At 40.8% G+C, this 144,179-nt stretch overlaps 1 protein-coding gene across 1 annotated transcript; it reads left to right on the plus strand.

The window, feature by feature from the left end:
- Nucleotides 1-20,351: 20,351 nt before the first annotated feature.
- CA8 (carbonic anhydrase 8) lies at nucleotides 20,352-106,658 on the plus strand. The gene is made up of 9 exons (XM_047727517.1): nucleotides 20,352-20,458; nucleotides 21,618-21,809; nucleotides 32,992-33,116; nucleotides 63,166-63,261; nucleotides 68,704-68,766; nucleotides 70,987-71,035; nucleotides 73,654-73,766; nucleotides 85,191-85,360; nucleotides 105,178-106,658. The coding sequence occupies exons 1-8, from the start codon at nucleotides 20,359-20,361 to the stop codon at nucleotides 85,323-85,325; spliced, it is 873 nt and encodes a 290-aa protein (XP_047583473.1). The 5' UTR covers nucleotides 20,352-20,358; the 3' UTR covers nucleotides 85,326-85,360; nucleotides 105,178-106,658.
- The last annotated feature ends 37,521 nt before the right edge of the window (nucleotides 106,659-144,179 follow it).

Here is a 144,179-nt window from a genome sequence, read left to right on the forward strand (position 1 = left end):
ACAGTTTAAACAAGTATGTTTAATGTTACATAAATTATATTTCAATGTAACTGTTAAAAAGCCACTATTTAAAAAAAAATGACAAGTGACAAATGTTAGGAGAACCTTTCACCTTTTCCTAAGCACCCAGGGAATACCGCACAGTGCACTAAACTCTTTAAACATATTATCTTCATAATCAAATATAAAGGAAATGTTGCCATTATCTCTATTTTACAGCATTTGACAGATGGGGAAACTGAGGCTTAGAAAGTTTAAGTAATCTCTCAAGGTTACACAACTAACAAGTGGTGAAGGTGGACTTTGGTCCTAAATACTACCAGGCTACAATGTACAGGGGGAGCAAAGGGGAAGGACCTTCCAAATTCTACTATTAGTGAACCCATTCTTTGATTATTAAATCTTCATGTCATTATAATTCTGTGGACTTATACCAGCCGCTTTCTTTGTATGAGGTCGGGGACCGGACTTGGAACTGGGGCTCATCTGAGTCATGAAATGTTCCAGAAGTGGGCTGAGCTGAAACACAGATTTAGGCATGGGGAGATCACATGCCCTTTCACTCACCCTACAGCAATGATAATCCTACCCAAATCATCACCGGCACACAGAGGCATAACAGTAAGACTATTCTCTTCTTTCAACACCTGGGAAAACAACAGGAAGAGAGAGATCTGCAGCATCACATTCTAGCTCTTACAAAGCAACCTACCCATCAAAAGGGAATATTGGTGAAGAAGAGATGGGACAGCGGCAGGTGAAAAGGGGCTATGGGAGGAGATTTTCCCTCTATTGCTAAAAAAATGGGACTCAGTGAGCACTGAAGCACACGGAACTTCTCTTCTGTGGGTATCTTTTACCCTCACTGATTCTCTCTGGTTTCCGCCTCTTTCCTTTTTGTTTGAAAGAGATAGAGAAAGTACACGAGTGGGTGAGCTGGGGGGGGGGGGGGCGGGGTGCAGAGGGAGAGAAAGAATCTCAAGATCTCAAGCAGGCTCCATGTCCAGCATGGGCCTGATGCTGGCTTCATCTCATGACCCAGAGATCATGATGCTGAGATCATGACCTGGGCTGAAATCAAGGGTCAAATACTTAACTGACTGAGCCACCCAGGGGCCCCTCTGGCCTCCTTTTTGTGACCTGTCTTTACTTTCAGGGTCCTTGGATGTTTATTTTAACGTGTTTATAAATGTTGAATTGGAAGGTGAAAATAGGACCGGGTGAGGAGTCTGGGTTTGCTGACTCACCACTACCAGCAAAGTTGCATGGGAACTGACCTCCAAGAGAACTAGGATGTTGCTACTGGCTTCCCTGGAGAGCCCTGAGGTTCCTTTTGAAAATTCCAATGAGTGTTTTTTTTTTAATTACAAAAGTAAGACATCTTGTTTTGATAGATTTCACCTCAATTTCACCTCCCTGTCAATTTGAGAGCTATTTCCCTGTGGTTTTACTCTGGAGGAAAAACCCAAGTAAACATCAGGCACTAGGGAACCACTATTTATGACACATTTAGAAGGGAAAACAAAATAAGTTCAGAATGTAAGGACCTATTTAAAAACTGTCCCTGCTCCCCTTCCCCCAGCGGATTTACTTGGAGAAAAGTCCCAAAAACCAGCTTCAGGTAACAAAGCCCAGATACAAAGGTGGGTCAGGCCAGGTGGAGGCCTCCGATCAGTGGATCAGTGGGGGGATGCATACTGTCTCCCTGGTTACCAAGGAGTATGGGCCCCGCCCTTTGGGCGCCAATCCCAATCAAGGTGTAATAGGCTGATTCAAATGTCTACTAGGGTAAATTGTAACTCAGCTGGTCACCTAGCATCACTGTAAAGTTTCCTGTGTGTCTTACAATCTCATTGGCCATCTGTGTGTGGCCAGGCCCGACCGCATGGCCTTTGCCCTTAAAAGCTAGACTGTGAAACAGAGAAGGGTTGCCCTCTCTTGTAAGAGGTGCGGCCCCGAGCGTTCGGTTAGATTCTCGATGCTTGGTGCGAAATAAAGCTTTGCTTGACCTTCGCTTTGTATCAATCTCGCTCCTTTAATCGTGGACCCATTATTGGGGCATAACAAGAATAATTTTTAAGTGATTCTTAAAAGAAGAAATTAGGTGCACGGAGTCTTATACATATCTTTTGGAAGAGGTAGGCAGTCACACACATGAATGACCCAAAGCTTGTGACAAATGCATAAAATCAGCACGAGGTACAGAGGATTTTCTCTATGCTTGCAAGCTAGCTGATCTTCAGAAAAGAAGCTTGGGCTCAGGGTCCCTCAGTTTTCTGGGGTTCCTTGCAAGGGCTTTGGAGAGGCTCCCACAGTTTTCTAGACTTAATTTTATATGTTTTTGAAGACAGTAATTTTAAAGAAGGGTAGACAATTTTGCATTATATATTTTCCTGAGGAAGATCCCCACACTCCCAGATCGTGTGAGCTTCAGGCACCCCCGAACCTGCCTCTCAGCCTCGGCTTAAACTTGCTTCTAAAGAGAAACCTTTTTCCTCCATCTCTCCCATCCTAACCGTGGAGTTCTGTCTTGACTACCCAAAGCCTCCCCGATTTCTGAGTGGTTTTGACATGTGTTTTGCACCTTGGTCAAGAGATCTATGAAGTGATGGTGGTATCCTCGGGCTGGGATAATGTGCTCAAATTCTCAACATTAAATTTAAAAGACATAATGTAAAAAAAAAAAAAATCAAGCATTTGAGTTATAAAACAAAATGTACAGGGTAGGGGAAACTTGGCTGGAGTATCATCTGTGAAGAAAAGCAGATAAGTGTTCTGTTTCACCATAGACTCAGTGTCAGTAGGCTATCCGAGAGCTCTGGAGCAGTAACCTGACAGGCATAGGGGTGTGCCCTGTACTCAGACCACATTTAGTCTATCCTACTGTGTTCTGGGAAGCCCATGTCAGAAGCGTGAAAGCATCCATTTTCTGAAAGGTAAAATCACAAAAATAAAATGAACAGGTGTCAAGTACTTTATTTAACTCATTAATTAAAATCTACTTAAAATGAGATTTTGACTTATGGAGATTTATGTCCTCCGCCAGACAAAAACCATTTGCATTGGCAGGAACAGAAATCATTTGCATTGCTATGGGCAGACGTTTTCATTGTTACCCATTTTCTACAATTTAAGGTCTATCCTGAAGGATTTGTAAAGTAGCTGCGGCAATTCTCAATTGAAGGCAATCAAAAAAGCACACCCCTATAGAATCAGATAACCCCAGAGGGTCTGCTAGCAATGCTCTGAGCTCTACTAAAAGGATACCAGATATCAGTTTGGCCCATTTCCAAAGATTTGGGACATATTTTTCCTACATAAGAGATATTACCAAGGAGGAGAATATTTAGTGTGGAGTAACGGGGAAGGTAGAAACTTGAAATCATGCATTATATGGACAAATGATGGTGGGGGTGGGGGGTGAGGGATACTGCTTGGGATATGTTCAGCCCAGGGGAAGACAGAGTATATTGCACTGGAGATATTTTCCACCTGGCAATGATAAGATACATTGTTGACAGTGATTCAAGTTATACAGTATTACAGAAATGTCATGAAGCAAAGGGTTATCCTTCTTCTCTGTGGTTTAAGAGGTCAGAGCCAGGATAAAGGGAAAACAAACAAAAAAACTCCAGGAAGCAGATGTTGATTCAATATAAGAAAGTGCTATTTGGATATGAAAGTGTTAATTTGTGGGTTCCTTGCCATGGGAAACATTCAAGCAGAGATTATAGAATTTTTTATAGGAATTTTGTGGAGCCATTGTTACACTTTTTAGAGATTTGGTCTACAGCAGTGTTGTCTCTTAGAAATACAGTGCAATTTGTGGAATTTTAAATTTTCTTATAGCCAGATTCTTTTTTAAAAATACTGATTACATTGATTTTAATAATATACATTGTTTAACATGGTATATCCAAATCATTATTATTTAAGCATATAATCAGTATAGAAACCATGAATGAAATCTTTTGTTCATTTTTTGTGGTGTTTCTGAAATCCAGTGAGTATTTTCCTCATGGCAGCCCATCCCAGTTTGGACTAGCCACATTTCAAATATCCAATAGCAACATGTAGCTAGTAATGATCTTATTGGGCACAGGTCTGGATCACTGGTTCTCCAACTTTAGCCTGGAGGACTTGTTAAACATTATCGCTAGGCCACATCCCTACCTGCCCAGTCTGGTGTGGAGCCCACAAAATTTGCTCTTCTCACAATTTCTCAGGTAAAGCTGATACTGCTGTTCTGGGACCATGCATTATAAACCTTTGTTTTGACAAACCTAAGATCTTTACACATAAGGTGAGAAATGCTTCTCTTGACAATGGGTATACATTTCGGATGTCTGTCACATATTTTTTTGTTAACTGATGATCTTTGTGCAGTAGAATTGAGATTTTCTGGGTTGGTTCTAAAATGATTGACTTTTCAGTCTTCGTTGAAAGTTTCCTCTCTTATATTATCTTGAGCTCCTAATGTTTCACTTACATTTGATTTTCAACAGAGGTACTTTTATAAAATTCACTGAGACTATATAAACATTAATATAAGAGTGAGTAAAAAAAGGGATTTTAAGATTTTTGTATTCTTATAAAGGGCAATTCAATGACGGGGCATGATTTCCCAATGCATCAGTCCCCAGAGATACAAATCTCTGTTTTTCTTTTGTAACATATCTGTAAGTTACTGAATTTAACTAAATCTTTCTTGAAACTATAAATTTGCTAACTTGCATCAAATTTTATAATCATAATTTTATATCATGATTTTTGAAGCTTAGTAAATATATAAAGTAGGCCCTCTTGTTATTTTTCTTACAATTGTATCTTTTGATTTCCAAGAGGAGCTTTCTTCATTTTCTTATTCCAGGATTTGGCTATTACATCGATATCTGTATCTAATTTACTGATACTACATAATTCCCAACTACAATGTGTTTAGATATCTCCTTGGGAGCTTTAGTTAGGGTCTTATCCAATGATGCCTTATCCATTGGCTATATCCATATGGAATTAAGGAATTCCATTTCAAAGTATGCTATCAAAATCCACGTTTCTTGCGCAGGTGTGCTGCTCTGGTCCCTTCAAACGATCAGTTAGCACCAAAGTGGTTTTGAAAAGGCAAAAATGAACAAACAAAAAACAAGAGAGGAGGAATTGCATTTCAGTGTTTTGGGAAAGGAGACATGCCTGGATATTTTTGGTAGCCAAGGAAACAAAAGTTTCTTCTCAGCAGATACAAGAAACACAGACCTCTATTTTCATGTAGCCAAGAAACAAAAGTTTCTTCTTCTTCTTAGGAAGTTCGGTAGTATGACAGGGGCCATTTCCTCATGATCTTCACAATGCACAAGGTTTCCATCAAATGCAAATATAGATGGGCCTGGGTGTGCTAGCTAGTCAAGACGCCAGGTTTCCATCAGGTTTTTGTTATAGAGGAGAAACTTATTCATGTTGGGGCGATTCCCAAGAAGGACCAAAATCAATGGTATAAAATATAAAATATAAACAGTTTTAACATGTAAATTAAAAACTTATGAAGCTTTTCATAAAAAAGAATTCATTTAGGTGTATTGTGGCTCAGAGATGCCATGTGAAAATAAGACTGACTTTCAGAGTATGTACCATATGAAACAAAGTATTTGCTAAGACCCAGAATTTTCATTTTAAATTATGGAGTTTCCAAAGCATGCTATAGGTGGTTGAAAAAAAAAATAAAGTCTTGTCATGTGTGTTGGTCAACAAACATTTAATGTGAGGATCTACCATGAACCTCTTAGTAGGTCTTCGAGATTCAAAGACTAATAAAATGTAACCACTGACTTTTGAGAACTTGTACTCAAGTGCAAGAGAAAGACATGTAAGTGATAATTATGGTGCAAATGCTTTGGGGATAACACCTGCTTTTGCAAAGTGTGGGAGTTTGGGAAGACTTTGCAGGGAGAAAGAATTTGAGTAGAGTTTTGCAGGGAGAGGGGATAAGGAGTGTTGAAGGGTGGGGAACAGAAGAAGGAACAAGAGGTGCTCTCCCTTTGGGTGGAGGGAGCACCCTATGCAGTACACATAACAGGAAATAGGTGGCATTATATCTGGGGACCAGAAATTATTTGGTGTTTCAGGAGTTCTAGAAGTGGCTGATTCAACCCAATGGAGATAGATCACGTATGGAGTGCATGGGAGTTTTGAGAGTAAGTGGCATTCAAGGTGGAGAGAGTCAAGAAGGGAGGGAGAGCAGCTCATAGTCAACCACAGTAGATGCGGGGAGAAATGACAAGGTCTAATTAGCTAGCACCCAGCTACTCAACTGTATCTATCAGTACCTAATGCATTTTGAATGTCAAATGCATTTTTGAAAAAACAGATTTGAGCTTTTCAACAATCAAGCGGCCACTATTTATTAATTATCCATGTATTTCTGGAGTTCCAATGTTCTATTACTGGAGTAAGAAAGCAACACCAATCTCTGAAGCTAGCAAATTGTGTGCGCATATTTTTTTAAAAGATATTATTTATTAAAAAATATATTGTTTATTTATTTATCAGAGAGAGAAAGAAAGAGAGAGAGAGAAAGCACGCACACACAAGCAAGGTGAGGGGCAGGCAGAGAGAGAAGCAGGCGCAGGGAGCACAGTGTGGGACTCGATCCTCAGGGCCCTGGGATCATGACCTGAGCGGAAGGCAGGTCCACCCAGGTGTCCCTGTACATGCATGTTCTAATTTCACTGCTAATTGCTTCTGTCATGTTGGCAAAGTTAAATGAACTCTCTGAGCCTCAGTTTCCTCATCTGTATACATCGCAAAGTTGTCATGGGGATTAAAGAAGCAAATAAATCTCATAGACTTTGATTCATACTTGGTGCTCAGAATGTGCTCATTGCTGCTCCTGCCCTTTCCCTTCCCCTACTCTGGTGTAAGATATGGTTTTCTTAGGTCTGTTAATAGGTTTAACATTGAATTTATTTAAATAACTTTTTAGAATTTCATGACATCTCTGGAGAAACTGGAGGCACTTGTGCGTTGGTTTTGTGAAGGTTTGCTCTAGCCCGGTGATTTTTAGCCCAGCTGTATATTGATATTAATTGGTGGAGCTTTTAAAAACTATGATTCTTGGCTCTGACCCTCTCCTGTAGTTTAAAACCATTGTTAATTCATTTAAAAGAATTCTTCCGAAGATACAACTGATCTGGGGCCATTATTTTAGTTTTTCATGCAGACTACAGTCACTGTTTTGGGTATTCTGAATGGGATTGAAAAGAATGTTTTTGCATCATTCATATTCAATCTGCAGAATCATGTTGATAATTTAGAATAGCATTTAAGTCGTCATATGACTGTTCCCTAGTACTGTTCTCCTAAGTTCATTTTACTACCAGAGATTCCTTTTCTGGGTCACAACATGAGCTAGGATTTTTTTTCTTTCCTGGCAGAAATAACATACAATTTTTTCACTTGGGATGACTGTAAGAAGTACTCAAAAGTACTTCTGTACTTCTAAGAAGAAGACTTCGTTGTAGTATGATAATACTCAGCTCTGCAGCTGTTAGAGACACATGAGTCTATTCGACAAATCAATGGTGAAAATACTAGAGAGGCTGCTGGAAGTATTTGGATTTTTCATTGTGTTTTGAGTATCTGGGATGACTCCATGGATTACAAAGGAACTCTTACCTCTAGAGCCTTTGCAAAGAGATTCCAAGAAAGTGTTGTCTGAGAAACTTGGAAACCTAGGGGGCACCAGTGGGAAAAAAGAAGAGAAGCTTGCTTGAGTTCTAGGTTGAGAGTTTCTTGATACAGAGAAATGCCAAAAGACATTACTACAGAAAGCAGAAAGAATGTCAAGCCTTTTGACCTGAGCCAAAATCAAGAGTTGGATTCTTGACCGACTGAGCCACTCAGGTGTCCCCAAATTGCCTTTTATTTTCTAAAAGTGGTGTAATGTTACTCTATCATTAAGGACCCAAGAGTGTGATAATTTGGTAGTTGTCTTGTGGGAAAAGCAGCTGTAATTTTTAGCCTCCAAAGCATATAAAATGTCCTTTGTAAGAAGTTATGTGAATAAAATACAACTTTGTGGTTAAAAAAAAAAATGTCAAGCATTATCAAGAGACCTGAGAGCTGAGACACTGAGGGTGTAAGCTTGGGGCAGGGGTTAAATCTTATGACCTCTCTAAATTTGTCTTTTGCAGCATTTTTTTTTTTTTTTTTTTTTTTTTTTTTTGAGAGAGAGAGAGAGAAGGAGGAGGGGCAGGGGAAGAGGGAGAGAGAATTTTAAACAGGCTCCCGGCCTAGCAGGGACCCTGAGATCATGACCTGAGCCAAAATCAAGAGTCAGACGCCTAAATGACTGATCTGCCCAGGTGCCCCTGAACTCTGCCTTTAAAATGGAGGGATCTGCAAAGGCTCTTCTGCCTGTCAAAAGTTATGAAAGACGTTTGAAATGGGCAAAAGAGATTTCTCGATGTCTTTTTAGTGGAAATCTCGCCATCGTATGAGGAGCCTTCCCAGGAGAGTTAGATTCTCTGGGGCCATAAGTCTTTGTCTTTGCTCTATTTTGTAACTCTGTAGCAGGAGAAGCTGTGCCTTAAAGTCATCAGTTTATAAATTTATTGAGCTGCCGGGAAACCATAAGCTGGGAAACTACTAGACACTAGCAAGGCAATGATACATAAATAAGATAGGTTTGCAGTCAGTTCCTAGCCTAGGAAAAGAGTCACATATCCCCACTGATGGAGTCTTCCTTTACCTGTGTGCCTGCCAGCTTCTCTGTCCTCAAATCCATCCAAGAATAGGGAGTCAAAGAAGAAACATTATGCAAAATAGTATCCTTAAGTGATGGCCTGTTCTTTTATTGAAAACAACTGCGAGTATTTATAGTTCATGATAAATTTTGTGTGGTTAGACTTTCTTTTTTTAAAACAATTTTTTTTAAAGATTATATTTATTTATTTGACAGACAGAGATCACAAGCAGGCAGAGAGGCAGGCAGAGAGAGAGAAGAGGAAGCAGGCTCCCTGCTGAGCAGAGAGCCCAATGCAGGGCGCAATCCCAGGACCCTGAGATCATGACCTGAGCTGAAGGCAGAGGCTTTAACCCACTGAGCCACCCAGGCGCCCTTGTGAGTTGATATTTTTATAGTATCATATTTTTGTCTTTCATAGAGGGGAATGCTACTCTTGTCAACTTCATCAAAGTATAATGTGGATTAGGCACTATGTGTGTATGTTGGTTCTTTTCACAATGAGGGCACACACAGTTGTCCTTTGATTTGCGGTGGGAGCTTCTGTAGACTGGTCTTTCCCTGCTGATGGCTCTGTGGGAAACCTATAAGCTCCTCATCTCTGGGATCTTCCCCAAGGGTCATACCATGATTTGTAAGGACTGTTTCTCAAGGTCATTACTAGAGGCATTCTGAATATGGGTACACCATTCATCATGGTATCCCAAGCCTTTAGACAGAATCTACCATCGAGTAGTTAATCAATAATTGCTGCCTCAGGGCACCTGAGTGGCTCAGTGGGTTAAGCCTCTGCCTTTGGCTCAGGTCATGATCTCAGGGTCCTGGGATTGAGTCCTGCATCGGGCTCTCTGCTCAGCGGGGAGCCTGCTTCCTCCTCTCTCTCTGACTGTCTCTCTGCCCACTTGTGAACTCTGTCAAATAAATAAATAAAATCTTAAAAAAAAATCTTTAAAATAAATGCTGCCTCAGTGAATGAATGGTTGAATGAAAGGACACATTGAAGTCATTAATGCTTATGGAGAGCGATATACTTGCAGTACTGATGGACCTCCTGAAAGAGAGTCAGCACTTGGTATTTGTGTCCTTGAGGGCTGCTCACATGTGACTTGGGTTTTGAAAGTGCCTAAGAAGTAGGACAGAAAGTGTGTAAAAATTAACATCTCAAGTGATCTTCTTGTTTTCTTCCCATTACCTCAGCTCCTCTGGTATACTTACTGATTACTTCCCTACTTCCCTTGTATCTGAAATATAAATTATCAACCTCCACCCCTGCCCCCTGCCCCATCTATGTGGTCATTGGTTAAAGAGACTTACTGAAAACCAGTCTAGAATACCTAGAGTTGTCTAGAACCAAACTACCCTGAAGTCAAATACCTAGAGTCACCTACTGATTATCAGCAGGTCTTATTTTTATCTTTGGTCCCAAAGGGATATGGTCAATTCCCTAAGACTTGCAATACATTTGAAATCCTTAAGTGATGGACTGTTCTTTTATTGTTTTACATGCTTTGGGCAATCTCACAAATGTGCAAGACATAAAGACCACTCCTGACTAGGAATATAATAATAACTACTATTAATAATAATATAGATAGTAATCAAACTACTAATGATAATAATCAAATTAACTCAAACATAAAATGATCTAAAAAATATCCAGGTCATACACACTAAATGTCAGCTTCTTATAATTACCACCATGATAATTACATTATTTGAGAGTTTATTACATGCAAGGTAGAGTAAGTTTTGCTATAAATGTGACACACATGTTCTTTTTTTTTTTTTTAAAGATTTTATTTATTTATTTGACAGAGAGAGATCACAAGCAGGCAGAGAGGCAGGCAGAGAGAGGAGGAAGCAGGCTCCCTGCTGAGCAGAGAGCCCGATGCGGGGCTCGATCCCAGGACCCTGAGATCATGACCTGAGCCGAAGGCAGCGGCTTAACCCACTGAGCCACCCAGGTGCCCCGACACACATGTTCTTAAAGACCAATGTGCTGTGCAAAATTGGCAGTGACCCTCACAGGGCTCATGGAGAAAATGAACTTCGGGGCACAACACTCAAAAACTTCATCAGTGACACATTAAAAAAAACGAAGGAATGTAATAAGGTGGTAGTTTTTTACACATTTCAGAGATTAAGAAGTGCTAAAATAAGTGTGGCTTTTGAACTTGGAAAAGACTGATGTTTGCTGTAGCTTGTGAGGAAGGTTCCTTGAAATCTGACGGACTGTGGTCACATCAGATGAGGATGGCTTGGCTGCTGATGCATGGCGAACTAACGTAGCTATGGATGCCCGATGGGTGCACGAGTGCATTTAGTGTATTCTCTGCACAGCTCAGTTTACCCGGGTGTAGTTTTCTGTGTTAGTCTTGTATTTCGCACAGACAAAACTGCATAAGCAGCAGGAAAGTCTTGTTGTGCTCAAATTGTTCCTCACAAACCACTTGCATTAGAACAAATTTGCATTTCCAAAACAAGCATTCTAGGTGAGCTGACTGTTCTAGTTTAAGTACATTATCTATGTGAACTTAATCATCCCATCACCCTCTTGGTTTGGTACTATTAGTGTTCCCATTTCTTTGATGAGGAGACTGAGGCAAAGAGAGGTTGAATAATCTGATCAAGATCAAAACTTAGTGACAAAACCATTATACTCTAATCTACTCTACTCTACTTTCAACATTAAATGTTAATAATAATAATAATATGTTTAATGAGAGAAAGGTTTCCATCAGACTTTTGGAGAGGACAACTTGCAGCAATTCTCACTGTTTGATAATCATTGTGTCTCACCGAACTCTCTTATGTTGAAGTTTTAGTCTATTTTTCTGTTATCTCCTTTGTCAAGGTGGGAATATCAAGTCACAATGTTGTATGTTACTGCCCCTTAAGTAATTAAGGCCCAGTGAAGTGCTTAGTCTTGTGTAGTGCTTGGCATGTACTCAGAACCAAACTATACTTTCTCTTCCATCACTGATAATTATGCTAAAAACAATATTTGGTGAAGTCTGATCAATGGGGTTCCAATCACAATGTAAACACGCTGTGCTCCATTAGCATTAGAAATGTTTATTGCTTTGTGTATTTCATTAGCGCCCCTGGTTCCTCCTCATTACACAAACTCTTTATGAAATAGAAATATTTAATATAAAACATCTTGAACGCTTTTTGTCTTTGATGGGTAGCATTTTAGGTTGCTAAGTAGGCACTTAATTCATATCCCATTGAGAGCTGGTTGCAAACGTGAAAGGATGAATAACTAATGAGATTTTGAATGGGCTTTTTGCTACAATAGTGGCTAAAGCTTGGCTCTGAGTGAGAGGTGGGAGAGGGTTATCGAAAAAACTTTGGCTGTACAGCTGGTTGGACTTGGTTCAGATTTTAATTCTTCCATTGGTTAGCTGTGGGGTCATGGCTAAACCACTTAATTCTCTGAGTTTCAGTTTCTTCATCTGTTAAAAAATACCTTTTGTCATATTATGAATTAATGGCTAAATCACGTCGTATACTTAATATATAATGGGTGATTAGTAAATCACCAGCTAAGGAGGGAGGACGCTGCAGTCCACTAAGAGACATCTATTCCTAGGTTGTTAGTCTGAATTGGGTAAGCCTGAGGCTGAAGCCAAGCTGTGGACCATGTGCCGGGAGACATAAGAGCTAGAGAAGGGGGTGAACAAACGGGCCACAAGGACAGAGAAGGGAGAGGTCAAAGGAACAAGCCGAGGTGGGCTAAGGCTGCAGACCAGGGCTGGGTTAGGAGCAAATCTCTACAACATGGAGTTCCAGCCACCGATTCCCTTTTTTATACCTATGCACACTTTTAAAACATAGAATGTAGGACAGGAAGAGTGCACCTTCATGCAACCTATAGGCTGTAGTTAATAACAATGTGTCCATATTATTAGCTCATTATCTTTGTATCAGATGTACCACAGGAACGCAGGGTGCTAATAATGGGGAAATTGGTGTACAGAAGAGGGTAGATGGCAATTGTTCGTACTTTCTCCTTAACCCTTTTTGGAATTAAAAAACAGTTCACAAAATAAAGTCTATCATACTTAAAAAAAGTTTCAGTTGTTGTAGGTCTCTTTTTCCAAGCTTCTTCTTTTTTTTTTTTAAGCTCCCTTTACCCTTCCCCTGTGAGCATTCCTGACCCCCCAGCTGCCAAGACTGGCCCAGGATATCTCCCAGTTTGCTCAGAGGTGGAAGGCAAGAGGGCTGGCGTATGCATTTCACTTGGTGTTTGATTCTTTTTTTTAAGATCTTATTTATTTGAAAGAGAGGGAGGGATGAGCAGTGGGGAGAGGCAGAGGGAGAAGCAGACTCCCTACTGAGCAGGAAGCCTGATGCGGGCTCCCTCCCAGGACCTGGAGATCCTGACGTAAGCCGAAGGCAGATGCCCAACCGACGGAGCCACCCAGGCGTCCCTGCTCGATTCTCACCTGTTCCTGCAAACAACATTCTCCTGTGGTGTGTTACCTGAGTTCACCAACTCTAAAGGCAGTCAGTGTGGCAGGTCAGAGCCTGGGTTCCAGAGACAGACCTCTGGTCACCCACCACCTCTGTCTGTGGCCACAGATGAGTCTGAGCCTTTTTTCTCACCTGAAAATGAGCAATATTGAGACTCTTAGGAGAATGAAAGGATACAGCGTGGGAAATGCTTTACGTAGAATCTGCTACATAGGTTAAGTGCGTGTTTCACTTATCCATGCTGTGCGATAAACCACTCCAGAGCTTCCTGGCTGAAAACAACGATTTATGACTTCTCATAGTTCTGGAGCCAGGAAATCAGGCAGGGTCTCTCCCCGCTACACCTACCGTCAGGTGGGGTCACTCACTTGTCAGCATTCGGCTGGTAGCTAAGCTGGGCTGGAAGGTCCTGTAGGGCTTTTCCCCTACGCTTATGCCTCTGTGTTCCTCCCAAATGTCATGACCCGCCTCCCTTGCTCTTCCTCGCAGCACGGCGCACGCTCGGGATAGGAGGGTTTCTTCCATGCAGACGAGTTTCTGAGAGCAAGAGAGGAACTGCCCAGCCCTCTTGAAGGCTAAGCCCCAAATTGCACAGGGTCACTCCACCACAGTCTGTCAGACAAAGCAAGTCACAAAGGAGGCTCTGACTTAAAGGGAGGGGAAATAGCCTCCTCCCTTGAATGGGAGGGTGGCATGTGTCGACAGGAGGGCCAGAATTGTGGCTGCCATCTTTGGAGACATCCACAGTGCTCAAATAATTACTCTCCTATGAATTGGTTTGTTACCTTGCATAAAAGGCATCCCTTTATCTCCTACAGCTAAACAGCATATGATAAGGCAGAGAAAGGTGTCCCAGTTGCTGTGGGAACTAAAGTATGGGTGTGGCCAAGACACTGATACAAGCTGGCCACTGTGTCGCCTTTCAATGTTGAAAATGGCTCAGTATATTTTTAGTACTGTTCCGTCAATACTATGTTCTCACATAAGCGTATCACCTACTGTGTATTTTACTCTACGTCACGAGATTATTGAGGCTTTAAAAAAAAATCACTAAGATGAACATAGACACATTATTTGAATGTGTCATTTTGCATTTTTATTAACCGTAGAAAATCTTCTAGAAAAAGAATAGTTGAGGTCTTGCTGGCTTCTGTATTTGAGTGTTTGGCGTTTATTTACCCTTTTGACTAGTATGTCCTTTGTACCTTCTTTCCTCTTCCCTTCGTTGGGCAAAGAGCACTTATTTATCTTTCAAGACTGTTTATATGTCACTTCCTTTTTTTTTTTTTAATATATATATGTCACTTCCTTTAAAGCCCCTATTGACCCACCTGCCGCCAAGTAGACCTGGATCACTTCCTCTTTTGTGGCCCCACTGTACCCTGAAAGCTTCTATCTTGCAATCATAATTTTTATTGCACTAATATATTTATAAAGGCTAATCAGGTCACCATATGGCTGCTGGCACAGGGAAGCGAATTCCTAAGTGCCTACCATGAGGGGAATACAAAGAGGAATAAGATGAATCCTTTGCTCTTGGGGGCTTATCGTCAATTGGAGGAGGAGGTAGCAATAAAATATGTATTTCAAACAAAATCATAATTTCAGGGCTGGAGATCTGGACACGGTATATGGAAGCGCTTTAACCGTGTGAGTGTGAGTTCCATTTGGCAGAACACTAGGAAGGTTCCCTAAGAAAAGTTTTGCTTCCTAATACAGGTAGATTTGAGAAGTATCGCTGTAATGATCTCACCTCCCAACTGTAGTCTTTGTTATTTTGGTGCTAGATGGAGGGCCCTATGCCTAAGCGATATGACCTCAGAAGTGAAGGGAGTTACAGCCCATGTTTACTCAGAGCAGATGGGCATTTCCAAGGGATAAGGGCTTTCTCACTGTGTGGTAAGGCTGTGGGGACCCTACTTAGGGCCAGGGGTTCTAAAACCTTTGTAAGGTGGGCTAAGGGCCCCACTTGAGACGTCAGTTTCTCTGCAGACCAGAGAGGTACTTCTTTTTTCTTTTTTTTTTTTTTAAGTACTTAAAGATTTTTTTTTAAGGTTTTATTTATTTATTTTACACAGAGAAAGAGACAGCGAGACAGGGAACACAAGCGGGGGGAGTGGCAGAGGCAGAGAGAGAAGCAGGCTTCCTGCTGAGCAGGGAGCCCCATGCAGGGTTCGATCCCAGGACCCTGAGATCATGACCTGAGCTGAAGGCAGACAACGAGGCGCCCTGAGAGATACTTTCATGTGAAAGAAAAAGGCAGATGAAAAAAGCATTTGAGGAAATGAAAATTACCCTTGAACTCCCCTTTACCTGATGGGCTACTATAACAGCTAGGTTGTATTAGGTTAAGCTGCTGTAACAGAGTATCCCCAAATTTCAGTGGCTTATAAAACAAAGGTTTACTTCTCACTGACATGACATGTCAAATTCTGGTGGCCTGTGGCTCTGATCTATGGTTCTTCGTTATGTCAGGGTCCAGAGTGACTGAAGAAGCAGAGCCTTTCTCAGACTGGGTAATTTGGGGAAAGAGGGACAAACAGGATGGTAGAACCACATGACAACTTCTAATGCTTCTATTGGAAGCAGCCGGTGCCCATCTACCCATATTCAATTGGTCAAAGCAGGTCCTATGGTTAGTCGGTGAAGTATAATCTCATAGAGAGGGGCAGTGAATGACAGGAATGATAAAAAAATCTGTCACAGCTACACCAAACCTGAAGACTCCAAGTTGATGTTCAGAAGGCAAAGACCAAGAAGAGGTAAAACTAAAACAGATTCATAAACAGAACTGTAAGCAGGCAAAATATGAGATTAATCTGATAAGAAAAAATATGAAAGAATTAAACTTCTTGCCTTATCAGCAAAACTTGAAAGCTTCAGAAATCAAAATGTACAGAATGAGGAAATGTTTGATGTTGTGAAACTTAATAAAGGGAAGCCTCACTAGAATGGAGTTGGGAGGCCAGATGGGGGAAGCACAGAATTGGGGAGCCTTATCTCTCAAATGTCTATTACACAAAGAATTGTCAATTACAGACTTGAACAAAAGAACAGTCAACAGGAAAGAATCAACAATTACAGGCCCCAATAGGGAATGATGTCCATTGTATCCCCTGTAAGAAATGAACCACCCCTGCAACTCAGCCAATGAGAAACGATTATCACCTTTATTTTTTTTTTTAAAGATTTTATTTATTTATTTGACAGAGAGATCACAAGTAGGCAGAGAGGCAGGCAGAGAGAGAGGAGGAAGCAGGCTCCCTGCCGAGCAGAGAGCCCGATGCGGGGCTCGATCCCAGGACTCTGAGATCATGACCTGAGCTGAAGGCAGCGGTTTAACCCACTGAGCCACCCAGGCGCCCCCGATTATCACCTTTAACTCTTATTTTTCTCCAATGGGCTTTCATTCAAAACAACCCCTTCCAACCGCCTCCTTCTTCTCCATAAAATAATAGCTCTTTCCTTTATTTGCTGAACTTGCCTCTGGTTTTGCCATAGCTCACATGTTCCAAATTGCAATTCTCTGATATTCCTGAATAAACCTATTTCTGCTGGTAAAATAGGTGACTACTTTGTTTTTAAGGTTAGCAATGTCTTTATAACAAAACAAAAATCAGACTAACAAACTAAACCAAAGAAATGTCTTACTTCAGACATAATCCCATTGAAGGACACTTTTTTTTTTTTTTTTTTTTGAGTAATCTAGATTGGTCTTGGCAGGTCACAGAGATGGAGAAATGGATCCACAATAAGCACTTCCATGATTTGGCATCATTACTTCATGATGCTTGAAATGCTGTTTGCTCACTCACTGTGCTCTAAAGCCAACTCATCCTTTTGCATTTGCCTTAAAAGCCATCTTTTCCAAGAAACTTTGCTTCATCATTCCCATCTATATGAATCTCATCTTCCTTAGCATCAATATTAAATATATTGCCTTTATTATAGTTAATTATTGACTCCCCCCTCCCGCCCCTGCCAAGAGAAGTGTGAATTCCCTGCAGGCAGAAGGAGTGTTATTCACTTTGGGGTCTTCCATAGTGCACAATACAGAGCAGTGCACGTGAAGATATACGATTCATTTTTGAAATTCAGAAATTTACACAATCTGGTTAGAAGCCATTTGACATACTATGTTAGTTCTGTCCTTGAGGTGCTCCCAGAGCATAAGATACACAAAAGAAGAGAGTAATAATTGTTTGCGACTACTGCGGGGCCGAAACTCACTAGCACAAGAAGAAAGCCTTGAAAAGGTAGGCAAAGGATAGGAAAAGATTGGGAGGAGAAGGGTGTGTGAAGCAATCTCAGTGTCTCTTTGTCCCTGTGACATCTAGATAAGTTTGTCCCTTTTAGGTATTTCTATTTTCTTAGTATTAAATAGTAATCAGTTATATAAGCTTAGTTTTAATGAACTGTCCTACTGATGAGGTTTGACCTCAGTTATGGAAACATGAGAAGCAAGCAATAGAAAGTTAAAGGAATCGAATATGATATCAGGTTGAAATATTTTAAAAATTGCATATGGGGATATGTGGAGAACTTATGTTCATAATAGAGAGCATGAATATTTTTAGATTCTCTGATATTAGATTTGGGTGTGCTTGTTCTAGTTTATAAATCAACGAATTGGCCTATATCTTCAGGTCTGTGTGTTTAGGTTTTATGGTGACAGATACCTTATAATAACTAGAAATAGAAATTCCATCTTTAGCGCTAATATAGTACAGGGACCTGAGAAGGTCTTAAAGAGCTGTTAATTAGCAGAAATCTGAAGCACACAGTCTCAAAGCAATTAAGGCTGTTAATTGAATACTTGGATGCACTGTGGAATGGTTCATATGTTGCTGGGTAGGGTATCCTAGGCTTGCAGTGGATACATTATACACAAGACGTTGAATAATTTAGAAAGAACAAGTACGGGTAAACATGTTTGCATAGTGGTTAACTACATTTATGAATAGTGATATATTGTTGGCTATATACAGAATGGTCTATTAGCTGCAAAATTCAATATTGGTAATTCAATCTTGCAGCCTGTCTGCAGTAAATATGGCACACCATTTACTACTCATGGAACATTGAGTTCTTTGCCATGGTGATTTTGCTGTCCTCTGGCTTGGTAAACATCTCTGTAATTCATGTAATACTTTAAATGAAATGGTGGTCACACAATGGTTACAGTGTGGCATCTATTCATGTTTGGGCCAGGAGAATGGACATTCCTGATGATGAGCCCAGGGTGGCAAGATGATTTTATTATTTTCTATAGGTTCCATTAGCTGCAGCATTTGATTCATGTGTGAATACACTTCTAGAAAGAAACTTTAATGAAAATTTCAAGATTGTGAAAAAGTTTTCAACAACAGAAAAATAAATGAAATGTTCCTTTTAGAAGAACTTTAGTGAAAATGGTTAATACTTTGGGTAGTGCTTACTATTTTCAAAAACTATAGGTTTAGGGTAGACTTATACTTCTGTCAATCTCAGGCTTATTAAGGAACAGAAGAGAGAGGATATCCACTAAAGAACACCCAAAAGGCAGTGAATGAAGAATGAATTTCATTTCTGTTAAACTGTGGCTCAAGTCCTCATAACTTTTTACCTACCTTAAGCGGGAGTTTTTTATTTTTATTATTATTAATTTTTTTAATGAGTGCTTGGAATCCTAAAGCTAAAGCTGACTGATAGTTCTCACCTCTTTTGCTAAATGTTCCAGAAAGTGTCAGAATTGATTGACTTTGGCCCCCACACCCTCAATCTCAATCCACTTTCTGGAGTAGTTTCTAATAACCTGTTAAATGCCTTTTTTACATAGTAGAGGGCTGAGCAGCCAGTGAATGCTAGGAGCACAGAACATGAAAATCCCCAGAAGGAGCATCTCCATCCTATGAGGAATGAAGCATTCATAAAGATGAGATGATTTATGAACCCGCAATGCAAACTGCTAACAGATGTTGCGGTACGTGCCCTGGCCTTATAAAAACAAATTCTGCTTGAGGTCCAAATCTGAGCTTCTAAAAATGTGGAATTAACCTGGTCAGGGGTTATAAACTGGGGCTTTTAAAACGCATTGCAACACGGGGGTTAGGGTATTAAGTCGTTGGGAAGCATGTTTTAGAGGTAACAATGCTACCTCTTTAGATCAGGAAAGTTCTGTTTGTTATGCAATGTGTGCATTTCATTATTTACATAATTTCATTAGGCGTTTGGGAGCTGTGTACAGGTCAAGCTGTTCCTGCAGCAGCACCCCAGACTCTGAAACTAAAACCAAACACCCTTTCTTTATTGCTTGTCATTGCCTTTGAGATATTTTTTTTGGGGGGGGATCCCCAAATTGTATCTGCTTATCTAGATTGAAACATTTTTGTCTTATGTGTTTTAGGAACTACAAGTTCTTGGAAATTTTTCCATTTCAACTTTCCACCGTCCTTTAAGGACGATGATAAAGTAAATAGCCAATAATAAAAATTCAGAGTGGGAAACGTCTTACAGGGTCTTCCCAGCCCTGTCCTTTACGCAGAGCTATTAATCTCTCTCCTTCCTGAAACCCCCACCTTCGCTTTTTTTTTTTCTTTCTGTATTTCCTGCAGTAAAGCCGAAAGTAAATAAGGTAGAAAGCCCCGGGTCTAGGGCCTACACACACACGGGTCCTTGGGCGACTCGCGGGCTTCTGGAAGGTAAGCATGGGAGAGCCGGCAGTGGGGAGCCCACCCCACAGGTACGGTGACCAGGCTTCCGCAGTTTCCCTGGTGGGGCCAGTAGCTCCAGGTCCTTTTCCTGCCGGCCGCCGAAGGGGGCGGATCCTCCCGTACCAGACACGCCCCGGTCGGGTTTATAACCCGCCAACTGCCGCTCCTGGAGCTACGGCTCCCTTCGCGCTCCGCCGGGACTCGGGGCGCCCGAGCTCCCCGCCCCGGCCGCCTGAAAACTCCGGCCCGGCGCGCGCCCGCCTCGCGCCCGCACGCGCGCTCACACCCCCACGCGCGCGCTCACACTCACACAGCCGTGCGCTCGCACCCCCACGGACTTCTGGTCGGCCTCCCACCTCCACGCGCGCCCACTCCCACTCCTGCCCGCTTCCCTGCTGCCCCGCGGGCTCCGCGGGCGAGAGCGCCGAGGGGACCCACGGCCTTTTCCCCATGGCTGACCTGAGCTTCATCGAAGATTCCGTCGCCTTCCCGGAGAAGGAGGAGGATGAAGAGGAGGAGGAGGAGGGGGTGGAGTGGGGCTACGAAGAAGGTAACCGGCCGCGAGTCGGGCGGGCTGTCCGAGGTCCCGCGCCCCGCCGCGTGCGCGTCCCGCCGAGTCGCTGCGGCTCTCGCGCGCGCCCAGCACCGCCGCGGCCCCTCTTTCCCACGTGCGTCTCTGTCGCTTTCCCGCTCCCCAGGCCCGACTGGGGGCCGAAGTGGCTCCAGACAGAGCAAGAGTGCCCGCCGCCTGCGCGCGCGTCAGGGCGCCGGTCGGTCCTGCCGGGCAGCAGCAGTTGGCACTTGCGGCCACGCGGAGGGCCAGCCTTACGCGGCGCCTCTAACCCTTGTGTGCCCTGAGTGCCGGCGAGGAGCAGCTTGCATTTTACTCAGCACCTTGGGTACCCAGTGTTGCCGAAACTGCTCGGTTCTTGCTTGCTGTGAGGACCCTGCGGGGAGAAAGCCTTCTCGCCGCTAGTCTTTCCGTTGAAGGATGCGAACGGTGTTCAACTCTTGCTAAAGAAGTCCTAAATTTCAAGCCTGATCAGCGGGCTTGGTCGGAAGGGGTTGACTTTTTAAAAAAGTTTTGTTGGCTGCATTTATCCCAGAAGATGGAAATAGATTTGACCGCTGATGCTGATGGTGAAACAAATGGGGAATTTATAACTTTATAAAACATGCCAAGAGAATATATATGTATATATTGTAGGACAATAGTGGTGTGGGTATATGTGGATATGCCCACTTCTCTACTGCTGTATTTGCATTTCTGAGAAGAGGGTTTATTCACTAGCATCAGATTTATGGTTTTTGGCTTTCGTCAAGCAAGTTCAGAAGTTCAGGTATTTCTCAGGGACTGCATGTAATTGAACTAGTGAGCAGAGGAAATTTTTGTGGAACTCTTGATTCTTTTTCAATCGCTTCGAGATGACCTAAATTTCGTAGAGTTACATATTATTACATATATGTGGACGAAGACAGAATATTTTGTTAGTACAGCCCTTTGTATATGATATTTGGTAGCATTAAATCATTGAAAATATGAGTGCAGAAATTCGTACACCTTTACCATATTTCATCTGTAGAGAAACAATAGTCGTAACCTTAATAATGTCAAGGGTCATAAACAGTGTCTAAATCAGCTTTTACACGTTGAATTTTATTGGAACTTTTTTATAACCTGTTCTAAATTTGCTTTATTTTGTGCTTAGGTGTTGAGTGGGGCTTGGTGTTTCCTGATGCTAATGGGGAATACCAGTCCCCCATTAATTTAAACTCAAGAGAAGCTAGATATGACCCCTCACTGCTGGATGTCCGCCTCTCCCCAAATTATGTGGTCTGCCGGGACTGCGAAGTCACCAACGATGGACATACCATTCAGGTTATCCTGAAGTCAAAATCAGGTATATTAGAAGATGCTTTTGCATGCCTTTGTAAATTAGAAGTTCTTACAGGCTACTGAGTTGATTTGGCTTCTATGACTTTAAAGGTAGAATTAACCATAGTACCATTATCAGGATAGCTTACTATCCTATAAAATGCATTTTTTTGGGAATTGATTTCTAAAAAGTTTTTGAGAAGCTGAAAGGATGAAATTATGGCGATGGTAGTTTGGTTGTTCTGTGTTACATGATATTGCTGAAACAACCTTAGTTGATCAACTTAAACTTTGTGGGATTTATGGAAAAGCATGTGCAGGTGTCCTAATCTGCATTTTGTCCTAAATCGTTCATTAGCTTAATTCATCCAGAAAATTGTAATTCTCTGTTTTATTGCTTTGTAAAACTAAAGATTAGGATTTATTGTCATAATCTGGCATTTGAGATAGACTTCTAAAATTAATTTTCTCTACTATATTAATGTGGCAAGAAGAATTTTAATAGCTATCAAAAACATCCTCTAAACTTAGTAAAAGATTTGAATGACCAGAACCCTTGTTTGTATTTACTTATTTATAACTCTTCCTCTCCCCCTTGAATCTGTTTGTGGTAGATTTGAAATGTTTTATGGAGAAGGTGTTGGAAATTATCAAGGAAATTGGCTTAAATGTAGGGGAGAAGAAAGAAGAATTTTTTTAAAAAATTAGTATTAACATTATGCTTTTCTTAGTGAATAGCTGTATTTCTCTTTTGGAAAGAATATAAAATTAGAGTATGTTGAAATACTAGGAAGTACTAATGAACAGAGATCCCCTGTACTTAAAATGAATTTTCTGAATCAATAATATAATATTTCAAACCATAAAGTCTTTAGGTTTATTATATGACAGGGCAGGCACTGATTTCCAACTATGGAATCTTTGTTTTAAAACTTACTGTGACTGTTCCTGAACTTTGATTTAGAACCCATGAGCTAGGCATAGGTTCATGTAGTCTTCCTTGATGATCTGACTTGGGTCAAAGTATGGGCATCATCCCAAACAGATTCTCGGTGTTACATGCGGTCAAAGAGAGACAGCTTCAGATGGAAATTTGAACTTAAATAAAATTTTTTTGGGTGGAGGGGCTATCCATGAAGGACATTAGGTATTATTTTTAAACTGCACAGTAAAATTATTAAATGCTGACTGTCGTGGTTTATAAAAAGCATATTAATGTAATATATGTATATTGGTATGTTGAGATATCTTTGTGTTTCTGAAGGTAAACATTTATATGTCTATAGAACAAAAATGCATTTCACATCAGGCACAGTGGTCAGTGCATATGAGTTGCATAACAAATGCTGACCGTTCTCGAGGATTCATAGTTTAGTGAAGAGTCAGTCATTTAAAGTATTAGTATGAAGATGTTATGGAAGAGTTATGAAATTTGGAAGCATAGAGGAATGACTGAGCACAAACACTTTCTGCTCTAAGATCCAACTTACTTGATCAAATTGAATTTAACATTTCCTTCTGGTACTTTCTCAAATATTGACGGTTTCCCTTGGCCTGCTCACTCATCCCCAAAACAGAGACTATCAAGCAGTGCCTTGACTCTCTAACCAAAAGGTTTTCCCTTGCACTCCAGTCCCCTCCCTCCTCCACCCCTGACCAGCAGGGGCGAGCTCTCTGTCTGTCCTAGCCTAATTTGAGTACACATGTTCCAGACCCCTTACTCCTGCCTCCTTAGAGAGCTTGCTCCTTTAGAAGCCCTGTCTCTTTTCTGCTGCTGGAATGTCTTCTTTGTTATTTCTGCTTTTTCCATATTTCTCATACTTAAAAAACAAGGGGCAAAAAAAATACCATGTGTGGACCATTTTTTTTTTTTTAGTTTTTTTTTTAAAGATTTTGTTTATTTATTTGACAGAGAGAGAGACCACAAGTAGGCAGAGAGGCAGGCAGAGAGAGACGAGAAGCAGGCTCCCTGCTGAGCAGAGAGCCTGATACGGGACTCCATCCCAGGACCCTGGGATCATGACCTGAGCCAAAGGCAGAGGCTTAACCCACAGAGCCACCCAAGTACCCCCTTTTTTAGGGTATTTAAGCTTCGCAAAGGAGTAGTCTGAAAGCCCCAAGCACATTGTCCTTCATTTATTTAATCAAGAGTTATCTTTATCAAAATAGGATATATACATGATTTAAGTATTTGACTAGTGCTATATGTTGTTTCTCTCTACCCTTGGGGAGACCCCATCCCCCACCTAAAACTTTTTGCCTTGGTGACAATCAGTTTGAACTCTTAGCTACTTCTCCTGTCTCCATCCCTCACGGGTATGTTCATAGGGTCCTGCTTTGACATGTAAGATATCTGTGAACTCTTTGCTACGGAAAATGAGGCTGGTCTCTAACTACCCTCCCCCATCATGGTTTGCCCCTCTTTTGTCGCTGTAGACTTAAATTACAATTTTTTTTAAAAGATTTTATTTATTTGTTTAACAGACAGAGATCACAAGTAGGCAGAGAGGCAGGCAGAGAGAGCGGGGAAGCAGGCTCCCCGCCAAGCAGACAGCCTGACGCGGGGCTTGATCCCAGGACCCTGGGACCATGAACAGACCTGAAGGCAGAGGCCTAACCCACTGAGCCACCCAGGTGCCCCAACAATTTTTTTTTTAAAGATTTTATTTATTTATTTGAAAGAGAGGAGAGATTGAGAGAGCGAGCATGAGAAGGGGAAGGTCAGAGGGAGAAGCAGACCCCCTGCTGAGCAGGGAGCCCAATGTGGGACTCAATCCTGGGACTCCAGGGTCATGACCTGAGCTGAAGGCAGTCGTTCGGCCAACTGAGCCACCCAGGCACCGCTACAATTTTTCTTTAAATTAGTACTCAGTATTTTTATCATTATGACCGTGTAGCTGTTTCCAGCTGAGACTACAATCTATTTCCTTTAACTGAACAATGAGGCGTGTTTCTCCCTGGAGTTAATGCTTTTTTGTTTATTTAATTTCTTATTTTATCTATCATGATTTTATTTCCAGGCTCTGACAGATGGCAGAGCTACATCGAGAAGTCCTTCCCTCCCTCCCCTTGGTCTTTCCCCTGTCCCTTTGGAGGCCTCTCCCTTCTCCTGCTTGATCTCTAGGCCTGCCCTCTAGCCATCACCTGCAGCTCCTGGACCTTATGCCCACGAGGTCCCTTTGCTTATCTCTCCTGTGCAAGCGCATGTTTCCTGGATGCCGTCTGCCACTTTTGAGGTTGATCCCTCATGTCAGGGGTTTCTTGGTTTATTCCCTCCTATAGTCCATCTTCCTGTAACTTCCTGAGAAGGAGGGCATGTGAGGGCTCATGTTTGGCTACCTTGTATGTCTTTGTGGTGTGTGCTTAGTGGGCTTTTTGATCAGGATGATTGTGTCTTCCGTTTCTTAGAAATTTTCCTTACATTAGGTAATTGATAAGTTTTCTGTTTTTCCTTTATTTTCTTCTTTCATAACTCCTCTGTTTTTGTCTTTTCGTTCTGCTTTCCTGATGGATTTCCTCAGCTTACATCTTCTAGTCTTCCCATTAAACTTATGTTTTCTGTGCTAACTTCTAAAAAAGTTGTGCTTATACTACTTTTCTTAGTTGTTCAAGTACAGCTTCTGCTGTTTATTTCCTAAGTGCAGAGTCTTTCTCCATTGTTTTCCGTCCGTCTTTCTTTCTTTCTTTTTTTCCTGTTCTATGTCTCTGTTTATTCTGGGTTCTTTTATTTATTTGGTCTCTTTTAGATGGGAGTTTTTCTCCAATGTCTACTTATCTTTGGCTCTTTGTTCATATTTAGAGATGGGTCTAAAAATTGGATTAGAAGCTCTGTGCACGTGGACAGGGATTGCTATCTGGTGGGCATCACAGTAATGTGATTATGTAAGGATCTGGCCATGTTGTAGAAGGAACTTTTGTAGGTTTATCCAGTTTTCTGGGGAAAGGGATGTGGTGGCTCACACCTGATTGTCAACATTCTGGTTGTTGACCCCCAGGCCAAAGAGTCAAACAAGAGTAGTACATTTGTTACAGTTGATGAACCCGTGTTGACACATCATTATCACCTAAAACTTACAGTTTAAATTAGGGTTCCCTCTTGGTGTTGAACATTCTGTGCGCTTCCACAAATGTGTCTCCACCATTATACTGTCCTACAGAATAGTTCCATCATCTTAAAAATCCTCTATGCTCTACCTACTCTTCCCTTCCTCTCTCCATCTGGCAATCATTGATCTTTTTACCATTACCATAGTTTTGCATTCTTCAGAATGTTGTACAGTTAGAAACATACATTGACTTCTTTCACTTAGCAATAGGCACTGGTTTCTTTTACCGGTTTTCTCTGGTTTGCCAGATGCAGGTGGCAATCTTTGTTTTACCTTCTGCAAAGTGGTGCCTGCTTTGGGTCAGGTAAATAGAAATCAGGCTCCCAAGCTGCCCTTGGAAGATTACAGTGGTGGATTGTGTGAGATAGGAAGAGGTGATTTTTGGCTGCCATTTTGAGGGGAGGATGGGCAGAGGAGGTAGCATTGGCAGTAATCACTGAAGCGTGAAGAGCATTTGGATGAGGAAGTTTGGAATATATGGGAAGAGAGGGCAATAAGCAAAAAAGACACAGCTGTGGGAAGGTCTAGACCTTGGATGAGGAAAAGAGAATCCTGAAGTGTATGTGGAAGAAAAGATTGATTCATGGAAAATGAGGTTAATATATACATTGAGAGGCTGTGTTGGAGCAAGCTCATGAGAGATTTTGAACCAAATCCTAAAGAGTATAATCTTTTTTTTTTTTTTTTTTTTTTTTTTTTTTTTTTTTCTGTAAAATATATTGTTTCAGGAAAACTCACCGGGCCATACTGAGTAAGATGGGATCTGGGGGAGAGTGGGAGCGGCTGTGTTGGCAGTGCCAGTGGAAAGGCAGGGATGACACAGGGAGGTCTCTGAGATGCCATCCACAGGAAGTCGGTGATGGGGTATGTGACCAGCGCTGAGGAGGGAACCATTGGAGGGATGCCCTGGGGTGGAGCCCCTGTGACTGGACCATGCTTTGGGTCCTTTCACTGTGCTTCCGCCTCTGCTCTGAGCGTATTTCGAGGTGACAGAGTGCCTCCTGTCATGGAGTTGAGCCAAGCGTCACATTCTGGGTCCTGTTATCTCCTGGAGTTTGGAAAGTGTTATGAAGGCTGCCACATCCATCATTTAATTTCTCTGTCGAACTGGTGAATCATTGTAGCACAGGAATCTCCATGGTTAGTGTGCACAAATGAAAATCAGACATATTGTAGTGGTATAAAGAGTAGCTTAAGCATAAAAATATAACTCTAGATTTCTAGCCTCAGTGGCTGGATAGTTAAGTCCTGAGAAAGTGTGAGACTGGCCAAGCTTCTGCAATAGAATGTCATTCCATCTGACTGCAAGCTGTGTGTTAAGGGTAATGACATTTTTAATGGACCATTGGTATGGGAGAAATTGCTAATCAGAATAGGTCATTTGTGTCCTTTGTTGTAACTTATTATAGAAACCTTAATTAGACAGTTTTACTTCTGGGTCTTTTATAATTCTCAATATTAAATTTAGGCTAGATTACTTTTATTATTAAATCATACTTTTTTTTTTTTTTCAAAAACATGACAACTTTTTTATAGTGCTTCTTAATAGCCTTGCTGATTTAAAGATGGAGTTGTCAAAAATATCTTAAAATTTTCTTCACTTAGGCAGTGGCTCTGTATTGTTTATGAGATGTCAGGGTTGAATTTCTTTATGGTTGACCTATTAGCTAACTTTGGGGGTCTTGCATTACTTGGACAGTTGTCTTAATCTGCTTCCCTTTGCTTATGCAGACCCAGGCTAACTGGCCTCCTCCCCGTACTGTCCATGTTACCCCCACTCTTAAGAACTGATGATATTCATTCATTTTTTTTTTTTTTAAGATTTTATTTATTTGACAGAGAGAGATCACAAGTAGGCAGAGAGGCAGGCAGAGAGAGAGAGGGGGAAGCAGGCTCCCTACTGAGCAGAGAGCCTGATGTGGGGCTGGATCCCAGGACCCTGAGATTATGACCTGAGCTGAAGGCAGAGGCTTAACCCACTGAGCCACCCAGGCGCCCCGATATTCATTCTTTAATATAAAATGAAACCTTAGGTTAGAAGGTAAAGGGAGTAAAATAATTATTGCTTTCAAGATTTCAAATGCTTTTTAGAAGAACTAATTTATACTCTTTTTGGAATGTTTTGTGAATATGTTTTGGATTCCTTAAAAGTCAAACTGAGGTTATAAAATCTTTAGACCCATTGAGAATGAACTGTTTGGGTCTAGATCCGTTGGGGGACACAACAGTTAATAGCTTTCCTCTGTGCTGGGGACACAGCAGGGCTGTGGAGGACTCTGTCTCCAGGCCTCACCATCTATGTCTGAGTTATGACAGTCAGCTAGTCAGGCTTGCTCTTTGCTGGTCCACTGTTCACAAAGGTATGGAAGTAATATTTTACTAGTCTTCTACTTAAAAGCTATTGGCGATTCCCTCCATAATAACCTCCCAGTTCATAGGCATAGCCTACAGTTCCCCTCCCAGTGCTCACATCTTGGGAGCCTAACCTTTATTCTCCTGGAATAGACTCAGTCCTTTCTCTGTCCCTTCTCTCGGCTTGGTATGTTCTTACTCAATTCTCTTTGCTTCCTCTTCCAGACTCTGCTTAGTGATCTCCTCTGTAAAGTCTTTTCTGACTTTCCGATGCCCCCTTGGTTCTGGCATGGCCCTTGCTGGGTGCCTTTCCTACATCTCACGTTTAAATGGGAGCATTGTTTCTTAAGCACTGAGAATATGTATTCCCTCCGGCATGGAGACTGTGTCCTCCTTTTTACATCCTTTGGGGGGCAACACAGGGCTGGGCAAGGAGTCCATCTTAAAATGTGAGTTGAACTCAAATAAAATGAGGGAGGCTAAGCCTTTGAACTCTCTGGCAAATTCGTTTTCTGCAAAGGCTTGTGGAAGCTTAGCTAGATTTAGGTAAATGCATATATATCATGCCTTTATGGGTTTCTCAGATTTTGCAGAGGTTTCTGAGAGGAACTCTTTTTATATGTACAAGCATAATAGCTGTGCCTGTTAAAAAGCATTAAAGAAAAAGCAGCTAGTGGCAATGGCATCAGCTTATTTTCTATTCTTTCTGCAAGTGTGTTATTCTAAGGAAATGCAGAGTGTCATCAGTGGGACTCTCACATTGTTTCATTGTAATTTGATTGAACATAATGACATCACAACTAACAAACCTGCCACATGGTGACAACATGTCACTTAGCAAAATTTGATGCTCATAAATATAGGAAAAGTGTACCCCTTTTGGTATGAGTAGTTTCCTTATTAAAAAAATAAGCTGGGAAAAAGGAGAATAATGCTTTAAGAGGATGTTGCCAAATGGGTGAAACAGAGCTACTGTTTATTTTTAGTCTATCAATGCTAGCGTTCTTAGGGGATGAACAGGTAATGCTTTTAGCCGGCCCCTCATAAAATTCTGAATTCAGTATTTTGTTATTTTTTATGGCTTTGTACAGCCATGTGATTTGAGTGTGGTTTAACTTTGGATTATTCATCTGCAGCAAGAGTGACTGGTTACCCAGAGCCTTGGCTGCTGGCTGGAAGCTGTGTCCTTGTCATTTCTTCCTGGGGACCAGGCCCCGGCTGAATGCTTCCCTTCTTGTTGTTTATTTTCAACCTGATAGAGTGTAAGACCTGTGAGGGTCTTATTTCATGATGATTTTATTGAACATAATGGCATCACAGCTAACAAATCTGCCAGGGGCTGACCACATACTGTTCAGCAAAACGTTGATCTCCATAAACGGCGAATTTTCATTTCCCTCTAACAAAACGTAAGATTCTCAAGGGTAGTGAATTCCGTCGGTTTTAGCAGAGTTGGTGTATCTTAAGGATTTAATGTGGTCCCTGGTATAAAAATATTAGTCGAAAGGATGAGTAAATGAAGCCCTGTGGGCTTGGAGCTGGTCCCCGTCCACACAGAAACTGGTGCCATTTGAATTTCTACGGCATTTAAAATAGCAGCTCTGTCCTCAAGTTCTAAGCTGAAGGCTTGGTTCCTAGGAAAGAAATCCTGGGCATCCATCAGATGGGCGTGTATTTTGGTGCCCTGAATTCACTGTCAAGGTCACTTATCTCCGTTTTTAGAGGAAAGCCTTGGTAGACGGTGCTCCCCAGGCTCAGAAATACCCGCGCCCTTGTGTGCGCACATACCCTAGGAAGAAGTTTGGGGGAAAGATTTTATAATAATCCTCTTTTCCGGGCTACATGTGCTTCCTGGCACAATGCTGCCCTTTCTCTTTCCTCAGCAGCATGGAGTTAAGCCTTCTCTAAGACAATTTCCACCTTCTGTTGAAAGTAGTGTTAGGGGCACCCCTGAATGGCTTGGTCAGTTAAGCGGCGACCTTTGGCTCCATTCATGATCCCCGGGTGCTGGGATCCGGTCCCACACCCAGCTCCCCACTTAGTGGGGGTCCTGCTTCTTCCTCTCCTCCCTGCTGTGCTCTCTCTTCACTATCTCTGTCTTTATCTCTCTCTCTCAAATAAATAAAATTTTTAAAAAAAGGTGTTAAAAAAAAGATAGTAAATAGTAAAGTTGTTAGGGAACCGGCTCCCACACCTCAGTTCAGGCTCTCACTGCCCCGGTGAGGGCAGCGTTTTGGAGTTCTGGTGATGAGGGCCGGAGTGTGGCCTGGGATGTCACAAGAAGCTTTCCCCCATGTATTCTTTTTGGTTTGGGATGGGGGATACATTCCACCTTCGGGAGTGGGTATGGTCCAGACTTCCTTCCTGGTTTTTCTTAAGACCAACATCGGGCAGCCAGGGGGAAAGGAGCAATTTTTGAGGTTATGCCCAAACTGGGGCATGGCTGGTTGGAATACAAGGGTTTAATCCACAGCGTGGGTGCTTGTTGGAGAAGATGCCGTGCACTTGCTCTGCCGTTTGGGATATCTGTAAACCTTTGTGATCCACGTGTTTACATTTTTTTTTAATTGTTTTGGGAAATAGGATGAGGTGTAGTACTCAAAGGACGGACTGCGGTTTAGAAATCCAGGCTTAAAGAACTCATTGGTTTTTTTAGTTTTTTAGTTCCAGCTCATAGACACAGAGATGTCCTGTCCTGTCTCAGTGTGAGACATGGGTCAGAAGATCCGAGTTCCAGGCTCCTGGAGCTGGCTAGCTGGGTACCCGGGGCACGTCACACTTCACCTGTCCCAGCTACACTTTCTCAACCCTGTTCATTGGGAAGGTGATACTGACTGACCCCTCCAGTTTTTTTTTTTTTTTTTTTTTTAAGATTTATTTATTTCACAGAAAAAAGAGAGAGAATAAGCAGAAGGAGCCAGGAGAGGGACAATCTCAAGCAGACTCCACACTGAGCACGGAGCCCGACGTGGGGCTCGACGCGGGGCTTGATCTCACGACCTCGAGCTCACAACCTGAGGTGAAATCAGGTGTTGGACGCTTAGCCGACTGGGCCACCCAGGTGCCCCTACAACTTACAACAAGACCAGACATGAAGAAAACATAAAAACCATGTGAGATAGTATCGTCCTAAAGGCCGTGTGTCTCACTTCTTTTCTGCCAGAAAGGAAAATTATAATTGTGTTTTGCTGCTGCTGCTCTTTTTCTTCTTTGAGCTGGCAAAAAGCATGGAACTGAACGTATAGGGTGCTTTTCGTAAGGACTTCATGACTTTCATTTGTGCAGTAGCCTCCCATCTCCATCTGTTTTCCGTCTCTGTCTTTGTTTTCCCTTGCTCTTCTTTCTGATTTATGCCTTCTGGCTGGATGACAGGTACTTGATGTAAGAAGCCTTAAATTCTTTTGGAACAAGTAATTAGATGACGAACCAGGCAAACAAATAAATATTTCTGCACCACTTCCCCTTCCTCACCACTAAGGTTTAGTGTATGGATGGACAGCGGGCCTGTCCCTCTGTGTGGCACTCCGCTCTGGGCACTACTGTTCCTCCACAATGCTGGCCCAAGTGTGAATGCTCCTTTCTTTCAGGGACCGCTTCTTGGGAGAGGAGATAAATTTTGTCAACTTCTTGACTAAAAAAACTTTTAATTCTTAGCTGATATCATTTAGAATAATGGGTTTTTTAAGAAGATTTTATTTGTTTATTTTAGAGAGAGAGAAAGCATGAGCGGGAGGGGCAGAGGGAGAGGGAGAGAGAGAGAGAGAGCATCTCAGGCAGACTCCATGCTAAGTGGGGAACCCAATACGGCTGGATCCCAGGACCCTGAGATCAGGACCTGCCCTGAAACCGAGAGTCGGACACTTAACCAACTGTGCCACCCAGGTGCCCCTAGAATTGACAGTTTTTATAGGAAAAATGTGGACAGTCTTTATTTGTGTCAAAATTGGTCATTTGTAATGAACAAAGTTTTCCTCTACAACGTCAGGGTGTGTTTAAACTAAGGAAAGTATTTTGTTGCTTCAAGACCGGTTCTTACACAGGTGTATTTTTCATCATCCTTTAGAGTGCTCCTGTTTGGGACAAAGTTCTGGGTCCTATCCAGAAATGAGAAATAGAGACAGGGCCCTGTGGAGCAAATGTTAGTATTTTTCCCCCAAATGTTAACTTTTTAAATCATGTTAATATTTTATTATAAGTTTATTTCACTTGCATTTCTGTGGTACTACATTGTAAACTTTTTAAGTGTAATTTTGTTGTAAAAAAATCACATTGGTGTAAACATTCTTTTAATAGGTAATTTTATTAGCTTGCACTTACTCTCTAAATTGACAGTATGGTACAAATGGGTGATCTGTAAACAAGATATAAATGATCGATTGGTCAATAGCAAAGTACTGGTCAGTGTGAGACGCAAACCCTGTCCTTGTCTCCTGAGCAGTACTAAGTGCGAGTCTCAGGAAGAATAGGTAATCTGTGTTTTCTTTGTCTACTCCTTTACCTGAAACACACAGGAAGTTGATGGGATGCAATATTACCAAGTATTTTATAGTCTTTGAACTGTATCAGTGTGATAGTGTAAATGCTTCCCACAGTTAGAATATATTTCTCATTTTGGCTCTCTGAATTTAGTATATAGAGCTCATGAGAACTTTCTGGCAAAAAATGTCCCCAGTGTTTATTCTACAGTGTTCTACTGTACTGATGAATATGTTTTTTGTTAATTAAACAGAACTTACTTTCTTTTTTCAGTTCTATCAGGAGGTCCATTGCCTCAAGGGCATGAATTTGAACTGTATGAAGTTAGATTTCATTGGGGGAGAGAAAACCAGCGTGGTTCTGAGCACACAGTTAATTTCAAAGCTTTTCCCATGGAGGTAAGAATAACAAATCATCTTGTAAAACTCTTATTGTTTATGTAAAATATTCAGCGACTTACTGAGAATGGTTGAGTTTATTTATTTTTATTATTATTATTTTTAAAGATTTTATTTATTTATTTGACAGACAGAGATCACAAGTAGGCAGAGAGGCAGGCAGAGAGAGAGGAAGGGAAGCAGGCTCCCCCCTGAGCAGAGAGCCTGATGCGGGACTCGATCCCAGGACCCCGAGATCATGACCTGAGCCGAAGGCAGCGGCTTAACCCACTGAGCCACCCAGGCGCCCAATATTACTTTACATATTACTTTAATTATAATTTTTAAAAAGTGCCTTAGGAATCTTAGGGTATGCCTTTCGTTAAAAAAGACTCAAATGCCTTTTTTTTTTTTTTTAAAGATTTTACTTATTTATTTGAGAGAGAAGAGAGCATGAACGGGGGCAAGGGAGAAGCAGGCTCCCCATTGAGGAGGGAGCCTGAGATGGGACTCGATCCCAGGACCCTGGGATCATGACCTGAACTGAAGGCAGCTGCTTAACTGACTAAGCCACCCAGGCACCTCAAGACTTGAGTCTTAAAAGTGAAATATTAAAGTGTTTGAAGGAGGGAGGTGAGGGGGAAATGGTTGCAGTAAGGTGGGGACCACCCGAGTATGTGACTGTGGCCTTGTGACTGTGACTAAGACCTTGATGGGGGGGGCACCTGGGTGGCTTCGTGGGTTGGGCCTCTGCCTTCAGCTCAGGTCATGATCTCAGGATCCTGAGATCGAGTCCCCTATGGGGCTCTCTGTTCAGCAGGGAGCCTGCTTTCCTCTCTCTCTCTCTGCCTGCTTGTGATCTCTGTCTGTCAAATGAATAAATAAAATCTTAAAAAAAAAAAAAAATACCTTGACGGGGAAGGTCAGGTCTTTATTTGTTACCATCCTAGGGACTTTTTTTGGTCCGTACCTACAGATATCGTCTCCCTTCTGCTGCCTGAATACGGTTCTGCCCTGTCTCTGTGTCACATCTGACTACTGCACTGTCCTCACCCACCCTGAGAAGGAAAAGCACACACCAGGAGGCATCAGAGAGGAAAGGGGACACAAAACAGTCCAAAACAGCTGGACCTGCAGGGTAGTGAGGGCAGAGTCAGAGGCTGGGAGACACAGACGGGCAGGGCTGCTTTGGGTTTGAAGGACTGTTTCATCATTTTCTCTCAAACAGTCTTCAAAGACCTACTTGTACTATAAAAAATTTGGGGAGAGATGGGAGTAATTAGACAGGCAACAACTTCCGGATGAGAATTTAGCGGCGCTGCTTGCAACCCGCAGAATTTACAGCTTTGGGAACGCTTAATTAGATTAAGCAAGTTAGTGGTCTGTGCTTTTTGCTCTGTGGTCAGATAGAATTTCCAGGCCACATGTTCAGACTGGTCCTGTTACTTGGTGGCATTTTAACTGCTCTGGTCCATTAAACACAGGTAATGGTTTGTTTTGAGTGAAGATGAAATTCTGATAGGCTTTGTTTCTGCAGAAATATTTATATTTGGGATAATGGAATTACTGGCTGTAATTTTTCCAAAATAGGTGATGAATAATATTTATACTCTTTGTTATCCCAGATTATCTCTGATTCAGTCCTAGAGAAAATACTTGTATCCTCAGCTGATGTTTGTTTAGTGCTCTGTCCCACTGAGTTGCATAAATGTAGGGGGCTGTGCAGAAGTAGAGGGAGCGATCTATAGGCCACGTTTTTTCCATTTTATTTTGTTTTGCTTTGTTTTAATGGAGGCTGTGAATACTGAGCTGGGTTTTATTTTTTTTTAAAGATTTTGTTATTAGAGTGAGCGAGAGAGAGCATGAGCAGTGGGGAGGGGCAGAGAGAGAGGAAGAAGCAGGCTCCCCACTGAGTGCAGAGCCCAATGCAGGGCTCACTTCCAGGACCCTGAGATCATGATGTGAGCTGAAAGCAGACATTTAACCAACTGAGCCACCCAGGCACCCCTGAGCTGGGTTTTAAGGAGGAGAGGATTCACAGTGTGTGCTGAAAGAGAGAAGAGATAGACGCAATGTAGAATAAGTCCAGGAGGGAATGAGAAGGCTAACATGGAGATAGGTAGGTAACTTGCCACTGGTGGTCTGGCCTTGAATTGCCCTCAAGAGCCACCTTAGAGACAAGGGCCACCTTGCCAAAAGAATAATGGAGAGAGAGGGGATCAGGTAGGTACCTTCTTGGGTATGTGATTAAAAAAGTTTTAAGACCCTTTCCATCTTTTATTTACATTTCAGGATTAACTTTAATTTCTAAATTACATATGTATACATAATTTGTTTTTAAGGATTTATTTGTTTATTTGAGAGAGGAGGGGCAGAGGAAGAGAGACTCTTAAGCAGACTCCATGCTGAGCGTGGAGCCCGGTGCTGGCCTCAATTCCGCCTTCCTGAGATCATGACCTGAGCCGAAACAAAGAGTCAGAAACTCAACCGGTTGGGCCATCCAGTCACCCTAACAGATTTCATTTGTATCAAATTCACTTAAACTTAAATGGATGGCTTACTAAATACTATAAACAAATATTCATCATGTCTATTGCGTGTAACACAGGAATGGCTTTTACCAGAAATTCATCAACCTCCCTCAACTGTTTAAAATTATAAATACAGTAAAAACAATCCAGAATATATTTTTGATACTACTAGTAGCCAGCACCCACATCATTTAAAAAATTAGCAGTTTGTGATTTTTTTAAAAAAGATTTTATTTATTTATTTGACAGAGAGAGATCACAAGTAGACGGAGAGGCAGGCAGAGAGAGAGGGGGAAGCAGGCTCCCTGCTGAGCAGAGAGCCCGATGTGGGACTTGATCACCAGGACCCTGAGATCATGACCTGAGCCGAAGGCAGAGGCTTAACCCACTGAGCCACCCAGGCGCCCAGCAGTTTGTGATTTTAGACAATTTAAATGGCAACCCCTTTGCTAAGCAAGATGGATAAAGCAGGCCATTTCTGCTTTTTCTTCTTGCGGTTTTCGGTTTTGAGAAACACACGAGTTTCCATGGCATCTGACATTCTCACTGCGCTTTCATCCTCTAAACCTGAATTCTATTATTAATACTGCTGGTTTATGCTTACATGACAGCACCTTAGCAAGAGAAAAACAAATTGTACTGCGTTTTTCTTCCTGTTACCTGGAAGCCTAATTGGCGTGCATGTATTAACTATATTCTTACAAACGTCTGAGTCATGTCTACCAGCTGGAATTCTTTCACTGAGTGTGTGGATATTTTGCATCCTGATGTTTAATCAAGAAAGCAACAGGAGTAGAAGGTTGTTGATTTAAGAGAAATCTGAGATCCAATCACATTAATTCCTGTGTGTTTGTCCTTCTGGTGGCCGCAAAGCTTCACATTTTCTTTGGGTATCATTAGATATGACAGCTCTTGAAGTCCAAGTTCAATGCTCTATGAATTTTGCCATTTTTCTCCCAATGGTATGCTCCTTGCATCCATCCTACCACTGAAATTATTTACTCCATTCCCATTTAATTTTTGTTACAAATCTAACGGATAGAAGAATTTCTGAGTATTTATGTTCACATTCAACTTTTCAGGCTGTATATTCTGTTTCTGTCACTTGTCTGAGAAGACTGTCATCAGCTTCTTTGTGACTTGGAGGTAGCCTAACTTTGTGGTCTGTATAACTCTTGGAAATTATGATTAATCTTTATACATGAATTGCTACTTTCATACTTATATGGAAGAGTGCTTCACAGGCATTTAGATTTTATGTGGGATCAATAAAATAAAAAAAATATTAGGGGTGCCTGGGTGGCTCAGTTGGTTAAGCATCAGATTTCGGCTCAAGTCATGATCTTGGGGTTGTGGGATTGAACCCCAGGTTGGGCTCTCTGCTTAGCACTGAGTCTGCTTGGGTTTCTCTCCACCCTCCCCCCACCCCAATAAATAAATCTTTAAAAAAAAAAATCAGAGGATGGGGAAACCAGTAGTGTGGCCAAGTTTTATTTTTTCAGAATAAGAACATACAAACTGTGCTGTCCCCATCATTTTATAGAGAGATCATCTTTACTAGCTAAATGTAGGAAGGATACAGTTTCAGGATAAACATAGACCTTTAACTTGAACAGATTTTAGCATTTAAGAAACTCACTATGTTAGTTCTGTTTCCTCATTTCACTGCAGGTGAATGAGAGTCATGGACACTGGTCCTGCCCACAGACCAGCAAGAGATCCTGCATGGTGGGTCTGACTTTCTTGCCCCATGGGCCTAAAAGTTTATAATTTGAGAGTGGATTACCACGAAAGAGGATATTGTAGGACAGATTTTTATCTTTATATTACATATTTAAAGAGCAGCCATTGGTCTGCATACTCTGAAAAGGCTCGGCGTTAACTGAGCCACCCACATACCTGTGGTTTATGGGAAGTTGAATGGTTTAGGTAAATATTTAAAGAAAAGAAAAAGTAAGTTTGATTGTGCAGAGCTGGATTCTTCAGTTGTGAAGAGTCTTGGCCTTGGTTGCAAAAGAGGCCAACAGAACTGGGTGAACAGTGCATCTCATAATATAGTGGCAATCCCTACTGTTGCGTTCCCCACCCTCCAAGCCCCCAGGTCTTCCAGAGAGCCTGTATTTTTCTTCCCTTGTCAGTGTCTGCCATTTAAATTTTCTTTCAGGAAAAATGGTCTGGCCTTTTGCTTTGCCGCCTCCCAGGTCATTTGCACATTTGCTGACTGAAAGACATTTAACGTGTGTTCTTGTGTTCGTTTATCTTAATACTCTGGGGAGATACCAGGAAGAGTTTGCCTGGGTAACAGTGAAATGAGGATCTTTTCAAGTTACACTGTTTCCACGGATAGCTCAAGTAGAGCTTCACGTTTGTGAAATCACTTCCAAATTAGAGGCTTCCACGGACTTGGCTTGACTTCAGTGACAGAACATGATGAGGTTAGATCTATGAGATATATAATCATTATTATTATTTATTAAATAAGATACACAATCTGTTTTCAGAAGGAGGCTTTAAGCTCACCCAGTGCAAACTCTTTTTTTTTTTTTTCAAGATTTTATTTATTTATTTGACAGACAGAGATCACAAGTAGGCACAGAGGCAGAGAGAGAGGAGGAAGCAGGCTCCCTGCTGAGCAGAGAGCCCAATGGGGGGCTCGATCCCAGAACCTGGGGATGATGACCTGAGCCAAAGGCAGAGGCTTTAACCCACTGAGCCACCCAGTCACCCCCAAACTCCTTTTTAATACGGGAGAAATTGGAAGCTCCAAAAGGTTAAGGGTTACAGGGCAACTTACAGGAAGCCATAATGTATATAGCCTGGGTAGAGAAGGGGATATTTTGCTTAATTAAGTATTCCATTTAAGAAAGAATTATCCTTTAATGTTGGTCCTTTCTCTAATTGGTTAGATTGAAAGAGGTAACACAACAGTCCCTACCTGCCTCACACACCCCTGTGAGGGTCTTTTCTGTCTGCATGCACCCATATTTAGAGGTGGGCATGTCCTACCTTGTACAGGATTATAGTGAAGCTGTGTGGCATGGGGCCCTGGCTTTTCAGGATTTGAGGACAAAACTCAGTGGCTTCATGAGGGTGCAGGACCATGGTGTCATGAAGATAGAATCCTTGCTGCTCCCTGGGGACTGGGGTGGGTTTAATGGATTGTGTAGTTCCCCCACTTTGCCGGTCTGCTCACCAAGGTCTGGAGAAGGAGGCGACTAGCTCAGGGTCGTGTACCTAGGAAGTGACAGTGGCCACACAAGATCTGTGAATTGCTTTCTCTAAGGGGTGCTTTTTTTTTCCCCCTTCACTTTCCAAAGCTAATTCTTACTGGGAAAATCAACGATAGTGTTGAGATTTTATTTGCCATGGTAGTTAATACTTTGGATTGAGACTGCTTTAGGAGAAGAAAAGGGAAGGCAAGTTATCACTGATAACTAAAGGAAATGATTCAAAATTTGAGTGTTCAATTTCTTTTGATCAGAAAAAGGAACAAACCGTCAATATAATGATTATTATGATTATAATTTGGCATCCTGGAATCTTCCACGGGGCTAGTAAATTGAGCCTCATGGAAAGACAGATGGAGTTAGAACTTTGTGCTAGGGCCTTTTTGTGGTCATAGTTGCAGAAACTCCCTCTCACATCCAGGTTAAAAAAAAACAACAACAACAAATTTTATGTTTCCTGAATTCTGATGAACACTTGCATTTTTACTCCATAAAAAACACAGTTCCTGCTTTGATTTAACATGTTTATTTTTTCATTTATGAAAATGTATTTAGTGTTAGAAACTGCACAGTTTACTGAATAGAAAATAAATTATAGTGTTGAACAAACAGAAATGTTCTTCTAGCTGTACCACATGATGTGGCAATCTGCCAATTCCACTTAGAAATAGAAGTGTATAAGGCTAGCTCGACCTTTGAATAGTCTTTGAGCCTACCTTCGATTTTATATGTATATATATTTTTAAAGATTTTATTTATTTATTTGACAGGAACAGATCACAAGTAGGCAGAGAGGCAGGCAGAGAGAGAGAGAGAGAGAGAGGGAAGCAGGATCCCCGCTGAGCAGAGAGCCCGACGCGGGACTCGATCTCAGGACCCTGAGATCATGACCCGAGCCGAAGGCAGCGGCCTAACCCACTGAGCCACTCAGGTGCCCCCGATTTTATATTTTTTAGTATTTTTTTTTTTTTGGTAGATTATTTTGTTCTTCTTTGAAGATGTATAACGTGTTTTTGGCAAACTAAATTTGAAAGAATCCTTCATATGTATACTTTTACAATGTAATGAAAATTTGTACAAAATGAAAACTTGTTTTTGTAAATGAATACGATATGTAATTAATTCATAGGAGGTTATAGACTTGCAGCTAGAAAATATTTTAAATTGGATTTTAACAGATCTAGATTCTACAATAGAATATATCCCCTTAATATGTCTCCCGATAGGGACTCCTGGATGGCTCAGTCGGGTAAGCTTCTAACTCTTGATTTTGTCTCAGGTTCTGATCTCAAGGTTGTGAGATCCCTGTGTCAGGCTCCCTGCTAGGCAGGGAGCTTGGTTAAGATTCTCTTTCTCTGTCTCCCTCTGTCCCTTCCCCACTCTGTAAAAAAATAGTCTTCAGATGAAAAATAGACTCTGATTTAAATAAGTCAAGCAGAGAGAGTCAATTATCATATGATTTCACTTACATGTGGAGCATAAGGAATAACACGGAAGACATTGAGAGATGGAGAAGGGAAGTGAGTTGGGGGACATTGGGGGTGGGGAGATAAACCATGAGAGATTGTGGACTCTGAGAGACAAACTGAGGGTTTTGGAGGGAAGGGGGTGGGGAGTTGGGTGAGCCTGGTGGTGGGTATTGTGGAGGGCACGTATTGCATGGAACACTGGGTGTGGTGCATAAACAATGAATTTTGGAACACTGAAAACAAAATAAAATTAAATTAAAAAATAAACATAGTCTGTAACCAAGTGGCCATCTTTAAAACAACTCACTTTCATCTGTTCATTCATCTGTTCGTCAGTGGTTTGTTCATCCATCCAGTCATCCATCCATCCATGCATCCTCCCATCTAATCAAATGTTTCTTGGGAGTCTACTGTTCAGGCTCTGGGCTAAGTGAAAACAGATACAACAGCGAGTGAAAAAGACAACCAGTGGGGTTTATTACAACCAAATGCAGTTTATGCGAGTCGTCTCCTCCCCTCCTTTCCCCTAAATTGATCAGCGTTTAAATCAAGTGTTTTCATGGCAGTTAAAGGACCTTATCCCCTCTACCCTGTCTATGCAGTATGCGTACTCTGGCTGTCAGGAGCTGATTAGAGGAAGGTTTTGAAGACACTTGTTAGAAAGCAAAACATTATTTGAGATGTAATGATTGTCACCCAGACAATTTATAGACTCCTGTGTGAAAGGCTCTGTGTTAGGTATAAACCCTTCTACAGGATTAATTTAACTGCAGTAAAATTAGGCTTGGTGAGACACTAGATAGGAAACTTTTGATGCTGAAGGGAAAGTTAGGAAAGGTCTAGGTCCTAGAAAGCTGCTGGAGAACCCAGGCCATTTACCAGTCCCAATGTGTGGGGGAGGGGTCAGGGTGCTCGGGTTGGTGAGAATTCAGGCTGGGAAACAAAACCAGAACTGAGATCCCAGCCCTGTGACCTTGAGCAAGCAAGTAAACTTTTTAAAAAAGATTTTATTTATTTATTTGACAGAGAGATAGAGAAAGCACAAATAAGCACAACTGCAGGCAGAGGGAGAGAGAGAAGCTGGCTCTCTGCTGAGAGGCTCTTGGCTGAGGAGAGACCGTGATGCAGAGTTCGATCCCAGGACCCTGGAATCATGACCTGACCCAAAGGCAGCCGCTTAACCAACTGAGCAACCCAGGCACCCCAAGCTAGTCAACTTCTTACAGCCCCAATGGTCCTATGGAAAGGGCTCAAAACTAGCTCAGAGGTTGGCAAGGAGTAAACCTTTTTCTATATTACAAAGGTATCATTATTCCTTTTATGTTATTCCTGTGATTAGGAAGAGATGGGGGGACATCAAAGGGGCGATTATAGTTGTGATGATAAAAACCTAGTGAAAGGGAGTGAGGGGAAGACAAAAGGATTTTTTTTTCTGTTTTTTTTTTTGTTACTAACAATATGAATGGAGAAGAAACTTGAAGTCTTTTCGTTTTCTTTAAAACCCCTATTCCTTTTACTTAAATATATTATCCTCCATAAGTCTAGTCAATATGTTATTTCCTGAGACTCTTTTTAATGATTATTACGTGTGTATATGCAGTAGAATTTATACCATCAGCTTATTTTGTAGTGAAAATCAACTAAATATTTCCTGTGGTAAGATAGTTCAGTAATGGCATGATAAAACTTCTAATCAAACAAAAGAATATTAAGAGATTTTTAACTCCGTAAGACCTTAATTAGTATAAAAGCTATGGAAGTTTGTTTTGTTCTCCTTCTGTAGCTCATTGTGCTTGCTTTGTCTCTTGCTCACTTTCTCTCTCTCTCAAAAAAATAGATAAAATCTTAAAAAAAAAAAAAAGAATGACCACTTAAAATGGTGCAGCGATGTTGGTAAGATAATTGTGCCTTGGCCATAGCTTTGCTGTGCTTGTATGCATTTTTTTCTTTTAGCTTCTTAGGGTGATGCACAACAGGAGGTCACTATAGAATCCTAGAACAACATGCCAGGAGCCCTGTGGGAAATTGGAGTTTTTGGTGTCCTGGTTTTCCAGGAGGGACCCTGTTCTGGTGACTGGCACTGTCAGTCAGGAGAACTGTACTGATTGAGGCTCACCATGGTATTTGCTGTGGGAGGGATGTGTAGCCATTTAAGCTACTTCCTTTGCTGGTACGTCAGGATAATACAGTTGCACCTGCCCTTATGAAACTTAGGGAGAGACTATAAAAATTAATGGTGTAATATTGGAGGCACCAGCCACCAAATGTCTCCTATGGTGGTTTAAACACAATCTGGTATTCACTGAAAGTACTTTTGTGAAAGCATTTCATGGGCATAATTAGCTGCATTTGATTAAATGTTGTAATTTGTGACAGTATAGTTGTTTTGTTTTTTTTTAATTTTAGAAGCCTTGGATAGAAAAATCCAGATTTTAAACTGTTGAACGTAAACATTAGGTATAGCAGGAAGACATTAATGCTTGTAAGAGCTGACAGTGAAAGACGGACCCATTTTTCATCAATTAATGTTTTCACTTGGGGACCCTGAGGCAAGTATGTTCTTCTCCAAACCCAGCTTAACACGTAGTGGAACTGATTTCTTTGGCTTCAGAGTTAACGTAGTTGTCACGAACATTACTGATGAGTTCTCTAAATTGTTGAGTTCTCTGAGGAGAGCCATAAACCAATCCCTTTATCCTGCCTGCGTTTTGAACAAATTAGGAAATATTAGGAAATAGGCATTATTAGAGTCATCATTACAGAGAACCAAACATCACCTATATCAGGACTAGAATGATAATGGAAACCTAGCTTAGTGTTAGAGAGGAAAGGCTCTGCCCGCTCAGTTGTAGGCAAGGTAGAGGCGTGTGAGGGAGGGCAGAGCTGATCCTGGTGGCGAGGGGCCAGGTAGGGTTTAGAGAACCTGATCTTAGAGAGCAGGTAGCTCAAATTTCAAAAGAGGAATAAAAAAGAGGAGGAGTTAGTTGAAAGAGTGTAGAGGAAGGCCAGTCCTGTTTAGGGAAAATCCCTCTTTATAGGAGCCCGGAACAGGGAAGAGGCATTTCCTCTTAATAAGACAAGAGTCTTCAGAATTCTCCCATGTACCTTTTAAAATTCGATGGCACTAGATGCTAGCAAGAGACCAACTACGTTTAGGAATCAGTGGAGGAAATTCTGTTTTCTTTTATTGCAGGTTTGCTCATTTTAACCATTTGGGATCAAATCCCCTTTTTGTTTGCTGCTCCCTTGGACCAAAGACAATCACATAGTTTCCCACTTTCTAGAAGGAGCTGGGAGATGGAGCGAGCAAAGATTTTTGATGTGGAGGATTTATTATTATTATTTTTTTCTAATTTACTTGGGTGGATTTTCGCCCAATGCAGCATCTTAGTGTGGGCCAGTCACTGTTGAAACCAAAGCCATAATTGTATTTACATATATAAATAACTGTTTCCCTTTTCAAAAATGGTGAGCTGGGTCCAGGGCTTAAATTATTAATCCTACTCAAAATTTGGGTCATACAGTGCTGGAACTATTTTGCAATAATTTTTAAGAACAAATGTCACTTAATCCACCCTGTCACGGAGAACAAACATTACAGATTGTTATCAGTAGGCATTGTTTCTCATTAACTTATCAGCCCTGACGTACTTTAACGGTGCTTCCAGTCTTGCTATTTTCCAGCCGAGCTAGACCTTGCCGTGTGGGTCAGTGGTTTGGGTCTAGCATAAAGTAATGTTTGTTAGCTTTTCCTCAGCTGAGCTCCAGTGGGTTACTTCCTTTGAGGTTTTCCCTTCTAGAGGCTGTCTTCCCCATGAGCAAGTGAAAGGAAAGCTATGACTGGATTTTGAATCTCTCAGGAAAGCAAGATGGTGGTGTGGTGCATACCATTCAATTAGCAAACATTTGTTAAGGATCTGTATTTAAAGCCAAACCCTGTGAGATACACAACACATAAGACAACAGCATTTGTGTTTAATGATTCTGTAGTATGGTTGAAGAGGTGGAATTAACGTAAAAACATGTGAAGAGATAACAGTTGGAGGGTTAGATGTAAAACAATTTAAAACACATTCTCTTGAGTCCAGCAGAAATTCACCCAGGTGCCCCATAATAGCCATTTTTAAGAGGTCTGTCACCCTGTTGGGAATATGACCTCTTCCTTTTCCGTATATGACCTTCTTTTAGACCTGGATTATTTTTCATTTATTGTCATATAGCAGCACCACACACAGCAACAAGTACATAGTAGCTGCTGGACTCAGAGAAAGCTGTGGAAAAGAATGGATTTTGGAGCTTGGCCTTGACAATCTGGTAGGATAAAAACGATACGGAAAAGGAAGAGGTGGACGCAAGACATGTCCTAAGGGACAAGTGGGATAAGGCTTAGTGAGTGATTTGAACAGGCCAGTGTGCTGAGAAATGGAACTTGAGTAATGGAAATAGTCGTGGGATAATTAATAGGAAAATGAGGGAATCAGGAAGTGAGGTACACAGTAAGGAGAGGCTGATGAATTTGGGTGAATAAATGATGCTATTTTAACAAGCATCACTTTACTCAATTACGTTGGTACTGTTATTAATCCTAGAACACTCTGAAATTAGGTTAAAAAACACAAGTTGGGGTTGCTGGTTCTTGAAAAGATACAAAGGTGCTCTCTGCTGTAGGTAAGGTGAAGAGAGGAAAATATTTGAAATCCTCCTTAGCCTTCCACAGTCTGAGACTTAATGAAGGCAAGGCTGAGCTTTCTCCACACAATAGGAAAGTGCATTACACGGAGGACTGCCAGATTTTAGTTGGTGTTTATTGTTAATTGGAGTTGATTTGTTTTCTCAGGGAAATAATTTTCAGCTTTGGGATTTTCATCCTCTCTTTTTAGTTTGGTGGTCTGAATGCATTGATCTTCACCGGGTAGCATGTATTTCTGCTGTGGGTTTCCTAGGCAACACCCAGCAGAACCTCTCTTTCTGGTGGTGTTTTTGAAGAGACTTTCTCTTGATATCTGTGCTCCTTGGAATTGCTACAGCTTGCCATTGTCAGTTGCTATTTCTGGAGTGGCTCCTCCTCCTACCTTTCCTCTGGCCATGTTATTTTTTTTAACAAAGATGTCCATGCCCTGTCAGTGCCCCTGATGACTCTTAGAAGTTTCTGGATTTTAAAAATTGAAGTGGCAGAAATAGGAAGGATATTGACTGGGAAATGCGTACATGAAGGTGCGTCAAGTTACATGGATATTTACATTTCCATAGGTCTGAGTTTTCTTAGAGACTCTCTTTTGGATTCCGCATGAAACTCTGTGCAAACAACACAGAATTTTGTTTTAGGTTGTTAGGATTGGTGTTACTGGCATCCCTGCTCTGGTTAGCCAGAAGGCTGTGGAGAACTAGACTTTGTGCTTCTTGATTCCAGTCAAATTTGAACCTCCTCAACGGGAAGAATTAGCCTTGGTTATTTGAGTTGAGTATCAGAAACATCTTGGCTGTCTCTCTTATTGAATAAATACTGAATCCTGTGGGGACAAAGATTTGAGATGATGGCAGATGCTTTGCCTTTCTCTTCCCAGGCTTCCTGTTTGAGGGTGGGGTGGGGGAAGATAGTCAGTATAAAATTGGGCTGGCCAAATACTATAATTGGGGGTGGGTGGTAATCTTTAGTACCTACTAAATGTAATGTTATGTTTGTCAAAAAGGAATAGTGCTTTTTTTTTTTTTTTCAAGATTTTATTTATTTATTTGACAGACAGAGATCACAAGTAGGCAGAGAGGCAGGCAGAAGCAGGCTCCCCGCAGAGCAGGGAGCCCGATGTGAGGCTCGATCCCAGGACCCTGGGATCATGACCTGAGCCAAAGGCAGAGGCTTTAACCCACTGAGCCACCCAGGTGCCCCTGGAATAGTGCTTTTGAGTGTGAGGCTTGGGAGCATTGTGTGTTGTGAAATGACATGGGGATGTCAGGAGGGAGAGGGATTTGGAGGAAAGATGTCAGAGTCACCTCAAGTCATGCTGAATTTGAGATTGGTTGAGATTTTTATGTAATTAAACTCAAAGGTAAATTCTAGGAATTTTCACATCGGGAAGTTTGTTTTCTTTTTTTTTTTTAATTTTTTTTTTTTTAAGATTTTATTTATTTATTTGACAGACAGAGATCACAAGTAGGCAGAGAGGTAGTCATAGAGAGAGAGAGGGGGAAGCAGGCTCCCCGCCGAGCAGAGAGCCCGATGCGGGGCTCGATCCCAGGACCCTGAGATCATGACCTGAGCTGAAGGCAGAGGCTTTAACCCACTGAGCCAACCAGGCACCCCGGGAAGTTTGTTTTCTAATAGAATCTCAAATCCTGGCCTCTAGAGGGCTTTAAATAAATATACACAAGTGAGTGTGGAAGAATAGATGGGCAAGTTTTAGCATAGTGTCAGGTTCTGAGGAGGTAAATAGGATAGACCGGACCTTCTCCCACCTGAGGGACTTTGTCCTTGCAGTCCCTGGTCTGGAATGTGCTCCCATTAGAGAGCCACACAGCCTCTCCTTGAGCACCTTTGGGTCTCTACTAAAATGTCACAGAATCAGTGAGGCTGACTTTAGCTTTCTTTCTTTCTTTTTTATTTTAAGATTTTTATTTATTTATTTGATAGAGAAGAGATCACAAGTAGGCAGAACAGCAAGCAGAGAGAAAGGAGGAAGCAGGCTCCCCACTGAGCAGAGAGCCCAAGGCAGGGCTCCATCCCAGGACTCTGAGATCATGACCTGAGCCAAAGGCAGAGGCTTAACCCACTGAGCCACCCAGGCACCCTTAATTTCAGCTTTCTTTAACCTGCTGTATTTCACAGTAATTTAATAATATATATAGTTATTTATATATATATATATATATATGAATGAACACACACATATATATACATATATATGTATATATATACTGTGTATACATAAACATATAATAAATATAACAGTTTTATAGTAATCTATTGTGGTTGGAGTTTAGGGGACCTAGAAATTAAGTAGCTAGAGATATATTTCGAATGGCAGGTTGGGGACAAAGAACGGAGACTTGGAGACTCTAGAATGTCAGGATTATATTGACATGCTTTTCCTTAGTCAGATGTGTGATGTATATTATGATGTATATGGGTGTTTCACTAAGGACAGTGGGAATCACTATTCCACATTTCACAGTTAGAGATATTTTCGTGCACTCACTAGTTACTGAGCACCTACAATGTATGTTGCAGGCGGTTGTAAGTACTAGGAACACAGTAGTGACAAAGCATGCAAAGATCACTTCCTTGCTAAAACTATACTTCTGGTGAAATCTAATCAATGTCATTGATCAGAAAGGTGATGTTTTGGGGAAGTCATTTTCAAAAAAACGGATGTGATACAACTGGGATGATGGCCTTGACAAAGAAAAAGAAGGTAGTGTTAGAAATAGTGTGGGAAGAGAACATTCAGATCTTACCAAAAAAAGGGTTTTGATAGCTTGTCTGGAGATCAGGTGAAAGGAGGAGTCAGTGATTCCTCTAAGATTTGAGCCTTGATAACTGGAAAAATGGTGGACCTTTTAAGAAATGTCAGAAAGGGGGACTGTTTTGGTGGGAAATCATGGTGGGTACTTTGATAAGTTCTTGGATATGGCATGGGGCGGGGCTGTTGTGGTGGGAAGTCATGGTGTATACATTGAAATGCTTTGAGTTTGTTAGCCGCCTTTCCTCCAAGTGGAAATGCCCAGGAAGGGGCTGGAAATGCAGATTTGTAACTCAGAAGAGAGGTCACTAACCAGGATTTACTGCAGCCACTGGTATTATTTACTTTTGCCTCTCTTCGAATCTGGGTCTAGGTAAATGAGTTAATATAAGAGCACACTGTCTTTTGTTCAGGCAATGTCATGGGAAAACAGTTGCAATTTTAATTTGGTATCACAGGAGTATGTAATGTACCTGAGTAAGCTTAATCAGGCAGTACTTCACCAAGGGGAAGTTATAGTCTTAATCCTGGGTAACGGCTATTTTATGCCCTTAGTTTACGTATTACAATTGTAGCTATCGTAGTAGCATATGTTGTCTTCATCCACATCAATAATTAATCCGTTCTTGAACCTTCCTCCACTGCTCACCTTGGTAATAAACTAATAATAAAATCCACTGCTATTACTAAGAAATATTAATGTGAGCACAAGAGATTTAGGACTAGATTTATACTCCTGAAACTGCTGCAGTGATGATATGTTTTCTGCTCAGTGATAACTGGTTTACATTTTTCATGTCTTTATTTTTCAGGGTATTAAAAATGATGATACAGAAAATGCCTCTCAGACTATTTTTGTCAGAGCAAAAAGCTTTATCAACTTTTGTGTATTCTTGGAACTTTATTTTCAGGAAATGTTCCATTTTGTCTACCCGAAGCCCAAATGTGAATTGTAATAAATTTTTTCTTTTATTTATTAAGTTACTCTAGGATGTCTGCATCGAAGAGATTGGATGTAAGAAACCAACAGAGTACTTTGGTTTAGTTTCCTCTGTCTCTTGGCAAGGAGTGCCTTGGTTTCAGGCTGGTAATAGGAAACATACCTGAGAAACAATCAGATACTTTCCTTCCACATTATGTCCCAATGAGCAGTTCTGGGTTGGTTAATTCAACTGCTAAGCCATATTTCTAAGTGCCAGTTGCTTTGTTTTTCTGCTAAATCATTTTAGAAGTTGGGCTTTGCACCTTGGTTTGCTCACTCATGGTTGCAAGATGGCCGTATCACTTCTAAGTGTCACATCCTCACAAATTAATGATTAAAAGTTGTATTTTCTTTCATTAAAAAATCGTTTTATGGAGATAAAATTTACATGTTGTAAAATTCACCCATTTAAAGCATACAGATCAATGGCTTGATTGTATTTACAGTGTTATAAGCCTCTACCACAATCTAGATTTAGAACACTTCCATCACTCCAAGAAGAAAATTACCCCCTGTCCCCTACCCGCCGACTCCATGTCCTAGGCAGCCGCTAATCAGCTGTCTCTACAGACTTTCCGATTCTAGACATGTCATGCAAATGGAACCATGCGAAGTTTTCAAGGTTCCTTTATCCATGTCATAGCCTGTATCAGTCCTTTGTGACTTTGACTGCCAGAAAATGTTCCACTGTATGGGTATACCATGTGCTGTTTATTCGCCAGTTGATGGACTTAGTTTGTTTCCACTTTCTGGCTGTTTTGAGTAATGTAGCTATAAACTTTTGTGTACAAGGTTTTGTGCCGACAGGTTTTCATTTCTCTTGGATGTGTATCTAGGTATGGGACTACTGGGTCATGTAGTAGCTCTGGGTTTAACATTTTAGGAATTGCTCATTTTTTTTCCCAAAGGGGCTGTATCCTTTTACTAGTCCCGTCAGGATTTTATGAGGGTGTCCCATGTCCTGGTCAACACTTGTTATTGTCTGTCTTTTTGTGTAGCCATTCTAGTGGGTTTGAAGTAGTACCTCACTGTGGTTTCATTTGCCTTTCCCTGATGATTAGTGATATTGGGCATCATTTCATGTGGCTCTCGGCCTTCTGTCTGTATTAACATTTTCATTTTGGTGAAGGTGTTGCTTGATGTCCAAAACTTTTTGATATGGATGAAATTTCATTTACCAAATTTTTTCTCTTACTGGTTGTGTTTTTGGTGCCATCTCTATTTTTTACAGCAAAGATATTTTTATAGGTAAATAATACATGCAGTGCCCAAACCACAAATAGTTCATTGAATTTTCAGAAAGTAAACATACCTATGAAAAACCAACAGATTAATAAACAGAAATAACCAGCAGCCCAGAAGCTGCCTTTGTGGTTCCTCCAAGGTTAACTGTGTTCTTGACTCCCAGCATCATAGATAAGTTTTGCCTGTCTTGGGATTTTATATAAACTGAGTCATGTAGCAGTTGTTCTTCTGTGTCTTACATTTTTAAAATCCTGCATTATGTTCAGAGAGTTTTTTACACTCTGGTGTATACTTTCTGTTTGCTTACTTTACTCTCAGAGTATATCATTACATGAAGTTTCCACAGTATCGTTTTCTACTGTTGATAAACATTTAGATTACATTCAGAATCTGGTCTGTTCGGCTAGAGCTTCTGTGAATATTCTAGCCTTCTGGTGTGCATGCACCTAGAAGGGTAGCCTGGGTTGTAGGAAAGGCATAGTTCAGCTATAGCGGATGCTGCCAAGTAATTAACCAAAGTAATTGCCATAATCCATGCTATTACCAGTCTTAGGAATCCCAGAAGTCTTCCTCATCTCTACCAGCCAGCAGAATTTCCCTCATATATTGTTGTCCAGAATTTCTGTACATGCAAGTGCCTGAAACAGTCATTTCAAGGTCAATGACAAGGCTGTAATTCTTAGCTTAATCAAGTTCACCCTGTGGGGTTGAAGAGGGGCCTAGCTTTCCCATAAGCACCTGCGCTTGTGATACATAAATGCCACTGAAGTTCTCTCTGCATGGAGGGAAGAGGAGGGAAAGGATGGCAAGTGGAAGTCAGCTGTGTCTGCTGAAAGTAGGAACATCCAGACAGACCAGTTAGATGTCTACCAGAAAAGTGGCTTTTTGCTCCACAAGATATCTCTTCTGGAATTATTTTCAAAATTGAACATGCCTTTGGGTTTCAGGTGCTCAATATAGTAAGTGCTAAATAAATATTTTCTATAGTGATTATGCTTTCCTCATTTTTAAAAAAAGATATTTATTTACTCATTTGACAGAGAGATCACAAGTAGGCAGAGAGAGAGGGGGAAGCAGGCTCCCCGCTGAGCAGAAAGCCTGATGCAGGGCTTGATCCCAGCACCCTGAGATCATGACCTGAGCCAAAAGCAGAGGCTTAACCGACTGAGCCACCCAGGTGCCCCTGCTTTCCTCATTTTAACTTGTATTTTTCTAACATTACATTTTCATTAGACCTGCTATAATAAATTGAATGTTTACCTTTGTACAGGGTAGCGAGTCCTCAGTCTTCTCTTTGTCACAGTGCCTTATTGAAAATGTGCTGGGGGGGCTGCCTGGGTGGCTCAGTGGGTTAAGCCTCTGCCTTCATGAAGCTCAGGTCATGATCTCAGGGTCCTGGGATCGAGTCCCGCATCAGGCTCTCTGCTAGGCAGGGAGCCTGCTTCCTCCTCCTCTCTCTCTCTCTCTACTTGTGATCTCTCTCTGTCAAATAAATAAAATCTTAAAAAAAAAAAAAAGAAAATGTGCTGGGAAATGCTCACTATGAAGTAGTTACCATTTTCTCACAGAAACAGTGTTTTCATTAAATTTTCATTCCTGTTTAAGGCTTAACCACAAATTAATTAAAAATCTCATATACAGTGAGAGCAGAGGTAATAAAGTAACTGTACACCTGTGGAATAATTTCATTTAGCAAAATTATCTTCTGAGCTACATTACTGTCGAACAAGGAGGTATCCTTGCTTTTCTAAGGGGCCCATCTCTAGGACTACATAGATGCACAAAACTAGTTTTACTCACTGCTGTATTTCAGTGGTCTAAAACAAATACGTTGCCTATACTGAAGACTTATGGAAAAAAAATAATTGTTTCAATTAGAATTTCTATCATTTTTTTGAGAGTGGTTTTGGATGGCCAGGATGATAAAGGCATTGAGTAGTCCGGTTAAAAGTACTAGTTTGACTACTGTGAGGGCGGACCAGGGGAATAAATGTCATAAAACAGAGACTCTGGTCAGTCTTGGAAAGATAGGCTCCATCGGTAGGCAAATTCAAGGCCTAGATAAGGGTCTCCTTTTCTAATTAGTGTGCCCACTTCTGCTCTCTGAACACTGAGAGCACTGTGGTCATTGGTGATGATTGATTTTGGACAAGGTACCAAGCGTAATCATTTCGTTTCAGAAATATTTTTCCCCTAAGTCAGTGTGAGCAGCACAAAATTGAAGTGCGTTGCCATATAAACGTAGGTTAAATTTTCTATCTGAATTGTTATGCTTTTTCTGGTTCACACCCATTCATGCCTTTCCTGTTCCTAGTTTGACCTCTTTTTACCGGAGCTGTTTTGGGAGAAGTTCCATCTCAGTCAAGCATAGTGATACTTTACCTTGTCACAGCATTGAAAAGAAACTTGGACTCCATGTTTGAGGTCATTTGTAGGTGAAAAGCCCGTTTTCTAGAAGGCGCTTTAAAATAATGTGATTCGCATTTGGCTCCCTGTAGCGTTGCTCCTCTGATAGCAGCAGAGTCTCACACAGATTTCAGGGAAACGTGGTCCCCTTTGGTTAGCACTGGAAGTGATGTGGTGTACGGTGAGCTTGCTCGAAGAATGGTTCTTTGTGCAACTCTCTTGAGCAACAAGTGAGTTGGATTAGTTTGTTATGACTTTAAAGTAAATTACAAAACTTATGTAAATAAGGAAGTATTTTGTGGGAAAAGCATAAGTGAGGATTTTTGCAGAGCTGTTTGTCTCCAGGAGTAGGGTAGTCTTCCGTTTTCATAGTTGTAGAGCTGGGGGAATTCCTCTCTTGGCGGGGGAGTGTTTTGGTGAAAGTCTGTGACATGCAATTCTATGTGTACATTTATTTCTTTAGCCTGTTAGAGTTCACTCTTCTCAGGGTATCCCGAAGATACAAGATTTTTTTTTTTTTTTTATCGTTGGAATGTTTTATGTCTGTTGCATTATCTCATGTCCATGGAGTTAATGCAAAATTCATTTTCCTGCAGTCTTCAGAGAATTGCGGAGCCAAGCGTTAACGCTTCTGAAGACCATCCATGTGCCAGGCATATGCCATATCTTATTTAATCATTAAAATATCCCTTAGAGGTAGATGTTATGTGTATTTTTCAGCTGACTAATCCGGTCAAGAGGCGTTAAATAAGTTGCCCCAGGTATATCCATAATGGCTGAGACTCAGACCAAGTACCATTCTTTTCCCTCTACAATATATGCCTTCTCATATTTCTACTAAAACGGTTCTGATTTTTGCTCTAGATAAGTACCTTTACAGGAACAGCGAGGATTAAAAGGGATTTTCTTTAACTTTTTTTTTTCAGATAAATGTATTTTATTGTGAATGGTAGTGTTTTAAATACTGTAATTGGATTTAAAATATATTTCCTGAAAATTAGGTTAAGAGGCAATTTATTAGGTGTATCAAGTTGGATTATGAAAATTGACAGAGGTATTTTACAGAGAAATGAAATTGTGTTGAATTTTAAGCCAAATTAAAATTGTTTTATGTGCATTCTTATTGCTAAAAAGAGCTTCTTACTGTAATTGTTATCACCAACATATGTGAAATAGTTAATTTATAATAAAGCTGGCATACTTTCAAAGATTATAGGAAGACATTTTCTAGTGCCATGTGTATTAAGAGTGTGCACTGTACCCTCGGTCCAGTAAGAAGCCTTAGATGAGCTTTCCCGAGGAGGATGACATCATCACATTTGCGCCATATACCTGCAAGGTCGGGGATGAATTTGAAATGCCAGCTGTGGAGGTTAGTTAAGAGACCTGGGCCGTAATTCCAGCAATAGGTTATTGATAGCTTAAACCAAGGAATTGCTCATGGGGATAAATCACGAGGATGGATTTGGGAGATATTAAGGAGGTAGAAAATGGCAGGACACAGCTCTTGATTGTTTGTAAGGGAAGAAGATGATGAAAGAGATTTCTGGTTTGGGTCCCTTAACAGAGCTAGGAGCGAAGGTGGGGGGAGCTCTGAGGAGTGCAGGAGGCACTTCAGTGACGAAACACTAATTTTGAAATATTTCAGTAGGCAGTTTAGTAAAGGGGTCTAGACTCAGGACAGATTTTGGTGAAAGATGTTGATTTTGGAATCATGGGCATCTAGATGGCCAGTGACGCCCTGGGATTGTAGAGGGTCCCCCAACAACAATATGCTCAATGGGAAGAGAAGAGGCCAGAGGATGTCTTTCCTAGCTCTCCCCCTCCCTCCTCATCACGTGTTTTCCCTCATGGATTAGCCTGCTAATTTGCAACTCTGGTAGAAGCGATCCAGCTTTCTATAATGGAAAACGTAGTCCTTACCTTTAACCTTGAGGAAAATAAATAGATGAGTTCAGCAGCAAAATGAGAAAATAACCAAAAGGAAGGTAGATGAGCTTACCTTTGTTTTCCAAGACTTTGAATACAGTTTTCTTACATTCCCTTTCTTTTGGCCCCTCCTGTTTCTCCCCACTCTCACTGGCTCTAGTGAGCACTTTCGTTGGTATTTCCCAGGAGCTTTCCATGTCCTATCTCTTGCCCTTGTAAGGGCCTTAAATGTTAGAGAGTATGATCTGTCCTTCGCAACAGAGACTCCTAGAGCTCCAGTAGTTTCCCAGGGAGCTCAGAGGGAGTAAGTGTTCATTCATAGCAGGTGTGTGCCTTTGCACTGTGTGCTGTTGGCATCAGGCACAGCCCGACTGGATTACTAGCCATTTCTTGATGTGTACACCTGTCATTCTTTCTCCCTGGTTTTTCTTGTCTCGAGGGAGAATGCGGTTTGTCCTTCCTCCATGCACTGTGGGAACAATCACGCTGCGAAAGCTACCCAGATCAGTCTTCTGCCCTCCCCTCTTTGGAGGGCAGAGCTGCCATGGAAGGGTGGAGCCCAACTGCCTGGGCCATCTCCTGGCTCTGTCCCTTGTTAGCTGTGTGACCCTAGGTGGGGTACTTTGCCTTCTGTGCCTCCATTCCCTTCTTATCAAGATGGGGTGTTGGTGGCGGTGCCAGCATCTGTTCTTAGGAAAAGGATAGTGAGGATTGAAGTGAAGTCAAGTTTGTAGTGAGCAGAGCCTGGTGGAGAATGTCACACATCAGAGCACATTAAATAACTACAGAGACACCCAAAGCAGCCTCCATAATTTACTTTGCAGCCGACCCTTTTCACTGCTCTTTTTATTCCATTGAATTAGAAGTTTTATATTTTTTATTTATTCATATCCCGTATTATAAAAAGATTTGAAGGGCGCCTGGGTGGCTCAGTTGGTTAGGCGACTGCCTTCGGCTCAGGTCATGATCCCGGAGTTCCAAGATTGAGTCCCACATCAGGCTCCCAGCTCCATGGGGAGTCTGCTGCTCCCTCTCATGCTCTCTCTCACTCTCTCTCTCCCTCAAATAAATATTTAAAAAAAAAAAAAAGGATTTGAGGTCTTTGTGTTTCCAGTGTTGAAAGCAGTGAGCACTAAAACCCAGGTATTCCTGGTGCTCCGTAAATGTTTTGTTGAATGCTGCCATCATTTCAGAACTCTTTTCTAATGTGTTTTTTATTTGGGGACAGTGGGGCAAGAATACACACAGTATTTAGTGGTTCACCCACCGTACAGAGCAAACAGATGCAGTCCGTAAATGACTTCTGTTCTGTAACATCAAGACCCGTGACACCCCTTAGCCGCCTTTATTTTACAGAATAACAAATGAAATATAGAGAATTTTGGTTATGGCAAGTTGATTGCAGCCCATAATGCACAATTCAGATTTTCTTTTTATTTTTTTAATAAAATAAGAGGGGATTAAGAAACAAGATGGGAGATATTTCTTGGAAAACAGGCCAATGTGAAAGAATTTGTTTTAATTGTTTTTGATCTTGCATTAAATAGAAATTAATTTAAAATGATGTGTTTGTTTTCTTTGATTCATGACTCCTCCCCCAAGCCTTTTCCAGCCTTTCCTAGTGAATTTCCTGGACGAAGCTTCTGTTTTTGAGAGAAGAGCCCTAACAGTACTAAGATGCCCTCTTTGAAGAGGACAGCAACATCAAAGCAAACAAAAGGAAATTAGCATTCAAAGACGAGGTCATTCTGCTCTGAAAAAAGATCTTTTTAGAAATTTCAGAGAACTCAGGTGCCTTTTGAATGGACAATTCCGAACCCTAAGAACACTATAAATAGCTTTTGATATTAATATATTAATAGATGAAGTTGCTCTGAAATGTTTTACCCTACCCTCTTATTTTTCTTCTACCTGCGTAAGAGGATACATAATTAAGTTTAGGCAAACATAACAAGTAAGTGACAGTCAGAGATAGAATTTCAAATAATTTATTTTCCATTTCATGCTTTACAGCACTTTGTCACTATTCTATCTGTCTGCACCCTGGATGTCCTTCTCTGCATAATAGCTGCATAATTTATTGACAGTGACATCTTCAAGTGCAGCCTCACCTGAAAATGATACACACTAAATCCTAGTTTATCTGCAGATGAATGGCCGCCTCGTCCAGGGAGGAGATCTGCAGAGAGGGGCTGTTCTCTCTGCTCTTCTGCAATTAATTATCGCTCTCACTTCGTTACTCAAAACATTTCACTTCGTTTCCCGTTCTTTTTAAAAATTTGAATACTTCGCGTCTTCTTTGTTTCAACCCTCTCAGCAGAAGTGTAGCCGAGACATTATCTTTTCTTTTCCTTTTTCTCATTTCATCACTCTTCCCGAGTGCTTTGAAAATGGGTGTTTTGGAGTGTGAGGGAGCAGGGGGAGGTGACATTCTTGGCTTCCAAAACTCAGAATCTAGTGGGAGATGGGGCTGCCACTCTCCATCGTTAAATTTCTCTGGGACGAAGTGAAGCAGTTAAGCAAAATCAGGACACAGAAACCAGGATGGCCGAGCTCAGAGGAAAGTTCTCGGTGACTATAGTTCGGCAGGAGAATGGTTTTCGGGGGCAATTGCTTGTGAGTTCATAGGTGCACTGAATACTTCTGATTTATCAAAACTTTCAGTGGCTTATGATTCTCTCAGGTTTTACCCTTGCCCGTTGAAAGAATAGATTAAAAGAACACTAAAGGCAAAGGTGACTTAAACTCAAGTGTACGGTTTCTCTTTATTAAAAAAAAAAAAAAATCAGTTAGCCTTTACTTGTAGTTAGTTACCTTTTGATTTGTTTTCTGATACTCCCCGCCCACCTTCATGGATGAGTGGCTTTGCCCTGCTGGTTTTATCCTAATGTCTGCATATTCTGCCTCTGTGGCTTTCATTCTATTGCCCGAGCCTTCTCATTTATCTTTAAAAAGAAATAAATCCCAAATCTCTTCCTCTCCTCATTTTCTTCTGTTTCGTTGTATCTTTGTAGCAGAGCCTGGACACTGTTGATCACAATTTCTTCTAGAAGGATTTTTCTCTTTTGTCCATCAGGACTTTGGAACTTTCTGCATTTCTTCCTGCATATTTGATACTCCCCTTTTCTCATCTCACTGTTTCTGAAAGCTCAGTCTTTTCCCTTCTGTCACTCTCTTTTGTGACTGGATGCACGGGTGAGCGGACTCTGTAAAGCTCTCTCTAGACATCTAAGGCTATCTGTAGTCCATAACTTCAGCCTGTCTTCTTAAAGCAGTTCTCATTCTGTATCGCTGACTCATGGGAGACCGGTTGGACTGTTGTGATGTAACTTTCAACTCTTCTCTACGAGTGAACTCCTCTTACTTTTGGGAAGTAAACCCAAACTGGAAACCCCAGTTATCTCTTTTCCTTTGTACCTATTGGTTCAAGCTGTTATCTGTTTCTATCTCCCGTCATGTCCGTCATGTCCGTCCTCAGTCTGTCTGTCTCTCTATCAAATGCCTGTTGAGGCCCAGGAGAATAGGTAGTAGAGTTTAGGTAAGTCTCGGGACAGGACGGGGTGTGGCATTCTAAATGAGTGGAACATAAAAATGGGGAGGCGGTTGTGAACGGTCAGGAGTCTCACTTGGTTTGAGTATTTTGGAGATAGTTAGGATGGGGAAGGATGAGGTTAGAGAAATTTAAATCTTGTGTGGGCAGGAAATAAAGCAAATTAGACATTTTTGAACAGAGGAAATGTGAAAGCTGCATAAAATAGAGCTTTATAATACAAACAATTAGGAGCCAGGAAAGGCGTTGGTGAGTTGGAGATAAAGGGGTTCGGGGAGGGTCAAGGTCTCAAGCCCAGGAGGTTGGGGCTCCGTGGTGGAGCTGGTAAGAGGGCATTTTTGAAGGGAGCTGACGTGGATCCTAGTGATACTGAACTTAAGCTGACATGAAGCCCTTTGAAAGGAATTGGCCATCAAGCATGTGAGGATAGGAGACTTCACAGAATTTGTGTGAATGAGTGCACAGGGCTAGAGAAAGAAGTTTGTGAGTCATAAGTGCCTTTTTAGCCTTCACTGCCTTTTCCATTCCTCATGATTCATTCTTTTGTACTTTAATGCTGTCGTGTTATTTATGTTAATAATAAACCTCATTTATCTTGAAGATAGCTTTCTGTTAGGCTGCCATGAAATCTTCAAACTTATTTTTCTCAGTGACAAATAAGTGATTATAAGGCTATGGCTTGTCACAGTTTCATAACTTTGGACAAATTTATCTATCGCTGTGAGTTAAGTACATTAAGATTAACGTTTCACGGGTACTAATGGTAGAGCGGCGTAATCATTTGCAGGAAATTTGAATTTGTGAGCCCTACAGCAAAACTTGTGATTTTCTCTGAAACTGTAAAAGGATGCTTTACAGTTGTTATTGTAGGGTCAGCTTTTTTTTGTTTGTTTGTTTTTGTTTTTTTTTAATAGGAAGGAATGATGTCATGATGTGGATAAGAGGAATAATGGCTCTCTGCTTTCTTATTTCTCCATAATATGGACATTGTGCTTTTTTTTTTTTTAATTTTATTTATCTGACAGAGAGAGGCACAGCGAGAGAGGGAACTCAAGCAGGGGGAGTGGGAAAGGGAGAAGCAGACTCCCTGCTGAGCAGGGAGCCTGATGCTCCCTGATGGGCTCGATCCCAGGACCCTGGGATCATGACCTGAGTCGAAGGCAGATGCTTAACAACTGAGCCACCCAGTCGCCACAGTATGTACATATATACCTCACAGGAGGTCACATACCTTGAGGCCTTGTGGTTGGGGGATGGTGGGGGTTGGGGGAAGAACAGTAAGTGAGGAAAGCCTTGGCTTCGATAGAGAAAACCACTGTCTTCTACTCAGACATACCCAGGTTGCGAAGAAGCCAAAACCTTTCGTCTTTTGAGGGTGAGTCCCTGAGGGGAGAGTGGAGAACTGCCCTGTTGTTTCTGTTGAAGAGTTCTCTCTTTTTTTAGCTACTATTGTTGGTAGCCATAGTGGGAGTTGGGGTTCAAGGGGGAAGAGGCAGGCCTTATGCCACTTGCTGTGCTATGTGCTTGGGCTCCGGAAGGCCCTGGTGAGGCAGAGCCCTGCCCCCAGTCATCTTGGGTCCCATGGACCCTGACAGAATGAGTGGGGGCATCAGGAGTCCAGGCGGCCCTTGTGGCGAAGGTGCTGTCTCACCCCTAGACTCCTCAGCCACAGTCAGGGTCATTTAGATGCTCAGGTTTGATTCTCAAGTAAGCCACTCTCCACTCTGAAAATTCATCCCTCTGCTTCCTCGCCTTTGCTGCCTGCATATGATTAAGGCTAATGAGCACGATCGTGCCCAGGGAGAGAAATGGAGGGATAAAGAGAGTCGGCAGGGAGAGGTGTGAAGAAGCCAAGCTGGGAAGACACCGCTCTCCTTGTGTCACGGAGCCTGACTCTCAGACGAGTCAGTGACTTGTGAAGTTCACAGAACTAGAGAGCTGTGAACTGAACCAAGACTCTAAGACTTGATTGCTGGTGCACAGACCTTTTGTGAGAGCATGTTGCCGCTCAGAATTTATCAGTAGGGTTGCAGAAGTGCCCAGCATCCCCGCCTCCGTGCTCTGTAGTCTTCTCCATGGGCCAGACACACCCTAGAGCCCGTGTCTACCGTTAGGCTTTGAAGTTAGCTTCCTAGCTTCCACTTCCCAGTTCCCTCGACTGATAACAGCATCTGCTTGGACCTCTGCGATAGCCTCCCTTTGACTGGACGGGCCGCTTCAAACTCCGCTATCCCTCCGCAGATCTTGGAGCACCTGCCCTCACTGTTGTTCGTATTCAGGAATAAATACACATGCTCATATGTATTTGATCTAGGTCTGTTTTTTTCTGTGTAATTATTTTGTGAGGTATAGGGAAGCTAAAATTTTAAAAAAGGACAAAAATAAATGAGCAGAAGTTCTGGTATGTATTTTCTGATCCTCTGTGAATTGTTTTGTCCCTCCGTGCCCCTTCCCTACAGCAACCCTGCTTGGGCTTAGGAGAGGAAATTCCAAACACTGTCATTTTAATTGTCAGGGTCCTTTGTCTTTATCCCTGTGGCTACTTGTCTTGTTCATATTTAAACCTCCATTTGTCTCCACACTTCCTGCTTGTTTACTTGTCTGTACAACCTGTGCATCGGTCAGGGTTCTCCAGAGGAACAAAATATATATTGAGAATACATATCTGAAACAGAGAGTGGGGGGAGGGAGAAACTAAGATTTGTTTTAAGGAACTAGCTCATGAGCTCACAGGAACTGGCAAGTCCAAAATCTGCAGGGCTGGTCATAGATTGGAAACTGGGATAGAATTTGTGTGTTATAACCTGGAGGAGGGAGTATTTCTTCTTCTTCAGAGGACCTCAGTCTTTGCTCCCAAGCCTTCCATGAATTAGATGAAGCTTACCCACATTATGGGGATTAATCCACTTTACTAAAAGTCTACTGATTGAAGCGTTATCATATCTTTAAAAAGCACCTTCACAGCAACATCTAGACTTTTTTTTTTTTTTAGATTTTTTTTTTTTTTTTACATTTATTTGTCATAGAGAGCGAGTGAGCACAGAAGCAGGGGGAGCGGCAGGCAGACCAGGCAGAAGGAGAAGCAGGCTTGCTGGGAGCCCAGTGTGAGGCTCGATCCCAGAACCCTGGGAATCATGACTTGAGCTGAAGGCAGACCCTTAACCCACTGAGCCATCCCAAGGACCCCAGGATCATGACCTGAGCCGAAGACAGATGCTTAACCAGCTGAGCCACACAGACCCCCCTCAGTTTCCTTAATTTTAAATTAATTTCTTTTCTGTGTTCCAGGAACTCACCTATGATACTATGTTATATTTAGTTCTCATGTCTCCTTAGGTCCCTTTGTCACTGACATATTCTCAGGTTTTCTTGTTTCTGTTGACCTTGACTGTTCTGAAGAGTACAAAAGATATTTTGTATTAGGTCAAGTATTTTGTAGACTGTCCCTCTGCTGGGATCCGTGTGATGTTTTTTTCCATGATTAGATGGGGTTATGGGTTATGGGGTGGGGGGGAGACCATGGGGGGAACGTGTCATTTGCACCACATCCTGTCAACGGCACACGCTGATGACTGAAGCTGCTGATCTTGCTCCCATGGTCCGGGGAGCGTTTGCCTGGTTTCTTCACTATAAACTCACTCCCTGAAACAAAGTCACCGTGTGCAGCGTCTGCTTATGACGTGGGTACCCTCAATTTTTTAAATGCAAAAGACCGCCAAGCAGGTGTGGAAGATCAGGTGTGAGTAAACAATGTTGCTGAGTTCTAAGGAGTGGCAAGGCGAAACACAAAAAGAAACAAGGGTTTTTGGGGGACTTGTTTTATTTTAGAAAAAAATACCCCATAATGTTGCTATGAGAAGTAAGAAAAACGTTGATTTGGACTTGGTGATTTGTCGAATAAAAATAGATTTCAACCTTGGGCCTTCTTTGTTTATTTAATTAAGTTAGTCGGTTCTTATCTGTACACTGTACACTTAACTGTACCCCTGGGAATCCATGCTATTGTTGCAGCCAGAAGAGGAAAGATTAAAATTGGTTTGTCTTTCATTATTAATTGAAACGTTATGGAGCATTGTTTTCTCAAAGGCAGTGCCTTGACAGTTGCATGTACTGGGCAGTCGCGGTCCATGTTGGCTTTTCATAGCCTGTCCTAGCTTGGCCTTGAATGTGGTCTTTTTCTAGGTTCCAGCTTCTATTACAGGCAGAGGACTTCATTGCCTCCCTCTAGCGGTCAGTTTAATAATCTCGCATTCTAGTAGGACAAATTCAGCTGTAGAAAAAGCAAATCAGTGCCTATTCTCAACGATAACGTACCTTCACATTTTAATATGGATGCTAAAATGACATGGTGATTGAATTTTAGCTCTGTCCTTTTGGATTCGAACTGATTTTTAAACGAGGCAGTGTTTTAACGTGGTAAGTAATTATAACTTGATTAAAAGCTGTAGTGATGAAGATAGCATTCTCGGCAGAAGGTTGACCTAGCTACTGTTTTCCTAAGGACTTCAGTGGGCATTTGATTTGAACGAGGGAATTGAATTTGGCTTCTTGCTAGTGTTTTATCAGTGCTGTAGGAGCAAGTGCATGTTCTAGATAAACTTGAAAGCCACAAAGCTTTATGAAGCTAGGAGTGAGGGAGTCCCTCTAGAGCACTGTTTGTCATTCCTTCACAGATAAAAGTTTATCTCTGGTGCAGGAAATGGCCTTCTTTTAGAGCTCTCCATCAACATTCATTAACAACATTACCATGACTTGAAGAAGATGCCGCATTATAGGGTGCTCTCTCTGTATATCCTTGGAGAGTTGAAATAATTTACCAGAATTTGAGGCTGGCTTTGTCGTGGTTCTGATGGAAATACCAGGTGACCCAGTATGTGATTTTGTGGGTATTAATCCCTGGAACGAGTGCTGGTGTTTGTGCCCAGACCCGGGGTTTTGTCCTCTCGAAAACCAGAGGGGACAGCATTTATGAAAGGCAAGGCGACTAAATCAATGAGCCTTCTGCCGGTCTCCTTAGATGTGCTCCTGATGAGGATTAAAGCGGAACCGAAGAGTCCGCAATCCACTGAGCATTGACAGCTGTTTGGAAATAAGGAGGAAAGACTCTTCGAGAACCTGGATTCCAGCAGTGGTCTGTGTGTGTCTGTTTGGGACACTTCCGTTGCATGTGGTACCACAGAGACGTAACAGACCTCATTAAGGAGAAATTGATCTGTCCTTGAGGTTTTCACTAGAAATGCATTAATAACGAGATGACCCATCTTGTTTCCTCAGCTGCATCTGATCCACTGGAACTCCACCCTGTTTGGCAGTATCGACGAGGCTGTGGGGAAGCCACATGGCATTGCCATCATTGCTTTGTTTGTTCAGGTAAATGGTCTCCTGCTGTGACTGTTCTGTTCAGAGATCCTTATTTCTGATTCTTTGGCAGAATATTTTGTGCTCTCAGTTTTATTACTTCTTAAACTCCTGTGCAGAGAACACAGCTCATTTGAGAAGAGGACACCTGATTCTTCTGGCTCGCGAGAGAGCAGCCATATTCACGGGTAGCAAATTGTTCATTTAGTCTGTAGACATTTTTTTCTAACTGGGCTTCAGGGTCTTTGGAGAAATGATGTTGAAAATGTCTCCTGAAGGCAGAGTTCATTTTATTAATGAAAAAGAATTTTAGAAAATGTTTTTGGGCGCTGGCGCTTGCTGTGAAATTGAAGAAAAATCAATAATGTAATCATATAGTAGACTCTTTTAGCTCTTTGTTATTAATAATTTTTACTCCCAGATGATTTGAAGTGTCTGATCGAAAACACTGATAAAATAAGACTGGTGAAGATCTTGGTGGATACAGTCAATATAGAGTTTAGGTTTGAGCTCTGTAGTGGGCAAAGGATATTAATTAAATTTAGTGAAACATATAAAAAACAGATTACCTACTTTCAAAAGTAAAAATTTAATCTAGTTCCCCACCCCTACCATGAGTCTTTTTAACTTTGTCTTGTCTGTTGGATGTCCTAAAAGATGAAGAGGTAAAAGAGACCCTGCTTTCTCCTTCCCCATCCTACAGAATGGTCCTACAAGGGCCAGAGAGGTCGGTCACAGATCACAGTCACACACAGATTTAGTGTCACTGTCAAGACCAGAAACCATTGCTGTAACTGCAGTTCTGTGTGGTTCTGGGCTCTCCTTTTGGAGAATGTGAGACTAGAGCAGTCATATGAGAACAGTGATTGTCAGTAACTTAATTTTTCTAAGAAAGTGGGGCCTTTGCAAACCTGCTTTTTTGGTGTTGTATATATTTCAATAGTAATATTAAGGACAGCAGTTTTCCTTTATAAATTTCTCACTCAGGTATTTGTCTATTGACAGAAAGGTTTTAGCCTTTTAATATTTTAAAATCAGTATCTTGAAAATATGACACCTGTCACAGAATTTAAAAGCAAATTCCCAGAGTTTTAAATGAACCTTCTTACTCTTTACTTCATGGCTTCTTTTTTTTTTTTTTTTTATAGGCAAGAGCCTATTTTATAACTGCATTGTATAAGCAGAATAAAATCACGTTATCAAGACACTGGTAAAAATGTTTTGATGACTTCTAGTGTACTAAAGTAGTAACTATTGAAGTCCACTTTTGTAACCTGAAAAAATTAATAAAGTGCCCAAATTTGAGAAGTTGAGGCAATAGAAGTAGAAAGCAATGTCTTGTTATTAAAAAATAAGAATGAAATAAAATAAAATAAATAACTGAACAGTCACATCAAGAGGAGAAATAAACATGTTCATTTCATCTCTGGAGTTGGAATTCATTAAATATTTGTGAATGGAATTAAATACGAGAATATTCTCACTTACTTATCCTTAGCATAGGTCAGGTGGCATAGGCTGATAGAGCACTAGGCTGAAAGCCAGGGCTCTGGGAACCAGCATCAGTATTCCAGGAAGAACCTCATGGTTGTAGGCCCCAGGGAAGCTTATGAGCACGTGCACCTGTTCTAACTTTCCCCGAGTTTGCTGTGAGGAGCCATTCTCATTACCTAGGAGAGAGTCAACTTACAGAAAGTCCGAGAGCAGAATCTCATGAAAGAAAGAAGGACTGATGAGGAGTGTCCACTGAAGTGGAGACGAGAGGGACTGAAGTCCATCTGGGGCTCTCACACTTCGGCAGGAGGAGTGGGAGAACGAGAGGCAGGGGGGAGGCGGGGGGAGGCAGGGGGGAGGCAGGGGCGGTGAGCGTAGGTTTCTCTTTCAAGAAGCTTGGCTCAAGAAAAGAAAGACAGATGGGGGTAATAACTCATGCTGATGTATAGGAAAGTTCTCTTTGTCTCATTTCAAGATCTGCGATCTGCCTATATGTTTATTCTGAGCAAAAAGCATGAGTGCAGATGCAGAGTTTAAAAATACTGGGAAAAAAAGGGATACTTGATATATAAGAGTTCTGGAGGAGACAAGAAGATGCTGGGTAGAGAGCTTTTGTGGGTAGACTAACCTCGGAGATGAGGGGGCATCCACACTTTAACCAGAGCAGAGCAGGAAGAAAGAGTGGGTAGAAACGGGATGGATTTAAAGGTGAAGAAAGGCATGAAGTTAGAGGAGCTCATGCTTGATGACCTTCATCATCTCTGAGACACATGAAGTGGAATTACTTCTAGAGCAAGGGAAGCATGGGTGTGGAGTTGGGTTTTGAAATAGCCCAGAGGGGAGTGGTAACAGACGTGACAGTCAGTGTGGGAGACCCACTTGAGACTGAACATCATAGATGGTGCAGGACGAGATCTTGTGGCTTGTTTCTCTATCCAAGTAGAAGAGTAGAAAACTTCTCAAGAATTGTTGAATTGATCTCTTGCAGAGCAGATGGCTTAGGATGACACAGGGATGAGAGAATGGAGGATGGCTAGAGAGGTGTCAGGAAGGGAAAGAGACAGAGCCAAGAGGCCCCTGGGAGCCGTGGCTCCTTAGATCAGTGAATGGGGAGAGAGAGAGACAGGAGAGGGTAAGAGCTGCATGGATGAGAAGCTGTGGTCAAAGGGAACGGTCTTCAGAGCAGAAGTTTTCAGAGGGAAAACAAATTCAGGGAATGTTCTCAGGATGAGTGCCGAGGTAGAAGGGGCTGGAAGCCACGGGCTAGGGGTAAAGACACATTCCAGGGAGTCAAGGTCCTTTTAGTGATTGCAGGAGGTGAGGACGATGAGGGGTTGTGACCAGTGGGTCATTTTTTAAAAAAGGTGGTGACAGTATAACTTCGCCCCAAGTAGAGCCTGGTATTATCTGAGGAGGATGGTCCAGTCCTAGGACAGTCTCGTGCCCATGGGTCAGAGTATGCATCAGAGGGTACCCACAGGGTACTGACCTCTGCTTTCAGCCTTGTCTCTGGGGGAGACCACACAGCGTCCACTCGGAAGGCCCAGGTGAGCTGGGCCTTGAGCAGACCTTAGGGCTTCACACAGTCCAGCAGGCAGTGGCCCCTGTTGCAGAGGGCACAGTGGAAATGAGGTGAGGTCAGAGTGAGAGGTGGAAAAGCACGGGCCAGGGTCGGGCAGGGCTGATGGGGTCATTTTGGATAGTGAGGGGTAAGGAGGTAATGGGTCTCCTGGTTCTTGGCTGACTCTGGGCACCAGGCTATGTTGTCACCTGGGCTGCTCTAGGATTTCGGGGGCTGGGCTGCACAGAGTAGCATCTATACTTGCTTTGTTGGGTGGTTATCACCTCTTCCCGCGAAAATCCGGCAAAGACGGAAAGGGAAGTGATGCCACAAGAGCTAGAGTTTGTTGCAAGATTTAAAACTCTTGCCCACAAAGTACGGAATCTTTAGAAGAGGAGGAGCCTGAGATACTACTACTCTCCATAAAAACTGTATTTGATGCTGTTTGGCATTCTAAGTAAGGATAATAGTGGGTGATAGCAATTGAATTAGGACGGTCTATGCCCTTTTCTGAGGTCTTTGTTGTCTTATCTTCAACCCCATCGCTTTTATCCTCAGTACCCCACCCCTCCCCCACTGGATAGACCAGGAAGCTGAAGGATAGAGAGGTTAAGTAAACTTGTTTCGGCCTGAACACTGAGTCAGGCTCAGAACCTGGGCATCCTGTGAGGGCAGCCTTGCTTCTGAACCTCTCCAGTATGTAGCCCTACTGGATTCGGATAAGGACTCTTTGAAGAGTTGTAATCTGACAGGAGATGCATGGAAGGAAAAACATCGACCAAGGTGAAGTCCTCCAAGTGCTACCTCACTGTTAAACCAGTACAATGAAGAGGAAGGTCCACTGCCTCCAAAGGTCAGGCCCCGGACTCTGCACTCATTCGTGCATTTGCCTCAAGTATTATTTTCTTAACTTTAGAGAATTCATTTTCCATCTTTTGAGCCTGTCTGAGGAATTGCAGACACTTGGGAAATAGTTAAGTCTGGACTCTTTTGAACTGATCAGCCTATCTTAGGTTATGTAAGTGTCTTGTCTCGTCTCTTTCCTCTCTGATGCCCCTTCACCTGGCATATTTCACACTTGGTGCATGTGGAGAGAAACGGAGAACGTTGAGAGGTTGACAGCTTTTCTAGCTCCTGTAGGTCATCCTGCACAAATGTGTGGGGCAGAGAAAAAGCATATAATAACATTGTTTATCTCAGATTTTAAATTATCTCCTGTTGCTATTGTCCTCCATTATCATGGGCCATTGAAACCTGGTTGAAAAGTGGAGATCAGATGGCACTTACAGTTTTTAAAAGTTAAAGTCAGGAATACTTAATGTCAAATTTCTTTTGAAATCTCACATTCTGTGGAGCATTTTTTACACTAAAAATATGTAATGATACATAATGTTTTAAAATAGAAAGCTATGAGCAGCATATTTTGATGAATTTAAGAATAAAATGGTGGTTATACAATTATGTCCAGTCTTTTTAAAAAGGTTTTATTTATTTATTTGAGAGAGAGAGAGACTGAACACGAGCGGGGGTTGGGGGAGAGGGAAGAAGGGAGAGGGAGAAGCAGGCTATCCACTGAGCAGGGAGCCCGACGCAGATCTCAATCCCAGGACCCTGGGATCATGACCTGAGCCAAAGGCAGATGCTTAACAACAGATCCACCCACCACCTCCAGTATAGGTACAGTCTTTATAACAATGATCTAGAAATGCCAGAGGTAAAAAAATGAAACGGTCTGAAATGTGATGAGCAATTTTAATTTAGAAATATCCTTGAAATATTAAATTGCAGTATTATATCCTTTGATATACAGTTGTCCCTTGAACAAACTTGACTTTGAAACCGCACAGGTCCACTTATGCATGAATTTTTTATAGTACTGTAAATATATTTTCCCTTTTTTAGGATTTTCATAATAACATTTTCTTTTCTCTAGCTTATTGTAAGAATAGAGTAATAATACATGTCACATTCAAAAATACATGTTAATTGACTGCTGTTATCAGTAAGGCTTCTGGTCAACAGTGGGCTATTAGCAGTTAAGTTTTGAGGGGAGTCAAACATTGTACATGATTTCCAACAGCACAGGGGTCACTGCCCTTAACCCCCTCATTGTTCAGGGGTCGGCTGCAGATCACACAGTGGGTAGTAATCTCTACCTAGTAAGATGAATTTAGAATGAATTCTCGAAAATGTCTTAGAACTAATACTTTCTTGTACTAGTCTTTCTTACAACTTTAATCGCCCTCTGTAGATGCTGACCTGGTTATTAATGAAAAGGTCATTTATTCTTAGAGAAGGAAATTCAGGAGGACTTGAGCTTCACTTTCTGTTAATTCTTTTGAATGAAAGCGGAGTATTTAAAGATAGTTATGGTATGGTTTATGCTTTATGTATTGCAGATAGGAAAAGAACACGTAGGCTTGAAGGCTGTGACTGAAATCCTCCAGGATATTCAGTACAAGGTAAGTCCTTATTTAAAAGAAAATAAAAATACCGGTTATGAAAGCAGTCCCCAAGACCACTCTCAGATTTGATGATGCGCACAAAGGACTCACAGAGTAGCTGTTACTCTCCTGGTTGTGGTTTATGACAGAGGAAAGACACAGATAAAAAAGGAGGACAGTGCGGAGGCGCATGGGGCTAAGTCCAGGAGACACCAGTCATAAGCTTCCAGCTGTGCCCTCCCAGTGGAATCACGGGATGAACCTAACTCTTTCGACTGTGGTATGCCACAGCTCATTTGAAGTGTGACCAACTAGAGAAGCTCGCTGAACCTTTGTGTACAGGGATTTTACTAGGAGTCCGTTATGTGGACATGAAGTGTCTGTGTAACTAGCCCCAGCCTCACCCCCTGCCCCAGCCAAACCAAGCCTTCATCATAAATCACATTGTCAGGATAAACTCCTCTGGTCCAACTGGTACAGCGTGGCCCAAGGCCTCCGGCATACGGAAACACTCTTATCAGGCAGAATATTCCAAGACCTCAGAGCCAATCAAGGCCAGTCCTCAAGATGGGCTGCTTTTTGAGCATTCCAGGCCTGTGGAATTAACCCCTTCCGCCCATTGGTTATAGGAAAGTTGTGTAATTGAAACAAAAATTATGGCAACTATACTAAAAAGTATTTATGTTAAAAAACGAAAAAAGGCAAGTATGCATAAGCTGTAAGATCAGGTATCGCAGAGAAGGTGATTTAGTTTGATACAATTCTGTAGTGATTCAGCCCAGCTTTGCTGGGAAGCCAAGCTCTGTTATATAACCAGTGCTTTTCACGCGCACGTTGAATTGATGGAATCTGAGTGGCCTCGGAGGGCAGTAGTTTAATCCTCGAGAGCTACTGCAGAGACAGTGCAGAGATTCGAAGACCAAGACCCACGGCCGATCCAAAAATCAATCTGGAAGTGAAGTCTGATTAGCTTGAGGCTGGTGCAAGCCCAGGGTGTCTTGGACTAGGGAAAAAACGTCTACCAGAGATTTCCCGAGCAGGCTTAGAATGAATCCAGCTACCAAGGGAAAGCACAGACTAGTCAAAAAGCTGGTAAGAAGGGGGAAGGACGCATTTTGACTGACATTTGTCTAATAGAAATGGGTTGAGAAATTTTCTTTCATTGCTTCAGCTCATACAACCTCTATCTTTATGGAATACAGGGGGCTGGTGGGAAGCAAGTAAGCTGGATTCTTACAATGTGTCAAACCATTCCTAGAAGTAAGGAAGAGACTAAGAGGCTACGTATTAACTTGTTATGTCTGCTTTGACAGAGTAATCTTACAAGAGACCTCCAGCTATCATGACAGGTCTGTTTGCCTCTAAGGCATGAGCAATTTAAGGGACATTTAAAATAGTGATTGCAAATGTGATGATTGAACAATGGCACAAGTATTTTATTGAAATTATTTTATTGAAATTTAAATACAACTTTGATAAAAGTTGATGAGAATTGAATATATTTTTTTAAAAATTTAGTCATTTGAGAAAGAGAGCGCATAAGCTGGAGGGGCAGGCCGAGGGAGAGAGAATCTCAAGCAGACTCCATGCTGAGTGCAGAGCCTGTCTCGGGGCTCGAGCTTAGGACCCTGAGATCATGAACCGAAACCAAGAGACAGATGCTTAACCGACTGTGCCACCCAGGCGTTAGTAGAATTGAATATTTTCATTCAGGTGTTAGTTCTCCCTCTCTGGAGAAAAGAGGATCTCGAATAGATCATAGAGACAAGTTACCAAATGCAAAGGAAACAGAATGAGAATTTAGGAGGCCGGTTGTAATGCCAAAAAGGTTAAGAGCTGAGGTCAGAGTAGCAGGAGGAAGGTCATTTCTAAAGAATTCTCTGAACCAGGTTCAGGCATTTTACACCAAAACCCAGGTCTTTGGTGTGGATGTGCTTAGGAGCAGGAAAACTGGGACAGACAACACAGTAGACAGACAATTGTAAATTTCACTCTGAAATTGTAGGGAGAATTGAACTGTGGTCGCAGTGACATAGCCATGGAGTCAGAGCAGGAGTGTCTTGTTGGAATCAGTTGCTGCGGCTCCCCTGAGAAGACAGAGTGGGACATCTATAGACATCTGGAGTCCGGGATGCCATTCAGAAAAGATGTCAACCTGGGTCCTTAGAGCTAGTAATTTTTTTATTCTAAAATTGAGGAATCTTATGATAATATACGGTGAATTTTTTTCTTTTTCAGGGGAAGTCCAAAACGATACCCTGCTTTAATCCTAACACTTTACTACCAGGTAGGTGTTAATCTCGGTCGTGTAAGAAGGATTTTAACTGTGTGAATAGGATTGCGTTGTTTCCTTCCGAATACATATGACTATATTTTATTAGTTAATAAAGTTTCTTTACAGTTTACATTCTCTGTCCTAGGTAGTACTTTCCGATTGCTCTAAACATAAGTAACCTTTTGAAACAAACATTTTGTCACTTTTTCCATTATTCTCTGAAGAGTTTCTTTTGGATTTTCATTTGCAAGAATTGCTACCTCTGGGGCGCCTGGGTGGCTCAGTGGGTTAAGCCGCTGCCTTCGGCTCAGGTCATGATCTCAGGGTCCTGGGATCGAGCCCCGCATCGGGCTCTCTGCTCGGCAGGGAGCCTGCTTCCCTCTCTCTCTCTCTGCCTGCCTCTCTGCCTGCTTGTGATCTCTCTCTGTCAAATAAATAAATAAAATCTTTAAAAAAAAAGAATTGCTACCTCTGTGTAAAGCATGAGTGTAATAACGTAGCATTAAGATACTTCTAGAATTGGTCAGTCAAGTTCTTACTAATCTCCAGAGTGAAATAAAGTTTATATCTAATTATTTAAGGTAAAGTCTTTGCAGTGCTGCTGTCATATAGATGTTACTCTTAAAACATGTTAAGAACTCGGTATAAAATACTCAAAGCATAGTTTGTAGTTAAAGGTGGTTTTGTATAAAATTTTGGTCTTCATATCTCTCTGCCTAAATTATATGCTGTTTCTCAGTGTTTTAAACAAAACCACGTAGGCTGAGGCATTGTATCATCTGTGGCCTACCTTTAGTTGCTTTACAACAAACCAGTTTTTTTTTTTTTTTTTAAAGATTTTATTTATTTATTTGACAGAGATCACAAGCAGGCAGAGAGGCAGGTAGAGAGAGAGGAGGAAGCAGGCTCCCTGCCGAGCAGAGAGCCCGATGCGGGGCTCGATCCCAGGACCCTGAGATCATGACCTGAGCCGAAGGCAGCGGCTTAACCCACTGAGCCACCCAGGCGCCCCAACAAACCAGTTTTTGCCATGAACATCTATCCATCATATTTGATCATGAATTCCTCTAATGCAGAACTAAAAGATTTCTTTTGTCCTGTCATAATGGGACCTCAGTATTTTGCTGTTGAGGGAGATGTATAGAGAGAGGTAGAACAGAATGTTTATTTTTATTTTTATTTTTTAACAGTAAAAATTGCTTTATTATCACAGAATGCCTTTAGATTCTTTTAAAATCATTGCATGTAAAAATGCAAAAACTTCTCTTTACTGTTTTTTTAATTAACATATAATGCATTATTTGCTTCAGGGGTAGAGGTGAGTGAATCATCAGTCTTACACAATTCACAGCACTCACCATAGCACATACCTTCCCCAGTGTCCATAACCCAACCACCGCATCCCTCCCCCAACTCCCCGTCAACCCTCAGTTTGTTCCCTGAGATTAAGAGTCTCTTCTGGTTTGTCTCCCTCCCGGGTCCCATCTTGTTTCATTTTTCCCTCCTTCCCCCCATGAACCCCTGCCCTGCCTCTCAAATTCCTCCTATGAGAGAGATCATACATATTATGCTAAGCAAAATAAGTCAATCAGAGAAAGACAATTATCATAGAACAGAATGTTTAAAAGTGCAGTCTTTGAAGTCAGACGGCTTGGTGTTGAACCTGGCTCTGCCAGTTATTAGCTGAGTGACCTTGGGCAAATTATGTCACCCTCTGTGCTTCAGTTTCCCCATCTGGAAAACAGGGCTAACAATAATACCTGTCTCATTGGTTTGCGGTGAGGGTTAAATGAATTCATGTGAAATACTTAGAAGAGTGCCTCACAGGTAGTAAGGGTGGATTAGGTATGAATAAGTCAGGGGAATTCTTCAGTATAGTAAAAAACAACACAGATACATGTCTTCTAAAGTGACCAAACCTGGGATGCCTGGGTGGCTCAGTTGGTTGAGCGTCTGTCTTCGGCTCGGCATGATCCCAGGGTCCTGGGATCGGGTCCCATATCGGGCTCCTTACCCAGCAGGGTGCCTGCTTCTGCTCTGCCTGCTGTTCTCCCTGCTTGTGCTCACTCTCTTAATCTCTCCCTCTCTCTCCAACAAATGAATAAATACAATCTTAAAAATAAAGAGGGGCGCCTGGGTGGCTCAGTGGGTTAAAGCCTCTGCCTTCGGCTCAGGTCATGATCTCAGGGTCCTGGGATCGAGTCCCGCATCGGGCTCTCTGCTCAGCAGGGAGCCTGCTTCCCTCTCTGCCTACTGCTCTGCCTGCTTGTGATCTCTCTCTGTCAAATAAATAAAATCTTTAAAAAAAAATGAAGAAAGTGACTGAACTGGACCTATATGTACACATATGTATGAGTCTATCAACTTTGTAGAGCCGTCTTTGGCTCACAGAGTGATCATGGTTCGAAATCAGTATCAATACTAGAATGAGGGCTCATCGTATTTTCCCATTGGTTATCTTCTCCGTGACGATCAGTTTAAGAATACAGGTGTGAGGCTGTAGTTTAAAATGACCTCATTCTGAAAAGTGTTGTTTAGACAGTTTGTAATTCTGGAAAGTTATTGTTGGCCTCCTCCAAAGTATTATTAATTAACTTACTTTTTCGTACCATGTCCACCCGGTTGCACAGATCCTTTGCTTCGGGATTATTGGGTATATGAAGGCTCTCTTACCATTCCGCCTTGCAGTGAAGGTGTTACCTGGATATTATTCCGATATCCTTTAACGATATCCCAGCTGCAGGTGAGTACAGCACTTTAAATCGTTCAGAAGAAGTTCTGAGTTAAAGGTTTAATATTGTTTCTGTAAAAGGGAAATGTCTGTTTTATGTCTTAGCTTCCTTTAGATCAGTCACATCTCCACAGATGAAAGTTAGATGTCTTGAACCAGTGAAAGCAATCGAAAGGTCAGGGATGAATAAAACCCAGCTATCGTTTATGATCTGTATTTTAAAAGTTAGTTTTTATAGAGTAAATAGAAGTCACTGTAATAGTCAGACTTTTGATTAGTCTAGTTATTTCTTTGTGTGGGATTCCCTGGCAGTGGAGAGGAGAAAGGTCTTGGAAGTGAAAATGTTGGTTATTTCTGTGAGTCATGGGGCTGTGTGATACTTCTTTCTTGGCTTGCACAGGAAGAGTTCTGTAGGCAGAAGGGTGAAGGAGGTAAAAAGAATGCTCTGGAAAGAGCTGGGTTGTTCTCCACCTCCGCTTCTGGTCTCACCTTGGGCTTGGCCGCGGTGCTCTAAAGGCTGATGCACAGTGGGTGGGGGCACTGAGTTGAACTGTCATGGGATGTTAGCTGGTGGAACATGAGGCAACATCATTACAATATGTTTAAATAATGATTTTGATATTATTACAAAAGAGGTGCTTTAAATGTCTCCTGTCCTCCAGGGATCTAAGGGATGTGTTCTAAAAGGCTGTATTTTTTCATTCATGATCAACCTCAGAAGCCTTAGACTGTACTCCAAACAAATGAAGTTTCCTTTAGAGACCTTTTTTTTTTTTTTTAACAAATTTTTATTACATCTCCTATCACTTTCTAAGAACCTCAAGTTTATTAACTACTCAGTAAAGCCGTCCTTTGCTTGTCCTTAAATCTTCAAAATCCTTTCAACCTTTAACAGTTTCTTCTTCTTTTTGTTTTTCTAAGGATTGATTTTAAAACTTCCCAAATTAGCTTCTCTAGCCTTTTACAGACTTCGATCACACCATCTTGAGGCTTTCATATTTTTAATATGACAGATCCCTTATTTATTCATTTATCCTTGTGTTCTTCAAAGAAGCTATTCCTGAGTGCCAAGCAGACACACAAAGAATATGGAGATTAAAACAGTTTTTATCCTCAAGATATTTACAAGAATGGAAGAGACAAAGAATCCTACAGATGGGTTATGCTGGCTGTGAGAAGTAAGGTGCTCCTGGCACACATAGGAAAGAAACCCAGCGTGGCCTAGGAGGGACAGGGAATAATTCCCCCCAAATATTATGATTAAGTCTGGTAAAGGAGAGGAAAGAAATTAGAAATTTGACTCTAATGTTAGGGATAAACCTTTGGACTAATAATTATGGGTTTGGATTTTAACCACAAAGATGTTAGCTGCTGTAACAAACCAACCTCAACATTTCAGTGACCTATCACAGAAGAGATTTATTTATTTAGAGAGTGAGCCAGCACAGGAGTGTGTACACATGAACTCGGGAGGGGCGGAAGGAGAGAGAGTCTTAGCAGACTCCTTGCTGAGCTGGGACGTGCATGCAGGATTCATGTCCCAGAGGAAGAAGAGATGGATTTGACGATGAGTTGAGCTCAAGTTGAGGATGAGGCGAGAGGGTCGGCTGACTGCCAAACCTCAGTGCAGCTGGAGATGGCTTCATGCAGGGGGCTAAGAAGGACTTAAGGACACTGGAGAGGGAGTGACGTCCTGGGATGCAGGATGGGAGAGTGAATGGCCAACACGTGGAGGAGGGACTTTAATAGTGACAGATGCCTGGGAGAATTTAAGTAGGGTGGGCGCGGCAGATAACCGTACCTTACAGAAGCGGGCCCAGATGCCACTGGGGGGTTTTGGGATCCAGCTCAGTTCTGGGTGATGATCAGTGATGGGTGCTTAACCACTGTCCCTTTTCAACTCCTGCCCTTTAAGATGCCACAACTTCTTTGAGATCCTCTTTCTATATCAGACCTTGACAGGAAAATCTCACGGGACTAGAGAAAGTTTTTACCTTTTTGGCCTATGTTTTGTGTTCTCAGTTGGAGGAGTTTGATTTCTTCTGGCTGAAACAGAGAATAAAATCGTCTGAGGCTGAAGTGGCCATACACATTTAGGGATCTTTGGCATAAGACAAGGAGCCAAGGGATGAATGAGATACCCAAGAAAAGAGTTTGGGAAAGGAAGAGTGGAGAAGATGGGTGAAATAGTCTCTTGGGAGGTTTTCCTGAGAAAGCTTTTTTTTTTTTTTTAAAGATTTTATTTATTTATTTGACACAAGTAGGCAGAGAAGCAGGCAGAGAGAGGGGAGGAAGCAGTCTCCCCGCTGAGCAGAGAACCCGATGCGGGGCTCGATCCCAGAACCCTGAGATCATGACCTGAGCTGAAGGCAGAGGCTTTAACCTACTGAGCCACCCAGGCGCCCCTCCTGAGAAAACATTTATAAGAGAACTCTTTTATAAGAGAACTCTTCAAGGCTGGTAGGGTCCCAAGGGTCTTAGTAGTCTCCATGTGCTATCCAGTTGGTCCAAGTCACTTCTCTCACTGACATCACATTTCCAAAGCAGGGAAGAAGGTTTGGGATGAGCCGGTGGACGGGTAAAGGCCATGCTTGTTGTTGGCCCCCCAACCAGGTCAGAGTGAGACTGCAGCCTCAGCCGTCCTAAGCTGGGCTGGGAGAATTGTGATTGTTCTGGGAATGACGTATATCAAAGATCAAACACCCCCCTGCATTTACGTTTCCTACACTTTGCTTTTAGGACAATGATACACACTTCCTCATTGTTGCAGCAAGGAGCACAAGTTCTTAGATGACTAAGTTTCAAAACACTGAGGCTGGATACGCAGTATGTTTTGCTGGGGATTCATTCATTGGCCTTTACATGCCCCTGACACTATTAACACAAACAGTTACTGATAAAATGTGTTGCCATAGCCCTGTCTTCCTTTACCCTTTTCATAGGCAGATGTTAGCATGTGGAATTTCTCCTTTGAGAAAAGGTGAATAATTTATTCACTAATTCATGCATTCATTGATTAATTTGGTAATTTGGCATTTTCTATATTCCAGGTGCCGTAGTAGGCACAGAAAATGGAGGAACAATAAGACATAGTTCTGACATCAAGGGGTTCACCATCTAGGGGGAAAGGCAGATATGCTCACATTTAAAGAACAGTAATTTCTGGGGCACCTTGGTGGCTCAGTGGGTTAAGCCTCTGCCTTCAGCTCAGGTCATGATCCCAGGGTCCTGGGATCGAGCCCTGCATTGGGGGAGGGCTGCTTCCCCAGGGAGCCTGCTTCCCCATCTCTCTCTGCCTGCCTCTCTGCCTCCTTGTGATCTCTGTCAAATAAATAAATAAAATCTTAAAAAAATAACAAAAAAATAAAGAACAGTAATTTCATGTGAACAGTACTTTAGTATGACATGAATATGTCCTAGCACATAGGACAGGCACCCAATAAGATTTAGCCATCTGGTAGACCTTCCCTAAGCCAGATAATGGGATGTGGCATGAGTATTAGAGGGCATTGTCAATTGGAGAAGAAGTGTCTGCACAGGCACAGAGGCCTTTGGAGATGGCCACTGTTAGTGTAAAAGGCCCACGTCATGACGTGAAATCAGAGAGGGGATTATGGATGGTCCTGACACTTATCAGTGAGCCTTGATGTTGTGCTGTGGAGGCTTCCTGAAGGCAGCAAGGAATTACTGGAATGTTGTGAGAAAGAGAGAGAGAGACAAGACCAAGTCTGAATCTGAGACCTCTCTATAGCTCCAGTATGAAGATGTAAATCTGAGTCAAGGTTGTGACAGTGGTCGGGGCGCCTGGGTGGCTCAGTGGGTTAAAGCCTCTGCCTTCAGCTCGGGTCATGATCCCAGGGTCCATCGGGCCCCACGTCAGGCTTTCTGCTCAGCGGGGAGCCTGCTTTCCCTCCTCTCTCTCTGCCTGCCTCTCTGCCTACTTGTGATCTCTGTCAATTAAATAAATAAAATCTTAAAAAAAAAGGTTGTGACAGTGGGATGAAAGGAGAGGAATGGCTTTAGAAACAAAAAGGCAGTAGAATCAGTAGAATTGGTGACTGAAGACATAGGCGGGTTTTCAGGGAGGGCAAACCTGCATATTACTCCCTGGATTTTGGCTTGAGTGACTGGCGAGTGTGTAGTGTCACTCTTCATGACAAGGAATAAAAATGGAAGAGTAGGCTTTATGGAGAGTACTAGGAGTTTATGGTTGTGACTGCTGAGAGTTTGAGGATGCCTTCGAGATGTCCCAAGAAAGGGGTATAATTGGTGATGGTTGAAGCCATCCTTGGAGAAGAGGAAGGAGATCCTTTAGGGAGAGAAAAGAAATCATGCGGAGCGTGGGGAGTGGCAGCTGATAAGGGCATGCATTGGGAATGTTGTCCCCACGACCAAGAGTCAGGAGGTTGATGGGAAGCCACGGAAGGTGTGAGTTTTAAGAAAAAGGGAGTGGAAAGATGAAAAGTATCAGATTTTGCACACACATTAAATGACGGGTAGAAAAGTATTAATTGGATTGAGCCACAAGGAGAGGTCTCAGGCATGGTGAGGAACTAGAAGAACCTGAATCTACAGTCCCATTTGTTCAGCATTGCTTTGTTTAGGGGCATTTTTCTAAAAATAGATCAAACCTTTTAGTGAAAAATAAAATTTTATCACTACAATAAATTTCTGTTTATTGGAAGTTAGCTGGGATTAACCTTGTTGAGCCACAAAAGAGAACATTCCAATTCCTCTTGGAATTCCGTTAAGGATTCCCTTGCTAGCCTGTTAATTCTTGGGAATGTTACTGTTGAGCTTTACTCTGAATGTTAACTGATGTTCTGTAAATGTGAGCCATAATGTTTTATTCCTCTGTTGACTAGCATGTTATGCCAAAATTCAGAGACAAATCCCTGTGTATGCCTTTGCGTCTGGCTAGCTTCAAAGGGAACCTTGCTTTCTATTGTCCCTTTGGGTAAGGCCAGTGAGAGATTCTAATAACCCTAACAGCCCAAGTCATGTTCCTCAATTGTTGGGAAAAGCCGTATCCTCCTAATTGGGAGCCAAAGCCAAAGGGATGTGTATTGGAAGGAATAACTTCAACTGCTCTTGAAAATAGATGACTTTCCAATTAGCAGCAGCTTTTTAAGAAAAAAGATATAGGTACTATTAGCACAAAGGTCCATTATAGCATCTGCTCAGAAGGCAGCGGTGTTAAAATGAACACACATACACACACACACACATTAAAAATGCAACTTAGAGCGATTTAGGAAAAAAAATTACAAATTTAGGAGAATATAAATTAGTTTGCTCTTGACCCAAATGTTTCGTTGTTGCTGCTCATATAACTTCAGAGAAAGCAGGGCAGAAATAGAAAAGGTCCAGAGAGGGCAGTAAAAATGAGAGGGACCAAAGAGAGAGATGGAATTCTAAAATTTTAGACCAAGAAAAATTGAGACGTCTTGTATTATTAACTTTAAAGAGGAACAGAGACAGAGGGAGGGATTATAAAATATTATTTGTGTATAAAACAATGAAAGGGACTGGCAAATAGTAGGTAGGGTCTTTGCATAGCTGAGTCTGTTGGGAAATATAAAACTTCGTATTGAAGAAAAAATGTTTCCTTTCAGATCCCAGGGTTAACGTATGTAAATTAGGCTGTTGGGTCTTATTACAGAAATGATTGCTATCTTGCAGTGTACCATCTGCCATAGGATAAGAGTGTCTGCACTAGCCACATTAAAGAAAAGACTCCAAATCATCGTAGTTTTAAAGATTTTTTAAAAAATTAATTTATTTGACAGCAAGAGATCACAAGCAGGCAGAGAGGCAGGCAGAGAGAGAAGAGAGAGAGGGGGAAGCAGGCTCCCTGCTGAGCAGAGAGCCCTACGCTGGGCTTGATTCCAGGACCCTGAGGTCATGACCCGAGCCGAAGGCAGAGGCTTTAACCACTGGGCTACCCGGGCGCCCCCAAATCATCCTAGTTTCTAATGAAGTGCACAGCAGTTCAATTAAGGAGGAGTCGTCTCCTTTTGACATGTAGTGTTGACCGTTAAGCCCGTCATGGGACACTCACATGCTCCGGGGTACCCGGAATTCTAGAGTAAGCAACTGGAAGCCTCTGCTCAGTTGAATTTTTTCATCTAATTCTTGGTTAGCAAACCATATGCGAGGGGAAAAGACGTGCAGTTGGATGGTATGTAATTTTCTTTGATTTTGCTATGATCTAGAATGTTCAATTACTTTGCAATAAACAGTGGTCTAAGCATTAGGAAGTTGAAGGAAAAATTTTTTTCAGCTGAATGGTTGTGTTTGGAGATGAGATTCTAAGAACAGAATAAAACATGCCAAATTTCATCAAATCTGTCAACAAATTGTAAGACCCATCCTGATTTCCAGAGACATTAAAATGTGAACAGTAGTCAGAATTGATACTATCATGGCATGTGTGCAAGTATGCACGCATGCACAGAGAAATGATTAAGTTTTACTCTCCCTTTCTGACTTTCTCTGTTTCCCCCTTACTAATCTATTCCTACTTCTTAGTTTATCTGCTTTCTTCAGTTAGATGTGCCTTTGTTTCTTTCTCTTTCAACTTCAGTAACACTAGTGAAGCAAAGGGACATGAATGTGTTTACTGTTTCTCACTGTGTGAATATATGTCTGTTAGAACTTAGAAAACCACTTTTAATTTTCTTTTATTCTCGGTTTTGCCACTTCTCCGTCCTTCCCTGTTACATATTTCCTAGAGATCAAGAAGCAGGACTCTTCTTTGCCCCGACAGCCCTAGTCAGGATATGGGTGTGTGCTTGGCCAGAGGGATCTGAGAACCCACCTGGTCCTGGGAGACTAACGAGGTCTGTTTAGGGCCAGGACTCAGAAGCAGGGTCTTTCTTGTCTGTGTGCTCCCCACATGGGTTCCGAGGGGCTGTTAACCCTAAAGACCCCAGTTGCTGTGGGACCACTACATGGTCATGTTTGAAAAACAATTTCAAGCAATTGGGGACATCTGTTGTGAATTGTCTTCTGTTATCCACAATTCCCAAACTTGGGTGGGCTTGTTCGAACACAGATTGCTGGGTCCCACCCCGGAGTTGCTGATCCAGTAGGACTGGGGCAGGAACTTATCCCAGGAAGCACACTTTGAGGACACCTGTTTCTTGTCTACTGACATTTGTCTCCATGTGTAATTTAGAACCACATTCTAACATCAGAATGTGGAGTTTCTTAAGAGAAGTCTTGACTATCCTGTGGAAACACCATGTGAGGAGCCATATATATAAGACTAAAATTTCTAGGGGTCACAATAAAACAATCTAATTATAAATAGTTGAAATGAATTTAAATAGTATATTTTAACCCAGTGTACCCCAAATACCATTTTAACATGTAACGAATAGACAAAAAGCATGGATGGGATTTTTTTACATGATTATTTCATGCTAAGTCTGACTTCTGGTGTGTGTCCTGCATTTCCAGCTTGCCTCAGGGCAGACCAGCTGCATTTCGGATGCTCAGTGACCACACTGTGATAATACAGCTCTAGGTTCTCTCTCTTGGGATGCTCCCTCTTCTCTTTCTTAAAATGAGTGTTTTTTAGGCACTTGTGGGGAATTTTGGATATATTTCCTCAGCGTCTTCCGTGATAGAGAGCGCTTCCTCTGTGGTCATGAACTCTAGACTGTAATTCTTGACTAAGTTTGCATATGTGTAGCTCATCAGTAACTGTACTCAGATGAAGACGGGAAGACTGGGGCAGAGACCAGGCCTGGGTATCGGAATAAGGGAAAGTTGGCATTAGTTTTACTGGGCTCTTCTCTGAGCTCTTCCTCAGAAAAATGAGAAAAATGAGACTAAGTAGAGTCTGTGACAGATGAGTTGATTTATGGATGAGAAGTCTTTTTTAAAAAAAAAAAGCAATGATATTAGAAAAAAATAGATAGTGGGTTGAGGAAAATGAAATAAACAAAAACAATTAGACTGAGTACGTGAAAGGTAGAGAGTCCTATCAATGACATAATCTGAGTTTATATACGTATTTATGGACTATTTAAGTAGATCTGGCTTTTGACTCTTAACTTGATTGCTGCCATAAGGAATTATATTACACTAATTCACGCAGTGTCATTGCTTGACCAGAAAAGAAAACCAGATGAGAAAGTTGACTTTTATGTGTTCTTTTCTCTTTAAACATGGTAACAGAGATGCAAGTAAAAAGACGTCTGTTAGAGGATATTCACAGGATCTTGAGAATCTTTAAAAATAATTAATGCCAAACCACAAGCCCTGAAAATTAGCACTTTGAATGCACTCTTAAAGAAAGAGGTTTTAAAGCTGAACTTTGAGTTGAATTATCTGGTTCATGAGTCAGTGAAGGTTGGAGTCAATGCTTTAGACCAAGTAGAGTGCACGGCCGATTCAGAGAATAGCTATTCAACTCTGTTACCTTCAGAAGACAAGCATTTCTCCCTGAAGCTTGGGTCTCTGTCCTCTCTCCCTCTCTTTAAATTGGTTAAAAACCGATAGCCATGTTTAAGTAGAGTAGCATTAAAAATTGACAAAGTCATCCCTACTGATATGTGTGACAGTGATAGTCTCTGTACTGCCCTGACATTTGAATTTCATCACAGACTTTTATCCTGAAATATTATTCCACTCCTTTCTCACTCTCCCTCTCTTTTCAGTGGGAGATAACGCAGTACGCGCTTGAAACCATTTGAAGTGACTAAAGGTTTTGAGGGGTGGTTACTTCAGAAAAAATTGGCATTTCAGAAAGACATGTTTTTCCCTCGATCTCTGTTGATGTTTGAAGTCTTCAAAGTATTGCTATGATCAGAGAAAAACATTTCTTGTGAAATAGTTCTCTCTAAGAATGCAGTGATTTGAGACTGGCTGGCTGTGGATTCCGATCGTTTGTTCTAGAAGAAGCTGTTTTCACAGAATTTGCTTCAGGCTGAGGTCTGGGGCTTGAAAGATTTATCTTCGATTCAGAATATGTAAATATAAAGTTAACCTAGCTTTAAAATCAGCTTCAAAGTCAATCAGAAATGGAGTCTTTCTTAAAATATGCTTAGGCAGTGCACTTTCTAGTCCTTGTTCCTCACAGGTGACCCTGTGCCTGGTGTGTGGATTCTAGTTGCCGCCATTATGTGTGATTACATGTGAAGAGGCTGTGAGAAGGCAGGACGTTCTGTTTTTGCAGTCTGTTGGTTTATTATTTCCAGTCTATTTTTTGCACAGAAAATTGTAGCTAAATATTTATCTCAAGATGCAAAGGTTTGACTTCAAAAGAAGTGCCAGTATCTACTGAGCAGTTGTGTGTGCTGTAGGAGTATGCTGAGTGATTCTCATGAATTATCTTGCTCTTACATTGTCCTTGCAAATGCTGTTATTGTCGTCCCTTACATCCATGTGAAAACAGAAGCTTTAAAGAGGTGATGTGGTCTGGCCGTTTGGTTCTTGGGTGTCAGAGCCAGGGTGTAAACTGGGCTGTCTTAAAAATTTTTAAATTTTTTATTTTATTTTTTAAAAAAAGATTTTTATTTATTTATCAGAGAGAGAGAGCACAAGCAGGGAGAGTGGACAAGGGAGAAGCAGGCTCCCCACTGAGCAGGGAGCCCGATGTGGGACTCAGTCCCAGGACCCTGAGATCATGACCTGAGCTGAAGGCAGACGCTTAATGACTGAGCCACCCAGGGACTCCTGAACTGGGCTTTTGATGCAGAGCCCAACAGCCTTCACCTCCATAATTTCCTGTTGAAAAAGCCTGACGAGGTTCCTTTCAACTCCACACTTAGAGAAAACCTAGTGAAAATACATGCCACGAATAATGACAGGGAATTCTCAGTGCAGCCTTGGCTCTGGAAGTTTTCCAAGTGCAGCAAACCAAGTGCCCGTATTCCCAACCTAAGATTCCAAGAAGGTCTGGGGAAAAGCCACAGTGCAGATTAAACCGCTAATTGCTTATGTCACTGGCACTTGTGTAGAAGGGCAGCGAGTAGGTACGATAAAAAAGCAAACAAACAGGACAGTACCAGGTGGGTCAGTCTTACCCCACGTGGGGAAATCAACATGTAGGGAAACCATTTGGAGACATGAGAAAGTGCGATCTGAGAGGTTAGGCTTCTAACTTGCGTTCTGATGTAACAAGTGACTTCCTTCTCCCTCAGCTCTGTTTCCCAACACGTATATAAATAGTTGGAATATTAGAATCCTGGGAGAGTCCATTCTTTTGGGGCCCGGGAACCTCTTCTTAGGAAATGCACATGTAAAATGTTCCATATCATTGAGGGTTTTTATGAGCCCCTAAAGTCTCAAGGGGTTTCTAGACTTTTATTCGAACCCCTGAATTGATGGATCTCCTTCATTCCATTTTCGTTCACTAGTGGCAGAATTCTGTGGCTGTGTTGTGAGAGGAACTTCTGTAGATAGAGCCCTGTGATAGACACCTGGTGGACTTTTGGGGGATTGATGCTACTGAAAGCATATTTGTTCCATATCCTGTGATACATGGAGGGCAGAGGTGATACCGGGTTGATGGGAATTTCTGAAGAGTTGGCACTGGAGCTGGGGGAAAAGCGGGTGGACTTGGACTTGTCAGACCCAGCTAATGAAAGGAATGAAAACTGTGTCATGTGACTCTGTGGCATTTAAACGGAATCTCAGGTGATGATACCTGTAGATAAATCGGCTGATGGGGATGAGTCTGGCGAATGTTCATCACATTTGCTTGTTGGTCAGCAACTGCTTAGAGGGTCCTGGCAGGATATGGGTTCTTAGGAGGCGCAGACCTGTTAGACTGGAGAAACTGACCCTTGGGACTCTGGGAATCTCTTAACGTGTAATGAGAATCCATGAGATCTGAGGAGGCCACCTGAGAAAGGAAATGAACGTGAAAATTGGTATGGCTAAGGGAGGAAGCTGGGCTTACATTCTTTGGAAAGTCGGAGATTTTCACTGGACCAGGGCTCTCCAAAAAGCTAGAAGGGCAGCAGAGAGGGTTGTGTGATAAAAGCCATGTCCATCTGATAAATCTGAAATCGATTCGGTGTTAGCATGCAGTAATACTAGATTTCATTAATTAAAGCTATGCTTGGAACACTTACTCTTTGTTTGCCTCCCCTTTACTGTGTTACAGACAGGCATGAGAGCTTTTTGAGAGAGGGGTATAGCATTTTGACCTGAACAAATCTAGCAGGTTTCCGTGACTACTGGGGGTATCTGGAGAACTTACTATCTCTCTTTCTGCTGCCTCCATTTCTCGTGCAGCAGGGATGGCTAATGTCTTAGGTTCGGAAGAATTAAGTCCGTCTTACTCTTCTTGAAGAATAATTGTTGTTTTTTTTTTTGTACAAACTTATAATTTATGTGTATTTTAAGTCACTGAGGAAACTCCAGTCTCGTCCGCGTCTAGTAAATAATCCATCTGTTTTGTTCCGTTTCTATTTTCAGATCGAAGAATTTCGAAGGCTGAGGACACACGTGAAGGGGGCAGAGCTTGTGGAAGGCTGTGATGGGATTTTGGGAGACAATTTTAGACCCACTCAGCCACTTAGTGACAGAATCATTAGAGCTGCATTTCAGTAGCCAGAGAGAAGAGGAACAAGACGGTCTTCATCAGGGTATGTGCAGATTAAGTAAGCAAAATGGGGCTTCCAGTTCCGTAAACCAGAGTCATCCTTACGGCTATCCTGATAATTTAGCAGTATGTGTGCACTTCGTTTTGATAAAAGTGAGGACGCATTCTCAATCCCTGTTAACCACAAGTCAGGCGGCTTTAAAAATTTCGTGCAGTGTTGTAAAAGAACATCCAGTCCTTGCATTTCCCACCAGAGCAGCCTTTAATTCACATTTTGGTTTAATCCTGGCCTTCATCAGGTAAGGAGCCCCACGGCAGAGAAGCAGTCCATCTTTATTCAAGGTAAAGAGGTAAATTCCTTTTTAGGGCTCCCTGTGCTTCACCCTTGAAATGGTAGCAGTTACCTCCTGATGACTGAGAGGGCAGATCTGGTGTGCATGAAAACCCTCGTCCTATGGAAGTGCTTTTATTTGATAGATCAGGAAGTCCTTTTTAGGTATATGAATATGGTACGCTTCTTTATGGACTGAAATATAATCTATGCATTTTCATATATTGGATTCAATATATGTATACCTTATCCCCGAAGAACTAACAAAATGAAACATGACAGACATGGGAAGATCAAATATACGTAGACGACTATATACTGGATTATTTCTTTACCTTGTGAATTTCCCAAGAGTGTGTACATAGGTCAGGGCATGTGGCTGGCCAACCACTGTTTCCCACAAGAGGAGAGCATCTGCTGGAAGTTACGTAGGTGAGCAGGGCAGAGCTTGGACTTGGTTTAATGAACCCTGGTGAGTATAAGCTCACATACTGTGGGAGCAGAACAGTATAGACCGAGTCACAGATGAATAGATGAAATCCCTGGTTTCAAGAAGGTCAACAAGGTCTTGAGCTAGACAGCTGACATTAGACTTTTAAATGTGACCATTTTGTCCATGTGTTCCCCAATCCATTTTTCTTGCCTCTCTGTTACTACTATACCATATATACCCAGTAGTTCAACCAGATTGTCTTTTTTCTTATGGGAATGTGCTTTGCTCCTACAGTCCTTCCCACCGCTCCTATTGCCTGTGGAAATCTGAGCTACCCTGCAGGCTCAACCCAAATCCTGTTCTCATCATGAATTCTCTGCTCCTCCCTTAAATTGTACTTCTTTATTCATATTCTTTCTTTCATTTAGCGGTTTGTGTGTTTTTTTACTTTCTGGGTTACAGTCAGACTGAAGGGTTGAGCCATGTTCATTTTGCTCTGAATCCATGAGGACACATAACACTTTGTGTCTTGAATGTCTGTTGGCCAATTAGCAATTCTTTAGAGCTACACACGGCGTCTGTCAGCTAGCCCCATGCCAGTCATTCCCGGACTCTCCGTTTCTGACTTAGCTGGTACGGTTCATCCTCTTCCTATTTTGGAGATGGTGAGAGCCAGGCAAAGTTGCTCTGGTGGGACTGAGAAGGGACTTTCAGTAAATCCTATGTGGTAACATGGAAGAACGTCCCAAGAGTGGTTTAAGCTAAGCCTTATGTTGGAGGAACTAAAGAATTCAAATTATATTTGATCAAAGATCGTCACTGTATGATTGGTTCTGGGTATGCAGAGGTCAGAAGAACAGAGGTCTCTGCTCCCAGAAAACTTAGAATCACATGTCGGGAGCCTGATGGTGGAAAAATAAATATTTCAAAAAACATATGACTCCACTTTGTAATAAATCCATGAATGAGAACAACAACAACAAATACAGAGGAGGAGATTTCAGGTAGAGGAAGTATCTTTTGCAAAGGCCCTGAGGAGCTCCTTCCTGTGGAGGAGGTAAAAATTTGATGGCATTTAAAAAAAAAAAAAAAAAGAATTTGATGCATTGAGGTACATAGGAAGGCCCTGTGAGTCTGGGGCGTAGGAATCAAAGGGACAGAGCTCTTATCTTGGAGGCCTTGTCAGCCACGTTAAGGGATTTTTATTTTACTGCTGATGCATTGAGAACCAATGAAGACTTCTACTCAGGGGAGGGGCCTGAGTAGAAAACGTACCCCATGTACATTTCCAATAGATCACAGAAACTGCCAAATGAACATACTGGATGATGGGGGGTCAGAGGCAGGAGTAGGGAGATATTTTATTTTATTTATTTTATGATTTTATTTATTTATTTGACAGAGATCACAAGTAGGCAGAGAGGCAGGCAGAGAGAGAGGAGGAAGCAGGCTCCCTGCTGAGCAGAGAGCCTGATGTGGGGCTTGATCCCAGGACCCTGGGATCATGACCTGAGCTGAAGGCAGAGGCTTTAACCCACTAAGCCACCCAGGCGCCTGTAGGGAGATATTTTAGAAGTCTGCTGGGTAGCCAAGGGGAAAGGCAAAGAACTCAGATGCTAGACAAGGAGCAGCGGAGATGGGGAGAAGTTAAAGTGTGTTTAGTAGACACTGAAAGTGACACTCAGTTGACAAATCAGGTGATGATGGAGAGAGACGGAAACATCAAAGATAACTTCTGGGGTTTGGGGGCTTCAGAAACTGCGCATGGATGAATGACATCATTGAATGACAGCAAGAAAGCCGGAGGAGACTCTTGGAAAGTTAAAGAGTTGAGTTGGAGCTCCTTGGATGAGAGATGTCTGTCAGTCGCAGTGGTGGACACTTCCTGCAGCTTGCTGGAATTTCAAAAGCGGAGATCACAAAGGAGGTCTGAACTGAATATGGGAGTCATTGAGGCATTGGCATGAGGTTATATATACACGTCTCATGTTCTAATGCTGCACAGGACCCGTCTCATTTAAGTGTTCACAAAATTTAATGTGAGACTTTATAGATAAGCTCACAGAAGCATGGAGAAGTTAGATCATGGGCCAAAATCATGCAGTCTTTGAGCAGCAGAGCTGGAAATTGGACCCAGGCAGCCTGCCTGGCAGAGCCCCTTTTCTTACCCACTGTGCGGCAGGGGTCTGGGAGCATCCCCAAACTGGAGGTGAGGGTGGTATGACGTGGAGGGAATGCATGTTGCCACAGACCTGAGTTGAGTGGGAAGTGGGGGGTAATGTGTCATGGCGGCTGTTGATGAGCTGGGTGGGAGGATGGCAGAAGGCTGCAGCAACAGAGCTGGTGAAAGGATTGTGGGACACTTTTTAAACAGAAAACTACTAGCACTTGTCTGTATGCTGGGGTAATGAGCCAGTAGATGGGAGGCAATGAAGATGCCATTTCTCAGGGGGGCTCATCCTAGCAGGAAGGTCTCTGAAGCCTTGAAAGGGGACGAAGTCTGGAGGACCTCCCTGGCTTGGTTGGAAGAACATGAGACTATTGATCTGGGGAATCTTGAGTTTGAGCCTCACCCTGGATGTAGGGATTACTAAAAAAGAAAGGCAACGAAATCCTGAGCAAATGTGGAAACTGTCTTTCTCATGAAAAGGGACAATTTCTGGACTGTAATAGCAAGGGAGACGGAGGTGGTTAGCATTGTTGTGACTTGCCTTTATTATTTAAGGAAGAATGGGGCTGCAGCTAGGAGAGGCGAGAGGAGGGGGGAAGGTGGGAGACTGGAGCGGAGGGAAGGGGGGTGGTTGGGCTCCCAGCAGCTTCCCCAGGAGGAGGGACAGGTGGGCTGGCAGGAGGGGAATTGAGGTTTGGTGCATGTGAATTTATTAATTTCCCCAGTCTAGGTTTAGTGTACTCTCTGAATATCAGTAACTGTAAATGACACATTTTATGAAATCAGATTATAACCTTGAATTTTTGATCCATATCTAGCCCTAGACCAGAGGTGCTTTTCTCTAAATATCTCAATAACCATGACTCTTTTATCTCCCCCCACACGTGTACACAGACTGAAATGTTGCTGACATTATGTGTATTTAAGATGTTTCATATTCCTTATATGATAGGAAGATAATGTACAATTTTTTAAGGCTTCAAATTAATTACGATCTATTTCTTTTAAAAGGAGGATGGACTGGTATCCTTATCGTGGTGACTGAGATTACTTAAAGGGGTCACTTTCCCCAAAATTCCTAGGAGTGGTGCAGGAATTCTTTCAAAGGCAACTCCAGTTCTGACTTCATCCTTCTATGAATACATTTTTGTCCCTTTTATCTTGAAATGTGTAATACAAATCTAGTCATAGTTCTACATAAAAATTATATTGGGAAATCAGACTTATGGATGTGTGCTTTTTATTTGATATTTAATAATGCCCTAAGGCAGGTAATTCAAATTTTTATTAAAGTGAAATGATTTGACAGTCAGACTTTGAATTTAATGCATGAATGTTTCATTTAAGCTCTTGGAACTGAAAAGGAAAAAAAATTTTTTTCTGGTGGTTCTCTAAAAAAATGTTTAAAATAATTCAGATTTATTTTAGCTATGTCTTACTAAAATAACTTTAGTTTTTGGACTTAAAATGACTTTTTTTTTTTTTTTTTGCATGACATGTCTAGACATCTGGAGGGCTTTGATAAACCAAGACTTATTATTTCCATGAATAATCTGTGACTTTTTATATTACCATTTAAGAAGTATGAACCATGGTTTTTATACTTGTTTAAAGAACTAGCACATAACTCATCCAGGTGCTGGAAATTCTTAGTTTGCAGTGTTAGTTCAGATTTCTGGGAGCCAGGGACCATGAAATGATCCTTTACCCATTGAATTTTCTGTATGAGAACCAAATCTTAATAACAACAAACAAAAAACAAGACCAAAGTTTAGTCTAGTTTACTTGTTGTTCTTGGTATCTTAATACTGGTACTTAGTTCTGATGAGATGATTACTTGCCTGTCTGTTTCGTGAAGTTTTAGCCCATTATTTAAAGCTTTAATGACTGTTCAAAGACTTGTCTGTTTCCCCTGTAACTCAGATATATTTAAGCTGCACATGTGTATAGTAACTATACTTAGTTATAATTATTTATTATCCGTAAAACCAATGCCACAAGTCTCTTTAAATACTTTCCTTTCTTCTCCCCGCTTTAAGGGGGAAGAAGTCTAAGTATGCCTTCAAGTAAATTAAGGGAAAAAATAAAGGAAGCAGAAAAAAGAGGGTTATTAATCAAAGGACTCTGAATGATTCCTTTGTCAAGCTTGCCCTCATTTTTCTTTCTGGGTCTTTGAAGCCATCCTTGACTGTGCTGGACTCTTCCCTCCATATACTTTTGCAATTAATAATGTTGTCTTTTTAGTTTTAATAACACTATCACAAGCATCAGTTTCTTATCTGTTCTCTTTTATAACATAAAAAATTACAGCCTTAGAAAAGGATAAGGCTTTCTAGAAAAGGAGGGGCTACAAGGGGTAAGGGAGAGTGTCAATTCTGAATGACCAAGTAGGGAAAAGCTTTTATCCTTTCTGAACAAATGGAACGCTCAAGGCCATATTTTCCGTCAATAGAACTTGGACTTTTCCTCACTCTAATAATTTAACTTGATGCACAGCATTAAAGTGAGAAATGAAAACTCGATGGATATAGCTGTTTTCTATTTACTGTATCATATAGAATTTCTTGAAAATGGAATGGATTTCCTAAAGGATTTCAAAATGATTTCAGGAAAAGGCCAAAATATCAAGGGTGCTCAACCTGTCTATTATGTTTTGATTATGTGATATAAAAATTGTTATTAACCCAAGAATGAAAAGCATCAAAGCTGTATAGGCATTTCTTCAAGATTACTCAACAAGGAAAATAATCCCTACTTCCATATTTATCCCTTTTCCTTTTAGGTTTTAGAAATTTTAATGATTTGTAGTAGATAAAAATTGCAGAATGACTTGCCGCTGCCCCCCCCCCCCCGCCCCGCCCCACCACAGCTCATGAATTCAAAGAAAATTGTGTTTGGGAAGAAGAAAAGAGAACATTTTGCAGTCATGGGCCAACCTGTATGTTGAACATTCATATATTCTGATCCCTTAAATATAGTAGGTTTCAAGACTTTAAACCTAGAGCATATATTTTTCGTAAGAAAATTACCGAGACCAGGTGATCTCCTCTGAACATGTTCTCTTATGCATCATGGATGCTTGTTTTGGTAATTTCCTCAGATCAATTTTTAGCTCCATTTTTCCACTCTGAGACTAATTATTAAGAAAACCATATTCATAAGGAGGCACTAATTTTGGTTTCCTTGTTTATTTGCTGTCCATTCTCTCAAGTTTCTCTTTCTCCTGATGAAGTTTACAGAGACTTAGGAAAGCAGTCATTCTGGAGCTGGGCAGGTATAAAAGCTCTGCACCCAGACTTTTCAGGAGGCCACTTCCTGTTGGAGTCCTCACAGCTCAGCCTGTGAGAAGGCATGCTGTCTTTGTAGGCGACTTCTCCAAACCTACAGTTTCTCTTTGCACCAGCTGCACATGACCCATGCATTTATAGCCTCAGACTAGGTCTCTCTAGTCCGTTCTAGTACTGGAGGCCCAACTCTCTGTCTGATTCTTCTCTTGGAGGTGTCAAAGACATCTTAAACTCCGTATGTACGAGAGTGAATTTATGAGCTGGCTCTCTTAGAGTTTTTTTAGAAACCCGAGTTATATTTGACTCCTCTCTCCCTCACCTCACTTCCCATTTCCAATTTATCGTCTAGTTCTGCAGATTTGCCTTCTGACAACTCCGAAATCTGTGTCTATGTCCCCATGCCCAACATCACACCCCGTGAAGTTAGCCCCATTTCTTACCTGGACTGTCGCAAGAGCACCCCTTCCCATAGGATTATTAAAGAAAGATTGCTACAAATAAAAGACTTGGAGGACATGGTGCGGTCAGACTTGTGTGTCAGCTGTGAGTGGTTGAAAAGAAGACTGAATCCACCTCTGAGTACAGTGGGAAGGGGTGCTGTGACTAACTGGCAGGACCTGCCCTTGGGAGTTTGGTGTCAGTGGTAGTTATTGCCATCCGTAATGAAGGGTACCATTACTGGCACCTGATTGAAATGTTCACTCTTAAGGTACAGAGTCTTCTGGAAATGGGCTTTGGAAAATCTTTCTGCATTAGAGCTTCTGATCTGTAGCTAGGTGTTAGCAGTTAGCCAGGAAATACGGAAGCATGATGAAATGACGGAAGTCCTCTTTTTAATATTTTCATATTGTTATGTAATAGTTATGGTCCTGATGATTATATATAGCAAATTGCTTACATATAGCAAAACCTAGGGAATCTGAAATCTCAGCATGGAAATGAAATGGCATGAGGGTGAGGAAAGCATTACGGTGTGACAGTGAAGAGGAAATTACCCAAGACATCTTTGTTAGGGATGAAAGTCGTTTCCTGAAGAAGGGAAAAGGGTGAGTTAGAGAAAAAACCATGTGAGAAAAAGATAGATATCGATAGGACCCTCAAAAGGGTGAGAATGTATTTTAAAATATTTTTACTAAAAATATGCCATAAAAAGTTGTTAAACTATATAGGTCTTAGAGGTGCGTGTGTGTGTGTAGGTTTGCTTTATTTTGGGGGCTACTTCAGGTTTAATTAAACAAGCATTCCAGTTAAAACTTGTTTTGATAACATGCAAAGCTAAAATAATCTAGACAATACCCAGTATCTTGGGGACAGAATCTAATATATTTGTTAGGTAATGTGGAGATTTCTCCGATCAAGAAATTGGCCACTAGATAGATAACACGTTCTCCAAATAAATTGTTAAATCGGGAAAACCACATTGTTTTGGATGGGTCTATTTTCCATTATAGCACTACTTTAACCCCCTTCAAAATTTCTGAATTATTGTTGTACTTTTAGTGGTTAGAAACTCATCAAGGTCTTTAGGGCTTGTTTACAGAAAATCTTTTTAGGACATCTTGGAAACTTGGCATTGACTGGACCTGAAGAAGTTACTTAATCTAGTCATCTGCCAGAGGAGGGCTTCAGCTCAATAATTTCAGATAGCTGCTCCCCGTATCTATAGACAAGCAAACAAACCTTTGTTGTTGGGGAATATCTACTTCAGGCTTTTTTTGTTACTCCTGTATAATGCAAAAAGAGTAGGGGGAGCCCGCTCATGAAATAGTATCTCTGTAAAATAGTAACTGAATTTGGAATGCCATTTTGATAGTAATGTTTTTATGTTTTTCCATAAATATTTTTTTATGAATCTAACTGATTATATTCCAAATTTATGTTTTTTCTTCTGTTGACATCATGTGAGAATTCCTATAACCTTTATGCTGCAGAGAAACTCATCTAGTCACTGATATGAATGATCGTCCTGATTTTGCTACAACTAATGATTCTTTAATGGTATCTTTTCTTTAAAGAATGATTATATTTAGTGGGTCTCAGCAATAAAAATCACTGTAATGAGGAATAAAAGATTGTGAATAAGAATAACAATGTTATTAATCATTTAAATTAGTCAGTTATGGCACATTCCTGTACCTAAAATATTTCCATAGGAAATAATGCTAAAATCCACATTTACTTATAATTAGACATAATACAAACCTTCTTTCATTATAACAGTTGCCCAAATCCCAATTCAACTTAATTTCATTGACTTTGATTTCTGGACTAAAAGCATTAAGCTTGAACTAGTGAAAAATGTATATTATGTGCATTCAATTAAGAAGTAATTAGATACTCAATCACCCTTACAACACACCAGGGATTAGGGAAGAAAGAAGAAAAATGTGACTCACTGTAGTGTATAAAAGTTTTGTTAATTGGTTTGCTGCTAATTGAGATTGAGAAAGTGTCAAAGTATCATAACATAGGTTTACTACTGAACAACCTTAAAAGCTAAGTTTAATGTTTTATGATACTCTGATGCAGAATAATGTAGAAATTACCAAGCTGTATGATTTATCTTAGAGTTCTGATTAAAGTTTATGTATTCATTCTAAATTATACAGATTAGTGAGTGGTGGGAAGAAAAAGAAATGAGTGGTTTGTTATATTTCAGACGGTGCTGTATATTATCTCATTTAATCCCCACAACAATCCTGTGAGGCCTGTGTTTTGATTTATGTTTTAGAGATAAACTGAGACTGAAGGAGGTTGAGTAACTTGGGTCATGGTCACAGCTAGTAAAGTACAGAGCAAGGATTCAGACCCAGGTAGGTTTAACTGCAAACCTGGAGCTCTTGTCACTACACCACATTTCAAATAACAAAGGGTAGAAAGTTACGAGTATATCTTTGTGTATCTTTGTATATCCTTGTATATCTTTGCTCCTTATCTCTTTTAGATAATTTCCCGGAAATAAGACTTCTGGGAAAAAAGGACGCATGTTTCTGTTCTCAGTAACATATTGCTGCAATACAGGGTTATGATAATAAGGGTTATGCAAATGATGCAGGCTGGCTGGGTTCCGGAGAACCCATAGTGGGTCCTGCAGGACCAGCCAACATAGTCCTTGGCTTAGTACAGGATAGAAAGCAACCTCCAGCCATGAGGAAGTGAGAACAAATTTTATTGAAGACATAGAGCGAGTGCAGATATGGACGGAACATCTGGGAGACTTGGAAAGGACAGGAGAGTGAATCTCATTGTTGCTTGGGGTCATGGGTTTTTACTGGGGATTGTGGTCCAGTGCCCATGTCTTCTCAGGCATCCAGGAACAAAAATGAGTGTTCAGGTGTGCTCCGCACATCACATACGCCCTGGAACCAGGGCTTTTGGTGAGTCAGTGGTCTTGGAAAATGTTCACGACCGTGCTTGGTCACTCCTAAGATGTTATCTACTGAGAAACCACTAACTCCTTGAACTCTGCAAGGGGGATAGACCTAATCTGTTCTGTGAAGCATGTGGAAGACAGGGGTGTAGGTCTTCACAAGAATAAAGGCAGAAGGAGTTTAAAAAAGCAGTTTTTCATGGGGTCCCTTTATGTATGTACATATGTTTGTACCACTGATTGAATATTTTATAGAAAGTGTTTCTGCCATTTTTTTCTTATCACTTGGTATACTTTCTACCTCTTTCTCATTTCTTCTTTCCTCCTTGATTTCTTGAAATATGTTCATCTCCCATCTGCCTCTTGAAATTGCTGTGGCAAGAGTTGCCTTTGATTTCTTTCTTTTTTTGTTCTTTGTTCCCATGTCTCTAAATATGATGGTTCAGGACAAAAAATTCAAACAATATAGAACAAAATAAAGAAGAAGTAGTGGATTTCTCAAACCCTCCTGTCAGTGACAGCCATCACCAGGACTGGGGTGAACACGGAGACCCCATAGCACAGTGGGGAGGTCTCGCGTTCCATTTTGACTCCACCACTAATTAGTTGTGTGATCCTGAAAAAGTTGCTGATGTCTCTTAAGTTATTTTTGTCATCAGTTAGAAGAAGTCCATAGGTACCTCAGAGTGTTACTGTGAAGATTCACTGAGATAATGTAAAGGGCTTAACGTGTTTTTGGTCCACGGTGTAAGTATTCAGTGAATACTTAGCTTTATTGTTATTTTTGTCATTTGGTCTCTCTTCATGCATTTATCTTCTATGGGATATGTAGATATACAGTGTTCCTCATGAATTATATTCAGGCTATTTTTCTTTTTAAAGATTTTATTATTATTTTTATTTTTATTTTTAAGTAATCTCTACACCCAGCGTGGGGCTTGAACTTACCCTGAGATCAAGAGGAACATGTTCTACTAACTGAGCCAGCCAGGCGCCCCAGAGGATTTTTTTTTTTTTTAATGTAGGCTCTATATCCAGTGTGGGGCTTGAACTCATAACCCCGAGATTAAGAGTTGTACGCTCTACCAGTTGAGACAGGCAGGTGCCACAGGCTGTTTTTTCTGTCCGCTTGACAATATATCTATTTATGCCATTGCGTAGGTAATAGGCCATACTTCTAAATGATTACCTTTTAAATAAGTTACCATAAGTATGTACCAAAATTTTATTGCGCTGTTCCTCTATTATTATACATTCAGGTTATTTACAGAATTTTGCCATCCTTAGTGATACTGTGGTTGATTTATGCATCTGTGTCCTTAAAAAATTCTTGGTAATGAGATTACTGGGTTGGAGAGTTTGAATTAGAGTACATATGTATGGAGATTGCTCGGCCTGGGAGTCCTATCCATTTATGCGTCCACCAAGCACAGTTCCCCTCACCTTCACCACCGTTAACTGTTTTCAGATTTTTCATCTGTGCCTGTCTGACTAAAAAGGATAAAAACACGTTACGATGTTAAATCCCGGGATGGCTTGGTTCTGTCCCCGAAGTCCCTCTCCTAGTCCACCAAAACTCCCTATTCATGACCATTGCTCACAAACCTGGTGGTGTATGTGTATGGTTTAGTGTTTGGTAGGACAAGGTCCCTCACCTAGCCCCTTCTGCAGAATTTTCCTGGCTATTCTCCCATGCTTAATTCTTCCAGATAAGCTGTAGCATCATTTTATCAGAATGGTCGAAATAAAGAGTGAAAGAAAGAGGGGGTGTGAAAAAGAGTTTGAGAAAAGAAAAAGCAAAAAAAAATTTTGCTAGAACGTTTCACTTGGATTGCATTGAATATATGGAGGGATTTAAGGAGAATTGGTATTGAATTTTTCTATTAAGGAACAATGCATAGGTCAGGGCTTGTTAAAAGTGTTTATGTTCTTTATTCATTGGACGGTTCTCTCATCACTAGACTAATACAAGGTGTGCATTGGGCTCTAGAGTCAGCCTTGGATGTGGCTTGATGGGGAATATGGCACCGCCACCTGTTCCGCAACTTGGGCAAATCAGTGATACTCCATCAGCCTCAGTGTCCTCATCTATGAGGTAACGATACTAGGAGTAATACTTTCTAGAGATGATGAAATTAAATAAGGTAAAATGCGCTTAGCAGAAGTTAGCATTCAACAAATGTGAGCTATTACTATTATTGTTTTCTTTTTCTTTTTTTACGGTTATTGTTACTGCTGTCATCTGTTTTGATTAGTGTCATTTTCCATTATATCTTTCTATGGGTTAATGTTTCTTCACTAAACAAATAATTGCTTAGGTTTGTCCTTGGCATTCTTTTTTAAAATTTATTTTTATTTTATTTTTTTATTAAAGATTTTGTTTACTTATTTGACAGAGAGAGAGAGAGAGATCACAACTAGGCAGAGAGGCAGGGAGAGAGAGCAGGCTCCCCGCTGAGCAGAGAACACGATATGGGTCTTGATCCCAGGACCCTGAGATCATGACCTGAGCCGAAGGCAGAGGCTTAACCCACTGAGCCACCCAGGTGTCCCTGTCCTTGGCTTTCTTAACTGACCTTTCACATAGTTTCCAGTAATATTGTAGCTGATTATTTTGAATTTTCTAAACAGACCTTGATCACATACTTAAATAATGACAGTCTTCTTCTTTCTAATGTCAATATTTATTGTAGCATATAGTACTTTTAGGATCATGTCAAATAATCTGGCACCCCTTTCTTATTTCTGATATGCTTTGACTTCTCTTTCCAAAAACAGTAGCATTTTCCTCACACTCTTTTCTCTGAATCTTCAAATGCATTGGACACTCCTGACCTCTTCCTTTCTCATCCTCCTTTCTCTCTTTATTTCTTTTCTCGTGACCTGATGTTGTTATTAGTGGGTATGTTGGGTGGGGGGAAGGTGGCTGTGCATCCTTGTTTGTCACGGAAGGACATTTATTTTTAGTCTTCTGTTTTGTGTATGGTGGTATTTTAGGGACTGTGTGAAAATAAAAACATAATCAGACATACATGGACTTTCCCCAAAGGGGCTTACAGCCCAGTGTTGGGAGTAAATCAGGTACATGGCTAACTCCAAATTAAAGCAGCCTGTGAAAACTCCCCCAAGAGAGTGTTCTTCTAATACACACAACAAAGAGACCATTCTGAAAGAGAGAATCCTCATGTCCATCACATCCCTATTTAATTATTTGTTTATTTTGTCTTTCTTTCTTTTCTTTTTTTTTTTTTTTTTTTTTTTGATTTTATTTATTTGAGAGAGAGAGAGAGAGCATTAGCAGAGAGAGAGGCAAAGGGAGGGGCAGACTCCACTCTGAGCAGGAAGCCTGTTGCCAGGTTGGATCCCAGGACCCTGCGATCATGACCTGAGCAGAAGGCAGGTGCTTAACTGACTGAGCCACCCAGGCACCCCATCCCTATTTCTTAAAAGATTCTTATTTTGGAAATTATACCCTGGATTATCTTACTTAGGGAGGGAAACCTTAATGGGTTATCAGTGAGCTGAGCGAGTCCAGCACTTAGGTCAGCCCTGGGACCTGCAGTGGCCTCTGAGAAGTAGGGTACGTGTGCATGCATGTCTTTTTATTATTTTATTATTATTTCTTTTAATTTTATGTGCTTGTTTATTTTTGGTAGCTTTTCAGGAAATTCTCCCAGTAGTGATTTGATTTGCACTCATTCCCTGGGGTCTCTTCATAGAAGGTAATTTAAAGTTCAAAAATACTCACATGTGAAAGATAGCATCTGTTGCAATTATACTGAAATAGCAGATGATTTAGAGGACTTCTTAGGGTATAGCCATACTTCAGGGTCTTGTTATGAACAGTGATCATTGTATAATAGAACATTCTTTTTTAGAATTAATCTTTCTTATTTTTTATACATACATAGATGGGTATTTGGAGGAAGTCCCAAAGGGGAGCCAGTCAGTTTGATGGCCTTTGTATATTGAAAGTATCATTTCTTTACATGGTTTTTCTGAATAAATATATATTCTGGTTATCAAGTAATACAGTTATGGTAGAAACTTGAGAAAATACCCAAATGTATAAAAAATAACTTTTTAATCAAATAATGATAATCCATTGAACACAGGCAATTAATTTTGTTTCTACCACAAACTGCATTAAAATAACAGGAAAGGTGTTTTTTTGTTTTTTTGTTTTTTAATTTTTTTAAGTAGACAAACCGACTAGGAAGAGAAAACAAAAGAGACAGCACCAAAAATATTTTGGAAGCTGGAAGCAGATGGTTGTGAGGTAACAGACTTAGCAGATGTGAGGAACATGCCTGTTTATGTGACAGTCTCTCAAAGGCTCAGGAATTGGTGGCAGCAGATAATCTCTAGAAGCTGGAGTGAGAGGAGGCTGAAATCATGGGTAGTGATTGAAAGCTGATGAAGAGAGAGTCTCCTTATTAGGGGACATAGGTGCCATTGAGTATCAGGATACCTCACTGAAAAATAGAATAATTAAATAATATCCTCATGTCCTGTGTTCTTTCCTCCCCCCCTTGGCCTCCAGGACACTGGCAGAAAGGCCTCTACTCTCTAGACAGGGAGCTTGAAGGTTCTTTCTGGAGAACCTGAGTACCCCAAGGGACTTCTTTAACGAAATGGTCCAGCTGGTACATTCTGTGGTGAAAGCAGGACAGATAAATAAGTGCCCTCTTGTGTGCTTGGAGTCTCCGCTCTTGTTTTTTTTTTAAAGATTTTTATTTATTTATTTGACAGAGATCACAAGTAGGCAGAGAGGCAGGCGGGGGGGAGGAGGCGCAGGGGAAGAAGCAGACTCCCCACTGAGCAGAAACTCGATCCTAGGATCCTGGGATCATGACCTGAGCAGAAGGCAGAGGCTTTAACCCACTGAGCTACCCAGGCGCCCCTCCACTCTCGGTTTTTGTTGTTGTTGTTTTATAGTGGTTGTTCCCATTCTGCGGTATGAACAGTTACGGACATTTGAAAAAGGTGTATAATACAGAAGAGCCCAAAACAAATAGAAGAAGGCAAGATATAAGAAATAAATACTTAGGAAAAGTTAAAAAAAAGTGATCATTCATGTCTTTAGAGAGATCAGGGAAGAAACTGCAACCACGAAATGGGAATTGGATGCTGTGAAGAAAAGGAATAGTCTAAAAAGCTTTTGGAAATTGTAAACACGATGGCAGAAATTTCTCTAGGAGAATCAGAAGGCAGAACTGAATTTCTTAAAGAAAGTAGAACAAAAATAGCAGATAAGTAAGAAAATTGGAGAACCAGTGCAGGTGGTCCATTATCCAAATAATAGGAAAACGAGAGAGAGAGCAGAGAAAATGGAAGAGAGGAAGCAGCAACAAAATCATTTAAACATTTTCTCAGGACTCATGAACATACATTTAAAGTTTTAAAGAACCCATTGAATTTCCAGCATATCGATCAAAGTGCACCCACAGCAAGGCACCACTAATTTCTAGACACTGAGGGAGGAATTACAGGGAGAAAAAAACATTGAAAGAACCTGGAATTTGGACATCAGACCAATAAATAGCAACACTGGAAGCTAAACGTCAAGCGTGAATTCTGAGGGAAAATTACAACTCACTAGAATTTTTTAGCCAGTCAAGCTTAAAGTATTCCTTTTTAAATATCAAGATCATTAAAGATTATTTCCTGAGAAGCTACTAGAAGATATGCTTCACCAAAATGGAGAAAACAGATGGAGTATTTGGGACACCAAAATGGAGAAAACAGATGGAGCATTTGGGTAACAGGAGATCCAGCAAAGGAGATGCCTAAAACAATTGTGAAGTGGGGTTGTAGCGATAGAGGTAGTGAGTCCAGATGTGAGCAAATGAGAAGGCTCTAGAACTTTCTCCAGGAAGATGAAATAGATTGCATGATATGCCTTAAACTTCTTGAGAGTCAGACGATTGGGAGGTAGCTTTGGATTGCGTACAGAGAAAACTAAGGTGGGAAAAACCAAGATAATTACAGTTACTCACTCCAGAGGGAGAAAAGAAGTATAAGGAAAAAAAAAATGATACATGAATACACATAATTCAGTTCTGGATTAGATTTATATCATCACAGTAATAGAAATAATAGAACAGAAACTGATCCAGCCAAAATTACTATATAACCATATTGGAAGGATGGAGGGAGGGAAGAGTTTATATACATGTGGGCGGTGTATGTTGGGGTTGGGGGATGTCTGACAGGAGGAAGGAGGGTTACATCTTCATTTTCCATGGGAAAAGTCAAGAGACAATACTTAAAATTGAAAAGGAGTAATAAAAATCACACCATTTAGCTCTGTGGTGTTAATAAAATAATCAGTTAAAAGAGTTGAGGAAATTGGTGGCGTAAGAGATAGGGACCTGCTCGTTTTCATAGGAAATATTCTAGAACTATGTAACCCTTTATGTAAATGTGCAATTTTGATACAAATTTAAAAAATTAAATAAAATTAAAAAAATAAAGTTGCTCCTGTCATTTTGTACACTTTTTTATGTATACACGCACACACACACACATTTTCTTTGAGTGTTTGCTGTGGGCCAGGTACTGCATTGGGCCTTGGGAATACAGTGCAAAGGTGATCAAGTATCATTTCCTTCCATGAAAACTTTCTCTGAAATTCTGGAAAGTAAATTTTGAACACATGCTGTGAAAGATAATAGGCCATCGCGTAGTTCAATTTCCAGCTAGTGAGATGTTTATAGAATCAGCTGAAATCCTCACTAATAGCTTGATTATGTGCCTGGACTCACTGTCCTCACCTTTCATCTGTTGTCATACTACATTCTCACACAACCCTATGAAGGTTCTATCTGGATCCACGATCATCTGAAGCTCAGAAGGGGTGAGTAGATTGCCTAAAATCACAGAGCTGGAACTCGAACCTTGGCCTCCCTGGTTTCAAATCTGTACCACAGATTGTGATCGATTGAAATATTTACCCAGGTAATTTGGTGTCTACAGTGAACAAGAGGAAGCATCCATTTTTTTGGGCCGGGGGTGGGGGGGCTAACATAAAAATTGTCCTCACAGTGCCTTGTAGAGGAGAAGCAGCCCAACAAGCCTGGGGCATTACTATCTTTAGTTTCTTCTGGAGGGGGATTTTTAGCAGAGTGAGTACCTAAATTTACCAGGAAGAGACCACGCTCTGGTAGATTAGAACTCACTTAGCATCTGTTGAGAACAATTTACATGGGACCCTTAGAATTTCAAAATGAATGAGACACCGATGGACACGGGCATCTGTTGACCTCGATGTGTGAACGTTCAGTATCAAAACGCTTTGTGTTAAGACCTGAGTTTGTATGATTGAGGAGACTGCATATTAACTATCCTTTGTTTAATTGGTATTTTGGATCATGATAGTTTAAGTTTTAGAATGGCTTCATATATTCTTAAATTGAAATTTCTTTACTTTGATAAACTTGGAATATATATTCCTGTAGATTTGCCTTTTCCAAATGTGTTCTGCAGAGCCATTAAGATACACATTAAGGGAGAAGATATTTGCAAATGACATATCAGATAAAGGGCTAGTGTCCAAAATCTATAAAGAACTTAGCAAACTCAACACCCAAAGAACAAATAATCCAATCAAGAAATGGGCAGAGGACATGAACAGACATTTCTGCAAAGAAGACATCCAGATGGCCAACAGACACATGAAAAAGTGCTCCACATCACTCGGCATCAGGGAAATACAAATCAAAACCACCATGAGATACCACCTCACACCAGTCAGAATGGCTAAAATCAACAAGTCAGGAAATGACAGATGCTGGCGAGGATGCGGAGAAAGGGGAACCCTCCTACACTGTTGGTGGGAATGCAAGCTGGTGCAACCACTCTGGAAAACAGCATGGAGGTTCCTCAAAATGTTGAAAATAGAACTACCCTATGACCCAGCAATTGCACTGCTGGGTATTTACCCTAAAGATACAAACGTAGTGATCCGAAGGGGCACGTGCACCCGAATGTTTATAGCAGCAATGTCTACAATAGCCAAACTATGGAAAGAACCTAGATGTCCATCTACAGACGAATGGATAAAGAAGATGTGGTATATATACACAATGGAATACTATGCAGCCATCAAAAGAAATGAAATCTTGCCATTTGCGACGACGTGGATGGAACTAGAGGGTATCATGCTTAGCGAAATAAGTCAATCGGAGAAAGACAACTATCATATGATCTCCCTGATATGAGGGAGAGGAGATGCAACATGGGGGGTTGAGGGGGTAGGAGAAGAATAAATGAAACAAGATGGGATTGGGAGGGAGACAAACCATAAGTGACTCTTAATCTCACAAAACAAACTGAGGGTTGATGGGGGGAGGGGGTTGGGAGAGGGGGTGGGGTTATGGATATTGGGGAGGGTATGTGCTATGGTGAGTGTTGTGAAGTGTGTAAACCTGGCGATTCGCAGACCTGTACCCCTGGGGATAAAAATATATGTTTATAAAGCTGTAAAAAAAAAAAAAAAAGAAAAAAAAAAAAGAAAAAAGAAAGGATGAATACCCAAGTTTTGTAGCAACATGGACGGGACTGGAAGAGATTATGCGGAGTGAAATAAGTCAAGCAGAGAGAGTCAATTATCATATGGTTTCACTTATTTGTGGAGCATAACAAATAGCATGGAGGACAAGGGGAGATGGAGAGGAGAAGGGAGTTGAGGGAAATTGGAAGGGGAGGTGAACCATGAGAGACTATGGACTCTGAAAAACGATCTGAGAATTTTGAAGGGGTGGGGGGTGGGAGGTTGGGGGCACCAGGTGGTGGGTATTGTAGAGGGCACGGATTGCATAGAGCACTGGGTGTGGTGCAAAAATAATGAATATTGTTATGCTGAAAAAATAAAAATTAAAAAAAAAAAGATACACATTAAGGTGTTTTGTTAAGTAAGGAGCTGATGTCTAGCAATTTGGAGAATCCTGGATATAATAACCTCCTTTTGGAGACTTACAGGGCACATTAGTGCATTAGAGACTCTGAGGTGATTTTGTATAGAACCACCATATGTTACTGTATTTAACCAGAATTTCCACAGTTTTTTTGAACACAGATTCATTTTTCCAACTAAGTTTTACTTGAATACATTTTGGGAAATGGGGGACTCCAGGTTATTTTTCTTTTGAAGGAAATGTGCCTATCATGACCTTTCGGCTCCTTTTAGCTCTGAAATGCTGTGGCTTCACAATTTTGACTGTCAGTTCCATGTGAGTTGCTTCGACTTAAAATTTGCTGGGTTGTAATTATCAAGTGTGTACACAAAGTCCTATTTTACCTTTGAAGTTTTATCTGAGGTCTTAAAGATTTGATTAGGACTCACTATTTTCTTTGAAACGTGGTTTGGAAAAATATACGCCACATTACAAATACTTTCTAATAAATTGTTCCAGAAATTGTGTATATCTGTGTACATAGCATACATGGACAGACACATGTATGTGTGTATGTGTAATATATCCATACGCAGCATATGTGGACATTTTTAAAGTACTCTATTGTGTTTTTTATTAAGGAAGGAAGTTATTTAATTGCTGCAGTGAACATCCTGACACAAAATCTTTGTATGATTGGATGGCTGTATCTGTATAATAAGCTTCTAGGAATATAATTTCAGGTCAGAAATCATACGCATCTGAATTTTAATAGGTCTTTATTATCCAAAAGAGTGGACCAGTTAATGTGCAGAGACCCCATGAAAGTTGGTTTGGCCACTCCCATCGCTGGCAACATGACTAGATGTTATTGAACATCTGAGCTGATGTTGTTTTCCTATATGGGAAATCCACTCTTTCAAAAAAGACTATCTTTTCATGTATTATTTTGTATTGATTATTTATCCATTTACTTAATAGAATTGGAAAGCTCTTTGGGGGCTAGCAAGAAAGTGGTCTTTTTGCACAAGCAGTGACCGTCTGTGATTAATATACGTGAAGTTAATGATAATAAAGCTGAATTTTATTACTAAACATGGTACAGAAATGTTCAGCCTTTCAAACATTTCCTTCAGTGGAAAATACCTCTGTGAACTTTTGCGCTAGTAGATTCTGCCACAGAAATAAAATGATGGTGGACTTCATGCAAAAACTGATGACAAACTTGACCGGGAATATAGTTTTGAAATTTTCACATTTTCTTATGTAATCTTGAGTTTTCACTGTCTCTTCTGAGACTGCAAAAAAAGACTTTTCAGTCTGCTGTGGAGGTATGTCAGTGACATAATTGATTCATTCTTTTTGCCTCCAGGAGGAAGACAACGATCCTATAGTGCCCTTCGATGAGAAACGGAAACTTTTGAGCTGCAGCTACGGTTGACCCTCAAAGCCTGCATTGTTCGTCTTCATCTAACCCAGCTCTGATGGACGTCTGTGACAGCTGCCTCTACATGTGCTCTAATGAAATACTAGAAGTGGCTGTACATTCAAAAGAACCCCAGTATTCTATATCCGTACCACTGCTGCTAGGATTCAGATTTTGGCACATATGTTTTTTGCTTATGTGTAGAAGAAATGAAACTAGTTTTCAGAGTTGTTATTAATATGAATATATATCACATATTAATACTGAGACAGGAAAAATACACTCTCAATGTTAGCGGTCCTTCATTTCTTGTCTCAGAGAAAATTCACTCATTTGGAGAATAATGTAATTCTTAATAATAAATAAGAGTTTTGATCAGGAACAGCATACGGCTTGCAAATGGAATGTGAAGGATTAGTGAAGGTCATATCTCATGTTGTTCAGCTCTCATGCCACAATTAATGTCATGCTGGTTATTATGCAAAACAATTTTGGAGTTAATGCAACAACAGAATCACTTTATGTATTTCTCAAAGGATCAAATTGAATGTATGAATCTAATTGATTTATTTGACATATTAGAAGCTCTGGTTAGGAGTTTGAGAAAGGCATAAAAATAGGATAAAAAGTAAGTGGGTACTACATACCAGAAAATAGCTTTATTTTCAATGATAGAAACATAAATTTAATAGTATCCTATAATAATTTAGTGTTGTACATTTTGTAAGACCTTAAAATATTTTATTCTATGGATTTTACTTTAGTATATTGAGACATTGCTTTCTAAGATAATCAATAATATCTTTATTTTAATTAATTTTAAGTGCTACTGGCAAATGTAAGCCTATGCTTAGAAGCAGTTAGATGTGACAGAATGAGATAATTTGTGTAAACTAGTAGTGTGCCTGGCACAAAGCAAGTACTTAATAAATGTTATTTGTTGTTACAATTATTGTTGTAAAACTACAGGCCTCATAGTCCTAATTTGGAGGGATTTGGGGATGCAAAATGTCTAAGTCAGAAATCATACAGGTAAAAGTATATGTTGTGAGGTTTTAGATGTGTTGTGTAGAGGCTGTAATAATGAAAGCATTAAATACAAATAAAAATCACACCCAGTACCCCTTAAAAATGACAACAAAGGAAGATGCTGGTAGAGCCTTGTGCAGGGAGAGGCAGGAGCGGTGGCCATGGCAGCAGAGTGAGGAAAAGCGGGGACTTGCAAAGGTTTGGGGTCCTCCCTGAGCCCTGGGCCACAGGAGGGCAGCATTGGGCAGAGTCTCTGGGAAGTGGAAAGCAGCCCTGGATCTTTCCTTTCTCTAGTTTCTCCTATGCAAAAATGAAGAAATGGCAAAGCATGGTTGCAAAAACTGCAACCTGTTTAAAGACTTCTCTCTCTTAGACTAAAACATGCCACACACGCTGAACATTGGTCGTAGGTGTCTCCTCATTTGTAACTGGTATCTAAAGATGATCTCTGAAGATCTCATTTTCTTATGGATGAGAAGCCAGTCAAAAGGTGACCTGGCAATCTTTCAGTAGAGCCTGTGTTCGGGCCCTGAAAGCAGGGTGCAGGTCAAGTCTTGGACTTGACTTTTGTTGCTTCTTGTAGTCTCCAACCATCTGTCCCTGCAAAACACAAAATAAACATTAACAATTCAAGTGACCTTTAGGGAAATACCTAGTTGCCCATATTTCCCCCTTCAATGTTTTTTTAGTTGAAGCAATCAAATTTACCATCTGGTTTCTTAAGTGAGAAGATGGACATGAACTACTTGATTCAGCTTGTGGTGTCCATTGCTGGGGCTGTGTGTGTGGAGGCTTAGTAGTCTTTAATATAGGAAACCCCTTCTTCCTTTCTACACTTCGGTACCACAGGGTCAGACTATGAATGCAGGTGTGAGAGTGATGCTTGTGTAAGAATGAATCTCAAAGTGTAATTTGTAAATCAACACAAGTACAAATAACTGATCTCAAATCTATCCTTCCCTTTGATGGTGTCCTGGGGAAGGAAAGTGAAAGGTATGTAATGGGCCCTGAAATTGAGGAAGGAGCCTCCCAAGCAAATTGTGTGTGTGTGTGTGTGTGTGTGTGTGTGTGTGTGTGTGTGTCGGGGGGTGGGTGGAAGGGGCTGTGGGGGAGTTAACTTGGGATAAATGACAAATTTTATGCATCTTGAAATGTAATTTAGGGTGGATTTGTTTGCCTAACAGGAAAAAAAAGCAACAAACGGAGGTGCTTTTTCACATAGCTTACACATCTGAAAGTGTTTCTGATTCATGGTAATTAACATACCTGATGGTGTCTAAAGTAATACTGTCCTCAGAAGGTTTGTCAATTAAGATAATTGTTTGTTGTTGTTGGTCAGTTGAAGTCTTGCCAATATTGTTGCTCCTTTCAAAGAAGCAGCATTTAGTTTTGTTGGTTGTCTCTACCGTGTTTCTATTCTCTATTGCATTAAGTTCTTCTCTAATCTTTATTATTTCTTTTTCTGCTTGCATTAGGTTTGGTTTGTGATTTTTCTAGTATGTTAAGGTAGAAGATTAGGATATTGGTTTGAGATTTTTTTGTAATAAAGCCCTTTACAGTTATAAAATTTTCTCTAAGCATTGGTTTCTGCTGCATCTTGTAAGTTTTGTTTGGTATGTTTTTGCTTTCTTTATCTCAGAGTATTTTCTAATTTGCCTTGTGATTTCTTTGACTTAATGGTTATTTAGGTGTGTGTTGGTTAATTCCCACATATTTTTGAATTCCAAAATTTCTGTTATTGATCTGTAATTCTCCTCAATTATGATTAGAGGACTAACTCTGCATGTTTTCAATCCTTTAAATCTGTTGAGGCTTGTTTAATGGCCTAGCATATGGCTTGTTCTCATGACTGTTCTGTGTGCACTTGAGAAGAATGTGTAATCTTCTGTTGTTGATGTGTTCTGTAGATGCCTGTTAGGTCTGGTTGGTTTATGATGTTGTTCAAGTATTCTATTTTGTTTATCTTCCTATTTCTATTATTGAAAATTGGATATTGATGGCTCCAACTATTATTATTGAATTATCTATTTTTCCTTTCTTTTCTGTCAGCTTTTTCTTTAAGGATTTTGGTCTTTATTGTTAGATATATATATAAAATTTCCATATTTTTCTGAAGGAGTTCTTTTATTATAAAAAAATGCCCTTTATCTCTAGAAACATTTTTTGCTTAAAAAGTAACTTGTTAGATATTAGTAAAGCCATTGCCACTTTCTTATGGTTGCTATTTGCTTAATCTATCTTTTCTATTCTTTCACTTTTAGTGTATTTGTATTTTTGAATCTAAAGTATGTCTCCTGTATACAAAGTGGGATCTTGTTTTTTCATCCAGACTGACAATCTCTCTGACTTTTTTTTTTTTTTAAAGATTTTATTTATTTATTTGACAGAGAGAAATCACAAGTAGGCAGAGAGGCAGGCAGAGAGAGAGGAGGAAGCAGGCTCCCTGCTGAGCAGAGAGCCCCATGTGGGGCTCGAACTCAGGACCTGGGATCATGACCTGAGCCGAAGGCAGCGGCTTAACCCACTGAGCCACCCAGGCGCCCCTCTCTCTGACTTTTGATTGCATTTTTTTTAACCATTCACATTTAATGTTATTGTTGATATAGCTGGAATTATGCCTACCACTTTTTGTTTCCTACATGTCTCATGTCTTTGATGTTGTTCTTCTATCTTTCCTTTATTGTTTTCTTTTGCATTAAGTGAATATTTATACTTCAATAGCTTTAGTGATTTTTTCTTTTACTTTCTTTGGACTTTGTTTTCTTAGTGGCTGCTCTAGAGCTTACTGTGTGTGTGTGTGTGTGTGTGTGTGTGTGTGTGTGTTTAAGTTTATGTGTTTATATATTAGAGAGTATGAGCAGGGGAGGGGCAGAAGAAGAGGGAGGGCAAGAATCTCAAGCAGACTCTCCACCGAACTTGGAGCCTGATATGGAGCTTGATCCCACGACCCTGAGATGTGACCTGAGTCAAAATCAAGACTCAGATGCTTAACCAACTGAGCCACTGAGATGCTCCAGAGAGCTTACCATATACATGTAATTCATCAGAATCTACTTCAGATTTATACTAACTTGGTTACAGTGAGATCAGAAATATTACCCTTATATTTCTCTATTCATTCTTTTTCCTTTTTTGTTACTGTTTTATATATTATATGTATATATATAAGTCCTATGAACCCAACAATATATTGTTATAATCATTACTTTATAGAATTGTCTATTAAAGAAGCTAAGCAAAGGAAGGACGCATAGAATTTCTTTTTTATAGGATTCCTTATGTTAGTCTTCTTATTTATCATTTCTGGTTCTTTTAATTTGGCCCTGTAGATTCACATTGTTGTCTGTGTAATTTTCTTACTCCATTCTCTTACTTTGTTTTCACCTACTTCCTATATGTTATTATTGTCAAATACATTACATTTCTACATGTTCTAAGGCTAATAGTACAACTATATGACACTGCTTTATACAGTTGCTTCTTAAGTAAGAGATGGAAGAAAGATGCACTTACACTGTCTTTTATAATTATATAATTACTTTTATAATTATATAATTACTTTTACCAGTGCTCTTGGTTTTTGGTATGGATTCATACTATTGTCTGGGGTCACTTGGTTTCAGGCCGAAGGATTTCATGTAAGGCAAGTCTACTAGCAACAAATTCTTTTTGTTTATGTGGGAATACATTTATTTTACCTTTCTGTGTGAAAGTTTGTTATATGTAAGATTCTCGCTTGGCAGTTTTTTTTCTTTTAGCACTTTGAGCATGATATCTCACTGCCTTTTGGCCTCCACTATTTATGTTGTTTCTCATGAGGTGTCAGCCATTAAACTTAGTGGGGTTTCCTTCTACATGACAAGTGATTTTTATGTTGCTGTTACCAAATTATTCTTCTTCTTTTTTTTTTTCCTGCTTTTCTTGTTACCTGACTCTCCTACCCATTCTACTATAATGTATCTGGGTGTAGATCGGTTTGTGTTATCCTAGTTGGAATTTGTTGTGCTTCTTAGATATAGATTAATATTTCATCAAATGTGGCATGTTTCTGGTCATTCCTTTTTTACTTTTTTTTTTTTTTCCTTTTCTCTTTCTGGTGCTACCATTATTCAAATGTTAGGACACTCTTCTTTTTTTAAGATTGTATTTACTTGAGAAAGAGAGAGAGAGAGAGAGAGAGAGAGAACCAGAGCAGGGTGAGGGGCAAAGGGAGAAGCAGGCTTCCTACTGAGCAGGGAGCCCGATGTGGGGCTCGATCCCAGGATTCTAAGATCATGACCTGAGCCAAAGGCAGACACTTAACCAGCTGAGCCAGCCAGGTGCCCCTTGTTAAGGCACTTGATAGTGTCCCATATTTCTCTGATCCTGTGCTCATTTTTTCCCCTTTCTACCCACTCCACCCCCTGCTTGTTTCTGTTGTTGTTTGCCTTATTTGTTTAATGACTTGGCTGAACTATGCATTTTTTTTTTAATCAACTCTATTACTCCATGCACTGTGAAGTCTAGGAATTAGCTTCTCAGAGAACTGAAATTCTGGGCACGTGCACATCATCCTGGGATGACGGTGATGTAACAGACTCTCTTGGGTGGTCTCTTTCCTTGATCTCTCTGCTAAGCTCTGCCTCACAAACACCCTAGCTGTTAGGTCCACTAATCCCTGGGTGATTGCTTCATTGTTTTTGACAATGCGATGGGGCATAAGTTGCTCCACATCTGGTTCAGTTAAGTTTGGACCCCTTTGCTGGCATTGTTTTGAGGTCGCTATGAGATTTGTTCTGATCCAAGAGGGTTTTTGGCTGTCTCTTTCCATGGTTCTGTCTGAAAAACTAGCTAGTGGTTTAACTTGTTACCCTGATACAGCTAATATTCTCCTCTTAATTACTTGTCACCAAAATCTCCATTGTTTTCCAGAGCAGCCTCAGGCTTGAACTTCCCCCACACTCTGTTACTAATAAAGTTAATTCTTGTATGGAAAGTTTTGGTGCTCTTTGCTCTTACCGTCTGTCCTAGGCAAAATATTTATGTCACAGTTCTTGAGCTGTGGGTGGGGTCAGCAGCTTGTTTCTTAATGCAGTGACACTCCAGCTTTGCAAAGAGGGTTCTGGGTAAGGGCAGTAGCCTCCCATCTTTGTGGCTTGCCTCTCCCAGAATGTAGTTCCAAGGTGGAACTACTGCTGTATGAGTGAGCTGGGGCAAAGGTGATCAAGACCCCAGTATTCTCAGCTTGCTCTACCTGGTGTTGAACCTCTGGTCTGTGAGTGGGGACTTTGGAAGGAAGGGACCTATAATCCTCAGGTGCTTAGCCTCTGCAACCTTTTTAGTATCCCTTGATTGGGAATTGAGGGGAGCCCCAGCTTCCTGGTCATCCCCACCAAGGGTGGAGATTTAATCATGCTAAGCCTGGAGCAGGGGAAGGGAAAGAGTGGGTTCATGGTTTAAATTCCAAATACTCTAACTATCCTTACTGAGATTAAGAGATTTTCTTGAATAAATATTTCTTCTTTTGCTGTATGTCCTTAGAAAAATTTTCAGACTTTTAGAGGTCTTCTTTTTTTCCCAATTCTGTCAGTTATGGTTGTTTTGCTGAGAAGCAGGTCTGTGAAGCTCTATATGTCATTCTGGATGTAATTTTCTCTCATTTAAATAGTGTATTAATTAAAATGTCTGGCTGTCATTTCCCTTTTGGAATTTGCACTCAAGTAAGCATATTTTCCAGAATTTTGTGTCAAATATCATCATTGTGATTGAGGGTAGAAATTCGTGGTTTTTGGTAAAATTTCTTAAAATGAAAATGACCTTGACGTAACAATATTAGGCATTAACTTATGGAATTAATTACCATGAGATTTTATTCCTCTAACCAACTAATTGAAAGCAATTAGCTAACATATGCTGATAATTTTCAAGTCTTAACTCTACAAACTTTATCCCAAGGTGGCATGTGCATAAATACACTCCTGAATAAATCTCATTTTCCTTGGAATCTTCATTTTTTTAAAGAATATACTGATATAGCAAATATTCCTGTGATGAAAAGCAACCCATATTTAGTTAATTAAATTTAATTAATAGTATAAAACATTATGGAAAATGTGAGCTATTGTACACTGATGAGGTAATGTGAATCCTAAGAATATGCACAGGGAAACATTCTTTCCTTCCTTTCTATGTTTCCTTCCTCTGTTTCCAGTTGTTTCCAGTGCTAGTTTTGTGTGAAACTCTCAACTGGCACTCACCGAGATAGTAAGGTGGTGAAATATGACCCTTCAGACGATTTTAAGAAAGGTAAAAACGACATAGAAGAAAGGATTTTAAATTGGAAATTTTGTGTTGTGTCAGGCTTAGATGATGTTTTATTAAAGCATACTAGAAGTTTTATACTTCAGGTTGTAATGGAATGCCCATTATCAAGTTTTAAGAAACTTTTCAATGAATCTGTATAAGCTGCCTTATAAAGGCTTTTGTCCTCCCTCCCTCCGCTTGGAACACTATAGTTTTAGTGAGTCAATAGAACTTAAGAAATTTCTTAGAGCTGCTCCAAAGACCTAATATCCTTGTTTTACTGCCTTTGGGTCTGATTCATTTTCAGAATAATCCTACTGCATAATTCCTTTGATAAACTTTAATTGCTTTCAAATTATATTGGAATTCAGTCAGCCTCAGTAGGAATTTTCTTGTGAAATTGTATTAGAATCTGGCCCAAAGGGATTTTCTTAAAATGCAGATTAAAGTCCGTACATTGCATGAAAAACATTTTATCTTTTATAACCTAGAGATGCTTCTTTATCATATAAAGGAGATCTACAGTATTATTGTAAAGTAAGACTGAGATGAAAATTGATCCCTTGAAATTTCAGTCATATTAAATAAATTTCCTTATGAATACTTTTTTGAACAAATCTCATTTGAATGAAATGATCTTGGTATAGAAAAAGTCCTGTAATATATGTGATTTCTTTCCCCCCTTTTTTCTACTCCTACATTATTTTCATATGAAATGGTTCCAAATATTCAATAAATACATTTGAGGCATTATTAAAAAAATTCACATGCAAGTCTGGGGAAGTGTTTTATGATGGCTTTGCAGAAAGGAACTTGCCTCTGCTAGTAGGCTCAGTAGTCAAGAAGGCCAAGCCAGAAATGTGAAGCCGTCTGGAAAAAACAGGAGACTAGGTATGAGAAGCCTATGATTCCACAGGTTTCTATTTTCTAGGTCCCCACAAAGGAAATGTACACACAGTTCTTGTGGGTAGATTGGTCTTCCCAGGGAGAGAAATTAATACTTCGGGGCACCAAGGAGGTGATTTTCTCATTTATGTAAGTGGGAGAAAACATTCCAAGTGGTATTCTGCTGTGTGGGACAAGGAACAGGTGAGCAGTTAGCTCCAAGGAACGGTACATCACACCGAGGTTAGGACCATTATTACTGCCAGTCCTTGCATAAAACCACATATTTGAAAACATCCTATGGACCTTGATTACACCTATTATTTCTCACTGCAGTTCTGACCCTTGGGTTCTAGCCTTGTGTCCCTCTGTTTCAGAGCCCCTTGAGACTATAGGATACATTGTTGCTAACTTAACATCTTTGGCAGGATTATATGTGTTTCACTACTACCCTTGGAGAAGTTTTCTTTCTTCTGGGTTACTGACAACTGGTCTATATTTTTACATTCTTGCACTTTTGTATTAAATATATTTTTCTCATTGTAATTTCTATACTATAGGAGTTAGTTCAAAAGAGGCAGACAGTATTGAAGCCAGAAAAAACTTTTTTTTTCTTTCTTTCTAAATCACCTTTTAAAAACTATTGAGAGACGACGACATAATTGATTTCTGGAGTTTCTTAATTCTGTTCTCTGATTTTGCCAAGGGAAAATTTCCTTTCCTTATTTTTGACCAGAAAGAAAAAAAAATGTGCCAAGTACCTATGGTCGAACCTCTCCATCTGACGAATTATTTGTATTTTTGATTTCCTTTAGACTCTTTCCAGTGCGTTGCACAATGCTTTTAAGAAAACGGACTTCCTTCAACAGCATTAATTCCCAGCATTACTGTGTGAGGTGGGAGAATTAGGAATCGGAATCTATGATATATCTCTTCCAGCTGATGTGTGGAAAGGAAACCCCAACATAGCCAAATGGTGAGAAAACAGGGCCTGCACCTAGAAAGTGATATATAATAAGAGTGCACTCCTGGGGCAGGTGCATGAATGAAAGGAGATATGAAGATGTCACAAAAAGAACAAAAAATTTCAGTGAAGCCAGACCCACCAGAAAGTAATGGCTGTAATAGATACAGGTCAGTACCTTAGATGATTTAAAGTGGTATTCATAACACCATTCTCTGAGCAAAGTTTTTGATTGACTCCAAGTTATGTGCTCTCCTCATGTCAGGCATTCCGATGGGCAGGCATTCTAGAAGATTCCAGGCATGGACTGAAGCCAGACTCTTTGATTTGAATTCTGAGTCTGACTCCTGCCAGTGATGTGTGACCTTGGGCCATGGACTTAATCACATTGGGTATCAGCTTCTTCTTCTTTGGATCTCAAGATTTAAATCTTAAGATGTTCTTTTTTGGGACATCTGAATTAAGTGTTTGCTATTATTAACACTCATGGGAGCATCTGAATTAAGTGCTGTTATTACTCCATCACTTACAGGAATGTCTAAGACATTAGAGAAGCCCTTTTAGAATATAGTTGTCTTAATCATGTATAAAAGTTGTATTCACTTGAGCAACAACTGTTGATTGTGCAGTTTTATAAGTCCCAGGCATTGTGTGAGGTGATGGGGATATAGTGAGGAATGGACCAGAGCAATCCCCACTTTTCTGGAATGACAGGTGTTAAGCAGGTAGGCTGCCTGGCAACTTCAGCTTGCCCACCCACCCTACAGTCTTTCTGGAGACTTTGCAATGTACGCACCTCTGCACTCAGCTTCTCAGCATATCCAAGACTACATAGATCACCTCAGATCTCATTTCATGTCCAAGATGACTGATATCCAGTTCCAGTCTTTCATTCCTCAGTCAAAACACTGAGAAGTAGGTTTTCTCTAACCTTTAATGATCCAATAGCAAAATACCAAACAAGTTTTCATGACACTGAGTACAATATAAAGACCGAAGAACTGTAATTGTCTGGTGTTTCCATTGCCATACCTTGTTAATGACATGTATTAATTCTGTCATAAGATTGGAATGGGCCATCCTTATGGTTCTGTGCTTTCCTTGTGATGGCTGGCAGGTCTGCATGTCCATGGATGAAGGAGGCACTTCATATCACCAGTTCCCAAGAGCCCAGGGCTTTTGGAACAGAACTGCCCAACACTGTCCCCTTCCTTCTCTTCATCACTCACTTTTGCCTTTTTGCAAGGATCATTGGTTTTGTACCCACTGGCTCTCCCTGGGCTTCCACACAGACAGTCATGGACCTCCCTCTGTGGCACATGTCAGTTAGTCATTCCCATACTGAGAGAGGAATATCACTCACCAAGGCAAAATCTCCTGAGGAGTTCCTCATCATTTTTCTTCTTCCCACATCCTGGGTACTAAAAGCAGCTGTAGTCCACAACTAGGTGAAAGAAGATGATGAAATGCTTTGCGAAGGACGAGTGAAGCCATACTGTGAAATGAAGAGTAAGTAGGTTTACTTCATTTTATATGTTATTGTCTGTTGATGCAGACAAATAATTTAAAAAGCTGACTATGACTGCATCTTGTATGGTTAGATAGAGACAGTCTCCCAAGGGTAACTTCCTTGTTTCAGAGTCACTGAGAGACCCTCTCTTAGAGACGTACATGTAGGCACATAGGTATGCCCCACTTGGAGGGAGGGCACAGAAGAGTGTGACAAAGGGGAGCTCCTCTTGGTAAGGAATGCTCTGGGGTACAGTTGACACTATAAAGAGCTAGGGTCCTTCTGGGGAGGGAAGAGGGTAAGACTCTCAAATTAGTTTGAAAGTTAGGGGAACCTGTGGGAGTTCACTGCTTGGGAAGGGCCCCCTGAGGCCCAGTAAAGCAAGGTAACACATGGGAGGGGCAGGCCTATCTGGTGATGACATCCCATGAAAGCAATAGCCTAAGAGTTGTGGGCTAGGACTGGTGGCAGTATTTTGGGGGCTGAGGCTGGAATCTTCTCTGGTTGGAAAAAGTCACTTTCTGCTTGGAACCTGACTGGAATCTTATCTCCCAAATTCTCTCACAACACACCAGACTTCCTAGGCAACAACATGAAATCCAGGAAATCCAGGTAGCATGGGGCAATATTTTTTTAATAAATTCCCAGGTTTGTGTATGCCAGATAATGGTTAAGTTAAGAATTTTTAGCTTGTCTTATCTCAAATGGAAGTAGAGTATTTAATTTCCAAGAGCCACTTAGGTGAGAAAGAGTTGAAAACTCTGTGAAGGTAAGTGGACTTATTATCTGGAGAACTTCCTACATTCACTAAATGTCAACACTCATTGCTTTTGCTTCCAGGGGAGTCGGCGTTTGTTTCATCCGTCTGTGGTCTGTTCATTTGTTCATTGCCCACATTAATGAGGCCTCTCTTGGGGCCAGAATGGGTGAATGAATAAGCTCCTCGAATGGCCACCTAGATTGATAAATCATACTTCTTCACAATGATAGAGCACCAAAGACAAACAATTGCAATGCATGGACCGTTTGTTTCATCTTGGTGTGTGCAAAAAAAAAAAATGAATAAGTCTTCACAGAGGTAGATTTTCAGTTGCCCTTCATCCATCAAAAAAAAAAAAAAATACACAACGCTAACAGAACTTTACTGTTTCTGACTGAAAACACTCTAGCAAGAGAATCTGGAGCAGATAAAATAGAGTCATTTGGTTCCTGTATACTCAAAGCTACAGAATTTGATCTAGTTCTATCTAGTACATTGAAATTTTAGTAGCTTTGTGTTAGCTGGGTTTCAGACAAGGTTCTAACAAAAAACAAAATCAGCAATTACTGAATTATTGAATTGCATAGTTAGGAAATGGGTCCTTTGCAGTAGCACATTGAGTACAGAATTAAGTGACAAGGAGACTTGAGGGTCACTCTGGGACTGAAAGTCTCATTCAGTTACACAATGGATAAGTCCCTTCTTGGACAGGATGTCGGTTTGTGGGAGGTGATCCAGAATATAAGTGTAAGTTAAAAGTAGTCCTTTTAATTCCATTCTCCCGTATTTCTAATTAATCCAATCCTATTGGAACACTACCTTATAGTGTTCCTTTATACATTTCTATCACAGAACCCCAATATATGATATCACCATTGATAAGTTTTCTCAGTTTACACATTCCACTTATTTCCATGCTCACTCTCTAGTCAGGACCAGTGAAATTTATGTAACAATATATTATTATATGCTTCTCAATTTCAACCCATCAGAAATATTTAACAATACCTTATGTGATACTGTGAAACTACTCCTAAAGGAAATTATTTTGTGGAATGCATTTAATTAATGCATTATCTTTATTATTATTATTTTTTAAAGATATAGAGCTTTCTAGAGAGCAGTCCCACTGACAGGGGCCCCTAACAGTTTGGGGTAAGAGCTACTGCTCACTGAAATGCCTCCTGGGATGATGGCCAAATTCACTTTGAAGCCGAAGACAGAATAAAGTAATGTTTACATGTTTTGGGGGTCAGACAAGCCCATTATGGTGATTTTGCTTAATGCTTGTCATATAGTCTATAGTTTTCTTAATATCATGCATGTCCTGATGCAGATTTTATGCTTCAGCGAGCAAGCATCTCTGGTCACAAATGCAAGGGCTGCTGCACAGTAGAAAGGGTATATATAAGATGGTTATGATGGCCTTGAAAACATAGTCAAAGCCAAGTGCAGTAATTAGACTCCTCCTTCTATTTGTTTCTCTTCTTCTGTTGTTGTAATTAAACATGATTGGTAACATCTGACATTTCTCCTGTGGCAGGGAGGGAGACGGCATGCAAGGATATCATTTATGTATTTCGTGAATACTTACTGAGTTCTTAGTGTGTGTCTGTTAGTATCCTGTGCTAAGGGAGATACACTACTTGCCCGAAATACACCCAAATAATTCAGAGCCTCTTCTAAAGCCAGATGGATGGCGCAAAGTATATGTTCAAAAAAGAAAAAAAAAGAACATTCTGAGACGAGCAGGGACTGTTTCATGGGGAGGGTGGCTTTGGACTTGAAAGTTGGAGAGGAAGGTTAGGGAGGCAGGTGAGGAGAGGGCCTCCTGCTACGTAGACCAGTAGGAAGAGAGGTGTGAGGAGGGTGGGTGTGATACAGAGCTGGTGACGGGCCATTTTAGCTGAATCTAAATATAGGCAAGAAAAGTGGAGAACTACTACGATCAAAGGCAGGTGAAGGAATCACAGTGAGTACTTTGAGAGCTAAGTTAGGAAGTCTGACCTTTATCTATCTACCAGAGATCATGGATTCATTATGCGAGTTAATTGGGAGCACATAAGAAGCATGCACCGTGACAGACACTGGAGATGCTGGAGGATAAATGATACAGAGCCAGCAACGAGGCCCAGAAGCATTCTGAACAGGGGATTGAAGTTTCTGGAGATTATGCTCCCACGTTATCCATGGTGGTCTGGAAGGGGGGACCCTGGGGGCTGGCAGGCCTGTCTGGAAGGGGGGACCCTGGGGGCTGGGCAGGCAGAGACTGATCAGGGTCAAGAAGCAAGATGGAGAAGCAGATGGGGCAGGGGCCTGCTTTACCTCCTGGCTTGAGCACTGGGGTCTGAGTCTGCCTCCTTACTTGGACAAACTCTTCTCCTCACGAGTCACTCATCTGACGAGCAGATGGGTCTAGCTGTCAGTAAGCTGCTGCCCCTCCACTTACTTTGTGGGGCGCATCATTTGCAAACATTTCACGTTACTCTGCGTTATTCTGCAGACTCCATGAAATATAAAGTGGCCCTCTCGTGTGCTCTAAATGTCTTACTTGTAAATTGCCCTCACAAAATAGTACAGGGCCCGGGTCTGCTCTTCGCAGGCAGCATTTAAGCACCTTGAAAGTAAGGACTATTTTCAGTCTCTTTGTTAGGGTCCCACAGAGTGTTTTCTCCCATACACTTGATGCCTGACAGGATTCCCAGTGAGGTAAAAGATTCTGGACTTGCTACCAGACCCAAACAAACCTCGGTAACAACTAAAAACAAATTTACTTCTCTTTGTGGAAATGTAAATAATGTGTGTGTGTGTGTGTGTGTGTGTGTGTGTATTCCCCCTCCCCTGCCTCCCCTTCTCAGCAATTCTTGTGGAATCCATGATTTCACCGTAGAAACATTCGCCCTCTGGAAAACACCCAGCAGCTTTCTTGCCTTTCACATTATCCTAAAGCCACATCACCCTTCTTCTTTTGGACTTGCTGACAACACAGTAGTTCAGGGTCACACGCTCAGGATGGGCGTGTCTTCTTGATAAAAACTAAGGGCCATGTGGTTGTTCCATCAGATTCTGACCTTGTTTCTATTTTCTAAAAGTGTTCTCTAAGAGGATGCATGGGCCGGGCCCCTCAGCTCCCCCTCAACATCCTGTAACCCTGTAAGTTCCCCATTTTCTCTGGACCCAGCAGACTTCTCTGGGCATGACAAATCCGTAGATGACAAATCCAGAAGGACCTTGGAGATGGGCATCCACGAAGCAAAGCAGAGGAGGTGGGCGCTGGACGTTCCTCTGCTGGCCCATGGAGAGTTGCTTGAACAGAGCGGTCCCCAGCTGGGGGGGGGCCAGGGAGGGGTACGAGGTAGGGAGACAGAGCAAGACCAATGGGTGGGCAAACCCATTGTGGTGCTTTCATGGGTTCATCCCTTACCTGGTCAGCGTCCAGTCTTCTACTCTGCTTTTTGCTTGTTTTTACACAGGGCTCCCTTGCATATTTGTATTCCTTAAAAAAAATGGATTTATTCTATCCGCTTTACGCCACCTGAGTGATTTTTCATTTAATGTAAGCTAGTGCGCTATTTCTCATTTTGATGGGGATTTGTCTTTGGAATTAATTTCAGTCATTTCTTCCTCTCTTCATATCTTTAGCAACTTGCAAACATTACTTGGAAAGACTAGTTTAAATGATTTATTGGATCTTTAAAAAACCATTAATATGTCTTCCTATTCCATAATTATTTTACTTAACAGGTTATAAAGTTATACCTTTTTCTTATTTAGAAGTGAACAAAAAACGCCAGCGTCATTCTGTTTATGTGGTCAATAGAGGATTTAAAAAAAAAATGTCCAGGATTAGCTGGTTGTGTCCACACACTTCAGTGGATTTTCGTCAGCTTTTGCAAATACCCAAACAATGCTATTATTTTTCTCTTACTTTAAACTCACCAGAGAAAAGATTCAACCCTAGGCAGTTTTTCAGTTAACTTAGTCTTTCTATTCAGAAGGCTTGCCCGAAAGCCTTGCCCCTTGACGTGGCAGCGAGGAGCCCGACCCAGACCCTGGTGTTGCTCCGCCATGACATCCTTCTCTGCACGAGCATTCTGGAATGACTGTGGATGGGTGAACTGCCTTAGAAGGACAGCCTCCCGTGATTCCTAATCCCAGTACTGCAACAGCGGGCAGAGCTGTGTAAGACAAAAAAGGCTTTTCCCAGCTTTGTGTGAATCACTACTCAGGCGTTTAAAAACATGGAGTCTGCTCTTCCAGTGCAGAGGACTTCTGTTAATATTAATGAAAAGTCACACATTCACCTCCAAGCCAGAAAGGATGCCTTCAATCTTTCCCCAGGATTCCTAGACTATAGAGAAAGCGTATCTGTCCTTTTCATAGCCGAGCGGAATGGAATAATGAAGCTTAGGGGAAGTCTAGCAACATTTAAAATGAAACTTTCTTTCATTTGTTGACAGTAGACAAATACTTGAGCGTCAGAACTTAATGCGAATGGCTCCATTTGGATTTTTGCAAGATCAAAGGGAGGTTTAGAAACCCGTTACAGATGCTCACCACTCATTTTCTCACTAATTCAAATCAAGTGTCTTATCAGTCAGAAAAGGAGAGGAGATAAGACATATTAGATGAAAGGCAGGAAAAGTAGCAACGTGATGGTCCTGTTCCTCATCTCTTAAGGGAGGCTGTTCCATCATTCCTGTGGGGGCGAAACTACCTCTGATGTTGGCTGGCTAACATCAAAATGAAGCTTTCTCAGACTATTAGATTGATTAGCAAATCCTTACAACCAAGAGTAATAGGAAGCATTCGACAATAGGGCAATATTATGTAGCAGTGTTCTAAGAATCACCATTTTTATGGTTCAGTTTTCTGTGTCAATCCACGTGACGAATCCTATTCACTTTGAGAATTTGAGGGTAGTTCTTAACTTTGCTGAAAATATAGGAGACTACCTGTGTAGTGGATGAGGCATGGGTTTGGGAGTTAGAACATGGGCTCATAGTTGTTTAGTTATGTGGTAATTGCTTACGTGTGATGCACGCAGGTGCTCAGCCTCTTAGTGGCAATGGAATTGTGTGTATGGAACTAAATTTTGTGAGCTTTGGTATTGCAGATAGTCTGTCACATTTAGTCTGCCCAGCAATTTTCTGTAGGAACTCTGTGTCTTCTACCTAATGAGGTGGCCAATGCCTGACTTTCTCTATAACATGGAGACGTGGACTGGGGCAATCTAAATACTCAAGTTATTGGCCACGGTGATTAGTGTGGGATGGATGGACACATGGGCTCATCTGGGCCAATCTGGGAATGTGGCTGGAGTTTCCTGGAAAGAGGAATAAGTGAGCTATTCTCCAGGATTACAAGGTGTAAGAATGGTATTAACTGAGTTTTCAGGTATGAACTCACCTAAGAATAAATTTTAACCCACAGAGAAAGAAGCCCACAGAGCTGGGAAGAGCCCACACGAGAGGTCTCTGACATGTTTCGAGTCACTGATCCCAAACTTAACTTGGATCCAGTTCTGGACATTTCAGTTATTTGGAATCAACTTTTTTTTTTTTTTAATTTTTTAAACCTTTTTGTATTTCATTTTGTTTGGACTAGTTTGAGTCCTGACAAGAACATTTTGATTCTTTATTGGCAAAATTGGGATAATAATGCTTTTTTTCCTTAAAGATTAGCTGTGATGATTGAATGAGGTAAGGTAGGTGAAAGTAAGCGACATACATTACCTATGGAACATATCACTGACCATAGGTGAAGGACTTGGAAAGGCCCACTAGCCTTGAGATGGGGAAGTTAAGGGAGTGACAACGTTGCTGCATCTCTCAGATACTCTAGTGAGATTATCATCTTTTTTTTTTTAAATTTTTATTAATTTTATTTTTTATAAACATATATTTTTATCCCCAGGGGTACAGGTCTGTGAATCACCAGGTTTACACACTTCACAGCACTCACCATAGCACATACCCTCCCCAGTGTCCATAATCCCACCCCCCTCCCAACCCCCCTCCCCCCATCAACCCTCAGTTTGTTCTGTGAGATTAAGAGTCACTTATAGTTTGTCTCCCTCCCAATTCCATCTTGTTTCATTTACTCTTCTCCTACCCCTTTAACCCCCCATGTTGCATCTCCTATTCCTCATATCAGGGAGATCATATGATAGTTGTCTTTCTCCGATTGACTTATTTCGCTAAGCATGATACCCTCTAGTTCCATCCACGTCGTCGCAAATGGCAAGACGTGCACTCGAAGATTATCAGCTTTTAAACTGAATCTTGGTTTTCTGCTCAGAGGTATCATCACTATTCCAAGTGAATTATGTTTATAATTTATACTAACAGGAAAGGAATAAAAATCCCGCAGCCACTGGTATCCATTCCTTTAACAGCTATTGGAGTGTTTCTATTCTCAGGCACTGTTTTATGTGCTGGTGCTGGGGAGATAGCAGGGGGAATGTGTGAATCAGCTTCTGCCCCCATCATGACTGCATTTCCATATAGATGCAGGATTGTACCCAGGAACAGACTCCAAATGGGAGTTGGCATTTGGCTCCTGGAAACATGACTAAGGATTACAGTCTCGTTACATGAGCTTGGCTCCTCATGTTCCTGGTCAGGAGCACCAGGATATTACCCAAACAGGCGATTTGATTCCTTTCTTCAGTTAATTATTTGTCCAGGAGATCCAGGTCTGCCTTGACTCTCTTTTCGCTAAAATTGGAAAATGGAAAAGACAGTTTTTACAGAAGATCTCAGTTTGCATGAATGAGGCATCCACAGATGCCGAGTGAGACAATGAATACCGACCCTTCAGCAGTGCCCCGCCCACATTGCCAATGGCCTCACGGATGGACCAGGCGTGTGTGTTCAACCTTACGCTCCCAGGAAAGATCTTGGTTGGAATCATGAAAAATAAACTTCTGCTGATTTATCTAAAGCTTAAATCTTCACTTTAGGAGTTGTGTTGAATTTGGTTTTAACTGTGTTTTAGTCATCCTAGTGTTAGGTACAAAATGCAATGTTCAAAAATAGTGTTGTCTGTTGGGTGGGAGGAGCGCGAGCTTTGGAATCAATCAGATTAAACTGAGTCCTGGCTCTGTCACTTAGCATTTGGCAAATAAGCTTTCTTAATCCATTTCTAAGTCCACGGAAGTCTCAGCTGAACTCATGCTATAAATTTCCATGCAGTTGTTTTTCATTTATTCTAATCATCTTACACCTACAGCCAGAGGTCATGTTCAGAACGCCACAACCTGATGGAAAGAGGTAGGGGGTCTACAAAATTGTTATAGGGGTCCACAGAATCTGAGATACTTCAAATCTTGCCAATAAACAAAAATAGTATGTTGCCATTTTTCAAGTATCAAAAGATAATTTTGAATTAGTAATGAAACAAATCCTCTTGAGAAATACTGCCTAATTCAAAAAAGCTTTTTGCAACTTCCTTCCTCTTTCTTTTTCTTTCTTTCTTCTTTCTTTCTTTCTTTCTTTCTTTCTTTCTTTCTTTCTTTCTTTCTTTCTTTCTTTCTTTCTTTCCTTTCTTTTTTTCTTCTTTCTTTCAAGATTTTATTTATTTACTTGACAGAGAGAGACAGCGGAGAGTGGGAACACAAGCAGGAGGAATGGGAGGGGAGAAGCAGGCTTCCCCCTGAGCAGGAAGCCGGACATGGGACTAGATCCCAGCACCCTGGGATCATGACCTAAGCTAAAGGCAGATACTAAATGACTGTGCCACCCAGGCGCTGCCAACTGTTTCTTTCAATTGGTGGATTTTAAATGCACAAATAATATCATATATGACTTATTAGAGTTTTTAAAATTCAAAAGGAGATCTCTAAAAAAGTTAGGAATCTTTTATTTATTATTTAAATTCAGTTAGCTAACATATAGAACACTATTAATTTCAGACATAGAGGTCAGTGATTCATCTGTTGCATATAACACTCAGTGCTTGTCACGTCACGTGTCTTCCTTAATGCCCGTCCATCACCCAGTTACCCCATTCCCCAGCCCACCTCTCCTCCAGCAATCCTCAGTCTCCTTCCCATAGCTAATAGTCTCTCATGGTTTTTCTCCCTCTCTGACTTCTTCCCTTTCTGTTTTTCCCTCCCTTCCCCTATAATCCTTTGTGCTGCTTCTTATATTCCACATATGAGTAAAACCATATGAAAGTTGTCTTTCTCTGATTGACTTACTCGTTCAGCATAATACCTTCCAGTTCCATCCATGTAGATATAAATGATAAGATTTCATCCTTTCTGATGGCTGAGTAATATTCCATTGTGTGTATATATATACACACACCATTCATCTGTGGATGGACATCTGTATTTCCTTCTCCTTTTTTCCTTTCACCTTTCTTTCTCTCCAACTAAGGGTCTCTAATTTCTGTGTCCTAAACCACTATTGGTTAATGTTATAAAAATAGCCCCCTGCTAAAAAAGATGTTGGCCATTGCTTCTTCCCTTGGAGTTTCTTTCAAAGAAGGAAACTTCTTTCTTTTCCTGCTGAAGTATGTAAATTGTACAAACACTTCCATCCCGTGCCACTGAAATGTCGGTTTTTAAGTGTTTTTTTAATCCCCCCAGCCAAGGTTCTCTGTGGGGGTTCACAGTGCACATCTCATCATACATATATATATATGTTTGGTATATATACTGAATATAATATATGTAATAATAAATATAATAAGTAAATATAATAAGTAACAAATGTGTGTATATATTTACCTCCACAGATTTCAGGGTGTCATACACCCTAAGATCATTCCTGCCACAGCCTGAGAAGGAGACCGTATAAAGTCACATTTACTCAGCTCCAATCCACTCATGATTCTAGTGTCTTCTCTCCGTCACCACTCCAAACAAACTGCTGAAAAATCACTGCTAAGTTCTCAGGCTTTGAGTCTCTCTTTATCTTACTTTCATTGTGGGCAAAAAGTTTGTAAATTTAAAATTTTTCCAAGAAGCTAAAACAAAGGTAACAGAATTAAGAATACCCACTTTCTTGTCTCCCAGAATTAAATATTTTAAGAAAGCTGTCATATCTGCATTCTCTGCTTGTTAAAGATGTGAAACATAATGTGAAGCTAACATCTCCTTTGACCACCATGACCAGTCCCACCACGTGACCCTTTTTTCCGAGGCAATCACTATGATTAGTGTGTTACTTCCCAGTTCATCGAAATGCACACATATACATGATTACATAATATTATTTTTGCATGTTTTTATTAATGCATTTATTATGTTAGTATCATTTTATCTCGCTTTTCAAAAATCCAATATGTGTTTCTCCTGTCTCTGCATGCTGTAGAGTGTTCTATCTTATGCCTGTATCTTTAATTTGTTCCCAACTTGGTGACCATCTAGATTGCTTCTCTCTAAAGATGTCAAAAATATACATCTTTGTAACTGTAGGAGACCTTTTTAAATACTTCTTAAAGGATTTTTAAAAAAGGATTATTTAGAGAGAAAGAGTGCAAGAAGGAGAGGGGTATAGGGAGAGATAGAGAGAGAGAGAGAGAGAATCTCCAAGCAAACTCCCAGCTGAGTGGGAGTCTAATGCAGGTCTTAGTCCCAGGACTCTGAGATCATGGCCTGAGCAGAAAATAAGAGTCCAATGCTCAGCCCACTGAACCACCCAGGTGCCCCTAACATAAAGTATTTGTAAATTTTGTTCTATAGGAAAGATTGTGGCACAGCGTTAAAACCTTAGACTTCCTCCTGTGGTAGAGTTATATTGATGCCAAAATCCTTACCTTCTTATCATGGATAGCATTGCTTTGTTTTGCCAAGTTCTCAAAATTTCTTTCTTTTTCATCCCCCTCGGTTATCTGCATCCTTCCACCTGTCTCCTTTCCCTCCTCATAGATCTACTCATAAGCCAACATCCCATTCCATTAATGCTTTCCCCAGTGTGGCTGCTCCGATGAGGTACATACGGCCTTCCTGGGACACTTTCCTTAGAACTAGCAAAAATAAGTCCGATGGAAAAAAAAAAATCACAGAGAAAGATCTATTCTTTAAAATGTCAGCTATCAGGCTGATATGAATGACTCAGATTTAGGAAGTGACAAGGAATGTATTGTCATTTTTGAAACAGGAATTACTAATCTTTAACCCTTGACCAGCCAGATCATCACAGGTAAGATTCCTAGTTAGTCTATAAACGAGAGCAGCAGGAAGACTACTCGGTACAATGCGTATTCATTCATCCACATATCAGACCTCATCAGTGAATATTTTATGGCAGTAGCCAAGTAATTAAATATTTGAAGGAGCAAAAGGGTCAAGTGACAGGGTGAGGAGGAGAGAGAAAGTCTTAGGTGCTATCACCTTTTTTCCAGAATTTGATGGGATTAAAACTCTTAGACGTAAAAAGACAAATTATTGTATTATGACATATGAGGACTTTCATATTTCACTTCTCTGATTATACGTGGTTCTTGAGGTGGAAACTGAGGCCTGAACTGAGGCCACACAGGTCTTACTGGTGGCAGGATGACATCGAATGCGTATGAGCTGCTCCAAGTTCAGTGCTCTCCCCCATTGCATGACAGCGTGGGCTGTAGCGTTTGTCTCAAAGGATAAATACTTCACATCTCTACTCATGTTGTAACCGCTAAATGTCACCACAAGGGACAGGCGCACTCAGCTTAGACATTGTAATGGTTTAGAAAGAGTTTGAACTTGCAGTTAGAATCATCATGGTCTCTAATTAGCCGTGTGGCCTGCGGCAGGTACTCCCCGATCCTTATCCATAAAGTGAGCTAGCATCACACATGTGAAACTCTGAGATTTCACCATTGTCAAACATCAGCATCCTTTCTTCTGCTTTTTTCCCTTTAGGACTCCAACAAGTAGCCAATGTAGGTGCTGAAGTTTCAGGCATAAAAACTAGTGTTGTTTAGAAAAGTTGTGATTGGGTGAATGAATGAAAGCTCTATAGGATAATTTTAAATATTCAGATGTGTTAATTGCAAAGAATACATTTCCACAAATAACAGAGTACATCCAATATGTCTTTTAGAGATGCTTTGCTAGATGGAAAACATGATTTGTGATTACTAGTATAATCCTGGAAATAAATATCTGTGTAAGCTGTTTAAATAAATTAAATGTGGGTTGCATTTGCACTATTAGTTCCCAAGACAGCATAAAATAATAACTAATGCAGGACTTCTACTTCTGCCCATAAAGAATCAAATGCTTTGGATATTGCTCTCCTTCCATGAAACCTAGAAAATGGGACTGTGACCCCAAGAGAAGGAAAACAATGGACTGAGCCTTATAGTTGCCCCAGGTTACTGCTGGGGGCCAATCTCCAGGCCATGGCACAGGACAGAGAACACAAGTGGGGCTGGCGGGTTGCTGACTGGGGAGACAGAGATTGTAGTTGGGAGACACAGCAAGTAGTCACAGTTGGTAATCAGAGTACAGAGAGGGCGCCTCACAGACGGAGAGCTCTGGGGATCTATAGAGGGTTCTCCCTGTGTCTGCACCTGTAGGTGGTGGTGGATGTTCTTAAGCCAGGAAGAGATCCACCAGAAGGCAGTGGGCTAAGTGATTCCCAGAGCTCACATGGGTTTTGGCAGTGGGGTGGTGGGGAAGTTTGGCTTCTCACCAGCTTGGGTGAAGAAATCTGGTATGACATGGGGTTTGTGACAGAATCCTCACAAAGGTCATAACATTGTTTCCAGGCAATCTAGCTCTAAAGCAGGTACTCTGAGCCTACCCTGATAAAGCTTAAGCAAGCCTTGAAAAGATCAAAATGATGTGCAAGTAAAATTCCATAAGGAAGCCAAATGCCAAAGGAAAACAATAAAATCCAACACCCACTGACATGAAATTCACAATGGCCAGAAAATTATTTAAAAACATCAGTCTGCTTGCAAATAAGTAGGAAAAAATATGCCTGATAACCAGGAGAAAGATCCATCAGTATAAAAGAACCAAAAACTATCAGAGATAAAGGAATTGGGAGATGAGGATCCTAAGACAATGTTTATAAATCTCAAGTATGCTCAAGGATGTAAAAGAAAACATGAAAAAGATGAGGAAGGAAATGGTAGATATGATAAAGAACCAAATGAAACTGAGAGGTGAAAAATACAATATCCACAAAGACAAACAGACTAAATGAGATTAACATGAGATTAGACACTGCAGAAGATCAATGAACTTGAAGACAAAGCAATATAAAGGATCCAGAATAAAGTGTGTGTGAGAGAGAAAAGGACTGGATAAAATGAACAAAATCTCTGTGAACTATGATAAAATATCAAGCAGTCTGACATATGTTTTTTTTTTTAAGATTTTATCCATTTATTTGAGAGAGAGAGAGAGAGAGAGCGAGCATGAGCAGGTGGAGGGGCAGAGGGAGAAGAAGACTCCCCACTGAGCAGGGAGCCCAATGTATCACTCGATCCCAGGACCCTGGGATCATGACCTGAGCCAAAGGCAGATGCTTAACCAAATGAGCCACCCAGGTGCCCCATTCTGATGTATGTATAATCAGAGTCTCAGAGTAAGAGGAAAAAGAGAGGGTGGTATAGAGTAATTTTTCAGAATCCAAGAAAATCCACAGATCTCAGGAAAAATAAAAATAGAGAAAACCATGGTTTTCAGTCAGTCAGTGTCCAATTAGAAGAGGGAAACCACATGGTAATTTGAAAGGAAAAGGAATTTGCAAGGGAAAGTTTAATATTAAGAATTATTAACTGTAATAGGGGATTGACATAATGAGTGATTCACTATTAAGAAATAAAGAGGATTCTAAGGAATCCAGGAGCTGCAGTGTAAGGAGTAGCTGCTACCCCTAGGGCTGAGGTAGGGAGCTCTAGGAAGATACCCTCCAGGGCTGAGATTTAGATCTCAATGCAGAGGCGCAGCTGTGTCTCACTGATAGCAGAGAAGTCATGGTGGTGCCATGCTGTGGAACTTGCTGGAAATGTGCCCTCTGGAACTTGCTAACATTCCATACCCTAGGGTACCTGGGAAAGCTGTTCACAGGGACATGTTTCACTGAAGGCATTCCGCTACAAAACCACTTGAGTAGAGTGCCAGGAGAAGTTGCTAGCAATGGACTGCTGTTGGCTGTGTGCACTGCAGAGTCCTGCCAAATGAGCGCACCAGAACCCAATGGAAAACCCCTTCTTTCTGTAGTGTCTTTCCCAGTATCCTTTATTGACAAAACTTACAGCCATTGGCAAAGGAAAAAAAATAGACAAAGTGTCTAGATCCTTTCTTTTTTTTTGCTGAGTAGACAGTGAAAAATGACCTTGGAGCTGAGAGACAATAAATTGATAACTGGCACAGTCCACCACTTGACTACCGAGTTTCCATATGCACTCTTCTACACGCATTTGAGCTTTCATACATCATCAGAACAACTCTATCTTTGCACAGAATAAGATACATCCATCCATTTGACATGTAAAAGTTCCTATCCTTTCCCCAAAAGGAGAAATCTTGCAGTCCCAATAATCATTGTATCCATTACTGATTGTCTTAATTCCTCCTCAAATTTAGCTGGACTTTTCTATTGCTTAAAAACAAATCAAAATGAAACTTCTAATAACATATATAATATAGGAATGGGAAAAAAGAAGTTGGTGGCTAGAGTAGACAAATATATGCACATAACAAAGAGGAAATATGTAAAGCTCCCATAGACGTTACTTCTGTAGTTCATCCCAAGCTTATTGTTGGCTGTGTTTTCTTCCACAGCCTTGTATCTCCCTTGCACTCAGCCAGAGTCTCAGCTTCCCTGGGTTCTTTATCTGGTGGAGTGAGCCAAACATTTTTTCCAGAATGGCCTGAGTCCTCACCAATTCTGTTTCTTGCTGTATTTTTCTAAGTCACTTTTACTACTGAGCATGGAAGTACCAAGAGACATCCCCGAGGACCCTCTGGATTATTGACATAGATTTCCTAGCCTCCACTGTCAGGCAGCAATTCAATATTCCTTTGGTAACCGGGAATAATCACTTCAATTAGTAGACCAACCTGGTTTTTATTTTTATTTTATTTTATTTTTTGTTTGTTTGTTTGTTTTTTAACCTGTTGTCTTGGTGGTATAAGAAGCCCCAAATGGCCAGGTAGAAGTTTTAGAGACATCATTATTCTATTCCTGACAGAAGTATTTTCCCCTTGAGAACCTTTGCCAGAATTCTATACCCAGCAAAATAGTCTTCAACAATAAAGGCAAAATAAAGACTTTTTTCAGACCAACAAAAACTGAGAGTCATTTATTATTGTTCTTCTGTATGTGTTATTTAAATAAATCTATTCATATAAATTTATTCACTAGCTTCTTTTAAAGTTGTACATTTGTCTTGATTTTTTTTTCAGTTTTCATATAAGTATACATGTGTATTTCTTTTATATTTTCCTGCTTAGTATTCATTGGGTTTCACAAATATATGGGTTATCTGTCATGAGCTCTGGAAAATGTTTAGCCACTGGTTTTTTGAATATTGCTTCTGCCTCATTTTTTCTGTTCTCTCCTGAGTCTCCAACTAAGTCTATGATAGACCTTTTTCTTACTTAGATATGCTGTTCACTTTTGTGTATCTTACATTTAAAAAAAATATTTTCTATCTTTTCATTTCTTTGTGTTTCATTCAGCTAATTTCTTCTATCTTCTGGTTCAATAGCTCTAGCTTCAGTTGGTTATAATCTGATAAACCCATCCACTGAGTTGTTAATTTTTCAGTTTTATTATTTCTACCTGGTTTTTCTCCAAATCATCTATATCACTGTTTAATAGTTTCCATTTTGGTGTTGATAATTTTAACCTTGGCTTTATATACTAGTTGTTTCATAGTCTGATAACTCCCCTATCTATGATTCTTGTGGATCTATTTCAGTTTTCTGTTATTTCTGCTGATTTTTGTTCATGGGATCTTGTTTTTTGTATGCTTAGTTGTCTTTGTGTTGGACACTAAAGTTATGGAATAATTTGGGGTCCTAGATGATAAAATCTTGTCTTGAATATCTTTAGGGTCTTCATAAATTATAAAATTCTGTGGCATTGGGACACCTGGGGGCTCAGTAAGTTAAGTGGCTGACTGTTGATTTGGCTCAGCTCATGATCTCAGGGTCCTGAGATGGAGCCCCATGTTAGGCTCTGAGCTCAGTGAGGAGCCTGCCTGGGGATTCTCTCTCTCCTTCTAACCCTCTCCCTGCTCTTTCTCTGTCTCAAACTGTAAATAAATGTTTAAAAAAATTCTGTGGTATCTATCTGAATTGATTAGTGGGCTGCAAATTGAGATTCCATTTTGTTGTTGAGAAATAAATGTGGAGGGGAGACAAAATGGTGGGGAAGTAGGAGGAGGTGCCGTTTCAACATGTACCCTAAAGTGAGCTGATTACCTACCCAAGAACTCTGATCACCCATGAAATCAGCCTGAGATTAGAATTATACACTTCTGGATCTCTATGGGGGCAGAAGTGGGCAGGTACAGCGGAGTGGGAACATCAGACTGATATCAGAAGATAAACAAAAGGGGGAGGGAGCCACCTGAAGGGACCCATTGGAAAGTAATACCCCAATACGAGAGTGCCTGAGCATTAACTTGGAGGCTGGTTGAAAGCACTCAAAAAGAGCAAAGGATCGTGGGGGGAAATTGTGGGAATAGGGGCAGTTAGGGACAGGGGCTTAATTCCTCTGACCCAGGACAGTCACAGCTGGCGCTGAGCCAGAGCAAGTGCGGCAAAGAAGCCAGGTCTTGGTTCCTGAGTCGCCAGCGCCCCTGAGAGCGTCTGGTTGGCGGCTCCCGTGAGGGTGAGGGAGACTCATCAGCAGGCAGAACCACAGCCTTTTGCACTCTCCACGCTCATGCCACGCTACCAGAGTCTGCGTCGCGCCCCCCCCCCCCCCCCCCGCCCAGAGGTGCGTGCAGGTTCCAGCAGGCAGAACCACAGCTTTTTGTACTCTCCATGCGTGCTGGCCATGCGACCAGAGTCTGAGTCGCGCCCCACACCCTCCCCTGAGAGAGGTGTGTGCAGGCGCCAGCCCAGCGCTCTTGACCCGGAAAGTCTGAGCACTCCCACCCTGGGCCAGCGGGAAAATCTCAGGGTGCTATCACTGCTTGGGACCTTTCCGGTGGTCTGGAGCTGCCCAGACAGCTGCCACTGTCGTGGTTTTGGATACAAGCAGGAGTTTCTGTGATCCCAGAGACTGTGACTGGGATCGTGCTCTGGCAGTGGCCGAGGAGGAATTTATGTGCTCTGGAGCACCCACAGGGGAACAGACTGAGGCTTCTCTCTGAGAGGGAGGTCCCGGTGCAGTTCACTTTCCTCTAAACCTCCAAAAACCATCAAAAGCTTCCAAGGGGAGAGAAAAAAAACGAACAAACAAAAACTTCCAGAGAACAAAAGCCTGAAAAACCGGTTTCCTCAGAGCCCAACCCCTTGATGGGGGCAGGAGGACTTAACTCCAGCAAGACTCCCTGAAAACCCATGCAGCAGGTCCCTCCCCCTGAAAGCCAGCACCCCCCAAAAAAGACAAGAGGACAACCACCACTACTTCATAGATACAACTTCTTTTTAAATTTGTTCCCACTATTCTGGTTCCTTTTTAAATATATATATATAAAATTTTAACCTATTTACCATCACAGTCAAATGTCTAGTACATCAAATTCCATAATAACCTTTTAACCTGAACTTTTTGATACATATACCTGTTTTTCTTTTGCTTTTCTATTTTTAAATTTTTTAAATTTTATTTTATTTTATTTTAGTTTATTCTTTTTTTAAATATTCATATAGAGTTCAGCTTCAAGGTAATCCCCTTTCCCCAATCAATGCTACCCCTATAGGTAAACCAGTTTTAATTCCCCTTTATCTTAGGAAAGTTGAGTCCTTTAACAAAGATATCAAGATACATCCAGGAAGAATCAAAATAACCTTCCTCGTCCACACTGAGAATTTATAACCACTCTCCCATCTTTTTCTTCTGCCAGTGTTTCTGTGTATTTGTTTTTGTCCTGGTAGTATATAATTCTTATACTTGGAGTTCTTTTTGACGAGGTTCTTTTGTTTGTTTGTTTGTTTTTATATATTTATTTATTTTTCCCTTGTCATCTACTTTTGTCGGTCTTTTTGTTTGTTTTTGTTTGTATACTTCATAAATCTTACCTTGGAGGCCATTTGGGCTGGGCCTTCTCTTTCATTTTATCTTTCTTTTTTTCCTGTCTCTCTCTCTCTCTCTTTTTTTTCTTTTTTCTTTCCTTTGGGTGGGGACTCTTGATTGCTCAGAAGGGTTCCAGGGCGCACCTTGCCTGTACCATGGTCGATACATTCAGTTACACATCTGTTCAGCCATGTCTCACCAAAATGACTAGGAGGAGGAATGCCCAACAGAAGAAAAATTCAGAGACTGGGCCTTCTGCAACAGAGCTAATGGATATGGACATAGATAATATGTCAGAAAGGGAATTCAGGCTAACAATCATCCAGGCAATAGCTAGGTTGGAGAAAGCCATGGATGACAAAATGGAATTGATTAGGGCCAAAATGAAAGCCACCAGGGATGACGTACAGTGTTCTCAATGAGTTCCAATCTAATTTAAATTCTCTAAAAGCTAGGGTAACTGAGACAGAAGATAGAATTAGTGATCTGGAGGACAAACAGATAGAGAAAAAGGATCAGGAGGAAGCCTGGAACAAACAGCTTAGAAGCCATGAAAACAGAATTAGGGAAATAAATGACACCATGAAATGTTCCAACATCACAATTATTGGAATCCCTGAGGAAGAGGAGAAAGAAAGAAGATCAGAAGATATAGTTGAACAAATTCTCCATGAAAATTTTCCCAATCTCGAGAATGGAACCAGTGTCCATGTACTAAAGGCAGAAAGGTCTCCCCCCAAGATCACAGAATCTAGAAATACCTCAAGACACCTGATAGTGAAAATGATGAATCATGATTGTAGACAGGAGCTCTTGAAAGCAGCTAGGACAAAGAAATTCCTTACGTACAGAGGAAAGCCCATCAGAATAATGTCAGACCTGTCCACAGAAACCTGGCAAGCCAGAAAGGGCTGGCAAGACATATTCAGGGCACTAAATGAGAAGAACATGTGGCCAAGAATACTTTATCCAGCAAGACTGACATTCAAAATGGATGGAGAGATAAAGAGCTTCCAAGACTGGCAAGGTTTAAAAGAGTGTGCGACCAGCAAGCTGACACTGCAGGAAATATTAAGGGGGGGTTCTATAAAAGAGGAAAAATCCTAAGAATATAATTGAACAGAAATATATGGAGACAATCTACAGAAACAAAGACTCCACGGGTAACACAATGTCAATAAAAACATCTCTCTCAATAATCACCCTTAATGTGAATGGCCTAAATGCGCCCATAAAAAGACACAGAGTTGCAGATTGGATAAAACGACAGGACCCAACCATATGTTGTCTACAAGAGAAGTAGATGTGTACATCTGCCTTTATCTATTCATGTTATTAAATCTGTTAATTTGGGAGAAGCTAACTTGATCTAATAGCTAACTTTGGGCCAGGGATTTATAGTCATGTCTTTTGCCTATTTGATTAAAACTTACTTGATTAATGTTCTAGTTTCCCTTTTAAGCTCCTTGCTGTGTATTTTAAGTGTTAAATAAAATTATTCTTGATTTACTATTTTAGGTCACATGACTTGGAGTTTTAATTGATTAATATTTATATTGCCTGAGCAAAAAAACAAAACAAAACAAAAACGCTCCTTTTTTTAAAAAAGAAAGTTCTTTATGTGATCTCTATTTGTTTCTACTATTTTAGAAGATAGTTGGAAGGATAAGTAATGGAGCACTAAGTGATTTTGCACAAGAAGCCACACAGATATTAATTACACTGTAATTTGTCCTGATTATATTGATGGTGTCTTACAGAATCTGAGAGATTTGATTATAGTGATATAGTCCCCAAAAGGCTCTATCCAAGAGTTATCTGCCTAATAGATAGACTGCTGTAGTTAAATAATATTAAAAGTTATTTTGAAACAACCTAAGTACATTAACTGTTCAGCTTGGAATGAACTCTTTGCCAAGAACTGCTAATTGTTGTGTTCTCTTGAATTCAATATTCATTCCAACAAAGAGATAGAACCAAATTGCAGCAGGTCATAAGAATTTCTTTTCCCTTCTCACCCTCATTTCTTTCCAGACTGTCATCTTATTTATTTTAATTCTTTTTTTTCCAGTTTTATCACACCTCACAATAAATATCTTATCGTTATCCCTCTGATTATAACATTGTTCCTTTGGGAAAAGTGAGGCTTTGAATTATACTATTTTTCCAAATGTTTCCAGGATTAGGAATATAATGTTACTCAAACCGGTAATATGCATATCAGTTTACGTCTAATTTATTTCCTTTGAAATGTGAGGATAAATATTGCTCTATTTATAACTGGATCATCAGATATATTTCTCTTTTTTCACAGAGCACAAAAATCATTCTCAGGATATGTATACGTGAGGGAATTAAAGTTATTTTGAATCTATTATCTTTCTTTCTGCCCCATACTTCTTTTTTTCATTCTGTTCATAAAGACTCTATGCTTAAAGAAAAGAAAAATGACATGGCAGACACAGAAATACATTTTTTCTTCATTCATACACAAAGCACCCCTATATTTTGGTCCATTTTGGGGAGAAAGTAATTTAGCTTATTTTCTATTGTATTTCCTTATTTGAAGTGTAGACTAGAAATTTCTCCAATGTTTTTTAGACTTTAGCCTTTTTTTGAAAGTCGAGATAGTCATATCATCTTCTCATTAACTTTCTCAAAAATCTAAATACTTTCTTGGTCTGTTGTGAACTTGGTACTTCAGATAATTTTAATACTTTATTTCTTCCCAAAACAAGGATTCCCAGAAAACTCAGAGGGGTACATAAAGGAGGAGGAATAAAGAAAATACAAAAACAGGGTAGCTACCCAAATTCCTGTAACTTAAGATGATATCTCATTAAGTCCTCTTAGGTTCTTTAACTGTGTAAGTTTCACTAAATGTTTGGGATGAAGCCACAATAGCAGTCCTGGGTCAAGAGATGAGATATCAAGCCAAGCGTCTGAGCCTCAACACCATGTGATAGCTCCTTGATTCATGACTTGATCTTTGCTATCCAACAACTGAATTGGAAACACTTTGAGTGCTTTAGCCAAACTATTATCACACAAAATTAGGTAAACTAGCAAACAAAACCCGACTCATCAAAAGGCCTGGATTATATTATGTTGTATGTATCAAGTAGATGAAAATATAAAATAATATTCTAAAGAATGAAATTCCTTCTCTCTGTGGAAGGACAAATAATAGTGTTTTTTTTTTTTTTCTTCTTCTTCTTCCAGGACTGACCTCCCTGTATCCTACCTGCTGTCTAGTTCAGTGTGGATGCATCATATTGGTACTGAACGTGTCTTGAAACCTTCAGTTATATCCCATTCCCCTTGGTGCTTTCATAAATACAACATTGATTTCCCATTTCATGCAGTTAAAGCTTTTATTGTTTAATTCTTGCCTTTGTAGAGCCATTGTTAATAGCATCGTAATACCTTTGATACTTAAAATCTGGACAAAACATTCTTTCTCTCTTGTGTTAAAGAATAATTAACAAGCAGGGGATATATGGGCCCCTGCAGTTTCCTGGCTTAAGAACAGCCCTGAACAATTCTCTTCTAAATGCCCATAGGATAGATGCAGAAGGTGAGAACCAAAGTGCTGGGTAATTCAACCCAACATCTGTGGGAGCCAGACCAAAACCATAGCTTCCTTTTGACTCTTTAGTATTATCAGGTGAAGGAACCAAAAGCTGTCAGTACCAAATGGTTCCAGAGATGATTCTCATAGTACTGTTTAATTGTTATTATTGAGTTCATCCTAAAGAAAAGTCTTGGTAGTCAGGATTACCGTTGCTATTCATGTCTGGTCAAAACTTTGTATCACACAGTCCAAACCAACTTCATCATTCCCAGAGAAACTAACACTCTCATTACAGTCAGCAACCCCACACAAATGTCTTTGTAACCCTTCAGCCAAAACTGAAAAGGAGGCAGCAGATCTGTGGACTGTCAGGTTGGCTGGAATGGGAGGCAGGCAGGTCATACTGATAATTGGTGGCATTCTTCCAACAGCTCTCCTCCTGACTCAGGTCGGCAGATTAATAATCCCCCAAGGATGTCCGTGTCTTAATCCCAGAACTGGCAAATGGAATTACCGTCACAAATGGAATTAAGCTTGCTATCCAGCTGACCGTGAGATGGAAGGATTATCCTGGATTCTCCAGGTGGACACAGTGCAATCACAGAGCTTCTTAAAATGCGGAAAGAGGAGACTGGAGAGAACGTCCAAGGAATGCAAAGTGAGAAGAGCTCAACCTACTATTGTTGGCTGTGAAGATGGAGGACTGGGGCCACCAGCTAAGGGATGCAGGTGGCTTCTAGAAGCTAAAAATGGCAAGGTAGTGGATTCCTCCCCAGAGCTTCCGGAAAGGAATGCAGCCATGCTGACACCTTGATTTTAGCCCACTGAGGCCCTCTTCAGACTTGTGAATTGCAGAATTGTAAGATAAACTTATATTGTTTTAAGTCACTAAATTTGTGGTGATTTGCTACAGCAGGAGGAGGAAACTTACACAACAGCCTTAATTATCTCATCATCCATGAAGCTTCATGATGAAAAGCAGAGAAATCATTTGTTTAAAATTATTTGAAGTTCAATTATACTACTGTGAGAGAGAAAACATCTACCACCCAAACACCCCAAAAACAACATCTGTGGACACAGATGTTTTCAAGAAAATCAGGAGCCCTTTGTGGCACTTAGAGGTTTTAATATAATTCGGGAAATTTCTGCCTCTGGAATGTCCCTGAATAACTTGATAGAACATTTTCTTTTCTTTCTTTCTTTTTTTTTTGAACATTTTCTTTTTATTGAGAAAAAACTTTTAACCACATAAGTTAAAAAAAAAAAAAGAGGTAGGGCTAGAGACAACGAGGTACTAGAGGAGGCCTGGACTGACTTGGAAGAAACAATTTTTAATGTTTTAGGAATTTTAAGAGGTGTGTATTTATTTACTAGTCAGAAATCAGGAGATAGGGGAGCTAGTGCCAGACCTAATAAGAGCACAGCACCGACTAGATTTTTCTTGGACAAGCATCCTTAACATGTGTTGTACCTCTCACTCTTAGGTTTTACTACCACTGTCATCAGTATGCTATAATTCTTCCAGATTACTTTCCGCATATTTGTATATTTTGGGGTTCTAGATAAAACATAATTTTGTTAGCATTTCCCCCTTTATTTTCTAATGTGCCACGATAAACTTGATGTTCTGTAGCTTGCATTTTTCTCCCTCAGCAAAATCTTGGACATCTGTCTGTGTTGGTTCAGAGAGGTCAGCCTCATTTTGAACATTGTAATAGAGCATGTATCATATATGTGGGACACACATACTATCAGGTTGTTTAATTTATGTAACAATTGCTCCATTTATGAATATGTGCCTTGTTTTAAATTTTTTTTACCACTAGAAACACTGCCCCAGGGGATGGCCTTGTACTTGCTTTCTGGCCATTGCGTGTCTAGGATAAATAATGACATTCGGAATTTCTGGGTTTAAGGGCATGAGCATTTATAATTGTAATATCTACTGTCAAATCGCTTCCCAAAGAGGTCGTAATACCACACATATCTACCAGCAGCGTCTGGCAATGCAGTCTCTCTAATTTTGACCTTAGATGTAGTTAATCTACATTTGCCAACAAAATGGATAAAAAGTGATCATTTTCATTTGTGTTTCACTTAATGTCATTTTACGTTTATTGGACATTTTTTTATGTTTTCAGGCAATGACCTCTTCTGGTGTTTTTCCCACTTTTCAATTTTTGTCTTTTTTCTAATAAATTCAGAGGCTACATTCTGGAGGCTTATTATTTGTTTATTATTACACTACAAATATTTTCTCTGAGGTTGTCCTTTTTTTTCTTAGTTTTTTTTTTTTTTTAAATTTAAATTCAGCTAGCCAACATATAGTACATCATTCGTTTCAGGTGTAGTGTTCAGTGATTCATCAATTGCATGTAACTCCCAGTGCTTATCACATCACGTGCCTTCCTTAATGAGCGCTACCCGGTTGCCCCATCCCCCCACCCAGCATGTCCTTTAATATTATTGTTTTTTCACCTGTAAATAATCTTTTGATTTTAGAATAATGTTCAGTTTGCAGAGAAGTTGCCAAGGTATTATGGAGCATTCCCATACCCTCTTCATTCAGTTGCCCCTCCTGTTAACATTTCACGCTGCTGTGGTACATTTGTCACGACTAACGAACGAGTATCGATACATTACTATTAACCAAAGCCCATGCTGATTTCACATTTTATTAATTTTCTGAAAAACCCCTTTTCTGGTTTAGCTTCCATTCAGGATGCCAACTTATATTTAGTGGTCAAGTTTTCTTAGCCTCCTTGGATTTGTGACTCTTGTCATTTTTGCCTCCCCTTTGTTTTTAAGATTTTATTTATTTGTCAGAGAGAGAAAGAGCATAAGCATGGGGAGCTGCAGGCAGAAGGAGATGAAGGCAGAGGGAGCTCAGGTTCCTGACTGAGCAAGGATCCCCATGTGGGACTCAATCCCACGACCGTGAATCATGACCTGAACCGAAGGCAGATGCTTAACAGACTGAGTCACCCAGGCGCCCCAGACTCCTCTTTTTGAAATGATCTTAACAGTTTTGAGGAGGACTGGTCAGGTATTTGGTAGATTGTCCTTCGATTTGGGTTTGTCTGATGTTTTTTCATGGTTTGGCTGGGCTGTGATTGGAGGAGGAAGACCATGGATGATCACAGAAGTGGTGTCATCTCACTTCATCCTCTCAACGGTGCATGAGCTCATTATGATTTACCCTCAGTCTCCTGCACAAGGGAGTGTTTTAAGCAGGAGGTATTAGGCAAGTTGTAGACTTGCAACCATATGCCTGCTTTTTACTTGCTTTCTATAGAAATTGAAATTCACCTTAGCAAGAGCTAATTGGCATATAAGGAGAAATTAGAATATAGATACTTAAGTTTATCGAATAATCCCAAGTAATTGCATGTTTAATATTTATAAACATATAAAACTGTATTTTTTTTTTTTTTATGAAAGATGGATTTTGCCCACAGGATCATACTGCTTAAACTTTCTCTGAGGCTATTGGTAAAAAAAGGATGGTTTCTTATGTGTTGTTTATTAATAGTAATATGAAGTAATATGACAAGAAATAAAGTAAAGAACAGTACATATTGCACTTATAATAGTATAAATTTGCAATTACATCTAATGACCAACATTAAGTACAGTGTATTAAATTATTCAAATTGCTCTTCAGTATAAATTACGCCATTGATTAGATTTACGGTGGTAGCTATGAGATGTAAACTAAATATTGCGACATTCTTTAATTGAAATAAATGCTTGTACTTCAATTAATGGCAATTTTTTAGCTCATTAACTCTAGAAATTTGTTTTTATAGTCTATTCAGAATTCTACAATCAAATGAATTGAGACACAAACAGCATGGGTTTATTAAGAACGAATCAATGTCATATAAACCTGATAATAATTTTTCAATATAATGATAAGGTAGCAGGTAAAATTTGCAATGCAAAGAAGTGAAAATATCTGTGTTGGTCTCTCCTAAATCTTCTTATGTCAGATATGTCTACTTTTTTTCCAAATAATGATTTGTGGGCAAATGACACATAGGCCTTAATACTGCATGAATTTTGTTCTTCTATAGCTTAACCCATCTTAGAATTCTTTGTCCACCCCATTTAAATGCAGCCATGTTTTTACCTAAAGTACAGAGTAGGGAAAATTAGCATGGGTGTGACCTGAGGGAAGGGCAGTACCTGTATAAAATATCCTATAAAACTCTCCCAAACCCTTATCACTCACAGAAGCCATCTTTGTAGCCAAAGGAGTACAAACTTTGAAGAACACTGAACAGAATACCAACATCTGAATGACATTTCTCAAGGTATAGGCCAAGGAACCATATCAAAATCACCTGGAGTACACATTAAAATGTAGACCCACTGAACTAGATGCTTAGGAATTGGGGGAGGGTACCTCCATGTTTACCATCTCCTTAGCTATCCTTATGCAAACCGAAGTTCCACTGGTATGAAGGGTATTGTTTTATTTGAGGGAGAATAGGAATGAGTGCATGAAGTTCTCAATTCAAAAGGGCTCAGGGGTGGGGGCGGGTGGCTCAGTCCTTAAGGGTCCTGGGATCAAGCCCTGCCTTGGGCTACCTGCTCAGTGGGACACCTGCTTCTCCCTCTCCCACTCCCCCGTTTGTGTTCCTTTCTCACTGTGTCTCTCTCTGTCAGGTAAATAAATAAAATCTTAAGAAAAAAAAATAGGGACGCCTGGGTGGCTCAGTTGGTTAAGCAGCTGCCTTCGGCTCAGGTCATGATCCCAGCGTCCTGGGATTGAGTCCCACATCGGGCTCCTTGCTTGGCGGGGAGCCTGCTTCTCCCTCTGCCTCTGCCTGCCATTCTGTCTGCCTGTGCTCGCTCATTCTCCTCTCTGACAAATAAATAAAATCTTTTAAAAAAAAAATAAAAAAAAAATAAAAGGGGGCTTCCTGGGGGCACCTGGATGTCTCAGTTGGTTAAGTGTCTGCCTTTGGCTCAGGTCATGATCTCCAGGTCCTGGGATTGAGCCTCACGTCAGGCTCCCAGCTCAGTGGGTAGTATGCTTCTCCCTTTCCCTCTGCCTCTCCCCCTGCATGTGTTCTCTCTGTCTCTCTCAAATGAACAAATAAAATCTTTAAAAAAAATAGAAAAGATAAAAAGAGCTTCCTTCTTGCCAGATAGAATATTTGTCACAAGCTATTTGGTGTTTCTGAGATCATATTCCATATAGCTTGTGTTCTCTTTTTTCCCTTCACACTTTGTGGTTAAAGTGTTAACCTGTGGCACTCCACTTTGTGCTTATGATGTATCCCTACTGTGCCAGACCATAACCTCCTTGAGGACAGGATCATGTGACCTCATCTCTACATCCTTACAGCACCTATTTGATTGGGGGTACATAAGTATTTGAAGATCTAACTTGAGATAACAACTAACTAATCAAATTGAGAAGAAGTATAACCATTGCTGAGTATTTGTGTTATTAGCAGGCCCCATTGCAGATTATGATAAATGATAAATGACTGAAAACAATAAGCATTGTTTCTGCCAACCAGAAATTAATACAATCAGTTCTGGTTATTTCCTAACGTATTCTTAGTTTCTTCCATGGCAAATCTTTTCCATCACTCTACTTTACATTTATACAACATTTTCACTCCCAGCCTGGAGGGGTGATTTGCTGGGGCACACAAAGAAATGTTCATGAGGCACAAGGGAATCAATGTTTGGATTAAATGTACTGACTCTTACAAATGTTCTTTATGGTTATTTAGGCAATAATACTAATAGTAAAAAAGTAATGCAGAAGGACATAGTAAAGACACTTAATTCATTCTAACCTAATAATGACAGGTGAATAAGTGTTGATATCCAGGTTTATCTCTTACTTGTTATAAAATTATGATATCTCTTTCCTGTCACTGAACTTAAAGTGCTTTTCTTGTTCCTTGGGTTTGGGGGTGGTAGGGGCTTGGGGGAGAGCAAAGCTCAAGTGATACCATGATCGTGTTTATGACTTCATCAGTCCAGGCCGCACAAATAACTAATGAATGACAAGATGATAGCACCGATTTATAGGTCACCTACCTCTGGAGATGTTATCACATAGGGAATTATTGCTTTGTAAATTTAATCCTTTTTTAGTTCCTGACATTGAAGAATTGCCTTCCACAAGCTCTGCTCTGAGTAGTCCTATCCACTGTAGGCAGCCACTGTAGGTCACACTGGGAAGTATGTTCCAACTCAGTCCTTCCCATAGGGTGCTCTAATGTTAATGTTCTGCACTTGGTCTCCATGTCGGGTATGAAAGGTGAGTCCTTTTTCCTTGGCTTTCTGTGTGTGTTCGGTACCTAGACTTTTTAATGATGTGTATTCTGGCTCTCTGGTGACCTGGGAGTCTTATAAATCCCATTTTTCTTGACTGGGACTACAGGCCAGGCTCAATGCTTTGTTTGAATTATGTATTTTGTTTGAACTGTGTATCATCCCAGTGATTAAGCAAGGACGTGGTCAAGAGTGGCAGTGGACTTGGTTGTCTTTGTCAATCAAGGGAGATTTCATCTCTGTCCTATGTAGTCCTGCCTGACACCCTGAATTGTGAAGCAAGACTTCCATGAAAATTTTATTCAACTTTTTCTTAAAAGACTTGTGCCACCAGCAAAGGAAACAGTCAACAAAACAAAGAGGTAACACATGGAATAGGAGAAGGTATTCTCAAATGACAATACAAAGGGCTGATATCCAAGATCTAGAAAGAACTCCTCAAACTCAACACACACAAAACAGATAATCACGTCAAAAAATGGGCAGAA

The sequence above is a fragment of the Lutra lutra genome, chromosome 4 (genome assembly GCF_902655055.1).
Source record: "Lutra lutra chromosome 4, mLutLut1.2, whole genome shotgun sequence".
NCBI classification, from domain to species: domain Eukaryota; kingdom Metazoa; phylum Chordata; class Mammalia; order Carnivora; family Mustelidae; genus Lutra; species Lutra lutra.

What these genes read in the sequence shown, in the direction of transcription:
- CA8 (XM_047727517.1), top strand. Translation starts at nt 20,359, where the DNA reads ATGGCTGACCTGAGCTTCATCGAAGATTCCGTCGCCTTCCCGGAGAAG. An exon ending in TCAAAGCTTTTCCCATGGAG is followed by an intron (nt 33,117 to 63,165) that starts GTAAGAATAACA and finishes TTGTTTCCTCAG; the next exon opens with CTGCATCTGATCCACTGGAA. An exon ending in TCCAGGATATTCAGTACAAG is followed by an intron (nt 68,767 to 70,986) that starts GTAAGTCCTTAT and finishes TTTCTTTTTCAG; the next exon opens with GGGAAGTCCAAAACGATACC.